Source organism: Prunus mume, linkage group LG1 (genome assembly GCF_029339155.1).
Source record: "Prunus mume cultivar Tortuosa linkage group LG1, ASM2933915v1, whole genome shotgun sequence".
Lineage (NCBI taxonomy): Eukaryota > Viridiplantae > Streptophyta > Magnoliopsida > Rosales > Rosaceae > Prunus > Prunus mume.
Genome location: NC_142698.1, coordinates 21,312,073 through 21,423,941, shown reverse-complemented (window position 1 = coordinate 21,423,941; position 111,869 = coordinate 21,312,073). Strand labels below are relative to the sequence as shown.

General features: G+C 37.0%; 19 protein-coding genes, 1 long non-coding RNA gene and 1 pseudogene across 22 annotated transcripts; 13 read left to right on the top strand and 8 right to left on the bottom strand.

Moving 5' to 3' along the window:
• Window positions 1-1,066: 1,066 nt before the first annotated feature.
• LOC148921288 (secreted RxLR effector protein 161-like) lies at window positions 1,067-1,510 on the top strand. Its single transcript, XM_089048524.1, has one exon. The coding sequence runs from the start codon at window positions 1,067-1,069 to the stop codon at window positions 1,508-1,510; it is 444 nt and encodes a 147-aa protein (XP_088904650.1).
• A 2,180-nt stretch (window positions 1,511-3,690) lies between these two features.
• Window positions 3,691-5,568, top strand: LOC103341832 (G-type lectin S-receptor-like serine/threonine-protein kinase LECRK3). The gene has a single exon (XM_008245386.3). It carries the CDS (start codon window positions 3,708-3,710, stop codon window positions 5,127-5,129), a length of 1,422 nt encoding a protein of 473 aa, XP_008243608.2. The 5' UTR covers window positions 3,691-3,707; the 3' UTR covers window positions 5,130-5,568.
• A 6,080-nt stretch (window positions 5,569-11,648) lies between these two features.
• Window positions 11,649-15,568, top strand: LOC103341833 (G-type lectin S-receptor-like serine/threonine-protein kinase RLK1). Its single transcript, XM_008245387.3, has one exon. It carries the CDS (start codon window positions 12,208-12,210, stop codon window positions 14,635-14,637), a length of 2,430 nt encoding a protein of 809 aa, XP_008243609.3. The 5' UTR covers window positions 11,649-12,207; the 3' UTR covers window positions 14,638-15,568.
• LOC103341834 (histone H3.2) lies at window positions 14,928-15,510 on the bottom strand. The gene has a single exon (XM_008245388.2). It carries the CDS (start codon window positions 15,508-15,510, stop codon window positions 15,100-15,102), a length of 411 nt encoding a protein of 136 aa, XP_008243610.1. The 3' UTR covers window positions 14,928-15,099.
• Window positions 15,569-20,074: 4,506 nt separating the features above from the next.
• LOC103341836 (DNA double-strand break repair RAD50 ATPase) lies at window positions 20,075-22,804 on the top strand. Its single transcript, XM_008245389.2, has 2 exons — window positions 20,075-20,632; window positions 21,074-22,804. Exons 1-2 carry the CDS (start codon window positions 20,390-20,392, stop codon window positions 22,616-22,618), a joined length of 1,788 nt encoding a protein of 595 aa, XP_008243611.2. The 5' UTR covers window positions 20,075-20,389; the 3' UTR covers window positions 22,619-22,804.
• A 538-nt stretch (window positions 22,805-23,342) lies between these two features.
• On the bottom strand, window positions 23,343-27,235 carry LOC103341837 (carbamoyl phosphate synthase small chain, chloroplastic-like). Of its 2 annotated transcripts, XM_008245390.2 has the most exons (10): window positions 26,918-27,235; window positions 26,320-26,452; window positions 25,776-25,864; window positions 25,630-25,690; window positions 25,459-25,526; window positions 25,204-25,332; window positions 25,021-25,130; window positions 24,351-24,698; window positions 23,989-24,154; window positions 23,343-23,679 (listed from the first exon to the last, which is right to left on the bottom strand). In XM_008245390.2, exons 1-10 carry the CDS (start codon window positions 27,048-27,050, stop codon window positions 23,630-23,632), a joined length of 1,287 nt encoding a protein of 428 aa, XP_008243612.2. In that variant the 5' UTR covers window positions 27,051-27,235; the 3' UTR covers window positions 23,343-23,629. The 2 variants fall into 2 exon arrangements, with proteins under 2 accessions (XP_008243612.2, XP_088907872.1); XM_089051746.1 differs by lacking the exons at window positions 26,320-26,452; window positions 26,918-27,235 and adding an exon at window positions 25,947-25,968.
• A 2,627-nt stretch (window positions 27,236-29,862) lies between these two features.
• LOC103341838 (UDP-Glycosyltransferase superfamily protein) lies at window positions 29,863-31,612 on the top strand. Its single transcript, XM_008245391.2, has one exon. The coding sequence runs from the start codon at window positions 29,906-29,908 to the stop codon at window positions 31,355-31,357; it is 1,452 nt and encodes a 483-aa protein (XP_008243613.1). The 5' UTR covers window positions 29,863-29,905; the 3' UTR covers window positions 31,358-31,612.
• Window positions 31,613-32,132: 520 nt separating this feature from the next.
• Window positions 32,133-35,259, bottom strand: JMJD5 (2-oxoglutarate (2OG) and Fe(II)-dependent oxygenase superfamily protein). The gene is made up of 6 exons (XM_008245393.3): window positions 34,631-35,259; window positions 34,192-34,401; window positions 33,889-34,023; window positions 33,633-33,776; window positions 32,779-32,871; window positions 32,133-32,497 (listed from the first exon to the last, which is right to left on the bottom strand). The coding sequence occupies exons 1-6, from the start codon at window positions 35,090-35,092 to the stop codon at window positions 32,318-32,320; spliced, it is 1,224 nt and encodes a 407-aa protein (XP_008243615.2). The 5' UTR covers window positions 35,093-35,259; the 3' UTR covers window positions 32,133-32,317.
• Window positions 35,260-42,759: 7,500 nt separating this feature from the next.
• Window positions 42,760-49,317, top strand: LOC103341915 (receptor-like protein 3 pseudogene; annotated as a pseudogene).
• A 2,048-nt stretch (window positions 49,318-51,365) lies between these two features.
• LOC103341916 (receptor-like protein 3) lies at window positions 51,366-54,101 on the top strand. The gene is made up of 2 exons (XM_008245462.2): window positions 51,366-53,607; window positions 53,737-54,101. Exons 1-2 carry the CDS (start codon window positions 51,383-51,385, stop codon window positions 54,008-54,010), a joined length of 2,499 nt encoding a protein of 832 aa, XP_008243684.2. The 5' UTR covers window positions 51,366-51,382; the 3' UTR covers window positions 54,011-54,101.
• A 145-nt stretch (window positions 54,102-54,246) lies between these two features.
• LOC103341840 (uncharacterized) lies at window positions 54,247-58,913 on the bottom strand. The gene is made up of 3 exons (XM_008245394.3): window positions 58,376-58,913; window positions 57,534-58,281; window positions 54,247-55,525 (listed from the first exon to the last, which is right to left on the bottom strand). The coding sequence occupies exons 1-3, from the start codon at window positions 58,690-58,692 to the stop codon at window positions 54,518-54,520; spliced, it is 2,073 nt and encodes a 690-aa protein (XP_008243616.2). The 5' UTR covers window positions 58,693-58,913; the 3' UTR covers window positions 54,247-54,517.
• Window positions 58,914-61,499: 2,586 nt separating this feature from the next.
• On the top strand, window positions 61,500-64,289 carry LOC103341842 (non-structural maintenance of chromosomes element 4 homolog A). Its single transcript, XM_008245396.2, has 7 exons — window positions 61,500-61,933; window positions 62,038-62,118; window positions 62,356-62,608; window positions 62,704-62,794; window positions 62,917-63,133; window positions 63,236-63,327; window positions 63,706-64,289. Exons 1-7 carry the CDS (start codon window positions 61,729-61,731, stop codon window positions 63,952-63,954), a joined length of 1,188 nt encoding a protein of 395 aa, XP_008243618.2. The 5' UTR covers window positions 61,500-61,728; the 3' UTR covers window positions 63,955-64,289.
• An 18-nt stretch (window positions 64,290-64,307) lies between these two features.
• Window positions 64,308-68,652, bottom strand: LOC103341841 (enoyl-[acyl-carrier-protein] reductase [NADH], chloroplastic-like). Its single transcript, XM_008245395.3, has 13 exons — window positions 68,401-68,652; window positions 67,539-67,852; window positions 66,866-66,975; window positions 66,709-66,764; window positions 66,543-66,627; window positions 66,412-66,459; window positions 65,787-65,861; window positions 65,604-65,715; window positions 65,468-65,519; window positions 65,322-65,373; window positions 65,172-65,229; window positions 64,855-64,953; window positions 64,308-64,769 (listed from the first exon to the last, which is right to left on the bottom strand). The coding sequence occupies exons 2-13, from the start codon at window positions 67,813-67,815 to the stop codon at window positions 64,615-64,617; spliced, it is 1,179 nt and encodes a 392-aa protein (XP_008243617.2). The 5' UTR covers window positions 67,816-67,852; window positions 68,401-68,652; the 3' UTR covers window positions 64,308-64,614.
• A 1,947-nt stretch (window positions 68,653-70,599) lies between these two features.
• On the top strand, window positions 70,600-73,236 carry LOC103341917 (protein NRT1/ PTR FAMILY 7.1-like). Its single transcript, XM_008245463.3, has 5 exons — window positions 70,600-70,740; window positions 70,944-71,109; window positions 71,215-71,432; window positions 71,527-72,086; window positions 72,183-73,236. Exons 2-5 carry the CDS (start codon window positions 70,944-70,946, stop codon window positions 73,045-73,047), a joined length of 1,809 nt encoding a protein of 602 aa, XP_008243685.2. The 5' UTR covers window positions 70,600-70,740; the 3' UTR covers window positions 73,048-73,236.
• A 2,045-nt stretch (window positions 73,237-75,281) lies between these two features.
• LOC103341918 (AP2/ERF and B3 domain-containing transcription factor At1g51120-like) lies at window positions 75,282-76,424 on the bottom strand. The gene has a single exon (XM_008245464.2). The coding sequence runs from the start codon at window positions 76,422-76,424 to the stop codon at window positions 75,354-75,356; it is 1,071 nt and encodes a 356-aa protein (XP_008243686.1). The 3' UTR covers window positions 75,282-75,353.
• Window positions 76,425-79,147: 2,723 nt separating this feature from the next.
• Window positions 79,148-82,022, top strand: LOC103341843 (protein NRT1/ PTR FAMILY 7.1-like). The gene is made up of 6 exons (XM_008245397.2): window positions 79,148-79,240; window positions 79,402-79,464; window positions 79,635-79,785; window positions 79,870-80,087; window positions 80,176-80,735; window positions 80,913-82,022. Exons 2-6 carry the CDS (start codon window positions 79,414-79,416, stop codon window positions 81,772-81,774), a joined length of 1,842 nt encoding a protein of 613 aa, XP_008243619.2. The 5' UTR covers window positions 79,148-79,240; window positions 79,402-79,413; the 3' UTR covers window positions 81,775-82,022.
• Window positions 82,023-83,823: 1,801 nt separating this feature from the next.
• Window positions 83,824-87,602, top strand: LOC103341844 (zinc finger CCCH domain-containing protein 14-like). Its single transcript, XM_008245398.3, is given in 4 exon segments — window positions 83,824-84,087; window positions 85,293-85,353; window positions 86,477-86,993; window positions 86,995-87,602. Coding segments are annotated over 4 exon segments (909 nt in total). The 5' UTR covers window positions 83,824-84,002; the 3' UTR covers window positions 87,241-87,602.
• A 1,045-nt stretch (window positions 87,603-88,647) lies between these two features.
• Window positions 88,648-90,500, bottom strand: LOC103341920 (GATA transcription factor 18). The gene is made up of 3 exons (XM_008245465.2): window positions 90,327-90,500; window positions 88,992-89,246; window positions 88,648-88,761 (listed from the first exon to the last, which is right to left on the bottom strand). Exons 1-3 carry the CDS (start codon window positions 90,498-90,500, stop codon window positions 88,648-88,650), a joined length of 543 nt encoding a protein of 180 aa, XP_008243687.1.
• Window positions 90,501-94,387: 3,887 nt separating this feature from the next.
• On the bottom strand, window positions 94,388-99,568 carry LOC103341845 (Noc2p family). 2 transcript variants are annotated; one of them, XM_008245399.3, is made up of 12 exons: window positions 99,410-99,568; window positions 99,218-99,251; window positions 98,970-99,082; window positions 98,395-98,466; window positions 97,744-98,307; window positions 97,157-97,459; window positions 96,476-96,805; window positions 96,173-96,379; window positions 95,998-96,084; window positions 95,374-95,468; window positions 95,162-95,290; window positions 94,388-95,060 (listed from the first exon to the last, which is right to left on the bottom strand). In XM_008245399.3, exons 2-12 carry the CDS (start codon window positions 99,234-99,236, stop codon window positions 94,760-94,762), a joined length of 2,220 nt encoding a protein of 739 aa, XP_008243621.2. In that variant the 5' UTR covers window positions 99,237-99,251; window positions 99,410-99,568; the 3' UTR covers window positions 94,388-94,759. The 2 variants fall into 2 exon arrangements, with proteins under 2 accessions (XP_008243621.2, XP_088909927.1); XM_089053801.1 differs by having other exon boundaries at window positions 94,406-95,060; window positions 99,218-99,260; window positions 99,417-99,554.
• Window positions 99,569-100,295: 727 nt separating this feature from the next.
• LOC103341921 (delta(12)-acyl-lipid-desaturase-like) lies at window positions 100,296-101,024 on the top strand. Its single transcript, XM_016796640.2, has one exon. It carries the CDS (start codon window positions 100,383-100,385, stop codon window positions 101,022-101,024), a length of 642 nt encoding a protein of 213 aa, XP_016652126.2. The 5' UTR covers window positions 100,296-100,382.
• Window positions 101,025-109,810: 8,786 nt separating this feature from the next.
• On the top strand, window positions 109,811-110,996 carry LOC148921287 (uncharacterized). Its single transcript, XR_016122235.1, has 2 exons — window positions 109,811-110,515; window positions 110,625-110,996. It is a non-coding gene; the product is annotated as an uncharacterized LOC148921287 (long non-coding RNA).
• The last annotated feature ends 873 nt before the right edge of the window (window positions 110,997-111,869 follow it).

Genomic DNA, 111,869 nt, shown 5'->3' with positions numbered 1-111,869 from the left:
AACCAAATGCCATTAATGAGATCTAATAGAACAAGAAGATCCACAGCAATTTTGGATTATGTGTACTTACAAGAAGCAGATTTTGACATTTGAGATGAGGTTGATCCAACAAGTTTTAAAGAAGCTATGAAGAATGCAGACAAATGGAGGGAAGCAATGTTGAATGAACTCAAAAGCATGAAGAATAATCAAGCATGAGAATTAGTTGAACCTCACAAGAGCCAGAAATTGGTAGGCTCGAAATGGGTATTTAAAACAAAGAAGGATAAGGATGAAAGAATCAAAAGATTTAATGCTATATTGGTAAAAAAGGATTCACCCAAAGAGAGGGAATTGACTACACTAAGACATTTTCTCTAGTTTCCACCAAAAATTATTTCCGCATCATTATGGCTTTGGGGGTGCATTATGACCTACTTTTACATCAAATGGATGTAAAAACTGCTTTCCTGAATGGTGAACTCAAAGAAGAAAATTTTATGAGGCAACATGAAAAGTTTGCAAAGGAGGGAAAAAGCATATTGTTTGCAAACTTGACAAGTTAATTTATAGACTGAAGCAAGGAAGCAGGGGGTGGTATTTCAAATTCCATCAAACTGTTTCATCTTATGATTTTGAAGAGAACATAACCGATCAATACATTTATCTGAAGAAATGTGGGAAATGATTTATTTTTCTAGTGTTGTATGTCGACAATATACTTTTGGCTACAAATGACCACAATTTACTGAAAGACACTAAGGAGCTACTTCCAAACAATTTTGAGATGAAGGATTTGGGAGAAGCTGCTTTTGTGTTAGGCATTGAAATTCAGAGAGACCGAGCTCGAGGTCTCCTAGGCCTGTCACAGAAAACATACATTGAAAGGATACTTAAGCGTTTTGACATGAGTATGTGTTCTTGACAGAAAGTTTCGTTAGCTAAAGGAGATTTAAAGAATAAGCATTGCCCTAAGAATAAAGAAGAAGAAGATGAGATGAGGAAAAAGCCGTAAGCTTCTCTAGTTGGAAGCATTATGTACGCACAAGTGTGTACAAGGCCAGACATAGCCTTGTGCATTAGTAATATGGAAAGATTTCAATCAAATTCAGGAATGCAATACTGGATAGCTAGAAAGAAGATTCTAAGGTACCTACAAAGAACAAAAGCTTATATGTTGATTTACAAACGCACAGAGAATTTAGAGCTTGTTGGTTATGCTAATGCGAATCTTGGAAAAGCAAAGGATGATTACATCTCTACTTCAGGTTTTCTTTTCAAGATGGCAGGAGCAGCTGTTGCTTGGAAGAGTGCTAAACAATCTGGTGTTTCGAGTTTAACCATGTTTTCAAAATACATAGCTTGCTATGAAGCCACTCCTTATGCAGTATGGCTAAGAAATTTTATTAAAGACATTAAGGTGGTGGACTCAATTTCTAGACCAATACAAATATTTAATGACAACATTGCGGCTGCTTTTCACTGCATGAACAACAAGATGTCGTCTAAACTTCAGCATATTGATAGATAGAAAATATTTAATAATAAAGGAGAAGGTAGTGGACAAACTAGTCATGTTTGATCATATCAGAACTCAAGATATGATTGCATATCTGTTCACAAAATTTTTGCCTTCAGAAGCTTTTCTGAGACATGTTGAGAGCATGAGATTATTTCCTAGCTTTGATGTTGCAATCTAGTGGGAGTCTTGTTCCCATTCTGATATTTTACTAGTATGTTTATTTGCTATTTTCTAGATTGAGGGATTTGCATTTAAGGATGTTAATTTGGTTGACAATTTTATTTATTATTGAATAAATTCTACCATTTTAACTATTTAGTTGTTTACACTTATTATGCAATTTGTTTATGCAAGTGAGTTTATGGTCTCTTTTGAGATACTATTGTTTTAATAACATTGCGGATTGACTCTTACTAAGTTTTAAATGGGTACATGTATTGAAAAGCATAAAGATTCACATTACGGATCAGTACATATTAAGGTTTGCATTGGTAGGTGCTTCATGTTTTCTGAGATTGCATTATGTGATTATAGATGATCTGTTTTTAATAAAGAGTAGTGCTTGTCTATAGTTCGTTTTGTCTAAATGACTTAATTATTTTAAATTCATGGCCAATAAAGATTATCAAAGCTCTAGTGCTTGATCTAATGGAAGAATGTTATGTTTCCAATTTAGATCGGTGCACTAGATACTAAGTTATATCAGGTTTTGATAAGAGTTTAAATTAAGTTATGCCTTGAGGCCCAAAACCTTGTGGAATAAGGAAATGTTTTGAAGTCTATTAAGGGGTCCTATTTATTTCCTTTTTGGGGTGAACTGTTTTGGTGGGCTTGGAAGATTAGTCAAGTCAACCCTCGGTGATGAGTAGAGATGACTTGACGTAGCCCTATATAAGCTTAAGACCCTGCTCTCATCAGACATGTTCTCTAACCTAATCTCATCATAAAGAGATAGCTGAAACAGATTCTGAGAGAGAGCAGAAGTCTTGAGCCGTTCTTGTTCTTGCTGGGATTGTTTCTGATGCAATTGAATGAGTTCAGAGATCGTGTACTCAAGAAAGATGGCGTTGGGTATGTCTTTACGTATTTCATATTGTGTGAAAGATCATGAACATGCATATAAATAAACCTAACATTGGAGTCAAAGAAAATTACCCTACATTATAAAACATTGAAAAAGACTTTGCACCCACAATCCAAAAACAAAAAGACAAAGCTCCAACGGGTAAATCATGGAAACCGGAACTTGGAAAGTAGCAGAATATTCATGATTCCGAACCTTAGACTTAGACTTAGCCCATCCTGTAACATGTGCACAACCTTACTTTGTTGACTTGGTGACTGCAATGTTGTGCACGGCAGAAGCAGCAGATTGCACTAAATGGTGGATATGAAACCAACCCTCTTCTCTCTCTGGTTTCCTATGGTTTTGCCATACACAAGCACTCTTCTCATGCACTACTTGCCTGATTAAATAGCCAAAGAAGAGAAAGAATAATGCAAAGCAATATTCAATCACCAACGCACCAAGTATAATGTCGGCAGACATTATCTCTTATGCCTACCAGCACTAGCATGCATTAATTCCTAATACATTGTAATAGCAAATTGAAGGTGCTGTATTTTTAATCCAAAAAAAAAAACAGCCAGCCGGTCTCCAATCAGCCGTAAGTTGCTTCCTACTTCATGTTCCACTTCACTTGGTTCCTTTGCCTTTTACAAAGACGACCCCAGCCATCATTGCCCACTTAGAACCTGACTTTAGACATCTCACAGGCGAATTACTAAGTTACATTTGATCACCTAACACACTATGTGCCTCTTGACAATTCCAAGGGTCACTTAACCAAAGTAACAAGTAATTCTTCCTAAATTTGAGCCAAATTACAACATGCAGAACGTTTTCTTTCATGGTTCCAGAGAATGAAATAAAATTTTCCAGTCACTACAAATAAATTAGTCCTTCTTGTTCACCCCATAATGCAAATAAAGTCCTGCATTCTTAAAAATTTCTAAATGGTCGCAGCCATTTTAGACTGATGATTTCATCTATAGCTATTTCATAACAATTTTCAAATTTGTAGGTCCCAGTTCATCACAAAAAATTCTTAAGTTTTTGTCTTTGCTTCATTAAGATGCGGTACCCGCATTTATAGCAAGAAATTTCGAGGAAGCAAGGACCATCATGGTGGTCCCAATCTTCATTATGAAATATAGCTGGCTAGGATATTGTAGTATGCCTAACCAAGTCGGTGTTAGAAAATTAGCAATGGCTTTTACTGTACGGCTGCTTCTGTTTTCCTCACTGTTTCTGCTACCAGTTTCTGTGTTTGCTCAAACTAACGGTAGCATAGCAGTGGGGGATTTCCTAACTGCAACTGCAGCTAACTCCTCACCATGGCTTTCTCCATCTGGTGATTTTGCCTTTGGATTTTTTCCACTTGGAAGCAATGGTCTTTTCCTGCTCTCAATATGGTATGCCAAAATACCAGACAGAACCATAGTTTGGTATGCAGATCGGGATAATGAGGCTGCAGTTGCACCCAAGGGGTCAACTGTGAACTTGACTGCCAACAGCGGTCTGGTGCTTAGAAGTCCTCAGGGTGAAGAGCTATGGAAATCTGGAACCAGTGCTGGTGTTGTTGCCAATGGGGTCATGAATGATACAGGCAACTTTGTTCTTCAAGATAGAAATTCAGAAAGCTTATGGGAGACCTTCAACAATCCCACTGATACCCTGTTGCCTGGACAGACATTGGAAAGAAGTGGGAAGCTTTCGTCTCGACAATCGGAGACTAACTATTCGAAAGGACGGTTCCAGCTGCTTCTGCAAGAAGATGGGAACCTTGTGCTCAGCACCATAAACTTGCCAACAAACTTTGCCAATGAACCTTACTATGCAACCGACACTACCTCAGGGACTGTGGCAGGTAGTGAAGGTAAAGAATTGGTTTTCAATGTCTCAGGCTACTTGTATGTTCTGCGAGAGAATGGTGGAAAGTACAATCTTGCAGTGGGAGAGGTAGTCTCAGCAAGGGACAACTATATTAGAGCAACTCTCAACTTTGACGGGATTTTTGCTCAATATTATCACCCCAAGAATTTCACTGGAAATGTAAGCTGGACTATTCTGTGGTCAGAGCCAGATAATATTTGCCAAAGAATTACCGAAAGTTCAGGTGTAGGTGTTTGTGGGTACAACAGTATCTGCACTCTCAAAGGAGATAAGAGGCCAACCTGTGGATGCCCAACAGGGTTCTCTTTACTTGATCCAAATGATCCATATCGGGGATGCAAACCGGATTTCATACAAGGCTGTAAAGAAGATGAGCTTAGTGGCACAAAAGATTTATATGATGTTGAGGTGCTAATAAATACAGATTGGCCAATCTCAGATTATGTGCAGTTAAAACCTTTTACTGCAGAGAAGTGCAATGAATCTTGCTTTCAAGATTGTTTGTGTGCTGTTGCTATTTTCCGATCTGAAACCTGCTGGAAAAAGAAGTTACCTCTCTCAAATGGGAGAGTGGATGTAAGTCTTAATTCACAAGCCTTCATCAAAGTCAGAAAGGACAATTCAACTCTACCAATATCAGCTCCTCAACTTCCATGTCCAGATGAATTGTAAGGTCTGTAGATTATGAAGTTCAGGCCTTGGGTGATAAAAAGACGCTGGAAAAGTATGTGATGGTTGCTATTTGGTGTATTCAAGAAGACCCTTCTCTTAGACCCAATATGAGGAAGGTTGTTCAGATGCTTGAAGGAGTGGTGGAAGTACAAGTTCCACCATGCCCTTCCCAATTTTCCAGAGCATGCTTGAAGGAGTCATTTGTATCGCAGGTTTAAATCATTTTCGGTACTAAGTTGCTTATTTTCTGTTTATCAATCGTTTTTAGTGGACTTATTTGTAGTTTTGCATCGCTTTAATTTGGCCATAGTGATAAGAAAGAAGGCTTTGTGTAAGTTATGTTCTTGTTGGGAAGGACAAATTCTGTTAAGAAAACGTAGTGCAACTATGTGTTTGCTTAATCTAAGTATTGATGAAGTTTGTGGCCTATTTATTTTTACTGGTTTCTGAAAAACCAAGGCCATTATTGGTTGTGGTTTGTGTTCCTTTCTATTGGTAAGTACTTGTTCACACTAGTTTTCTTCTATGCCACAAATGTTATATTCCTATTTAGATCGGTGCACTAGATAGTAAGTTATATCGGGTTTGATAGGAGTTTAAATTTGGTTATACCTTGAGGCCCAAACTTTGTGAAATAAGGAAAGTTTTGAAGCCAATTAAAGGGGTCCTATTTATTTCCTTTTGCATGAACTGTTGCTTGATGGACTTAAAGTGTTAGTCAAGTCAGCCCTCGATGATGAGTAGAGATGATTTAACCTAGTCCTATATAAGCTTAAGACCCTGCTCTAGTCAGATACTTTCTCTAAACCTAATCTCATCATAAAGAGAGCTAAAACAGTTTCTGATAGAGAGTAGAAGTCTTGAGCCATTCGTGTTTTGCTAGTGTTGCTAATACTGAGGATTGAATGAGTTCTAAGATCATGTTCTCAAGGAAGATGACTCCAGTTATGTCTTCTATGTATTTCAAGTTGGGTGAAAGATCACGAACACATATATAGAAAATCTAACAGTTGGTCTCAGAGCACATGGTTACTCTCATGGGTGAATTCTGCCATATTGATGGCTGGATTCTGCATAAAAAGCTTCCTTTCTTCCCAATATATCAACAATCTTTTTGTAATGGATCGGATTGTTGCAGCTCAATCCTTTTCTTGTCGATTGAGACTAAACATCAAAGTTCTGGAGGTTCATAACAAAAGATCTATACCAGTCCTCTAGAGAACTTGCTAGACCATCTTCAATGAGTCTCTGGGCCGTGACACCATGGAGGCAGCCGTTCTGGTTGACTCCAACGAATGTGAAAGGACCAAGGTCATCATGATAATACCTTGCCTCAAAATACATGGCAGAGGGTAGAAATGGCCGTGGATCGGCCTCTACTATCTCCATGAAACCTTCTTCATTCCAAAGGGCTAATTGCTGATGCAGAGTGGAAGGAACACATAGGCTCTGGTGGATCCAATCCCTGCCAAGTAATGCATTGTAAGTAGTAGAAGTGGTGTCTACCACAAAAAATGCAATCTTTAGCTCTTCACTTCCAACTATGGCGTCCACATCTAGGATTCCGTGAGTCTTAGTGATGCCCCTAGCAAAGTTGGTGACGGTCAAGCATGGTGGAATTAGATCCTTCTCTGTTCTGCCTATCTTGCTCAGCAATCTGTGAGGTAGAAGACTAATGGCTGCACCTCCATCTGCCATTACTTTGGAGATAGGAATACCCCCAAAGTTTGCTGTTATGAACAGATGTCTAAGGTGATTGGCCATCTCTTTGGTTGGTTTGGAAAAATAAAGCTGCTCTGCGGTCAGTTTCATGGCAGTTTCGCCTATTTTGGCAGTAGGTGTTTGCTATTATAGCGCCTCATCTACCTCTGCCAATCTGCACTCAAAGCTTTCCTGGGAGAACACGTCTCCCTCTAGAGTGTTTTCTTGCTGTTCTGCTGCCCTGAACTTTTATGGCAAGATAAACGCCGTATTAATGCCTAGATCACCCTGTAACAGGCTCTCTAATTCTGCACCAAAAGCCTCAGTTTCTTCATCCAGTTCTCCATTATACTCCATTTGTTCTTCCCCATATTCTTCTGTCCAGTCCTCTTGCTATCCTATTTCGAGAAGCCCAATCTAGTCTTCTGCAGATGGTTCGTAGTCCAACTGTTCTTCTTCATATTCTTCAGTTCAGTCCTCTTGTCCATCTACTAGAATAGGTCCGGATTCTCCTTGTGATTGTGAAGGTTTAGGCTGAATAACTGAGGATGAGGCAAGATGAATAGATGGTCTGGCTGGAGATTCTATCTTTGTCAGTTGTTGTGGTTGATATGTTGTTTATTTTGCTTGATGAGCTAGTTATGGATTCTTCCATCTTCTGGCAGAACTGGTCTCTGGAAGTACCTGTGTGGCATCCCTGTTTTTGTGGAAGGTGCAATATTGTCTTTGAACTCTCCTCTTCAATTCTGGTTAACTCGAGTTGGCCTCCCACTTTTTCCAATGAATACCATCGCCTTCTATGATAGTTGCGAGGCTTTCCATTTTCGGGCATCTTAATTTTTAAACTGTTATGAAATCTGGCAGTTCATCTTCAAGACGTTTAAGGGCTACAAGATCACCGATGGTGACTTCTGGATCTGAAATAATAGTCATGGAAGACATTTTCCATATATTCCTGTTTGAACAAAATTGGCTGGTAAGCTGGTATACAGTGAAGGCTTGTCTAGAGATAGAGTTTCCAAAAAGCCTCAGTTTTAAAAGAGGGTTATTCTCTATGGCTATGCACTGACAGAGAACTCGCCTATATGCTCAATCGATAAAGCATGAGGGTCATCTCCATTAAACAGTATGAAGTTTGGTACCTTGAAACCCAGGAATAGCGATATCTGATCAATATAGGCCGAATATGGCTTTCAGTATGTGGGCTTTCTCCTCTTCGGCTTCGGACTCCATCATTTCCCGATCATTCTCTATAGTGCCCCATGTCATTCAAGGCATTGGCGGATGCGGATTTCGCCCCAGGGCTGGTTGTTCTCAATCCTGTGCTCCATCCTGTATGGCCTGGGCAGAACTTCCTCCCTGTGTTCTTCCTCTTCTTCAAAATCTGGATGATTCCTCAAGTTTGCCCCTAAACTATTCTTGTCATTGTTAGCAAATGGGTTAATTCCCCTTCTGCTTCTCCTGCCTCTTGCTAGTGGAGGGAATGAATTGGGGTCCATCCTTCTAGGTCTGTAGGGCAACACTGGTGCCTCCGGCAAGTGCCAAGGGCTGATCACGTGGGGCCACAATGAGTGGAATAGGTGGAGGTTTTGGCTGATTCTGGGGGGCCTGAACTGGTGCAAGGCCTTCTGGCCGAGCTAGAACCTCATGCTCTTGGATGGGAAAGACTCATCTCCTCTATCCAGCTTAGACTTCTCCATGCCCTGGTATTCCAGCTATTTGTGCGATGAGAGGGTTCTTTTGGTATGGTCATGCCAATCCTGGTGGAGGTCCATAAGGGAGGTCTAGCTGTTGGATCACAACATCTGGGTTTGGAATCCTGGCCATAGTAGCCTTACGATCCTTCCTGAACTGTTTATTAACTTGCCATTGCATCATGGCTGTCATGTTGTTCAGAGTATCCTGGCTCCTTTGTGATGTGGCCTCCTGTCGGGACACGACTTCCTATATCCGATTCAACCCCTAGAGCCGGACTGGAACGTCCTACTCGGCATCGCCATGGGCTGATTGCCTAGCATCACTTTCTTCTGACTCCAGTCCTTCTCGAAGAGCTGCTTGATCTCTTTCCATGGTGCAACATAGATTCTGGCTAGAACTTCCAATATTCATATACTTTAGAAAAAATTTCCAGGAGTATGTATACTGAGAAGTCCCACCGAGCGTGCCAAATTCTTCACCCATTTTATGTTTGTTCCTGTGATGGTTGGGCAAAGTTCTCCATTGGCTTGAAAACCATTGACTGGTTAACAAGTCAACTATCTTTAGTATGCGAGCATGCCACTGCTAGCAATGAAAAATCCTAGCAAACTTTAAAATACATAACTTGCGCCCCAAGTTACTGATTTCTAAACAAGCGATTGTGAATTTGGGTGAGGAATATCTCCCAAGTAAGTTCTTTTCTTGCCTCAGACTGGTAAGAACTTCACAATTTTTCACAGTACAAAATTGGCAGTTCTTGCCAAAATAAATGATAAGAAAGTAAATTATTTTTAGGCGGAACTGCCTTTTACAAAACTCAAAAAGGAAAATCCCAACTCTAGAAATACAAAAAGAAGGCTGGACTTCCATTTTTGCCTGGATAGACGCTTTTGATCCATCTGAATCGGGTACACTGTGTTGGATTGGATCACCAACTTCAACTGCTAAGTTTCAGTTGTAAATCGATACCAACGTTAGAGTTTGGCAGAGCTTTAATCTATTTCAAGCCCTGGAAGGCTTCTTGAACAGCAGTGCGGCCTCTTCAATCTGAAGGCGGTATGGCTGGGCTTGAGGATTACCGAGCTGGAACTGCACTGTGATACATGTTCTGCTAATTCAAAGCTCTCCATAAATTGGTTGAGGTTTTCATATTTGTAAAAACTCGAACTCTGCTTGATTTGGCTTTTGCTAAACCAAATTTGTAACGAGAGAAACCTCGTTTTGAATGACTTATTTCTCTGAGTCTGAATTGAAACTAAAGGTTTTGATTTGTAGCTGGCTTCTCTCTTGTGGCTCAATGAGCTTTTGGTTACTTCAATTTGTTTGAAGGTTTTTGAGATCAAGTGATCATTTTGAGTTTTTGTCTTTGATTGATTTTTTTTGGATGTGTCTTGATCTGTTCACCTCCTCTCATATTTATAGAAAATGCTAGAGTAGGATTTTTAATCTTTTAAAATGGGTGGCAGATTCTCAAAAAGATCTTTCATTTTTAAATGTAAAGGAGAAAAGGGAAGTTATCTATTCTGGCAAGTAAAATATCAATAGTCAGTTCTAAGGCAATCACTTCTCTGTTTTTCTTTGAAAGAAAACCTAATCCTTTCTTTTTAATCTTTAACTGCTTTTTTGCAAGAGTTCAAAACTGTTGTGATGGTTAGTTTGATCTTCCAGATGAACAACTTCCTGCACCCTACTTATCTCTTTTTAGAAAATGTGGTCTGCTTATCCCTTGGGAAGGATGTCTGCCGAATTTTTTTGTATATAGAAAAGGATTTTGATCTTTTCTCTGTCTGTGAAAGATTGGAGAAATCTTTCTACAAGAGTGCCTTCATTAACTCCCTGTCAAATTCCTTTGAGACTAGCTGAAATTGCTAACTATTCAAGGTCAGGTAGTCACGTGGACCTCCTTGAGAATAGATTTTCCAAAAAAATCTGCCGACTTGTTCTTGAGCTTTTTGAGAGAAATGGTAAGTTTTTTTAGAGATTGGGCTCAATTTAATTCTTTTATCGATCTGCTTAGTTGTAACCGCCATTTAATTTGGCCTTTTTTTACAATTCTGCCATTTTTCGAAAAAGTCGTGGGTTTCTGACGTGGATTGGGCTTTCTTTTGGAGTTAAGGCCTGGTCTTCTTTTTTTCCTGTTCCTGGGCTTCTTTGCGAAAAGTGGGCTTGTGCGTTTTAGATTTCTTTTTTGCCCAAACATATATCTTCAAAACTTTAAACCCATTTTTGACCTGCTAGATGACCTTAAAACCTTAAAAATAGCCTTACCTCACTATAAAGAAGTGAATTCTGTTTGTTGCGTTATTCCTTATGCGGAAAGGTATTTTGGATTAAAAACGGACACTAAAAATCCCTAAAACATTATAAAACATTGAAAAAGACTTGGCACCCACAATCCAAAGACAAAAAGACCAAGCTCCAACTCGTAAATCATGGAAACTGGAACTTGGAAACTGTAACATGTGCGCAACCTTAGACTCTGTTGGCTTGGTGACTGCAGAACATTTTCTTTCATGGTTCCAGAGAATGAAATAAAATTTTCCAAGTCACTACAAATAAATTAGTCCTTCTTGTTCACCCCATAATGCAAATAAAGTCCTGCATTCTTAAAAAATTTCTAAATGATCGCAGCCATGTTTAGACAGATGATTTAATCTATAGCTACAATTTTCAAATTTCGTAGGTCCCAATTCATCATAAAAAATGTGAGAAATTTAATATTATTTTATTTAATATTAATTTTCTATTTGAATGGAAATTAATAAAATTCATTGGGTTATTATAATGGCCCATCATCAATTGGGGGATGGCAACTCTTCATATGTGTCTGGAGCCCTATCATTTGGTTCAAAGTTCCTTGTGAACCATAAGCACCAGTGTGGGGCGTAATTCATCTTGAAGTCAGAGTGTCCAACACTTGCCTCGACTCAATTAAACTACATAGTATGAATGGGTATGTGAAATTGCCAATGTAAAGTTTAGACAAATAATCCTATGAAGTTATATGCTAGGTCCCTTAACTTTTCAATGTGGGACAATACTCAATCATGACCGGCTACTACACTTTATGGATTTTTCTTCAAAGAGCTTGGAAATAATAAACTCAAATGAAAATGATCTAAAATGGACATACTTTGATGCTTGAAGAAGTCAAAAGAAAATTGCAGCTTCCAAGTAATTACCCTGCATTACAAAACATTGAAAAAGACTTTGCATCCACAATCCAAAAACAAAAAGACAAAGCTCCAACTGTTAATCATGGAAACTGGAACTTGGAAAGTAGCAGAATTTCCATGATTCTGAACCTTAGACTTGGGTCCCTTCTGGAACTTGTGCCCAAAACTATACGCAACCTTAGACTCAGGCCAAAACCTTTGTCTCTGTTGACTTGGACATTTCCTGGTCACCAGAAATCTGTGTGGTTTTGTGAGTGCAGAGCGCTCTCTTTTTTGTGATTCAATTAAGATACATTCATAGAACAGCAAAATAATTGGCCTTCTGAATCATGTGATGGCAGTCAGTTTATCGGCCCCCTTGAATCTTTCTCGTCAACTCTGATTGTCCATATGAACATGACTTAGCTTTCTTGGACCCTTAATATTCCACCTTTATTTATCTAATTGTTCTCAGTTTGTTTCTTCTTTAAATAGTGATTGCTTAGCCACATTGGTGTTAGAAAATGGAAATGGCTTTTACTGCACAGCTGCTTCTGCTGTCCTCATTGTTTCTACAACCAGTTCTAGTGCTTTCCCAAACTAATGGTAGCATAGCAGTTGGTGGTTCTCTTACTGCAACTGCTGAAGGAAACTCCTCCTCATCATGGCTTTCTCCATCTGGTGATTTTGCCTTTGGATTTCGGCCACTTGGAAACAACGATCTTTTCTTGCTTTCAATATGGTATGCCAAAATACCAGACAGAACCATAGTTTGGTATGCAAATAATAGGCCTGCAGTTGCACCTGCTGCACCTCTGGGATCAACTGTGAATTTGACTGCTCACAGTGGACTAGTGCTCACAAGTCCTCAAGGCAAAGAGTTATGGAAATCTGAAACCATAGTTGGTGTTGTTGCCAATGGGGTTTTCAATGATACCGGCAACTTTGTTCTTGAAGATGACAGTTCAAAGAAGTTGTGGGAGTCTTTCAAGAATCCTACTGATACTATATTGCCAGGACAGATAATTGAAACAGGAGGAAGCCTTGCTTCTCGACAATCGGAGACTAACTATTCCAAAGGACGGTTCCAGCTACGGTTGCAGCAAGACGGGAACCTTGTGCTCAACTCCATAAACTTCACAACAGGGTCTACTAACACACCGTATTATGGAAGCGCCACTACCACAGGGACAGTGCCAGGAAGTGAAGGTAAACAGTTGGTTTTCAATGACTCAGGCTACTTGTATGTCCTGAGAGAGAATGGTGGAAAATACACTCTCACATGGGGAAATAGGGTCTCAGCAATGGCCTATTATACTAGAGCAACTCTCAACTTTGATGGGGTTTTTGCTCAGTATGTTCACCCAAAGAATTTTTCTGGCAATGCAAGCTGGGAACCTCTTTGGTCACTGCCAGAAAATATTTGCCTGGATATTGATGCTGATTCAGGTCCTGGGGTTTGTGGGTTCAACAGTATCTGCGCACTCAATGCAGCAGATCAGAGGCCAAAATGTGAATGCCCAAGAGGATTCTCTTTGCTTGATCCAAATGACCTATATGGAAGCTGCAAACCTGATTTCATACAAAGCTGTGAAGAAAAAGAAGAAGAGCATCTATATGATGTTCAGATGCTAACAAATACTGATTGGTTAACCTCAGAGTATTCGCGTTTGGAGGAATTTACTGCAGACAACTGCAGTGAGTCCTGCATTCAAGATTGTTTATGTGGTGTTGCTATTTACAGCAATCAAACCTGTTGGAAAAAGGAGTTGCCCCTCTCAAATGGGAGAGTGGATAGCAGTCTACGTGCAACGACCTTCATCAAATTCAGGAAGGACAATTCAACTCTACCAGTCACTCCATCGCCAAGTCCAGATGATAAGAAGAATAACAAGACCACCTTCACAGGTATACGACCGGTGATTTTGGCAACTGCTCTCTTGGTTTGTCTTGTGTTAATTGCTGCTGCATTTTCTCTTGGACTGTTCTTTACTTTTCAGAAGAAACAGGTCAGGATTATGCAAAGTGGTTTGAACATAAGTTTGCGTCCTTTCAGTTACCAAGAGCTTCAGGAAGCTACAAATGGATTCACGGAAGAATTAGGAAGGGGTTCTTTTGGGGTAGTTTACAAAGGAATAATACAAAATGGTTCTCAAGTCCAAGTGGCGGTGAAGAAGCTACACTGCGTGATGCAAGATGGTGATAAGGAATTCAAGACAGAAGTAAATGTAATTGGGAAGACACATCACAAGAATCTGGTACGTCTGCTTGGATATTGTGATGAGGGACAACAACGTTTACTAGTATATGAACTCTTGAGCAATGGCACATTAGCAAGCTTCCTTTTTGCTGATGTCAAACCAAGTTGGGGGCAACGAATCGAAATTGCTTATGGAATTGCCAAAGGACTTGAGTACTTGCATGAAGAGTGCAGCACCCCAATCATCCATTGCGATATAAAGCCTCAGAACATACTTCTTGACGATTATTACACTGCCCGGATCGCTGATTTTGGATTGGCAAAGCTTTTGATGATGAATCAGAGCCACACTCATACTGCCATCCGAGGAACAAAAGGGTATGTTGCACCCGAGTGGTTTAGGAACATGCCAATCACTACCAAAGTTGATGTGTATAGCTTTGGTGTTGTACTACTAGAGATCATCTGCTGTAGGAGAAGCGTCGATGTGGAAAATAGCTGCGAAGGGAAAGCGATTTTAACCAATTGGGTTTATGATTGCTACCAAGAAGGAAAAATAGATGCTGTTCTAGATCACGAAACTGAGGCTTTGCATGATAAAAAGAATCTGGAAAAGATTGTGATGGTTGCTATTTGGTGCATCCAAGAAGACCCGGCTCTTCGGCCGACTATGAGGAAGGTTGTGCAGATGCTTGAAGGAGTAGTGGAAGTGCATGCTCCACCATGTCCTTCCTCATACACCAGAGCAGCCTGAAACGAGCTTTCTTATCTTTGTATCAAAGCCAAAGCTATCCCAAAAACTATCAAGGTCATTTCAAGCTTTTCCCCCATCACTGCATGTGTTCTCTGCATCTGAATTTTCAGAGAAAACCTCTCATCTTGTTCCTTTTGCCTTTTTATATGTATCTAAGATTTCGTAAGAAAATTTGCAATTGTATTTGTCTAGCCAAATCCCAATTTGATTTGCAATGGAATTGGGTTTCTGTAGATCTTTCTTTTTTGAAGAACATAGAATTGCAATTGCAACCTGAAACCACACAACAATTTTATATATAATCAACTGCAAATATTCATTTCCAAAAGCAAAGAGATATACAACTTCACGCCCAGCGCAAATTCATGACCAATAGGAACCACATTTCTTAACATAATCATAAATAAACCCTAACCCTAAACGCACTACATATTACCAAAAGCAAAACAACAGATTTGGGGATTAAGCCCTCTCGCCTCTGATCCTACGAGCGAGCTGAATGTCCTTGGGCATAATGGTGACCCTCTTAGCGTGAATGGCGCAGAGGTTGGTGTCCTCAAACAGACCCACCAAGTAGGCCTCCGCCGCCTCTTGCAGCGCCGCCACGGCGCTGCTCTGGAACCGGAGATCGGTCTTGAAGTCCTGAGCAATCTCTCTCACTAGCCTCTGAAACGGAAGCTTGCGGATCAAGAGCTCAGTGCTCTTCTGATACTTTCTGATCTCCCTCAGGGCCACAGTTCCTGGCCTGAAACGGTGAGGCTTCTTCACCCCTCCGGTCGCCGGAGCTGACTTCCGGGCAGCCTTTGTGGCCAGCTGCTTGCGTGGAGCCTTGCCTCCGGTGGATTTACGAGCAGTCTGCTTGGTACGGGCCATTTGCTCAGATGTGAAAGAATGGAGGATTTGGGTGTTTGGTTAGTGGGAAATTGAGAGAAGTACTATATGAACTTGTGATTTGGGGAAGTTTTGTTGGATTTTATTTATAGAGTGAGTAAGCGGGGAGTTTGAAATTTTTGGTGAAATTTTTTTAAAATTTTGAATGAGTAAAGATTGAGCGTTGATACGTATTTGATCGACGGCAGATATTCTTTGTTGTGTGTGGAGGGGATAGCAATCCGCGTGCTCTTCAAGTGGACCAATAGAATTGGTTTGTTATAGCGGCAATGATATATTTCACTCCCCCTATCAATTTTTTAAGTTCCCGGCTCAATGAAAGTTGGGCTTCCTTTCAAAAATAAATACATTTGGGCTTTCTTCCAATTGAAAATTCGAAATTTGGGCTTCTTTTAAAATGAAATTGACTAGACCCAAATTTGTAAAGGGCTTAAGGAGATGGATTCAATTGAACATGTGCAGTTACAATTTTACCCAAACCAGGGGGAAGGAAAATATTTGGTTATTATTCTCAACCGGATTAGTTTCTTCTTTTCTCTTTAATCATACATTGTCAAAACATGATTGTAATTACTTGTTGATGGCTACTTTGTCATGATTATATCCTTTTCCACACTGAACGAGATCGACCGCGTAAATACTTCTCCTCCACTACTGATTATTATATCAACATTTTACGTGATGTTACCATCGTATGTAATAATCCCTCATTTCATTTTAGTTTCCTTCCATCTCCGAAAGACCAAAAAACAAGAAGCTTCCTCCTCCACAACTTTTCTTCTCTTACTTTTTGAAGCAACCTCACTGGCTTAACAAATGGAAAGTTCCTTAGAAAGATCTGAGAGCTTCCACACTTTTCAAGTTAGCCTTTTTGTACTGAATTAGTGGAGTAAATGTTGAATTAATGTAACATAAATATATATTATTTCATGTTAAACATATATAGGAGAGGCTAATCGGTATTTAGTAGGACATTGACATGTCGCTTTAGAAGCAAAAAAGAAGCAGAAAGTTGCCCAATTAAGCTACCAAATTAACCAACTTTATAGAAAAAGGGCTGAAAAGTTGGTAAAACTCTGAAGAAATTGTGCTGACCTTTTAGATCACTTTTATCATAATAAGCAGACAAGAGTGTCTAATTCAGGGGTCAATATTCAAGGATTAAGACTATGACATAATTGACATTTTGTTTTACTAAGCTTAACTAATCTAATCTACCACTTAATTAGCACATGAATCATAATTGCCATTTTTGCATATGACCCTAATGAAACACAAGGGCTGCTACCTGCCCTATCTACCCTATACTAACTGAATACCATGTCAATTTTTCCTCCAAAATAGAGTGTTGTTATTTCCACCCCGTTATATTTCCTCACTCACCATGTCAATTTGGAAAAACACAATTCTATCCTTCCACTCACCATTATTCCTAAAATACTCTTTAATTATTAATTCTAGTAAATTATCTTTTCTAATCATTAATAGTTGAGATATGGAGAGGATCAAGTTGTGTTTGACGGACTGAAAAAAGTTTCAAATTTTGAAAAAGACAATGCTTACTTTAGTATATATAGGAGAACCCATAAAAGCTCTAAAAAGATTCAATTTAGAAACATGCTGACAGGTCAGATTAATTCTTAATCATTTCCTTAACCTAAAGTAATTAAGGTGATTTGATTGCAAAGCTAATTGGTAGCAGGCAGTAATGCCTCATCAACTTGTATGAAAACAATGAACGATATTGACAAGGCAATCAAAATCAACTATAAGGCATGCATGAAGACAGCCATATAGACAAATAAGAAAAAGTGTATAAATATTATATAAACATTATAAGAAGAAAAAGAAACAAAACAACAAGGGCAAACGTAGCTTAATTTGTTTCACAAGAACTACAACAACAGAAAGAACAACGTGGATCCCCACAAAGAATATTAATAATAAATACGATACATATATACGTAGTGTGGTTGCTAACTTGCTATAACGTTATTGTTTAATTATAATTTAATTCATATAAACTAACTAATGAGGTGTTCGTTGGATTGGTCGAGGTCTTTGATGTACTTTTAAGTGGTCCTGAGTTCAAATCGTGTGTGTGAGTTTTCCACTCTCCCTCTTTGGGAAAAAGAAATATTCATATAAATATATAAGGCTTGGTTTTATAAAGTATTGGTGTATGATCAAATTAAGAAAAAAACAATTAAGGTGATATACTCGAATCCGCTTTTGCTAGGATCAAACAACCAAAACCGGACAAAATCCAAGCATCATACGAGGAGGCGGCCTGCTGCTTGCTTTAAACATCTTTGTGAAAAGAATATATATATATATACTTGTTATGGCGGACTAAATGTGTACCATATTATATATATATATATATATATATATATGTATGCACATTGCACAAAGTGATAGTGAGCCTCTGGAGGTGTTTAGATTGTGGTGGGCATTTGGCTGCAATAATGTTTGCTGTATACTTGTTGCTTGGAGTACTTGGTTGCATCTTTAATTAGCTGTTCTTATTATATTCCTTCTGGCGCAGGGTGAAAGAGACCAGAGGCGAGCTCTCTTTGTTTCTTTCACTCAATGCTAGCTGGCTTTGGGAGAAAAAGAGACTGTATCCCACAATATTGAGAAAAACTAACATACACAGGGAATAATACTCTGTCGGTATTTAAAGACAATCGAGCATTATTATGCGTTCGTGATTGGCTTGGAATACCACCACAAAAACATGCCCGTTATAGATGAAGTTCTTCTCCCCAATCAAGAGTTAGAATCTAATATAAGATTGTACTCACCCAACCAATGAAACAATGTCGATGTAAAATCAATTCGTACGAGTTCTATTATGTAAGAGGGTAAAATGTCATATTATGTAAAGTACGAACTACAAACTTATGTTGGGGGCGACATGATGGTACGAGTTCTATTATGTAAAGAGGGAAAAATGTCATATCAGCTCATTAAAGGAGAATAATATATGAGCTAATACTGATCCTTTTAATCCTAAGATATTTGAGTTCATATATCAGCAATCACTCAATCTATTTATTCGCTTCCTATGTACATCGTTATTTTTCTTTAACTTAAAAGAAAAGGAGGATAAGAGTCGAGCTCTTCTATTGGAGTGAAGATATATGAGACGGGATGGAAGATTCAAACTCCAAATATTTTCCAACATTGAAAAGTGAAATACCATTTATGCCAAAAACTAATTGATTAAGAGCCATCGCCTTTATGTCTACCACTTTTAAGTTTACACGTAACTACTACATCTCATAAGTCATATCATGTCTTTACCATGTTGGATTTTGTCACACCACATTGTGCTCATAGGGATGCTCATCAACCGCATGTGTGTCAAGTTTTAATTAATTCAAACCCAACTTGTTTAACTTCTCATGTTAGATAACCTAGAAACTAATTCAACAATTTTTCATCGAAGTGTAGCCATCCACCTGCTCCCACTCCAAGATTTACAGATTTTATTGTGTGCTTAAATTTGTTTCCATGTATTTATTTTCGAGAAGGATTACTTTTGTGATTGATTTAACAATAATTCTGAAACTAATTAAGTGGATTAAAGAAAGGAAGAAAACACTTTTTGCATGTGTGGAGGTTGACAAACCACACTAGCTTTTGGGTGGGTGGTTGGTGATCAGAAAGCTAATCTCACTAAAAAAAATTATTCTTTAACAAAAGCACTTACATGAAACATCGAACTCAACGTTAAAAATTTCCTAAAACCTACATGGAATTCCTTTTTCCAAAATACAAAAAGATCAGGGCATTAGCTTTTCTTCCTCCATGCCCAATGCCCATGACGTCCAACAACATTGAAATGGAGCATGGGCAGTTTGGTAAATCTACTGGTAATGAAGGGGGAGGAGGAGGAAGACCCATTTGGTCCCCGCTGTAGCACCACCAGGCTTTACAAGATTCACTCGTTACAGAAAAGCAAGACAATGAGTGTTTGGAAGGTTTTGGATATTTTCTGTCCCCATTCCCCTACTCCCTTTCGGCCCTTGGACAGCTCAGAAATTTGTTCGCATAGACCAAACTATCCTCCTTTCAGAAACTAATTCCACCAGCAAGAGGCATGTAGCTCAAGTGGTTAAAAAGCAATCACCCTACACTCGAGGTCTTGTGTTCGAATTCCTTTTCTCTCAATATGTCTCGTATAAGAAAAACAAAAACTAACTCCACCACACCCAGAAAAAGGTTTTTTCAACCCAATTTGAATTCCTTGACCTTTTGAAAGAAAAGAAGCATGTGCAATCGATATGCACATGAACTTTGAGAGACCAACAACAATTGCTATGATTACATAGAGGATTTTCAGAATTAAAGTGGGCATGTCCATCATTTTGAAAATTTTGATCTGGTAGTGGAAGAACATCTTCTAATACTAGCACCAAGCAATCATGTCATGTGCTCACAGTAGTACCACCACCTCATGTTGGGTTGCATGGTTATTTTAAGAAACTAGGGGCATTTTGGTCATCTCGGTTTATACTGAAACCGCGCTTGAGAATTACCCCGTCTCTCTCTCTCTCTCTCTGCTTCACATGCTCTCATTCCACCAAATCCATTAAGAACCAAGACAAAAGCTCATTGGCTTTAGCCCTTAGGCTACCCCTCGCCTCCCCATCTCTCTCTCTCTCTCTCAGTTCTCTGGTTTTCCAAGATTCTACTGTAGATATGATTTTCCTCTCTGCAAATCAAATCCAAGCGCTGTATACCCACTTGTTAACGCTCTTTGTTATTTTCTCTCCTTGAACAAATTCACAGCTCTTGCTTTGTTCTACCCCCTGGTTGTATATGCTCTGCTCTATTCTTTTCTCTGTTTTTCATGGCTGCTTTTACTACAGATAGAAAAAAATTTCGGGACCAAGAGAGTAATAATAACAGTATCAAAAATGAAGTTAGCAGGCAAGAAATTCAAGCTGCCATTGCCAAAGCAGTGGAGCTGAGAGCTCTTCATGCTGCTTTGGTGCAAGGAAGCAGCCCTGCAAATCTCAGGTTTCCTTCTTCTTCCCCTGCCTCACACCCTGCTTCTCAGTTCTCTGCTCAAGACTACCCTGTTTTCACACCTGTAAGTGCAAATTTCCAGCCATGCTTCATTTTTACTCTGTAGTTTGGTATTTTCTCTGTTTTCTTTATTATTGTTAGACAATTTATTCTTTGTTTTCAATGTCCATTTGCATTACTTTAGATGTAGTTTCAGTTCCCATTTATAGTTTAACCTCTACCTATTAAGTAAGCTTTCAATATTTTTTTATTACAGAACTAATTAATGTAAGTAAAGACGCATTTCTTTTCTTTTTCTTTTTTTGGCGGATATGATCTTTCTGTGGTTCAATTCAATGTGTCTAAGGAATTTCTATTGTTTACTCATTAATGCATTTTTCCCCTTATCATCAAGTTGGTTCTTTGGTTGGAAGTTTGTTACTTCTAGTGAAATCAAATACATAATGTATAATTTGTGGTTTCTGAAATACTGGAAAAGTTCACTAAATTTTGAGATATTTTACAGAGTTATGAAGATGAACCATTACCTGGGTACCATCAGGTCCCGACGATGAATCGAACATTATCTGAAAGTTGGGATGAATATGGCCTAGAAGAAGGAAATGGGGATGAAGCAGTTCTATCAAGTTACAAGGACAACTCATCTTCAAGAAAAGGGTTTCCTTCTGACTTAGCCAACTTTGAGTCCCATGCTTGCCCAGCTGAGGATCATAAATCTGTGACTGGCTCATGTACGAACCAAATCACTGTGCTTCAAACATCACCTGCTAACGAATTTTACAGGTCAAGTAGGAGAAATAGTTTGGGGGATTTCAACTCACTGTCATCTTGTAATAGATGCAAGCCTGCAATTATAACCAGCGAATCGGAAAGTGGAATGAGAAACTGCAGGAATTCTAATACTGTTGTGCCATTAACAGATTCTCATTCATCCGTTCAGTCACAGCCAAAAAGCCGGGGTGTGATTTCATGGTTGTTTCCAAGGCTAAGGAAGAAGCACAGGAATGAAAGTTCTCCGAACCGAACAGAATCCGAGGAAGTTTCCCAAGTTTATAGGGACTTGGGGATAATGTCAATTGAGACATTGAAGAAGGAGCTCATACAAGCAAATGAGAATAGAGATGCAGCCTTAATGGAGGTTTCTGAGATGAAATCTTCAGTTGGGGAGCTGAAACAGAAGCTGGACTATTTGGAAACTTACTGTGAAGAGCTGAAGAGAGCTCTAAGACAAGCAACACATGCTAAGAGTTGCCAAACCCCGGAAAAGCTGGGGAATTTTCCAAAGGGAGGAAAATCCAATGATGGGAATGCAGAAAACTTAATGCCGGTCAGTGAGGAAGTAATGGTGGAAGGTTTCTTGCAGATAGTATCAGAAGCAAGACTGTCAGTAAAACAATTCTGCAAGATCCTTGTAGCACAAATTGAAGCAACAGATAACACCCTGGTGGACAATTTGAATATGCTTCTCCAACCATTTAAATTGTCATTAAGTTCCAAGTACTCCAAGGCAGTTTTGTACCATTTGGAAGCCATCATAAACCAGTCACTCTACCAAGACTTTGAAAACTGTGTGTTTCAGAAGAATGGCTCACCAAAGCTTCTAGACCCTCAACAAGCTCGCCAAGCGCAGTTTTCATCATTTGTGGCACTTAGAAATTTGAGCTGGAATGAAGTGTTAAGGAAGGGAACAAAGTATTACTGTGAGGAATTCAGTAAGTTTTGTGATCAGAAGATGAGTTGCATCATTACAACACTAAATTGGACTCGGCCATGGCCTGAGCAGGTTCTTCAAGCATTCTTCGTCGCTACCAAATGCATTTGGTTGCTTCATTTGCTTGCATTTTCATTCAATCCACCGCTAGGAATTTTGAGGGTCGAAGAGAATAGGAGCTTTGATCCACATTACATGGAAGACATGTTCATGGATAGGCAGAGATCGCATGGTTCAAGCCGAGTTAAGATTATGGTAATGCCAGGGTTTTATGTTCAGGACAAGGTTTTAAGGTGTAAAGTTCTTTGCAGGTACAAGTCTACTGGTTCAATAAGTTGACTCTTTCTTTGTTTCAGTTTATTTTCGTTAGTCAATCATAAGTCTTTCTTAGGAATTTTTTTTTTCCTTTCTAAGGGTTATCTAATCAACAAGAGAAGCATGTAACTTCGATGTTTATATTTCATTAATTGTTCAAAAGGCTTCTTCCATTAAAAGAATTAGAGAAGTTTTCTATTTTGTTTTTCATTATGTCTCGTTTGGTATATTTATCTAGTAAATGTTTTTTTTTTTCTTTTCTTCTGTTAAATGCTTGGAAGAGACAAATGAAACAAGGAAAATGGGATTAACGTATATAGGCACAAGATTTTGGCTACCCAAACCTTTGCTTGCACCTAACTTCAATTGATTGTTTTGAGTGTCATTTCATTCAAATTACTAGGGTAAAAATGAATCCAAAATTTTCCTTGAACTACTTGTAACAACTGGCAATAGCTTCCACTTTCAAATATAAAAAGAGGACTTGTATTTTTTTGTATGGTTGCCCTGCATCTCCCAGGACATGTTAATTAACTGAGACATGGTTTCAAAAAATATAAAAGTACCCACAGTATCTATGTGTATTGCAGATTTTGTTCTTTTCATTTTCTCATACTTTCACTATTTTCCTATTTCTTATTGCGCGCTTGGTCTGTGTTCTTATACACACATACATGAGAGGAGGAATAGCACACGTGTGGAATGCATGAAGAGAGCTTCTAGACAGAACACCAATCATCCAAGAGTAACAAGAATGCAGTGTTATTCATGGATACTGAAGCACACACTATTATGATCCATTTTGTATGGTTGCAAAGCATATAGAATAATTGTTCTATTAAAACTTCATCTTAAAATTTCAGTCACCGACAACATTTTGACTAAAAAAACGGAAGAAGACTCCTAACTAGTTTTCTGCGACAGCACACATATGTTAATACCATAGACAAGAGAGACGCTGGATTATGTATTACCATTGAACCCTCGCCGCCTTAGACATGCCATCCATCAAATAAAGCTCAGTGCAGCCATCACTTATGAATTTACTTTCACTTTCTTCATCAGCTGTATGAATTCCCTAAAAGCTGCAGAAAAAATTTCCTCAAACTAAATATCATTTTCGTAATGTAATTTTATGCAAATGTAATCATTATAAAGAAACAGTGCAGGGTGTTAGGCTGGAAAATAGCCAGGAAGAAGCAACAGGGGAAAAACCACTTATGCTAGAGGTCTACCATCACCTTTCAGTTGGTGATGAAATTCCTAGATTTCCTATGAAGGGTGCATATCTCTAGGAATGTTCTGATACAATTGGTATTGGTGCAAGCACCTACCATAGTTGATAGTGGTAAATTTAATATTTATTTTTCAATCTGTAGAAGCACGTCACATACCATAGTCCGAATCATGGGGTCCTGGGGATGCTTCAGGGTGGTACTGAATAGACATGATGTTTTGTGCAGGATAGGCAAGACCAGCACAGCTTCCATCATTAAGATTGACATGAGTTACTTCTACACCCTCTGGAAGTGAAGAAGAGTCAACTGCATAGTTGTGATTCTGCCACAAAATGAAAGTCATAAAAGGTTCATACATGTTCATTACCTTATTGTAACTAAGAAAAAACCAGCACAATGATCTGAAGACCCACTTCAGGATGTCAGTTCATTTCTTTCAAATATATTAAGCATAAAAAGACTTCAAAACTACCACATTCTATGTCATCTAAAGTCAAAAACTTATAAGACACACACACCTGAGCGCTTATCTCAACATGTCCGCTACGAAGATTACGGACTGGATGATTTCCTCCATGGTGGCCAAACTTCATTTTAAAAGTTTTACCACCTAATGCCAAGCCAAGCAACTGATGACCCATGCAGATTCCAAAAGCAGGAACCTTTCCAATGATCTCCTTAACTGTTTCAACAGCATAAGGAACAGCAGATGGGTCTCCAGGGCCATTGCTGAAAAGGACCCCATCTGGTTTCATCTTAAGAGTCTCTGATGCGGGCCATGTTGAAGGCACAACAGTAATTTTACAACCATAGGAAGCCAAGCGCTTGAGTATATTATGCTTGATTCCAAAATCATATGCTATAACCTACAATTCAAACCCATACAGAGAAGAAAAAGAGTCACTTAAAACTGAACTATCAACATCAGGCCAATACCAATCCATTATCAAACATGTCTGCCTTTTGTTTTAATTTGAAGAAATAAAGGGGAAAGGGATGAGAGAGATGAGAATTGAGAGCTGAAGAAGAGAGAAAGAATAATAGATAACTTTAGAACTAAAAACCATTTATGGCTGTTTCTAGTTCTTATTTCAAAAACCATCTCTCTCTCTCTCTCTCTCGCATTTCAAAACAAAAGGCAAAAATGTTATCTGGCAGTAATTTAAAAGTAACTTAACGCTGACTTACACGGAATGCCTCTCCACCTCTTTTACTGGAGTTAAATTCCCACTCTGGATTTGTTCTATCAACCCAATCATGAGGGGCCTTACATGACACACCACTTATTAAATCAACCCCTGCAAAATTAAAATAAGAAACCATGGATTTTTAATCCTTTGCCTTGTTTAACAAACTCAATGAAATCCTTACCAACAATGTCCCACGAACGAGATATTTCCAATAGTTCTTCATCTGTTTTTGTCCTTTCTGTACTCAAAACACCAATAAGGCTTCCATCTTGCCTTAATCTTCGGGTGATAGCACGTGTGTCAATATCATCTGTTGCATAATCAGTCAGCATCAATAGCAAAAGTCAGAATTTATACATATACAGCATAGGACACCAGCACACATGATTCTGCAAAATCTAAGTGCCTTAAGGAATAATGCCATTGTTTAACTTACAAATTCCCATGATATTCCTTTCTGCTAAATATTCACCAAGTGTTTCTGCACATCTCCAATTTGAAGTACTGCAAAACAGGAAACAGAGAAAGTTCATTGGAACTTAATGGAGCTCAAACAGTGAAGTTGCTGATGCCAATTTATCTACAGTAGTACTAGAACGAAGCATACCTGATACTTAAACTTCTAACCACTAGACCAGCAAGGAAACATTGTCTTGATTCTTGATCATCTGAGAGGGAAGGCATCAACATCAGAATTCAATATATTAAAAGACAATATAATTTTCAAAACTTAAGAAAGAAAACTCCACCTACCAAAATTTACACCAGTATTTCCAATATGTGGGTTTGTCATGAGAACAAATTGACCAGCATAACTAGGGTCGGTAAGAATTTCTTGATACCTGTGTAAACATGTAGAATGCCCATATATCAGACTCGTATGATCATGCTGAGCTCATCAACTCTTGAACATTGATGCCTAACCAAAGATGAGGTAACTACTTCCATTACTTCAAGCACTAGATTCCTTTAACCAATGTTTGATTAACATCACTCTCAAATGGGACAAAGGCGGGAGCTGTGCGAAGTTTCATATAATTTCCTACATTGTACTCAGACAGTTCAGGAAGTCTAACTAATACTTATTTAGTTAATATACTGCCTCAAGCCCAAAAGAGAAATATAGTCAAAGGTTTCAAAATCCTTGTACTGAACACTGAAAGGTTTATTCTTACCAACAAAATAATAATTGAAAAGGTTATATAGCAGTTAAGTCCCACAAACACAAAGAATCCAACATGACAGTTGACATGTTAAGATAAATTGGGGGGTAATAAAAAATTATGAGTCATCCCACCCGGTCAAGGATGTATTGAATACAACTTCACCAACTTGGGTCCCTGAAGCACCAAACGACTTTGCTCTCCAGATTGAACCATCTTCAAGCACAAGTCTAGCATCTGAAATCTTCCAAGGTATTTCTGCCAAATCTAAAGCCAAAGAAGTAAATAAAGTACGGACAATGAGAAATTTTTTATGAAACAAATCTAAACCTGTATTATCAAGAATAACAACATTTAACATTATATAACGTGGAAATTCTTTTTATTTATCAAATGCAAGATAAGGGGCAGAAAAAGCGAAGGGTTGAGATATTAGTGTTGATTGTTTATTCATCTAAAAGATGAATGCTGAGCCTAAGAACAAGAATTACATAGCTGAATGACTTTGTGGGGGTGTTTGAAGTTCTAACAAAATAAACCCATCATTTATTTTTTTTTATTTTGTTTCTTCTTTTCAAATTCTTGGACATAAAACTGAATTCCAATGGCACCCAAACAACTTGCTCTTCAAAAACATTCATGCACACTAATCTAATGTACTAGGCAATTGGTACAATGAGAGAAAACAATAGAACCGATAAAGGGAAATAAGAGAAGTAGTAGCAGAAGTACCAGGGACCGCGGTTGAGGTGGCGGAGGAGCATCTGAGAGTGAAAGCTCTGAGCTTTGAAGGATTCGGAGACTTGGGATGAAATAAAGTCGATGGACTTATTAGAGCTAAGTTGATAGCTACTGTTATGGCCATTCTCCTCTCTCTGTTGCGGCAGTGGCTTCTTGTCTGAGGCGGTACGGGTTCCAACTCGGTCTCCGGCGGGTTTTGACTAAAAAGGAAGGTGTTTTCCAACTCGGTCTCCTACATTTGGACGTTGCACTCGGACTTCGGACTCGGGTTTCGACCCTCATTTTTGGCCATGCTCGGAATCACTCCAATTGCTCAATTTGTTTTGGGCTAGACTTAAAAAAAGATAATAAGATATTGGACGGAAAGCCAACGGATCTAAATGAAAAATACATTGATTTACAGATTAGTAAGATATTGAACGGAACGGAAAGCCCACAGGTTTAACAATAAGATGACAAATTCAGCCATTCTATTATATTTTAAGTATTTAAATTTAAATTTTTTAATGTATAGTCTTTATTCAATAATTTTATATTACTTAAAAAATTAGTACACATAAACGTGAGGAATACATATGTACAGTATATGAATAATACATGTATAATATATTTGATTTTAAAAATGTGTATTTTACCATATCTTTGAGAATTTGACAAAAAATAAACATCTTTCATGAAAAGCTCATCACAGGATTTTGACAAGCCTTTTCTGAAAAAAGGCTTGAAATATTGTTTCGAACGTGGGGCTGTGGAATTGCAGGCAGGGTATCTAATATCCATGCATCAAGTCCTTTTGCTGGTATGTAACACAGGACTTCTATCTCTATTATTGTTGATCTTGACATATCAAGAACCAAAACATGCAAGCCATTAATGTTAGACACCACTGGAACCGATGTGTTGAACTTGAAATGGCAAGAACCCATGCAGGCCATTATTTGCCATCTTTCCTAACAAGTGTAGTATCGTTCTATCTCTAAATATGTTAAATGCTCGTCAGGAGAGACCCTGGACACAAGCAGGTAAGGCGGCCGCTTAGGGCCTCTGAATTAGGAGGGCCCACAATTTGTATAATACCCTATTCTTACCTTTTCTTTGTTTTTTTAAATTATATTATATAAATATTATGTTAGGTCCAAACCAATTATCGTAGATATTTATAAAATAAAAAAACTTACCTAATCATTCAATTCAAAATTAACAAGAGGAAACTCAATAAAGGCATTTTTTCACAATAAATGTCCATTCATTGTAAAAAAGAAAAAAGAAAAACTTGCTCAATTACTCAATTCAAAATTAAAAAGTGGAAACTCAATAAAGACTTAATTATTTTTAAACTTATAGCTTAAATCAATTAACCTAGTTGAATCAATTAGGAAATTGAAAAAGACATGGTAAAAAAACTTGATTGTGTAAAATGAATTGATATTTTTGAATCGAAAAATGTAAGACGAGTGATATTTAAGTGATATTTTGATGCACTGTATCAAGTTGTTGTGTAAATTACATATTGATTTTTTATTTTTATTTTTTATATGTTACAATTGTGAATTTGAGTTCATATAATATTTTTTAAACTTACCGAAAAAAAAACATCACATAAATATACATATATAGTAGAATGCCCCATTTGGGATATTCGCACAGGGCCTCCAAAACGTAAGACTATAGAGGGATTCTAAATTCATGGATTTTGATGACATTATAAGGTAAAATTATTTGTATAGACTATTACAATCCATGTATGCCAAGATGTGGATAAGAAAGAAAGGAAAAAAAAACTAAAGGATTTCAAATGATTCCTTCCACATAGCCATTAGCTTTGTTGTCAAATCCAAATCATTTTTTTCAAATGCATCCATCTAAACGGAGGCTTAAGGATTTAATAATAACTACATCTATGAGACCCCAATCAACTTGCTCTTCACTGTAATTGCAGTCAATTGTGAAACCAAACTAACAATAATTTTATTTGGTCCACTCTTAATTTGTTGAGTTGTCTTCCTCATTAGCTCTGCAGCATTCAAGAATTCCTCATTTAGGCTCATGTTATTTGTTGAGCACTTTAAGAAGACCCTCCATGAGCCTAATGTTGGTTGAAGCTTCTGGAAAATCAGGGAATGTAAATTCATGGGAGTCTGTCTTTGTGAGGCAGATTTAGCCACAAAGATTGGTAACATGCAAAACCAAAGCCACAGCCTCCAACAGATATTGCATGGAAGGGCCCAAACTTGTTCTTGGTCATGAGAAATTAGATCAGAGATGAGTTTTTTTCTAAATGAGGGCTTGAAAAAGAGAGTAGCTTGGAGGAAGTTTGGGATGAGGTGAAAGGGAATGGCATTAGTGCTTTCAATGTTGGGAGGGAGGCCATGGTCGATCTAGTCTAGTGCGGACAACACATTAATTGGAGTTCATTTTCTAAGTCACCATTTAAATATAATTTCTGCAAAACAAAAATAAACTCAATCAAATGCATCGACCAAATTAAATCGTGCAATCCACATTTCAATATTCAATTAAACATATAAGTATTTTTCTGCCAAACTGCAGCAAAGAGCTTTTAATCCAAGCAAAAGAGTCGAGTTCCCACACCGGAAAAGTAAAACATTATTGCGCCGCATACAGTGACAGTTTGGCGGAGAAGCCAACTCCACAGGTTTGTGACCAGTAAAATAGAGAGGACAGCAACTGAGAAGAAATATATCAGAGGACTTCAAAGAAATATAGCCCGTCCAGGACCCCTTGAACGGGTTTTCTAGCCTTCTCGCGACTCCTCGAAAATAAATAAAGTACAAGTCTTTGAACATATCCAAACTTTACCTACTTTCCAAAATTTCCCCATTAACTAGAAATGAATGCAGAATTAATCACAAAGGAACCCTTTGATTCCCCTTTCTCTTTATATAAATGATCCCAACTTGGGTTAGCAAGTAAGCAAGACATTATCCATTCTTGTTTTTCATTCTGTTTTCAACAGCAATGGCACAAAACAAGGAACACATAGTTATGTTCCCGTTCATGGCACAAGGCCACATAATTCCATTCTTGGCTTTGGCCCAACTACTAGAGAAGAAAAAGGGTTGCACCATAACCATCATCAACACCCCACTCAACATCAAGAAGCTCAGCTCCTCTTTTCCTCCAAGCTCCTCCATTCGCCTCCTTGAAATCCCTTTCAAAAGCTCCGACCACGGCCTCCCTCCTGACGCCGAAAACACCAATGCCTTAACCCCCCATCTCTTCTTCAAATTCTTTCAAGCTTCCTTGTCCCTCAAACCCTCTTTCAAACATCTCATGCACAATCTTGTTCTTGAAACAAATGGACAACATGGACGACCGGCTTGCATGATCACCGACATCTTCTTTGGCTGGACTACAGAGATAGCTCATGAGCTTGGCATGCGCCATGCTGTGTTTTCCATAGTTGGAGCGTTTGGCATGGCGTGCTATTACTCATCATGCTTGCATTTACCTCATCTGAAAGCAAAATCTGATGAAACTGAATTCACACTACCTGATTTTCCAGAAGCTAATAAATGCCATTCCTCCCAGCTCTCAGAAAGTCTTAGAGCCAGCAATGGCACTGACCCCTTTGCATTGTACTTGAAAAAAGTATTTACTGAGGCCATGAAAACCAACGGGCTTATAATCAACACAGTGGAGGAGCTTGACAGAATTGGAACAATGTACTTCAGGAAGACCTTAAACATGCCAGTTTGGGCTGTAGGGCCACTTCTTCTACCATCAGAAAATGGAACTAACAGAGCTGGAAAAGAAGCTAAACTCACACCAGAGGCATGCAAAAACTGGCTTGATGCGAAAACACCCAATTCGGTTTTGTACATATCATTTGGTTCTCAGAATACATTATCCAAGTCTCAGATGATGCAGTTGGCAATGGCATTGGAGGCTAGTAGCAAAAATTTCATTTGGGTTGTTAGGCCACCATTGGAATATGATATAGATTCAGAGTTCAAGGAGGATGAATGCTTGCCAGAAGGGTTCGTGCATAGGATTAAAGCTCAAAACAAAGGGTTAATTGTGGAACAATGGGCACCTCAACTTGAAATTCTGTCTCATAAAGCAACCTCTGCTTTTATGAGCCAGTGTGGGTGGAATTCAGTGATGGAGTCCCTCATCCATGGGGTGCCTTTAATTGGGTGGCCTATGGCTTCTGAACAGTCTTTTACTGCCAAATATTTGGTGGAGCAGGTTGGGGTTTGTGTGGAGGTAGCAAGAGGGAGGAGCTGTGAGGTTAGGCATGAAGATATAGTGGCAAAGATGGAGTTGGTGATGAATGAGACAGAAAAAGGGAATCAAATGAGAAGAAAAGCTTGTGAGGCCAAGGAAATTCTTAAGGATGCCATGAAGGATGAAGATGGATACAAGGGGTCGTCTATCAAAGCTTTGGAAGACTTTCTTACTGCTTGATGGAGTTATGATTGATCATGATGAATAAAGTCTATCCTAATAGTCTGTCCACATTTGATGTCTTTACACATTCGTTTTAATTACTGTTTAAGTATAGCAATAATGTTTTAATTACTGTTTCAGTATTTCAATAAGGCTTAGAAGTTCATGGGGCCAAACGTTTGTTTTTGTTGGCTATTAAAGCTGGTTGGCTAGTAGACTCAGGGCAGTTGATGTTTGTTTATTGAATAGAGACTCAGATTTTTCTCTCATCTCTTCACTCTTTTCCTGGGTATTCTCAGAAGTAACATATTAGAGTTTTAATTCCAGGTATTCATAGAACCAACAGAGTTAAGTTCGCTTCTTTTGCTCATGTTCCGCTGCATCACTGTTGCTGCAGAGTCATACCGGTAAATTAAAGGGTGGACTATTAAACAAATTATATTCAGCTCAAAGAAGAGAAAGGTGAGGTGGAATAAGAAAAAAAAAATTACTTAAAAAATAAATATAAAAGTGTTACTAGAAAACCAATCTTGTATGATGTATTACCAAATTATAGAGATGATCCTCCGTAGGTCTTGATTCTTAGGGGCCTTTGCTTTTCATGGTTTGGTTCACTCACTTCAATAAGTTCTCTGCTTAACTAGATGTTACTCTTGTGCTGTATTATAAAGTTCTTACTCATTTCTCCATGCAAAAAGGGATATAAATGTTATCTATAGTATGCTCCTTGTCCGCTTAACTTGTTCTTGTGTGGAGAGAGAGAGAGAGAGAGAGAGATGCTGAAATACTATCCTAAAAAATGTTGTAACAGTTTCTTTTAATTCAGACATCTGTAAGTCTTATCATATGATGTAAGATTGAACAGAATGTCGTATACATGAGAAAGTCATAGTTTTGGAACTGACAACTGCCCTCTGTCTCATACCGATACCAAAAAGAATAAACAAGACACAGCTGAACTTCTAAATCCACCAAAAGCTATGAACTTCCATACTCACTCCACCAAAAGCTAACGGAGAGACTTGTTGTTAGAGACCGCACATAGTGCCACCACTTTGGTGGGATATAAAGCATATCACCTTCCTCTAAAATGCAATCAAGAAATTCCAAGTCACGCATCTTCGGGAACTCTTTCTCGTCTAAGTTGTCTAGATCAACCTTCAAACCCAAATTATATTGAATCAGTATATATATTTGATCTTTAGAAAAGATAATCCGATCCCATCTACATGATCTATACTGACATCATCAAAAAGAAAAGAAAGGACATGCATGGCAAGGCACTCATTGTTTAGAAGGGAAAAACTACATAAAGGAGGTCACATCACTTTTGGCTGGTATAATTAACATGCAACTATAGCATCTCTATTCCCAACAAGATAGTAAGCAAATTTGTTTAGATGGTTCCCTCACTTTAATGAGGTCAAGAATGTAATTACCTGGCTTGAGTTGCAAAGCATGGTTTCAGTGTATGGGTAGAGTTCCTCTGACAATGAAGCCAGGTAGAGCCTTATATACTTTTTGCCAACTACCTGAAAATGAGCAATGGATTTCAGTCATATAGATGTTTTATCAATTATTCGTACGATGAAAAACCACATGCATATATGAACAGACACATATTTGCGCGTGTTTGTGCATATATTCAAGTACTGTATGTCTGTGCCTGGAATGGAGCATGCAAATAATCTTGTCATTCATGATAGTTAAGCACACTGAACTGGTTATGTACTTAAGACAGTCTGGTAGTAACATGTTTCAAGATAACTATAAGTTGCAGTCTTCAACACCATACTATGGTGTAGAGCCAGCACAACTAGGTATGTTCTATGAAACTATCAGCTTCTAAACTATGTTTGAGCACGAGGTTTCACTGTTTTGAGATGGCAATGAGACAATGCCCTTAGTATACAATCATTCATTTCTTTAACTGAGACTCTTTATCTCCACAATGATGCGACTCTCCCATTACCAATGATTTGCTTCCCTGGCAAAACCATGGAATGAACTCTGAAAATCACAACTGAAACAATTTGGTGGTAAATCCAGCTTACTATATGATTATTCTACTGAGCAACCAACCATTAAACTAATTTATGCCACTTCTAAGGCCAAACCTGAATCCCAGCCTTGCAATAAAGCTAACAGAAAGGGGAAATATAAGCAAAATACCAAGATGAAAACTATGACAGAGACTCAAAAATAAGAACTGTAAGGTTGAAAATGAATGACGAACTCTAGTAGGCAACATGATGATAATAGTATTCCATGTAGAAAAATTAGTCTAAAATACCTGAGCAAGCACATTATGGTGTGGATCATGGTGTAATGGGGTTACTGTCCCAGCTGGACCAAACCAAGCATTTAGAGACCTTAGATCCCCACCACCAGCAAAACAATAGTCAGGAATACATATGTCATCACGCAGCTCATTTATCTGCCAATCATTAGTGGGATATCAAAAACTGGAAGGTGGCATATTGGCAATGTCCAGACAAACAAGTAGGCATATTTCTATTAAAACATGGTAACCGTGTAAAAGAACACACCTGATCAAACAATGGATGCTGAGCAAGATATGTTGGGGCAGTAGAGGAAGGGCCATTAGCCTTAATCCTCTCAAGAAACTGGGAAAATGTAATAAGTTCTTGCTTCCACTCCGGGTATAAATAATTTTTCCCAACCTACAAAGCATTCAAAACTTTACCAATTGTCAGTTATTTAACAAAAGCGAAAGAAGAAAGAAGAAAGTAATCCAATCAAGCATCAATTACTTATTAATGTAACCAAAAAGTAAGCATCTTTCCAATCAATTGGTACTAAATTTATAAATTTCGAAGAAGATTAATCACCTCAACTGGCACTGTGCGATCACCAGCAACCCTTGTCAGATAATCCATGTCATTCCACTTAGTCCTGGCAGGCCAATGACCCATGCCATCGCTTATTATAACTGGGTAACCCGGTAAGAGATATTCACGCAAAAACCCCTCCAAAGATAGACCAGCCCTCTTCAAAACCATTTTACAGGAAAGTGACTTTGTGGGTAAAACTCCAAGCAACTGCGCACTCAAAACCAGAAGACTAAAATCAATGGGTGTTTGCGATAACCCAGTAACTAGAAACCAATTCCAAAGATACACTCGTGAAAGCAGAGGACTTGGGATCCCTTTCAATGTGTAAATTAATTAAAAAAAAAATTTAATGCTATGAATTTCAAAGCAAGATGCTACCTTTGATCTTTGAATAATAAAAAGGCTATGAATTCAGATATGAAATGACGAACCTCACCTCCTTCGAGTCGAGATCGTCAGGGACCAATCGGCGGTCCGATTTGGGGCATTGCTGTTGTTTTTCAGAAACCCTAGCGGCCCTGGCTTTGGCAGAGACAATGGCGACGAGGGAGTGCAAGTCGGGTTTCAAGAGCGGGCCGCCCATGATGAGGCCCATGTCGAGTGCCCTGAGGGCGTCGCTAAACTCACCGGCGATGGCATGGACCTTGGCCACGTGCAGGCAGGCCATGGAGTAGGCGTCGCGCCACACGGGTAGCACTGAGTGCCAGGGGCCCGAGTGGAGCTGCTCCCAAGCCATCTCGCGAGCCGCCTCTGCTGCGCGGAGGTCTCCGGCCGCTGCTCGAGCCGCCATGCTGACGTAAGCGTAGCCGCCGTGCTGGGAGACAGCCTGGAGGAGCTGAGCGGACTCAGAGTCAAGGATTGGGGTTTGGAGATGGTTGTCGGAGTTTGCGGTGGACATGGCGGTTGGAGGAGGAGCTGCGGCCAGTTGTTGAGAGGGTGAGGAGAGTAGATATTTTGGGTGGGGGTTGGTTAACTGATAATAACTGATAAGAAAAGGGAAGAGATTTTTTATAAAAAGTGCAGATGCGACGTGTTGGGGCTGTTTTTGGTTTCGATCTTTCTCTTTCTTTCTTTTTTCTTTTTTTCTCTTTCTAGTTTATGAACTTGTGATATTTTTGGGTCCACGTGAATAAGAGATTTATGATGTGGGTTGATTTTTATTTTATTTTTTCTATACAAGTGATATTGGAGGAGTATTCGATAGATAGTGTGGGTGAATTTAAGCATGTGAATCGTGTGATGATAATGATGGGAGAACAACTCGGAATTTTTTGTTTTCAAATTCTTGCTAGGCATGCTTTGTTGTTAGCAAGTAAACTTTTTGGTTAGAGGAAGAGCCTCCATCGCTTAGGGCAAGTCCAATGGTAAGCTCTAAAATAGGCTCTACAAAAGGTGGATGGAACCCCATTTAGAGCTCTGGTGGAATCTTTTGAGCTTTAAATGAATCTTTTCCACAATATAGACTCTATATTTGGAGCTCCAAATGTTTTAATTTTGTAATTTACATGCTAAATTTTTTTGTTGTAAACTTATTTTGTGTTCATGGATGTTTATGTTATGTTTTTTTTTTTTGGCAAAATTATAGCAATGGTCCTTGGATTAAGACCAAACTTTACTTTTCATCCTCATATTGCTAAATTATTACAGATACTTTAATTATCATTCATTTTTAGAAATCGTCATTTCCGTTGTCTTAATCGACTTTTCCATTAAAAATGAGGGCATATTTGTCTTTTCATATGATCCGCTCTTCTTCCTCGTTCTTTTCTCAGTTCTCAAAGCACATAAATTGAGAACAAAATAATTCACATCGAAGTTAATTTTTCTCTAGTTTTTATTTTTTATAACAACATATAATAAAAATTTTCTCTGGCAAAATTATTCGGCAAAATTATTCAAGTGGGTTTGTGGCGTTGATGGGTTTGTGGTTTGGACTGTTGGGATTGTGGCTTGGACTTGGGTCTGCAACTCTTGGCACCCCACTCTCTCTCTCTCTCTCTCTCTCTCTCTGCGAACAAACCAAGAACCTTGCCGCCCCACTTGGACTGTTCAAATTTTCTTCTTCTTCTTCTTGTGCTTTTGGGTTTGTGGCATTGATGGGTTTTGGTGATGATATAATTTTTTTTTTCTTGAGGCCCCTAGAAGACACCAAGTCCATTTTTATAACTTAAATGAGAAATGAATTGTTCATACCTGTAGGAGTGACCGCTGCTTGAGAAACTGAAATTCCAAGGCATGATTTTATTGGGTATATGAATATCGATGAGACTTTGGTTGTGGCATCTGATTCTGATCGAGAGAGAGGGATGGATTGGGGGGGTCGAGAGAGGGATGGAGGTAGAGAGAGAGATATACGAGATTTATTTTTAAATTTTTTGTGTGAAAATACATTTTTGTCCATACCAAGTAAAACTTGTCCATGTCACGTCATCATTTTTAACGGAAAAGTTGAGTGAGATGATGGAAAGAATAATTTCTGAAAATAGAGACATAATTAAAGTATCATCGTAATAATTTAGCAATATGAGGGACGAAAAGTAAAGTTTAGTCTTAATCTAGGGATCATTGCTATAATTTAGTCCTTTTTTTTTTCTAATGAACTTTTAATTTAAAATAAAATAAAATTTGGATGAGATTCTGAAAAATAATATAAATTGAAAGCAAACATAAGGAAATAACAAACTGAAAAAAAAAATACAAAAAAAGTAACAGGATCAACACTCTTGCCACCTATAAGAGCATTTCCACCCTATTTGCCATCGCAAAAGGTAAGGGGAGGCACAAGTTATTACTATTCACTTAAATAGTGTCTGCCCTAGCAATTTTGTTGTTGTTTTTCCATCCATTGTTATGGCAAAGGGCAATTACTATTCACAACAAATTAATTTTATTTTTTTATACTTATTATAAGATTTTTGGTTGTCATGTGTTCATATTTATTATAAAATTCACTTCTCATATTTTGGATAAAATATTCAAATAAGATTTTCGGTTGCCACGTGTTTATATTTATTATAAAATTCACATATCAGATTTCTGATAAGATTTTCGGTTGTTATTATTGAGCTGTAAGGGGATGCTCGTATCCTCCAAGCTCGGTGGGCAATCATTAAGGGGTTGCTTGTATGTTTGATGAAGAGGTGCTTCAGAGCATTATGATTACGTGCATCATCCTCCATAACATGATTATGGAGGATGAGTATGATAATGATGAACCAGAGATGTTCGAACCCGATACCATGAACACAACATTTACAAAAATTTATGAACAGCCCATGGGAACAAATGGGCAATCCCCGGAGCACAAATCGTTGATCAGGGATGGTCGTTACCACAACTATATGATTGACCGTTATACGGAAATGCAATCTTCTTATGTTCACGAAAGACATCAAGCTGACTTAATCGAACACTTATAGGCGCTGAAAGACAATCACGATCAATGAAGTCAAGTTTAATGCTTTGTTTTGAATTATGCTTTGTTTTTGTTTGTGGTTTATTTTCAATTATGCTTTATTTTGATGTATGCAATGTTTTAAATAAATGACTATATTATTGAATGATTTATTTATTCAATAAAAGACAATCAATACAACTAATTAAGAAAGGGCACCCCTATCAATACAACCTAATGGTTTTCGTCATTTAACCAATTCGTGTTGCTAAGTCCATCATCACGGAATAGCCTTCTTCTCATAATATCCTTTCGTTCTTGCTTCCAAAATGCCTTTGTTTTAAGGGACATATGGCTCCTATCCATGACTATGGTTTCTCGATCTTTCTTGTCCATGTCTTGTTTATGTGCATACATCTTGCAAATGCATCATTTCTTGCCTTGTCAACCTAATCTCTTTTCATGTCTCTCTCAATTCTCGGTGCGCTGTTGATAGCAATTTGCTCCAAAAATTTTGCACATTCATTGTTCGAAGTGCTCCCTCTCTTGGTCTTTGCCATCATTCTCCCAATAGGCCTCGACTCCCTTTGGATTGGTGAGTCTTGATCGATTGGAGAGTCCAACGGCAAATTCGATACCGGTGAATCATGGAGTGACGACGCTCAAACCTGTGGGAATAGTTTTGAATCTTGGACAATTCTTCACGACCTCTTAACATTGGTGATTATTGAAAGATTTTTTACCTTGGCCAATGGCACTAAATCACATTTGTGCTTGAATAATCTATAATAAAAAAATAAATTGAAAACGCAAGAAAATATCAAAAAATATGACATTAAATTTAATAAAATGGCAATTACAAAAACTTTACCTCGTTGCCACGATTTTCGCCGCTTCGAACGTTATCACTCGCTTTTGCCAACGCATCTCTTCATTTCCCTAACTTTTTATTCAAAATTTTCCACCTACTAGCCAAGGCCATTTCCTTACGAAGCGAACCCGATCTCTCACAAAATTCTCCATGAATTTTCCTCCACATATGAGAGAACTTCATCTCATTGCCCGTGATCAGGCAATGACCAACTTGAACCCAACACTCACACAATAAAACATCTTCCATGGTTATCCATCAGCCTCCAGCTTCTATAGAATAGGTCATTTATATTTTTACACAAATGGAATTTAAAGTAGTCGAAAATTTGGTGTGGAAAGTGAATAAAATATTTATAGTAGGTATTTATAAATATATTTAAACATAGAAACACAAAAATCAATTCAACTTTTTGGGTGTGTTTATAAATGGGTTTTGAGTGTGCATAATTTCGGAAAAATTGATCGGACACCCCACATAGCACCACATGGCTTCTAGCCATTGGAGTAAAAAAAATTTCAAGTTTTTAACCGTTGGCATATGTGACGCACGTGGTCCGTGCGTATACGTCACATGCTAACAGTAAAAAATTTAATTTCGTGCACTGACGTCACAAATCTAAAATAATGTTTATATATATTATTTATTATTATATATAAATATAAATTATTTTATATAAATCGAATAGAAGCTCGAGCTCATCTTGCCTTGGGCTTTGCCCGGGTTAGTGGAGCCCATATCTTACGTTGACAAGATTTGTGCACGAGAAACTGCTTTTGAGGCCTCATGGGACCTTTTGCCTAGGCTACATGGCTAGGGTGGAAGTGCTCTAAAAACAAAAAGAAATAGAAGCAAAAAAAGGGCTGTCAAGGAAAGCAAAAATACACAAGGTTAGCGATTGGATCAGCCTAGGAAAGCAGATCTGGGTGAGTAGCCATGGGGAACTGCGCAAGCGAGTGAATGGCAGCACCTAAAGTGGGCTTCAACTTTCCACATAGCGGGCCTCGCTTTGTTTCACATGCTTCAACCAGAGCCTTATATATATGAAGGTGGATGCAACCCTCCAGCCATGCTTGGGTTTTTAAAGACCCAACTTGCTTCTACTAGGGATGCAGGTGCAACCTTTTAAAGCACAAGAGTGGTGCAGCCCCATTCAGAGCATTCATTGAGCTTGCTCTTACGTCTTTGCTATTGGATCAAATTAATGAAATCTTTACTCAGGTTAAACCCAAAAAAAAAAGTTATAGTAAGGCTCGTTTGAGACTGCTTCTCTATAAAGCACTTATGCTCATAAGCGCTTTTATTATAAAGATACTGAAATTTTCATACGAAATCGAAATACTTTCTAAAAAAGCACTTGAGAGTGCTTACTGAAGAAGCAAATGGTAGGTGCTTATCTGAAAAGTGCTTCCATGACTCAGAAACACTTTTAAACTTTGATGTCAAACACTATCAAAAACACTTTTGATTGTAAGAAAGTGTTTTTAACCCTTACAGAAGCACTCTCAAATAAACTAGTAATTTTATGTAGTGAATTCATAAAATTTCTTTCACTTTAATTTATAAAACAAACTCTTTCGATTGGATTATTGGATTTACTTTGACAATTGCTATTGATATTTCAAGAGTAGAGTTTAAATTTGTGAACACATCACACATGAGCATGACTCACAAAATTTAAATGCTTAAATTACCTGCATAAATCTCTTAAATTTGTGAAAGTGTAAGCTCACCAAATTCATATTATGTAGTGTAGCGTGATTTATTTATGACTTGTCTAATTTACAAGTGATTGCTAGCACCTATTTAAAATTTGTCTTATAGTTCTTCTGCGCAATAAACAAATCAGACATGACACTTTCTTGTTTGCCCAATAACATTCGGGTTCTTTTAGTCACACTTTGCCCTCATTCACACGAATTTGAGCACAAACTGTGTAGTTTGAAGTCATGGCCATAGTGATCTTGTAAGACTTGCCTATCTTCTCCGACGGAGCCAAAGATGCAAGGATTTCACTCATAGTCCAAACTGCCCTACCTAGAGAAGAACAACATTATAGAGAGTATAAGGCTTAGAAGCTAGAGAGTACTCTACAATCTTACTTATTTCAATTTTTTTCTTTTTCTGACATAAGATTTCTAATTGGAATTTTCACTCAAAGTTTTTTATCTTAATCTTATTTTTAATAGATTAGATTTTATCTCTTGAATTACTTTCCTAGTTGGATCTATTTTGATTTATTTTATCTTTTCCCGTTATGACTTGCACGTTGCTCATCTCCTACTTGATTGGTCAAATTAGTTTGTTTTAGGAGATATTGTTTCTGTTGGTTGTTTGGCATTATCATTTAGAGTCCACACTAGATAAAATTGTTTGGTACACTCATGTTTGGCGTTTATAGGTAGTTGATATTGAATCAAAGTTATCCTTAATTGCATGGTAGTGTGTCTTGGTTTTGACGTGATTGACTTAGTCCATATTGGATCAAGCTTGACAATCACATGGAATAGAATTGTTGGACTTGGGTTTCTCTCTTACTAGGAGAACCTTGTAAATTGGGTGTCTTTATTTTCAAGAGATAGCTTTTGAATATTTGTTTTGAGCTTAGAATTCTAAGAAAAGCACAAGTACTTGGTGATTTATCAAACACTTTAATCATTCATATTGTTCATATGCATGTCTTCTACGGTTACTGGTGGCGGTTTTCCTCCGGTGAGCTAACAATCCCATCTAGATGCCACCCTTTTTCCACCCACCTTGGTCAAGAGACAGAAAGTCCAAATCCTATTTATTTTTATTTATTTGGAATCTTAAATTGTCTCCTCTAGCTTTTGAGTCCTGCAGGTATTTTCAAAATCGTATAAGATGCAAACAAACCGTCCAATTATTGGCCCCGAGAGCTTTTTTGGGGTCGTGATCTTCTCCTATAATTATGCCACCCTTTTTCCACCCACCTAGAGACAGAAAGTCCAAATCCTATGGGTCTATTTTTCTTCAGTGGCCTCTTTATGTCAAATCACTTTGTATTCATTGTGACGAAGAGACAGAACAGCAGCATATGTGGAATTGACTGGATGACTAAAATGGTGAATCTTTGACATGCGTTCGACAAGGGCAGAAGGCCTATTGGCTGAGACCTGATCGCGACTTAAGTAACCTTTGAATCCAATCTGCAGAAGAAGAAAAAAACCCAACATGCATATAGTTGACCTCTCAATGCCTAACTTATATTAAATTTCAAACATCAATTGAGAACATTCTTCTTGTTAATTATAATAGCTTTGCTTTCAAAGTCAAGACAAAGAACCCCTAAACATAATGGTAGGCTTAACTCAATCAACTGTTTCATAATTAAAGTAACCTCCTAAGAGCATCCACAATGGACTCCTTAAATCACCTCCTTAAAAAAAATTTAGAGAGGAATTGTAAAAATTCAACTCCAACCATGCTCCATATCCACCTCCTAAAATAGGGAGTCCTGTAGGAGCTCCTAAATATTTGAGGAGAGAGAAATGACTGCTTTATTTAATGAGTATTTCAAACCTTTATTTAATGTTAACTATTTTAGGGAGTATGGTTAGAGTTGAAATTTTTTAGAGAGTTCCTAAAATAGCTTTCTTATATTTTTAGCTAAATTTTAGCTAAAAAATAAAGAGCATCATTGTGGATGCTCTAAATACTTCTTAAGTAGTATTAAGTCCAGGCTTATGCTTAATTATTATATTTGATCATCTCTTAATTCATAACTCTCCTCAACTTTCCTCTTCAATTTTGAAAGGGTTTTCCTACTTTTTTTATCCCCCAACTTGTTATGTGCATGCATATCACCTAGAGAGTCAGTCAACATTAAAATCAGTACTGGTTTTGTTTATTTAATCAATGTCCTAAACTTTCATCTAAAAATTGGCTTACTGTGGAATTTAATCATTGTCGAAGTCAATGTAAACCTTCTGAGATGAACAGTTTTAAAGAGATAGATTGCTACCATCCCATGATCGACGGTCCTCAATTAGGCCCTCCCCTAGTGGTGTCCCCCGCAGTCATCAAAGAAAGAATAGTCCAATTAACCAAGACAAGAAGAATTATAGAGGGTGCAATTTCTACTCCAGCCTTTGTCTGGACTCTCTGCATTTGTTTCCTTTCAATAAGTCCAAAGCAAAGACTTCAAAATTCAATATTCAAATATGGCGGAGAAGATTGAGCCTAGCAGCGTGTGCAATATAATATAGGATAATTCTGGTATAGCAATAGCAAAAAGAACCATGGCAGTTCCTGTGCAATATAATATAGGATAATTCTGGTGTAGCAATAGCAAAAAGAACCATGGCAGTTCCTAGGCACACAATGCCTTGTGGGGTCTTCTTCATGTTCTTTTTTTTGTCCACTGTCATCTCTACAAATCATGCATGCAACAAAGCAGATCACAACTCTCTTTGGTCATCTTTTGATGATGTACCTTCTTCTGCTTTAAACTGGTCTTCTAGTGATTGTTGTCACTGGGAAGGCATCACTTGTGACAAGGATGGTAGGGTAACTCATTTGTTGTTGCCCTCCAAACGGCTCCAAGGAAGCGTTTCTCGCTCTCTTGGAAACCTCACGCATCTTTCGCAGCTCAATCTCTCCCACAATCAGCTTTCTGGTCCTCTGGAAGCTAGACTCATTTTGTCCTTGAGTTTCCTTGAGATTCTTGATTTGAGCTACAACCTTCTCTCTGGTGAAGTACCTTTGTTTCCACCATCCAGTAATATCCGAATAGTGGATTTATCCAGCAATCAATTCAACGGAACAATTCCTTCTTCATTCCTCCAGCATGCTGGTAATTTGAGCAGTTTGAATGTCAGCAAAAATCATATTTCTGGCCAAATGCCATCCTCTATCTGTCTTCATTCTTCTTTGCTTAGAGTCTTCGATTTCTCCTACATTAATTTCAGTGGCTCAATTCCTCTTGGTCTAGGGACCTGTTCGAAATGGGAGGTCTTTCGTGCAGGTTTCAATAGCCTCTCAGGGACCCTTCCTAGTGATATTTACAAAGCTCAGGCACTTGAAGAAATTTCATTACCTTCAACAAGCTTTTTGGTCCCATCAGTGACAGGATTGCCAATCTTACCAGCCTCACAATCCTAGAGATATATTTTAATCAGCTGACCGGCGTGCTCCCTCACCATATTGGGAAGCTCTCCAAATTGAAACTCATGCACCTTCATTTCAACAATCTACAAGGTTCTCTGCCCCCATCTTTGATGAATTGCACAAACCTTGTAGAACTAAATCTGGGATTCAACCATTTGGAAGGAAATATCACAATGCCAAATATCTCCAAACTTGCTCAACTTATTAAGCTTGATCTAGGGAGAAATTACTTCTCTGGTTTCATGCCAGTAAGCTTTTACTCTTGCAAGTCCCTGAAAGCAATTCAACTGGGCGAAAATGAAATAGAGGGACAAATACAACCCCAGATTGTCACCTTAAAATCCCTGTCCTTCCTCTCCCTTGGCTGGAACAGACCAATGTCACAGGGGCCATATATATATTGATGGGTTGCAAAAATCTCAGGCTACTCTTCCTTCCAAATAGTTTTCTAGGCGAAGAACTACCTGATGGTAAGGCTATGGTTGGTTTGGGGTTTCAAAATCTCCGTCTTCTTGGTATATGTTGGCGTGACTTGTGGATATTGACTTACTTTCCTTACACACCAAGAATTCCTATTATAATTATAATTGATTTACTTTAATTCTTGATTTCCTATTGTACATAGATTTAGGAATTTATTATTTACTTGCTCATTCAGGTTTCGTTGTATTATAAATATGACCTCATACAAGGAGAAGAATATATAGAAAATTCCCACAAACAAATATTCTCTCATAGTTTTCATATTTTAGCATGGTATTAAAGCGGCGATCTTGGAATTGCTGACTCTAGTTTCAAACCCCCGCCGCCGCTATGAGGGTTGATGATTTTTTCAACCCTCATGGAGGTAGCACCACCGACTCCTTCTCTCCTTCTCAACCAACCATAGCCGAGTTGAGTGCCCAAATGGCTAAGCTCCTACTGATTGGACTTTGGCCCCGAATTTGATCCTGAATCGGGATCCTATTTTGATGACCCGAACCTGATCCGGAATCAGGATCCTATTTTGACGACCCGACCCGACCTCGACTATGATGACGACAACCCCGACCCGACTCGATGATGACCACGACCCCAAATTTGTCCATGATTGGACCTCGATCCCAATTTCGACTCCGACTCCAGCTCCTACTCAGGCTCAAATCCCGATCCAAATTCCTACTCAACCTGTATCCTATGCATCTTCCGCTGCACAGATTATGACTTCTCGACTAACGACCTCGACACATGGACTAGATTGCGCATATTGTGGTGATCCGAGACACACTCGTGAGACTTGTTTTAAATTGCATGGCAACCCCGATTGGTGGGCTACTCTTAAAGATCGAGGACAATGCAATACGACCAGTAATGGTACTGGTTATGGATTCCATACTTCCGATAAGATTGATTCCAGGAGTTGGATAATTGATTCGGTGCAACTGATCATATGACGTTTGATCCTGATGATTTTCTGAATACTACACAACCTCGACGAACCTGTATTGCAAATGTCAATGGCGTTACTTATCCTCTGACAGGGGCTGGCACTGTTGCACTCTCATCCTCTCTCACACTGTCTAATACTCTACTTGTTCCATCTTTATCCACTAAATTGTTGTCATTAGTCAGCTTCTGAACAATTGAATTGTTATGTACTCATTTACCCGAGTTTTTGTTTGCTTCAGGATATTCACACTAAGGAGATTCTTGGTCGTGGTACTAAGAGAGGGGGGCTATATTATGTCGATGACTTCAGCCTTGGCATGGCTAACAGTGTGACGCATCCCTTTGATAGCAAATAAAAGCAAATCTGGTTATGGCATCATCGATTGGGACATCCGTCTTTTAGTTATATGAAGCATCTTATACCAGATTTATTCTCAAGTTTCAAGGACTCCGACTTCACATGTGATACTTGTATTTTGGCCAAGAGTCACCGTGTGCCCTATCCGTTGAGTATGAACAAGTGTACTACTCTATTTATGTTAATTCACTCTGATGTCTGGGGACCTTCACCTATCACTGCTCCTTCTGGTGTTCGATGGTTTGCCACATTCATAGATGATTGTATATGGATGACATGGCTTTATTTGTTGAAGAATAAAAAATGAAGTGTTTTCCTGTTTTCAGTTCTTCCACAAACAAATGAAAACTCAGTTTAATGCTCAAATCTAGATTCTTCGCTCCGACAATGATGGAGAATTTGTCAATCATGACTTTCAGACTTACTTCCAACAACATGGATTTATCCATGAGACGACTTGTCCTCAGATACCGCAACAAAATGGTGTTGCTGAACGAAAGAATCGACATCTTCTTGAAACCGCCTGAGCACTTCTGATTGGCTCTCATGTTCCTCGCCATCACTAGGATGATGCTATTGTCACTGCAGTTCACCTAATCAACCGTATGCCTTCTGGTGTATTGACCTTTAAAACTCCTTTACAGGTGCTTGCGCAACACAGGCCTCTACCTTCTATTTTGGTACTCACACCCCGAATCTTTGGATGTGTGGCTTTCGTTCATCTCCACAAAAATCAATGTAGCAAACTTGATCCCTATGCGCTTCGTTATGTTTTTGTGGATTATGTCACTCGTCATAAAGGCTACCGTTGTTATCACCCTCCTACCCGACGTACCTATGTCACTTTGGATGTGACATTTCTGGAATCTGAGCTGTTCTTCCATGATCCATCATCCAATTCTACGTTTCAGGGGGAGATACGAAGTGAAGAGCAGAATTGGAGCAACTTGGAAAACGAAGAAATTCTCTTATGTACAGAAATAATTGATCATCCCGAGTCTGGAACACAAGATTACTTTCTGCCGAATGATCCATACGAAGATATTTCTGATCCGAGTCTCACACCTACAGACAATACATAACAACAAGATGAAGACACCCCCTCTAACTCAACAGTACCAACAGACCAATCTCCTGAGAATATCCTTGAGGTAACTACTCCTACTAGACTTGTGCATTTAGAGGATAAAACTATTGGATATCAATTACCTTTTAGGCAAAATCGTGGCAAGCCACCAAACCGCTATTCACCTGATATTGGCAAGACATCCAAGTATCCAATTGCAAATCATGTATCCACTGAGAAGCTGTTTGAACCACTCAAGGCTTTTGTGCATCAATTGTTTGTTATCCATATTCCAACCAAGGTCTCTGAAGCATTGAAAGATCCTAAGTGGGTCCAAGCTATAAAAGAGGAGATGAAAGCTTTTGAGAAAAATGAGACTTGGACATTAGAGACTATACCACGAGGAAAAAAGACTATCAGATGTAGATGGGTGTTTACTATAAAACACAATGCAGATGGATCTATCGAGCGATACAAGGCAAGACTTATGGCAAAAGGGTACACACAGACCTATGGTATAGACTATGAAGAAACCTTTGCTCCAGTTGCAAAGTTAAACACCGTCAGAGTCTTATTATCCCTTGCAGCTAATTTGGATTGGTCACTACACCAGTTTGATGTAAAGAATGCTTTTCTACATGGCGAACTCAAGGAGGAGGTGTACATGGACATTCCTCCTGGTTATAATACTACTCAGACTGGAACAGTTTGTAGGTTACGAAAAGCATTGTATGGGTTGAAACAGTCACTACGTGCATGGTTTGGACGGTTCACCATGGCAATGAAGAACAATGGTTTCAAACAGTGCAACTCCGATCATACTCTATTCTTGAAACATCGGAAAGGGAAGGTAACAGCATTAATAATTTATATTGATGATATGATTATTACTAGGAATGATAAACAGGAAATATCACAGCTACAAGACTATCTGGCTACAGAGTTTGAGATGAAGGATGTAGGTGGACTCAAGTATTTCTTGGGAATTGAGGTGGCTCGATCGCAGAAAGGCATATTTCTCTCTCAAAGGAAATATGTCTTGGACTTGTTGACAGACACAGGAATGCTAGATTACAAACCTGTGAACACTCCTATTGTTCAGAATCATCATCTTGGAGAATATCCGGTTCAAGTTCCAACTAACAAAGAAAGATACCAAAGGTTAGTGGGAAGATTGATCTATTTGTCACATACTCGACCAGACATTGCTTATGCAGTGAGCGTTGTCAGTCAATTTATGCACTCTCCAAGTGAAGACCACATGAATGCAGTTCTTCGGATACTTAAATATTTGAAGTCTGCACCTAGAAAATGACTTATGTTCTCAAAGCATGGTCATCTAAATATTGATGGTTATTCAGATGCAGATTGGGCAGGTAATGTAACAGATAGAAAATCCACATCGGGTTACTTCACATTCGTGGGAGGTAATTTGGTGACATGGAGGAGCAAGAAACAGAATGTAGTAGCTTTATCCAGGATAGAAGCCGAGTTCAGAGGCATGACTAAAGGGATTTGTGAACTTCTTTAGTTAAGAAAGTTGCTTACTGAACTTGGGTATAAACCTACATCTACAATGAATCTCTTTTGTGACAACAAGGCTGCTATAGCCATTGCACAGAATCCGGTTTAGCATGATCGTACTAAACATGTCGAGGTGGATCGACACTTCATCAAACAGAAGCTTGAGGCTAAAGTGTTTCAATTTCCTTTTGTGAAATCCGAGGATCAATTGGCGGATATTTTGACAAAGGCGATTTCCAATAAAGCATTCCACAATTCACTGGATCAGTTGGGCATTGGCGACATCTATGCACCAACGTGAGGGGGAGTGTTGGCGTGACTTGTGGATATTGACTTACTTTCCTTACACACCAAGAATTCCTATTATAATTATAATTGATTTATTTTAATTCTTGATTTCCTATTGTAAATAGATTTAGGAATTTATTATTTACTTACCCATTCAGGTTTCGTTGTATTATAAATATGACCTCATACAAGGAGAAGAATACATAGAAAATTCCCACAAACAAATATTCTCTCATAGTTTTCATATTTTAGCAGTATATACCTGTATGGATGTCAAAGCTCAAGAAACTGGAAGCCCTAGATCTGTCTACTAATAGACTCACAGGCTTAATACCTAGTTGGGGACTCTTCTTAGTCTTTTCTTTATAAGCTTGAACAATAACTCCCTTTCAGGTGAACTTCCAAAGGAGCTTTTCAGACTACAAGCATTGGTATCAGAAAAACATGCAACTCCAACAGACCATGGTGATGTTGAACTGCCTATCTACACACAATGCACGAATCATTCCATTACTGCTTTGCAGTACAACTATCTGTCCAACTTGCCAAGAGCAATTTACATATGAAACCACAGTCTAAGAGGCAACATACCGGTTGAGATTGGCCAATTGCAACACCTTCACGAGTTGGATCTTAGAGTCAACAACTTCTTTGGCAGCATTCCAGACCAGATATCTAACCTCACAAACTTGGAGAGATTAGACCTCTCAAGAAACCATCTCTCAGGCGCAATCCCATCTTCACTGTCAAATCTTCATTTCTTGGCTTCATTCAGTGTTGCATACAATAATCTGCATGGACCAGTACCGTCAGGCACTCAGCTCCAAGGCTTCAATGCCATTGCCTTTAAGAGTAACCCAGGACTTTGTGGTGCCCCGCTTCCAAATGAGTGCCAACAGATGAACACAAGTAATAATAAAACTAGGAACATGGAAGATGTACATGACAATTGGAATCGAATTCCATGGCTTCATATTTCAGTGACTCTTGGTTTCATTATAGGATTTTGGGGAGTTTGTGGCCTTTTATCTTTGAGCAGGTCATGGCGATATGCATTGTTGTGAAATTATTGCAAGCGCACAATCCGTACAAGTAATATAGAAATAAGTAGAGTGTCGTTCCCACGAAGACTGTAATTTCCTATTAACTACCAATTATGATTAATTAAGAAGTTTATTTGAACAGTTGATTAAGAAGATTGATTGATTTAATAACCTAAAACAATTATGAAAAATAGCAATTTAATTAATGAAATAAAATCGAGATGATGAGACACTAGAGCATCCGATTTCACCATAACCAATTCCACTTAATTCTTATAGCCAATTAACCCTAATTACTACCCATGTTAACCGTTGTTTTCTCCTAATTCATTTGATATCCCCTCTCGGGCTCAACCAAAAGTATTCTTAATTAACAACTCATTCTCTCTTGAGCAACGAATTTAGAAAATCAAGAACTCATTAAGTTCTATGAGAACTTGCAAGAAAACTGCATGAGTCATGTTAGGCCCTCTCGGGCACTCATTCAAGACATGGTATCTATTACAAGAAGCAAACACCAAACATCTCGTCTCGGTCTCTGCTTAGATCATCAAATCAATTAAATATTGGCCAGATATTCAAAGTATTAAGAACAATAACAAATACTCGACATGGAATAGTAATCAAAAATTAATATAACTATAAAAATTAAGTATTCATGGTTAGGCTACATCGTAGCCCTAGCAAGGAAAATTAGTTCATGACAAAAGAAAAGATAAATATGAGAATTGTTGTCATAAAACCGATTTGGCCGATGGATTTGATCTCTGGATTCTCCACAGCAACACAACGAATTCTTGTCTCTCTCTCTGATATATTTGTGGGTGTATGAAAGTTGTGTATGGGAAGATGATGGAAAAGATGATGATATGAAGAGATCCTAGGGTGACCGTATATAGTATAAAACAACTAAACCCTACTTCAAAAAGGTCTAGAAAAACTCTCCTAAAGCAAAACAAAATCTCAAACAATTAAGGAAACAAACTAGGAAAGAATCCTTCTTTGACTTGGAAACACGTCAGCCAAATTGCACGCATGTTTTGGAGTCATTCCACTTCCTAGAAAAATTCTGGAAAAATATGAGAAATGTAGCTTTATCTCTAAGCTTTCCAAGAATATATTACACGCCACTAGGAAAAATCTGAAAGATATTCAAATCTTCAATCTTCCACAGCAATGCAGTTCTGACGGGATTTGACTTAGGCTGTCTTGACTTGCAGGTCTGGAGCATTTGGCTTTGTAGAAAATTATGAAACTTTGATACAATAATCTTCAATGTCTTAGATTTCTTCTACAATTGTCCTTGCACTAAAATTCATTCGAAAAGTCAATTTTCAATTGAAATCCTTCCAAGAGCGCAGAATAGCTGAAAATAAGGAAAGTAAAGTAATAATACTCTTTTTAATTAACTTTCCCTACAAAACCTACATATAAAAGGTATAAAAATTATAGGAAATAATACACTTATCATGCATATTTCGAATTTATGTCCAACGCTAAACCCTTAAAGATCGCTTTCTGGGGTAGTGAAGTGTATTTTTCCTTGGGAAATAAAAGATTTTATTAACCATAGCTGCTGCATAGCAACAATCTAAACCCTCCTCTTCACTTTGTTCCTCCCTTACTCTCCAAACTACACCTTGGAAAAATTCTGAAAGACAGTAATAAAGTAATTTTTTTTTTTTACTTTATAAAAATTAACACATGATTATAATCTTGCTCTCCCTCCTTGCCTGCCAGTAAAACCAGAAAAAATTGTATCGACAGATGAAAGGAGTAAAAGAACTTTCTTTTTTGTTCTTTCTCTTTTTTCAAAGTCGTCTTTGAGTCTTTGTCCTCGAAATGGTTCACGAAGCAAAATAACAAGAAGCATGTGATGTGATATGAGTATCTTTGATTCTAATCTAATCCAAGATGGTATTTACGACTTTGAACTACAGACTTTGACTTTAGGACTCTAAATACTTGGCGTTTTCATTTCTCTTTCCTGGCTAAAGATTTTAGTTTGACTTCTTACAATGAAGACGTATATTTTGCATATAAATATACATACAAACCTGTGAGTGATCTAAATCTAAGAAGAAACATGGTACCTCAGCCTGATCATCAACCAATCTTTTATGGCTTCCTTTTCATCCTCTTCTTTTCTTCCATTATATCTGCAAAATATGCATGCAAGCTGACTGAACGCAGCTCTCTCATGTCCTTCTCTCTCTCCCTCTCTTCCCCTCCATTAAACTGGACTTCAGTTGATTGTTGCCAATGGGAAGGCATCACTTGTGATCAAGATGGTTTGGTCACCCAATTGCTCTTGCCCTCCAAAGGCCTCAAAGGAGGTATTTTTCCCTCATCACTTGCAAATCTCACACATCTCACCCACCTCAATCTCTCCCACAATTCCCTTTATGGTTCACTAAATCAAACTGGATTCTTCTCGTCCTTAAACCGTCTTGAGATCCTTGATTTGAGCTCTAACCTTCTCTCCGGAGAGCTGCCAGCTTTTCTACCATCCAGAAATGTGATCCGGATGGTGGACTTGTCCAGCAATCACCTCCATGGCGAAATCCCATCTTCATTTTTCCAACAAGCTTGGAATTTAACTAGTTTCAGTGTCGGGAACAATACCTTAACCGGGTCTATCCCGTCCTCTATTTGTCTTCATTCTTCTCCCTCAATTAGGCTATTGGATTTTTCCTTCAATAAATTCAGTGGCAATATTTTTCCCGGACTAGGGGCATGTTCCAAACTGCAGGTTTTTCGTGCCGGTTACAACAACATTTCGGGTCTACTTCCAGATGATATCTATAATGCTTCAACACTTGAAGAAATCACATTGCCTCGCAATTCACTGTATGGAGCCATAGGTGAAAGAATTGCCAACCTCACCAACCTCACAATCCTTGACCTCCAATCTAATGGATTGAGTGGTCTGCTCCCTGCAAGTATTGGTAAGCTATCCAAACTGAAACTCATGTTCCTTCAATTCAACAACCTACAAGGTTCTCTGCCTCCATCTTTGATGAACTGCACAAACCTTGTTGAACTCAACCTGGGACTCAACCTTTTTGAAGGAAATATCTCCACCCTTGATTTCTCCAAACTTGTTAAACTAACCGAAATTGATCTTGGCCATAATAACTTCACCGGTTTCTGGCCAGTAAGTCTTTACTCATGCAAGTCCCTGAAAGCGATTCGACTGAGCAAAAACAATCTAGAGGTGCAGATACAACCTGAGATTCTTTCACTGCAATTCTTGTCCTTCCTCTCGGTCAGCTATACCAGATTGACCAACGCCACAGGGGCAATAAAGATCTTAATGGGTTGCAAAAGTCTCAAGGTGCTCCTCCTTTCATCAACTTTTTATCTAGGGGAGGAAATTCCAGCTCTTGATAACTTGGATGATTTTGATGGATTTCAAAATCTTCAAATGCTAGATTTGAGCAACTGTAAGCTCAGTGGTCAAATACCTGCATGGTTATCCAAGCTCAAGAAGCTAGAGGTCTTGATTCTAAATTTTAATAGAATCACAGGGCCAATTCCTAGTTGGCTGGGGACTCTTCCAAGGCTCTTTGTTGTAGGCTTGGGATCAAACCAAATTTCAGGTGAATTTCCGAAAGAACTTTGTAGGTTACCAATGTTGGTATCTGAAAAAACTGCAGTTCAAGTAGATGACGATGTTCTTGAATTGCCTATCTATACATCGACCAATGGAACACTTTTGCAGTACAAATTGTCCTACTTTCCTCGAGTGTTAGACATAAGGAACAATAGCATTAGTGGGAGAATACCTATTGAGATTGGGCAATTGCAGCTTCTCCAGATGTTGTATCTTAACATGAACAACTTCTCTGGGACCATCCCGGAGCAAATATCCAACCTCAAGAACTTGGAGGGATTGGATCTTTCCATGAACCATTTGTCTGGAAACATCCCATCATCATTGACAAGCCTTAGTTTCTTGAAATCTTTCAATGTCTCATACAATGATCTCCAAGGATCAATCCCAATAGGCACTCAGCTCCAAAGCTTCAATGCTTCTGCATTTGAGGGGAATTCAAAACTCTGTGGAGCCCCACTTCCAAATGAGTGCCACCCAAGAAATGGCCCTGATGCAGAGCATAAGAACAACCAAGATGTGGACAATGGGCACCAAATTCTGTGGTTTGAGTTATCTGTTGTGCTTGGGTTCATTGTAGGGTTCTTGGGAGTCTGTTGCTCTTTGCTCTTTAACAACACATGGAGATATAGATATTTCCAGTTCCTAGACAATGTTCAACATAAGCTCTATTTGATGCAGAGAAAGCTTAGAAGGTAGAGTACTATACTGTTTTTTTCTTTTTCTATTAATTGGTTTTAGTATTTCTGTAATCTTCTATTTGTTTTATGATGCTTAATTATTTTTCCTTGTTTTTCTTCCTCCATTTGATTAATCAAACACAGGGTGAGAGTTGACAGACAACTCCAAGACCAAGTCCAAGTCTCAAACCAAAGGCCCGAAGTTAATAGCAGCAATCTGTACAGTGAAACAGATGGTAAAAATTGGTCAGAATTTGCAACCCTCACAAGTCACAATGCTGCCAAACAACCTCCCTTCAATGATCCCACCAAAGAAGATCCCTACGTGTCCCTCGGCGCAGAAGAAGAAATATTTTTTGATACAAGCAATATTGAAGGAGAGATTCGAACACAAGATGTCAGATTCACGGTTAACTAGTATGAGTTCAGTACCTCTTTTGTTTATATTTTTTTTTTCGGCTAGGAATATCGTTTGGTTTCTGTTAATGACATGGGCTTTTCTTTCTTTTTTTTGGATGAGTAAATACTTCAAGTTCTTTTGGTGATCAGAATAATAATCAGGCCATCATTTTGGTTACTCCGTTTTTTAATTTTTCGAGGGTTTTGGGCCTAGCTTCTCTCCTTCCTACTACTAGCAACAAAGCCCACACTACAAGTACAAAATAAGATATATAAAATAACTGGAAACTAGAAAAAGGACCTCCTCATTGATGCTCGTCATCAAAACCTTTGTATAGGCAATGGATGCCACAATCATTCTACAAGTTCACAATACATCTACGTCTGTCTCTCTATCTCCTGTGTTTGATTCTTGCCTTCTTGGGCGAAAAACTAAAAGACACTAGAAAACCTAGCATTAGCAACAAAACGAGAGCAGAAACCCAAAACACACCAAAAATAATTTACAGGATACAAACAATGGCCATCACCTCCTTGTGCGCTTTCTAGGCCTTCCTGCACTCCCCATCTGATCAGCCTCACCATTGCCTCTCCCTCTTTTCCCACTTCCATTTCCAGCCTCTGCGGTCTCCGGCCTTTTTGGGGGTCTCCCAACCCCTCTCTTTGCCCTCCCACTGATCTCCTCGTCTCTTCTTCCCCCTCCTCTCCCTCCCCTCCTCCCAGTAGAACTCCGGGTCACCCTCTTTTTCCTCTCGTCTGGTTTCGTCTTCCCCTTCTGCTTCTTCTCGTCCTCCTCTACCATACTATCCTCACTCTCACCACCCTCCGAAACATCTGAGCTCCCTCTCTTCACTTCGATGCTCGTAGAGTTCTGCTTCATTCTCTTCAAGAACGTCCTTGCCGCGCCTTGCTTTGTCATCTTCGCATTTTCGATCTTCTCCATTTTCATTTCCTCTAAACCATCATGGGAACTAAGCTCATTTCCACCATACGCATGCTCCGTTTTTCCCACATTCTTGCTGCTGTCCCTCCGTGACCCTCTCCGCCCGCCTCTTTCTTGGGTCCTTTTCTTCCTAATCCCCTTGTCCTCAACCTCACTCGCCTTTCCTTTCTCTTCAACCTCCCCTCTTTCCTTTTTATCTCCCTTCCTGTTCTTAGCTCCGCCACCTCCATTGGCAGAACGACGTAAACCACACACAACCACGGAGGGCTTGCTGGGTTTCACAGACCTATCGGGTTCTATCTTGGGTACTTTGGATTCTAACTTAGGTGCATGGAGTTTTACCGTATCGATCGTGGGTTGTGGTTTTTGTAGCTGGTCCTTCATTTCCTTTAGCACAATGGATCGTAGCTCTTGAGCTGCCATGTGCTCTGGAGAAGTCTTGCGCACGAAAACGACGGCGTTGTTGAATAGGAGGAGGAGGTCGCGGAAGAACTTGTGGGTGCAATCTGTGTAGACCCCTTTGTTAAGCCTGGATTGAACCTCATGCAGGTCCATGTGTTGCCGGATCAAGCTTTTATATCTTTCTGATTCCTGCAAAAGTTGTATGCTTCTTTATTAGAATATAAAGAAAAGAAAAGAAAAAATATATATAAATTGGCATTTGGTAGTAAAAATAAAAGAAAAAGAAAAAGAACTAATAAGAGTTAATGGTTATGGTCAGGCGAAATTTCATCTTCTAAATCTCGATTAATTAAATCTCCCGCTCCTGGTATTATTTTGAGACGTTCCGTATACAAGCCTCTGCAAACAGGACTTATTGCTATTCATTCTATGATCCCTACAGGGGCGTTGTCAACTAGAATTAATTAGTTCTTTTGTACCATGAGGAAAATACGAGGGTAAGGGTACTATGGTAATATCGCACTCCAAAAGTGAAGGGAAGAAACCCACTAAAATAGCGAAGTGCCCATCACCTGCAGTTTTGGGCTTCAGGAATTGTACCGTACACACGTGTAACATTCCACAAGGTTGGCCCATCACCTGAATTTCTTGTATTTTGCACTGTAACAAATCGGTTGGGATTGGACGGGAGAAATTCTTTTGTACGCGGAATGCACCGGACAATATAGTACACACTACAAATAGATCCCCACCGTACAAAATGAACTATCGTCATCCACGCAATGTGCACAAGCTAATAATTTTCGTTTAGAGTAAGGTTTTCTTTTTTTTTCAGAGAAGAGTAAGGTTTTGTTATATATAGGAAATGTGAACTATTTACTTTGTATACTTATATCATTTTAACAATAAGGATAATATGTTAATGCAATCCACACCCACTAATGGTTGAAATCATCGCGCAGCTAGGCGCGATTGATGGTAACACTCCTCATATGGTAATACGTTACCTAACTTCTAATCTACCAACCCTCATTCCATGTATCTCACCTTTTCTATTTTACGTATATCATATTTCACATGCAACATATACGTAAATTCGACCGTTCAAAATTGTTTAAACAACGCGGAAGTTACATATTTTTATTTTTATTTTTGGTCAAGGGCTTATTGGTGCAGCTCCCTAATAACAATATCCAAGAAATGTTTTTGTGAGAGAAACAAAAATTATAAACAGAACCTTGGAAATATATACCTGAGAGAGAGAGAGGAGAATATTCCTAAATAAAGGACCACCCTTGAGGCCCATAAATACAAAAACTTCCTGAATCTAACTATTTTTCTCACATGTCCTTGGCAAGCTTAGCCATGTATATAGGGGGTGCAAAGAACAGTTTCTCCATAAACACCATGAGAATGATGAGGAGAATGATGATTGATTACTAGGGTGCATGTATGTGCTACTATACTCTAGATCTTATGATTGATTTCTAACTGTTAATACATGTGAGCTGCAATACAAAACTCACATAAATTTATGGTTAAAAATTACCTACATCTTAGTCACGAGGGCTAACAACAAAATTAGAAAAAATAAAACATATACCTTTCGAAATTGAAAAAAAAACACGTCCCACTACTGTCCAACACACTTCGTAATTTCGTAACACCTCCTCCTTTGGGGTTGGACTGTTGGAGGGGTTATAATTATATCCTCTAAGTCCTCATATTTAAACTCCCTAGTGGACCCCACCACTCCCCTAAGGCATAAGCTACCCTTCATCAAAATCTTGACCCAGTTTTTGTCCTCTATCGTAACGCTCATGTGCCGCCCGCTAACATCCTCACCAATTACAGCATACCATCCCAAACAAAATTTTCATTTAACCCTATTATGCTGCAGGTTTGAGTTGGGACTAATCTTAAGTACCAAAACACCCCCATTTTATTCCTCCATATGACAAAATCACCCTCAAATTCGTGATGTGTCACGCTCTGATTGGTCCAGCCCCCGACATCTAAATCTAAACTGACAGTCACCACCTCGTCCGGTAATTGCGACCTCCTTTTCCCCACCCTTTTTGCCAAATATTCATTTTCCGAGTTTTTGGTTAGTTTTTTTTTTCTTCATCTTGAGTTGCATATTATAATTATATACGTCAAAATTTGTTTTTGGAATAATTGGAATATTTGTCAATACCTGGCTCCGAAGCCGACGCTCGAATACGGAGCCGAGCCGATGCGAGCGGATGATCCGGAGGACCTTGATCAACGGCTCATGTTTAACCAGCTTAGGCTTAATCCCTTTGCTGGTGGCGGGAGAAACTTCGTCACCCTCGGCCTCTTCGCCGCTGCTACTCCTACTCCTACTCCTTCTCCCTCCTCCCTCACCACCTCCGCCTCCACGACGTCGTTTCCTCTTCGACAAGCTCGCTGAACTCTGCACGTCGCTGTTCTGCTTCGACGCCACTCCTCCCCTCTTTCCCTCCCGCTTCGACTCACTCACCGATTCCCAAAACTCGTTCGACTCGCCGAGTTGAGTCGCCCCCACCGTTTCACCACCTTTTTTATTGTCTTCCTTCTCATCGTCGATTACTTTACCGTTAACAGAGCAATCGCGATCCGGTTCGGTCCGGCTTCCGGTTCGAACCCGATCTGGTTCGTTTCCGTCCGGTCCGGGCTCCTCTTCCTCCGATTGTTTTGCCACGACGCTGTTTTCTTTCGCTTCACCTCGTTGGCTCGTTGAATTGGACTCGTTGAAGGATCGGTTCTCGCGCTCGTCGGAGTCGAATTCTTCGCCGGAGTTTGTTTCACCGGCGATATTCTCCGGTGAAGCCTCTAGCTGATCCTCTCCGCCGCTTTGGAGATCGTTGTTGGGATGGGCCTCCGCCTCCTCCTTCAAGCTCCGCTCCCTCTCCTCCAACCTCTTCACCTTCAACTCCAACGACCTGTAAAACGACACACAGACAGAGTCTCAGATCTCAGACCATTAAAACGACGACCTCTCACACTCAGATCTCTCTCAAGAGACGCGGAATTTACACGATCGAAACGTCGCGACGGTGGACCTCATGGCGGAGCTCATCGACTCGAAGGTTCCGGAGCTCGTCAACCATTTGGCCCAAGCTGTGCGATTGGTTGTCGTTTTTTGATACGAATCGTCGTTTGAGGTCGTCGAACTTGTCTCTACAGTCCTGAGCAGTGAGGAGCGTGGAGGCAAAGGTGGAGGAGCTCTTGGTCTGGACCTCCATGGCGACGGAGTCCCAGCTCTTGGTGCCGTGGCGGTTCACGGCGCACACTAGTAAAAGCTCCTCTAACGTGCCCCATGGGTGCCCGCTCGTTCCGTGTTCCCGGGCCATTCTCCTCTCATTTCATCATTGGTTTTTCAAAATTAGGGTTTTTGGTTTTATAGTTTCAGAAACAAAATCTCAATTTTTTACAAGGATGATGATGATGATGAATGTACAGATTTATTATGTTTGTTCGTCGCTTTTATATTTCCATCTAAGTGAATTATAAAACTTTTTTTTTTCCGTGTTTTTTTTTGGTCTCTTCGTGTTTCGGCTTGACAACGCCAGTAGGCTTTGTAAAGCTCGCATTCTCGCTCCACCACCACGTTGGGCCTAGACTATACTACCAATTGGGTTCTTATTTTCCATAAATTTCTATGTGCAATTCGAAATTACCCATTTACTCCCGCCATTATGAGTAAAATTCGTAAATATCTCAAATTATATACTCATGGTGTTAGTAAAATTACAAAAAATTCCCATATTTTTAAATTTATTGGAAAGACAGTGTGAAATAATACAATGATTCATATTAAATTATGGCGCATACACATAATCTAATGTGAACCCGAAATAAACAAATAACAGTCAACAATCGTGGATGATCAATATACAAATAAGGTATAATATATAAGAGTTATAAGTCTAACCGAATCTTTTGAAGAGACAATCATTTATGGCTCCACATAACTTGTAATGTAGGGCAATGAAAGAAGTGCATTGTTTGCCACGACCTTAAACGATTAAACAAAATTCAAAAGGAAAATATTCTGCAATGATAAGGTAATAACAAATTCTATAGATTTTGAAATAACAATCAAAACATGAATGAATCCCCGTTACTCTGGAAGTTCGAAAATCCCAAATATGGGCTAGAGCAAGATTCAAATTAGGGCTACAAAGAAACTTGTATGTAAAAGAAGCGAAAGTTAGCCAAAAAAAAGGGTCAATGCTAGTTTATTTGTACCTTAACCTTCATTAATTTAAGTTTCCGTATCAATTATCATTCTTTTTTTCTTTTTCTTTTGTTGAGCTATGAGTGTACAAGTCTATTTGTAAGCAAAATGCTAACGACGCTTGCTTAACAGAGTGTCTCTACATGGACTTGTTGACACCTCATGATTTTGGCTCGATAATTAATGCTAGGTTTTACTCATTTTACATGATAAGTATGCGGTGGCAACAAAATCCTTGTAAGAATTATCTTTTTGAACAAGTCTCATTAGCATTTATCCTCTTTGTACTATATCATCTCATTGTTTTGTAGTAATCAATTTGTGAGCGATCCCAATCATAGCTGCACCAATAAACATTTATCATCTTTTAAATTTCTATTGGGTCAATTCCAATCAAACCACACAACCTAATTGGCTTACAAATGAGCAAGTCTTGGATTCAAAAAATCATAAATCGCTATGTACTGGTTAGATTACGGGTTGGAATTAAAATTTAAAAATAGGCTTAATTTTGAGTTCATCTGACTGAATCTCCCAACTTGATCACAAAAAGTTGGTTGGCCTAAAAATGAGCTGGTCTTGGGTCTAATAAATCATAAACTGCTATATATTGGGTTGGATTACGGGTTTGAACTAAAACCAACCCAACCCAACCCATACCCACTCCTCTCATATACTATTATACACCATATTTCTCTTTGGCTACCAAACTAAGTAAAATGTTAATTACATTCCTTTTAAAGTAAAATAAATTTAAATTTAAAATGGGATATATAGCTTAAGGGTAATACTAGTCCCTTGGCACACGCTTATGCATGTGCCAATTGTTTTTGTTTTTTTTAAATTTATTTTTAGAATTAAGAAAAGACAATATAGGTAGTTATGTTCCATAAAAGTATGACCTATTATCCAATTTTGTTTTAAATTTAAATTTAAAATTTTTAAATATGAAAAAGTGTGAATTTACCATAGTATCCTCATTTAATTAATAATTTTAATTCTTAATGTTTGAATAAACCAAAGACATTTTCTAATATTTTGAATGTTTCATCATTATCTGTATTTTACTTTATATATATAGATAGATAGATAATAACTAAAATCTCAATCCTTGCTCACCATCTTTCTTCTCGCATCTTCCCTTTTTTTTTTTTGCTTTAGTTGTTTATTGCAATAACTTCTTGTGTTGCATGAGTAACATGTATAAGAGTTGGTTGTAATTCTGTGTATGTATTCATTTCAAATATATTACATTGAAATTAGTAATTTCAAATTCAAAATAGTCGACTATTGCCAAATCATAATTTATATATTAATTTCTTTAATAAATGTGTTATATAATTAGTAATTCAAAAAATTTATTAATTTATGGATACAAACATCACACATGTAGTGGAAGAAGACATAAGCCATAAGACATAATTTTAAATTGTTATTAAACTTGTTCTAAGTTAAAATGATTATGTACATATTTTTAGGATTCTGATTTTCCCACTCCCATCTTATTCACTTACACTCCCTTTTGTTTTTTTAAAATACTTTTTACTATAACATACAATAAAGTATAAGTGGACAATAGAATAGTGAGAACATACAATTTCTAACCAAATAAATATAAGTAAACAAAAGATAAGTGAGAAAATCAGCTCCTTATTTTAAACCAAAGCAAGGCTTTTTTTTATTTTTATATATACGAGATCTATCCACACATGCTGGGCATGTGTTGGAAGTTACCACACACAACACACTTTAACAATTTTTTTTTACATAAGTGAATTAAATACCTCAAAGTTTTAAATTTAACAGACATATAAAATAAGAAAATTAATATGTTTAGCTAATTTTATTTTAATTATTTCATTTTATTTATCTGAACTGCATTTTATAAGCGAAGAGAAAAAATCCCCTGCCCGAAAGAAACGCGGAAGTCGATTTTTAACCGAAATAATTTGCGTTGAGCGGGAAATGCACCGCCCTCTCCAAACCGTGAAAATTTTCGATATTTAAAAGAACTCAAACTTAATTTCCAGCTCTGCACTTCCTTCTTGAATCTTCATTAATTCAAAGCTCTCGAATCTGAGTTTTGAATTTGAATTTAGGGTTTCTCAGAGCTTCGAATTTAAGTCGCTTCTCCAGGAATTCTGGTACGATGCCCAAGTCTGCGAAACGCCAGCGGACCCGAAGCCAAAGCCGGGACGTTGACGACGCCGAGCAACTCAGAGCCGTGAAGCGAGAGAGGGTCCACGCCAACGCCGGCCGAGTTGAAAATGAGTCGGATCTCCCGAGTGAGCAAGACTCCGTTCAACGGCGAACCCTTCGGTCCGACTACCTCGCCGTCAAGAACCTCATTTGTGGTATGCATTTCTACTTATCGGTAATATGTGCTGTTAACAAATAAAAGATTTTTGCATTTCCAATTGTTTTATTTTAAAATTTATTTATTTTCCTTTTGTTGCAGAGAAAAGAGATGATTTAATGTGTCCAGAGTCGGAGAGGTTCTGTCTAATCATCAATAAAGTTGAGAAATTGCACGAGCAAGGTATCCCCAATCACTTTTTGATTAAATCATCTGTGTTTTATTCCTAAGAATTCATCAACTTTGATCTTGAATATTTAAAGCGTTTATGTTATTTTTTATTTTATTTTTCCTTTCGTTGTGTTGTTGCTTAATGAGAAGGCTGAGTATTTGTGAAAGAAAAATGAAATTTTTGTATTTCCTGAGCTCGTATGTTGATTTTGAATAATAAATTTGCAATGCCCATGTGGTAATTTTCAGTTCAGAAGCCAAGGGAACAAGTAGCAGATGCAGAGGCGCTGCTGGACATCACTAACACACTGTGGACGTCTGTTAAGTCACAGTCCAGTGCAGGAATTAGCCCATCAGACTTTGTTACTTGTGTGCTTAATAATTTTAAGCAATTAAATAGTTCATTAGCCAGCCAAGAGGATGCGCCTGTCTCAATTAAGTGGAAGGATATTGGACTTGCTGTTTCACCCATTTTCAAGAGGGCTCATGGGTGTTGTACCATGTGAGTTGTTCTATGATTATGTTATGTGTGAAGATTTATTGTGTGACATTGCCTTGTTTCTGTACTAACTCATGGTTCTGCTATTTTTTCTTAAGGCTTGGACCCATGAATACCGAGTTGAAGCAAAGGAAGGCTGTGGTTCGCAGCAAACATGCAAAGCCTACCACAACTGATCGACCTGATGAGGTAAAGTTGATTATATTGTCTGTATACTGTAGAAATCATACTCCTTTGTTTTAGAAGCATTTCCTACAATTTGTACGAACTTTGCTGATGATATGTTCACGTTTGTGGTTTATATGCAACAGATAGATGATACTCAGGGAGAAGAAAAAACTGATACTGACAAGAACATGTCAACAATGTTTGACATTCTTAGAAGATACAAACGGGTTAGACTTGAAGGCTTGATACTAAATAGGAAGTCTTTTGCACAGACAGTGGAGAACTTATTTGCTCTGTCATTCTTAGTCAAAGATGGCCGGGCTGAAATAACTGTAGATGCAAATGGTTCTCATCTTGTTTGTAAGTAGATTATAAAAGCATACAAATTGATTATATTTTCCTATTATATTTTGTGTTTTAGCAATCTATACTTTTGGCTAAGTCATTATTTCTCTTTTTCAGCACCTAGGAATGCTCCTGCTGCCAATTTAGTGGCATCACGTGAGGTGGTTTATGACCATTTTGTGTTCCGATTTGATTTCAAGGACTGGAAGGTATAGTAACTAGCCATTTCTTCAGGTTTAATGTTTTATTTAATATGTCTTGCACCATAAGTTTCATCACAGAAGCATGTTCCTGCATTATCTAGTAACTGGAAATAAGCCCATCTCAGTGTCAAAACTGCCAAATTTGTAGAATTCATTTGGTATTTTGTTAAAACGAACTGTTTGAGAAACTCTAAACATAAGACACGACTGCATATATTGAGTTAAAATTGAGTTCTTGTCAAATTATATTGATCTTTATTTTCTCTTACGATCATATAAAAAGAAAGTTGGCATCCTAGTCTTTATGTGCATCACTCTCCCACCGCATCCTTTTCATGCTTGATTGTCTGCCCTTTTGTGAATAACTTTTTTGTTGCTTTGCAGTTAATGAAGGATATGTTGCCTGTTGGCGAGGAGCTGATGCCACATAGAAGCCCCCCAAACTCCTTACCTGCATCTCAAGAGGAACCAGCAGCATACAGTTCCCAAACAGCCTTACCCACAACCCCGATTCGAAAACTTTCCAGAAATCGTGGCCGGCTTGTGCAGGAAGAATCAGTTGTAGAAGAATCCCCTGAAAATGATGATGCTGCTGGAACCAATGTTGTTCGCAGGAGTAAGCGCAAGCTTTGATCAAGAGAGACTAGCTAGATAACCGCCATTTATGCTCTATGGTTCAGTAACTTCAGTTATCTGCTCCGTGCCTATTTGAGTCCAATAGTGTAAATTGGATTAGGAAGATTGCCTTCTACTTAGAAGTATGTTTTGCATTAGGTTGGCTTTTGATGTTTTGACCCTTTTGGAGTTCGTTCTACTCATTGCAAGCGTACTCTCTACTGGACTCGGATCGGATTGTAAAAATGTGCGGGCTTTCATGTATAATATGTTCCTTGTGACATTAGAGAAAGAAAAATGTAACTTTTGTAACATTATTGTTTCATCCATCCTTATTCGGAATTTTTTTGTTATTTTTGTGGTACCACAAATGAACATAAAAGGCAGATTGAATTTGATCATTTATACACAAGTCCTAACAAGAATAAACCCAACATCAACCACAAAATCTTTAAGTTGATTTAAGCAAATAAAGGTTCTTGAAAACTGTTACAATCCCTGGGGTAAAATTTCTCTCATGCCAAAACAGGGCCGCTGGAAAAGACATCCGAGGGATGGGGGAGGGCACAAACTAACAGCATTTAGTCGTCTACAGTACAACTCATCACTTTTGGATTATCATTCAGCCTGCCTGCCTGCCTGCCTGCCTGCCTGCCTGCTGCCTCTTAACTATCATCCTCAGTGCTGAGCCTTTGGAATATCGAGTTTCTCGAAAATTGGACTGTCAACTCCCACACCCATTGCATTCAATCCATTGTCTACATATATAACACCGCCAGTAATGGCAGAGGCCAAAGGTGATGCCAAGAACGCAGCTGTGTTCCCTACCTCCTCTGTTTAATGAGATTTGTAACTTCAGTATCTTTAACAGAAAAAGGGAAGAGTAAAATAAAATTGAAGAGGAGACTGATAAATTACCTGCAGACAGTTCTTTTTGTAGAGGTGCATTGGCTGATGAATAGTCAATCATCATATCAATAAATCCTATTGCTTTTGCAGCACGGCTTCTCAGTGGACCTGAGGATCCAAAAACAGAAGTTGAGGTAATACTAGCCAAACGAAAAACCTCCAGGAAGCTTAACACCTATGTAATTCAATAATTTTTTTTAACGAAGCTCCAATCATGGTTGAAAGCGAAAAGATCTTCCAGATATCACCAATATAAATGACCACAATAGTCCACCCATGAGGATTCCACTATTAATTTAATCCATTAGATATAGGATAAACGGTACCAGCAGAAATTGTGTTGACTCTAATTCCCTTTCTTCTCCCAGCTTCAAAAGCAAGAACCTGAATAATGCCAAAATTCATGTCAACACAAGCTTGGAAGGAATAGAAACCGGGATAAATTTCATGTACAAGTGCATGGAAGAAAAACTCACTCGAGTGTCACTCTCAAGAGCAGCTTTTGCAGAGCTCATACCTCCACCATATCTGCAAAGGATAATTCAAGAATCCATCATCATGAAAAATTAGCAAAAGTAACTCCATACACAAATGTGAAGCAGACAATGCATAGAAAAGATACCCAGGAATGATCCTCTCAGAAGCAATATATGTAAGAGAAATTGATGAACCACCTGTAACCACAACATTCTAATTCAAATTAAAGAAAACACAAAAATAAAAGAAAACAATACTGGATAACAAATGTGGAAGCTTGCCTGGATTAATTATTGGGAGGAAATGCTTGAGTAGAGAAACATAGGAATAACTCGATGCGGATAGAGCAGCGAGATATCCCTTTCTGGATGTCTCCAGCAGAGGTTTAACTACCTATTAAAGAGAAAAATTAATATGTGCCAAGAAAATAGAGGATAGAAATTCCATTATGAGTATTAACGTACCTCTGGTCCATTTGCAAGTGAGTGCACAAGAATGTCAATGCTGCCAAAATCACTCTTGACGGATTCAGCAGCTTCCTGCAAAACATAAAATCAAGATTCAATAAAAACCATATGTTGTTTGAAGAATTATGTTATCTGTATATTTAAAAGCCAACTTAAGCAAAATCTGAAACCCCTCATCTAGATCATCAAATTGGAATGTTGTCAAACGACAGTCTCAATAGCTATTGAGGGGTGAGAAGCCGAATATCAGACAACATATGATATTTAAAATTCAACATTTTGGAAAGGCAAGCGTAGCAATAAGGAAATTCCTTACAGCATAAACAAAAGATAAAATTCGTGACCAGTAGAATGCAAGACTTAAACTACAAGGAAAGAGGAACTTAGCCAAACTGTTTCTAAAGTTGGTGGCTGAATGTCATGGATCCTCATTCGGTTCCATTTTATTAGGAAGTGATCTCCGGGGAAAGTACAAAAAGACCTGTTACTTTGGCACTGAAATTATGTTCTAATTTGTTGTCTGTCCATGTTAAACATTAAAACTAGTCTAATGCTCCAACATACAGTCTAAAGTTTTTCTAGAAAAACTTTAAAACAAAAACTAAGACAGTTTAATTCATACCTGGACAGTCCATTTACTGGATCCTGCATATCGCTTGTTTGTTTTTATCTGCATGAAGGAACACCAAAACACATTAAGTATATTTGACCATTTTCATTTTTAATAATATAAACAATATATTTCTCCCTTACTTCCTCAGGAACATCCTCAGGGTTGTCAAAAACAGCATCTAGGGGATATATCTTGGTAATCTCCATTAAAGAACCATCTGGTAACCTGAAACATCAAATATCTTGTCAGAAGCTATTCATCAAATTTACCGGCTAACACTATTCAAAACCAGATCTAACATCTTACACGCGTGATTCATCAAACTTTCCACGTCGCAGGCTGGACTCAAAAATGTTCAGAGCCTGCATATAAGCTCTTCATAGTCAGTGACTACATCATTATCAAAAATTAAGAAAGAGAAAAGGAATTTATGAAATCCTGGAGATCAGGCCGATCAACTTACAGGCACCCATGTGCCCACAAGAATTTCAGCACCTGCAGCAGCTAGAGATTTTGCAATTGCCCAACCATATCCATTATCATCAGCTACACCAGCAATAAATGCCCTCTTACCTGCACAAGGAATATCCATATCTAGTTGGAAAGGTAAAGTGCTCATCAAAAGGCAGGTACATAATTGCAGTACGGACAACAACTTGGGCACATATATACAGTATTCCAGATCAGTAAAATCTAAAGCTAACATTTGAAGGAAATATTCTGCACATAGACCATCACCATTTAAAATTTACTGCATTTGATCAGATAAAACATCATCGTGAGAACAATGCTGTTCCTCCAAGCATATTCTGTATGGCTACAGTCAGCCTTCCTAAGTGTATACATCCAAAACAAGGAGAATTATGTAAATAGAAAACCGAAAGCTGATAAGTACAAACTTTCAGCTTTCTTTATTGCAATACAAAGATCCATAGGAAAACAAATCATTAGCACAAAATATGACATTAAAGTGAATTAAAAGACAGAAATCACCAATATGAGCAACCTTTGACAAGAAAAGAAGAGGATAATGAAAAAGCAGCAACAAGTCCATTATATTAAAGAGGAAGGAATGAACTTAAAACAAATCAGTACCAATATGAGTGAGGGAGCAGAGAGGTAAAAAGAAAATTAACCTTTCAAATCAATTGGCAACCCTGAGGCAGGCTTGTTTTCACTAGCTCCAGCCATGGCCTTTGTAACAAACTTATCCATTTTTAGAGATGATGATGTAAAGCTCCGGTGGAAAGGTTGTGCACATGCTATATGGCATGCACTCGAAAGCTTAGCCCATGAAGCCAGCTTAAAATTACCATTAAGCATTGCAGCACTTGACACAAAAGCTCTACGAGAAGAGGACATGCAGGGTCTGGCAGTTGCCATTTGCAGGCTGGAAGCAGCAGTTGTTGCCATCTTCAATAAATGGAATCTCACTAAGGAGAACAAAGATCTACATAATGCACTAAATCAGAATTAATATTCACAAAGCCATGAAGGAAATCTACAAATAGAATCTTGAAAACAGAATTCTTAACTATATTAAATTTTTTTTTTTCCTGTTTTAAATCAAATGACTTCCATTGTCCAACTATTACTTGCACTACCACAAAAATGCTGGTTTGTCACACTAAGCTAAACAAACCCTTTTGCAACAACTCTTAACCCATAGAGGAAAACCCAGAAATTTACCCAAAGCAAGCTGAACCCAGAAATTTAAGACATACATTTTCCAGTGAAGCTAAACCCGGAAACTTTTGGGAAAACAAACATAAAACTACAACAGTAAAGCTTCAGTAACCTCAATAATATTAACGTACGCAACCATCTCCACCTTAAACCCCAGAAAATTCCAACAACAGTGTATCACAACTAAGGAAAATCCAAACTTCAACTACATTTCACACAAATCTCAGCCGAAAATAACTGATCTGAAACAAGTATCCACAACCGCAACAATAGTAACAAGTAAGAAGATGAATGCCTCCATAAATTTCTTACCTTTGTGCAATAGAAAGCGCCAATGTGAGAGCAGGAACAGCAAAACTGTAAATTTTATATTCAGAAAGAAAAGGGTAGTTGGAACTTGGAAGGACCTTGATCTTTTCTCGTTCTTATTAGGTACTAATTTGTTTGAGAGAGAGAGGCGTAGAGAGAGAATAAGGGTACTTGGAAAACAAGAGGGTGTCGATGAAAACTATGATGTGTTCTAAGAGCGAAAGGGGCAGGTCATACTCTGGAGTGGAGTGGGAGCCAAAGGAACTTAACTTGCAAAGTTTTTATTTTTTATTTTTTTCCCTGCTTTTGGGGGAAAAAAAAAAGACTTCATTTTTCAAATTCTTATAAACTCATACATAAACTTCTAAAAATCCTACCAATTACTTACAAGTAAGGGTGAAACCACAAATTTTAAAAAGGGTGGACTCAAATTTGTCAAGGGTCTTGTAAGTTGTAATTACGATTAGGAGCATTTACTATCGTAGTTACAACTTACAAGTTCTTGTGTTCAAATTCCTCCTTTATCAATATCGCTTATGTGAAAAAAAAGAAAAAAGAACAGTCTAAAATTTGATTGACGAAGAAGAAAAAAACTAAAGCAATCCAATTATTGAAATTTGTTAAACTAGAAAGATGCAATTAGCATGGCTAAAACCAAGGAAATATAACTTTATGTACTAGCCATAGCTGTTGGACTCGGCTAAAATGTCCAAAACCTAAAATCATAGTCTGTAAAATGTAAAAGCCTTAGAATTATATGATGTATACAACCACAATCCACAATGAACTCCACTGAAAACCCAAATCACAAGAGGTCTTAAATTGATTTAGTTTGTTATTTTCTAGTCAATGCTCATTTCCCAGAAGTTATGCATTTGGACACGATGAAGTTGACGGACCAAGTGGTGAGTGCACGTATAACTGTTATATAACAAGCTTCCATGGTCGTGACACGAAATAGAGACTGTCTGTAAAGCAATAAACGGCCAGTCTCCAGTTTCTAGACTAGACCCTACGAACAACCCATTAGAATATCTTCCATCTCTTCTTCTTCTTTTGGTCTGACTGCCTAAACTCACCTCTCTCAAATCAAAGCTCTTGGTTTATGCATTTGGAGCATACAGGAGAATTTCTGAATCAGTCCCGACATCCGTATAGGAGAATTTATGTATATATATTGTTGCATCATTATTTAACAGCTAACACTGTAACTGTGAAGCATATCAAAGTTAAAAGAGCTTAATACAAATTTGGTTTGGGTGGTGGCCATTTTTATCATTTCCCACTCCGAGAGGATGGTCTTGAGGTACTCTCCTACACCTTCATGAAATCATGTTGTTGGCATATTAATCACATAATAGGTTAGTAGCTTGGACTGTATTATTTTTGACCCTTTTTTCTTCTTCTTTCAAACAAGGTTTTACCACCATTGAGGTTTTTAAAAAAGTTGGGATGGACAAGATAAAAGATTATTATTATTATTATTATTTCTTTTGACAAACACAAAGACTTATTTAAGGTGGAAGAGAAGAGATATCATGGAAATGAAGAGTTAGGAGGATTGCTTTGCACCCGAATGTAGGGGGATTCAGAATCAGTTGTGTGGTTTAAAATGTTTGTTTAAAAATCCAGAAATTTTAATTTAATTTATTTCTGTGGGGAGAAGGCTATGCCTGTGCACTTGTTGCTACTAAAAGAGAAGCTAAAATCCTAATAAAAATGAGTGTACCTGGACTTGTTAATGAACTTAATTAAATTACAATAAGCACACACATATATATATATATATATATATATTTTCAGGTCTAAAATCTAAGATCCGAATGACTTGTAAACTCAAAACTAGTTATGGATAAGACCAAAGCATTTGAGTTTTTTTCTGAAATCTGTTACGTAACAGAAGCCTGAATGTGTGGCATTTGTCATCACTGGAACAGGCCTTCAATACATATATATAGATACATACACACAAGCATGCTTCTTCAAGTGTTTTCTTCTCTTTGAGCAACAACATCTCCCTTTGTGTTCTCTTTCTTTGTGTCCTCTTTCTTTGGTCTTTTCTTTATAGAAGCTGCATTAGGTTTTTAGTCTGACATGGTTTATCGAGGCTTTTCAAGAAGTTTGGATTGAGATATTGGGTTGAAGCATTAAGGGGCATCGTTTGGGGTGAAATTTTTGTTTCGCTTCTCCACCATAAATGACAAAAGGATTTTTCGTATTTTCTAGTTTTCTGGCAACTCATGTGATTTCGCCTACATTGCCACTTGTAACTACCGACACTCGCTCTTCCCCGTCACCGGAGTCCACCAGAATTTCAAAAGCAGTTATCAAGTTTCGTAAAAGGTTGGTATCCTACACTTCAGCTGGCTTCATAGTAATGTTATAGCAACACTTCAGTTGTTGATGTTCATGTTTGATTCAATTAATAGGCCTTGATTTATATTGCTATCATGTCATGCCTTTGAATTGATATTGAGTGCGTTTTTCAAAAGTTGGTTACTTAGTAGAACGCAATTAACTTGATCTCTCCTTTCAAAAATTGGCAGATGATTAACGAAGACAATAACCGAGATGCTGAAGTATCAGGAGCTGTGGATACAAACATCCCTGAAAATGAACAGCAGGTGACAACTGAGATAACTGAGAGTAAGGAAACCAAATCCCCTGTTCAAAAGAGCAGAGGAGGATGGACCCTTGCAACTATCTTGCTAGGTACACATCATTGATGACAATCAAATTTTCGTTCCTTAGGTTATAGAGTTGCAAAGATATACTTTCCTCTTGATATGTATTAATTGTCTGGCTTGTTCTGTGCAGCGAATCAAGGCCTAGCAACACTAGCTTTCTTTGGTGTTGGTGTGAACCTGGTTTTGTTTCTAATCAGAGTTCTTGATCAACAAAATGCCGCGGCGGCAAATAATGTCAGCAAGTGGACTGGAACCGTTTATCTGTTCTCTCTTGTTGGAGCATTCCTCAGTGACTCCTACTGGGGTCGTTTCTTAACCTGCGCAATCTTTCAGCTCATCCTTGTGCTGGTAATATTTCTTTTTTGGTGTTGCCAACATATTTTTTAATGTTTGTATTTGTTTTTCGAAACATTGGTGTAAAAACTTAATGTTCCTCAATCAGGGCTTGGGGCTATTATCACTGTCATCTTGGCTCTACCTGATCCATCCGTCTGGTTGTGGCGATGGAGTAACTCCTTGCAAGCCAAAATCCACAGCGGGTGTTGTTATCTTTTACCTATCAATATATCTAATAGCACTTGGATATGGTGGGCACCAACCTACTATAGCAACATTTGGAGCAGACCAATTTGACGAGACAAATCCCAAACAACAGTCTTCAAAAGCAGCTTTCTTCTGCTATTTCTACTTTGCACTCAATGTTGGGTCTCTTTTCTCCAACAGCATCTTGGTTTATTATGAGGACAAAGGGTTCTGGACTATGGGGTTTCTGGTGTCATTGGGATCTGCTATCGTTGGTCTGGTGTCGTATTTGTTAGCAGCACCAAGGTACCGGTACATAAAACCGAGTGGCAACCCTTTGCCACGTGTAGCTCAGGTATTTGTGGCTGCATTTAGAAAATGGAAGGTTGTTCCAGCCAGCCCTGAGAATCTGTATGAGGTGGAAGGATCAGAATCTGCAATCAAAGGGAGTAGAAAGATTCTCCACAGTAAAGAGATTGTGTATGTAATATTGCACTTTATTAATTTTGATACAAACAAAATAATAATTAGCTTTTTAGTATGGCAATGAACTTTTTTGTTACTTAATTTGGTCAGGTTTTTGGACAAGGCAGCAACAATAACAGAGATGGATCGAAGTGGCCCGAATAATCCATGGAGGGTGTGCACTATAACTCAAGTTGAGGAAGCCAAATGCGTTCTGAAAATGCTCCCCATTTGGCTTTGCACCATAATTTACTCAGTGGTGTTCACACAAATGGCTTCCCTTTTTGTGGAGCAAGGTGATGTGATGGAATCACACATTGGAAATTTTCACTTCCCAGCTGCTAGCATGTCTCTTTTCGACATATTCAGTGTTCTTATCTGCACCGGGATTTATCGCCATATCGTTGTGCCTGTATCTGGAAGATTAAGTGGGAATCCAAAAGGCTTATCCGAGCTTCAAAGAATGGGAATAGGGCTCATTATTGGCTTGCTATCAATGGTTGCAGCTGGTGCCACAGAGGTGGCAAGGCTCAAACATGTGCAGCCTGGTCAGAAGGTAAGCTCACTTAGCATATTTTGGCAAATTCCACAATATGTCCTTGTTGGTACTTCAGAAATTTTTATGTATGTTGGTCAACTTGAGTTCTTCAATGGACAAGCCCCAGATGGAATCAAAAGCCTTGGAAGTTCACTCTGCATGGCCTCCATATCTCTTGGTAATTATGTTAGCAGCTTGCTGGTTACCATCGTGATGATGATTACAGCTAGAGGTGAAAACCCTGGTTGGATCCCAAATAATCTGAATGAGGGTCACCTGGACAGATTCTACTTCCTAATTGCAATTCTAACAGCTTTGGACTTTGTAGTTTATGTGTTTTGCGCTAAGAGGTACAAGGGCATTAACCTCCAAGAGCCTGAGCAGGAAATGGAGAGCATTGAAGCTCCACAAGAGGAGGTGGGGATCAACAGAGTTTAGGCCTTTAATTTTATGTTTCTTTGTAGGCAGTCTTTCCCTTTGTTTTTTAAATTTTTAAATTTTTTTTAATGTAAGCATGGTTTTAGAATAATGGCAGTGCAAGAAAAGAAGAGAGGATGACCTCTGCTTTCTCTCAAATGCCTTTCTGGGTATGTTCTGATATGACTGGAAAACAACTTGGTTTATCTTTCTGAATGGTTCCTTTCTTGGTATGTTCTTCTGTTAATGATTACCTGTGACATGATTGGATTGGAAAACAACTTGGTTTATCTTTCAGAATGGTTAAAGCCCAACTCAAACAACTGATCATCCACTACGTAAATCTTTTTATGAGCCCAAAGAGGTCCTTCTCTTGTTGGCCTTGTAAATACAAGTGATGTTGGGTAAAGGAGTAATTCAACTTAGAATTTCGAATGCAGAAATAAATACACTTAATCCCTTGAGCTACAAACTCGTGTTGCGATGATCCTATTTATTATCAGAAATGGACACTTCATGCACAAGCTGAAAGCAACAACAACTTGAAAAATTGTTGGCAAAATTGAAAACGAATCAGTGGGTAGGTAGGTTAGGTGGGTGTCCCTATGAGCAAAAGCTTTGTTGCGTATGGTGCTGGCATGCATGGAGTCTCACTATCTAGAGTCTAGAGACCAAATAAGACCAAAAGCATGCAATGCATAATAGTGTAACCCACCTTTGCTTTGGGTCCTTCAATTCGTCACTTTCGCATAAATCGTGTGGATTTTTCACATGAAAAACTGTTTGTTAGTCCACCTTTGAGATTTGATTTAAGATTTTTCACATTTTGTATCGTCACTAAGCTTTATCGTCATGTCTACAAAAGTTGTATTAATCATTATTTTAGTAGCATTTAATGATGTCATGTTGTTGCCAAAGATAAAGATATGGAGAAAAAAAATCATGTGCACGAATTGGATGATTCTTTTATGCCATTTTATATGCCCATAAACATAATGAATTGCCTATGCCTTATCTTTTATGGAGTGTGAAGGTAATGGCAGATGTGTCTGTCCAATAAATTCAGTGGTATGATAACCCCATTGTACTATATGAATAACCTTAACTATTTGTTGACACATATTGGAATTAACTTGGATATCTTGAGTTTTAAAATGATTTTAATTTCTGACTTGTCTTGTGGGAGTGGAGAGAGGAAATGTATATGCAATTTAAACTATCCCTTGTATTTATATTTAAAAATAATAAAAAAATCTTTAGAGGTGGGCATGGGTTGGGTTGGGTCAATTTTGGTTATAATTCGTAACTCAACCTGATATAACGGTTTATGATTTTTTGGATCCAGGACTCGCTCATTATTAAGCCAATCCAACCATCTAATGATCGAGTTGAGTAGTTGGGCTATTGAGTAGTTCAGTTAAGTTGACCCGAAATTGTGCTCACCCCTATTATAATAAAGACTAATATTAAAAAAAAAACTTTATAAAGTTGGTTTAAAAAACTTTATTTATTTTTTTCTCTTGTGGGTACAACAATGGGGGCCAAGGGCCAAAAAGAAAGCAAAACTCACCCCTTATATTTGAAAGACAACTCAGAGATTGTGATATAACGAGCCCCATTCTAAAATCCAATACCACCATTGTTTTCATGTTTGCTCCAAAACCCAAAAACAAAGTCCAATTCATGGAAAGAAGAAGAAAAAGAGTGACGGAGAAGAAGGTGGAGAGCCACCACTTATTAGTGCATGAGTGGAATGGATCAATGGGTCTGGATGAGTGGGAGACAGCTTATCTGCTGATAAGATGGTTTGAATAAGACCCATATTTCTCATAAATGGTTGATTTGATAAGTCATTCACATACACAGTGTAATATGGACCGGTATCCTTATCAAAATATTCTCTTTGATTTTACCTTTAGGACTGAAATCAGGTTCTCCTTATGTTAATTGTCATAAGCATTTCTGCCTATGCATTTTTTTTATATAACAAATATTTAAAGTATATAAGTATAGTTCATGAATACGTACGTATATAATACATGGATGACGTATGCGTATATTTGTAGAGATATATACATGCCCACTTGCCATTTCCAGTTCTGAATTAGTACTGATATGAACAAGTGAAACATACAATTAAATATGAGAGAGAGAGAGAGAGAGAGAGAGAATTTGACTTCTATATATGTAGCAAGCAACAATGAAATTTCACAGTTGTTCATGATGAAAAATTACATTCCAAACTGGTGCTTTGACAGCCTAAAAGGATCAAGAGTAAGATTCAGGAGATTAAGGATTTAAGAAAAGAAAAATAATCTCCTAGACAGTTAATTAATATTAACACCAAAGAGCCTAAATCCTTTTTGGTCAGCCATGGATGCCTTGTGATCTTCACTATACTTACATTCACCTTGCTGAAACTTGTAGCTGCTACTTTCCCCCAAATTCAGTTCCAATTTGATCTGCAAATCCTCACACTCATGCTTATTGATCTCCTCCTCAAGCAAACATGATCTCTTGCTTTCACCCTCACTATTCATCACATCAATTAACCAAAATGTAGCACTTTCTCTGTCTTCCTCTCTCAATTGATCATCATTCTCACATGTATAAAATGTGATCACATCATTTGCCTTCAAATTGTTTTCCTTCACAAACCTATTCCAACCCCTTGTGAACACAAAGCTTTGGCTACTCTTCCAATAGCAATACCTGAACTTCCACACCCTCATGAGCTTGTCATAGAAAACCAGCTCAATGTCATCAACCCCATTTTCTTCCACATTCTCACAAATGCAAGGGAAATACTCAACAGCATATTTCTTGGGAATTACAAGCCTATTGAGCTTGCCCACATCACTTGGTGTCAATTCTTTTTGGAAGAGTTGCCTAGACAATATTTTCCCATCACCATGCACCCTAATCGAGTTGTTACCCTTGCCCATTTCCTTAGTTTGTGATTGTTTTTGTGACCTTATAAATGCATCAAATTTGGATGGATAGGAACCATCCCTAATCATTTTTATTATTGCATCTGTTGTGTAATGGTTTTGAAAATCAGGCTCTTGAATGGTGAAATTGGTCCATGGAAAATTTCTATGCAAATCTTTACCATTTCGAAGCTTGATTGCCGCGCTATCGTAAGCCATGGCAGCTTCCTTCTCGGACTTGAAGGTGCCAAGCCAAATTCTTTGGTGGTTTGCATATATTTGTGCACCCCAGTGACCATTTTGTTGTGGCACAACCCCTTTAAATTTTGCAAATGAGACATCATTGTCAAGTCTCGCACGCTTATTTGGATGAAGCAGTCCAAAATCGTTGTCGTTTGAATCAGAAGTTTCGAGAGCTACATTTCTTTGGACGCTTGAAATCATGCTTGATGCAGCATCTTCTTCCATTGTGAATCTCAAGGGCAAAGACAAGCACAATATTGGCATGGAGATGTGAAGACTAATTGAACAACTGATGCTAAAAAAATGGAAGGCGATCCTCATGATGGGGTTTCAAGAAAAGCATGATGAGAAAAGGCTTTAGCTTTAGCATTGCACAGATCATAATATTGGTTTTGAGAGAGAGAGAGAGAGAGAGAGAGAGAGAGAGAGAGAGAGAGAGAGAGATTGATCTGCAATCAGAGATGTGCATGATGTTGTATGAACATGGGTGGGTTTTTATTTGAAAGGCTGAGAGTTGAAAATATTAAACTGAATTAGGTTAAGTAAACAACAAATTATTAAGCACCATATAATTCTAGAAAGAAGTAACAAAATTTTCCAAGTGAAAAATCAAGTCAAATATATTTGAACAAATTTGAAGCGGCCGGATTTATCTTAATTTAGGCAAATTAATTAGGTGTCACATTCTGAAACTAAATAACCCATTTTGTTTATAGCATATAGTTGACTACAAGTTACAAGTACGTACGTAGGTGTTTCGATTCTTATTATGGGCGGGCGTTATCTACATCAGAGATGTCTTAACATTCAATCAGTCACTAGAAGTTTCTGATGTGTCACAATTTATGTGCCAATTATAGAAGAAACTGATGTGTCAGATACTGTTCATATGTACAGCTTGGCTCTTATAATACAAACACGCAAGCAAATGCAAGATTTTCGTTCTACTTTGGATATATACAAGTTATTTTTTTATTAAAAAAAATCAGAGAATTTCCCAATTATGTTAAAGGGCTTGACGTTAACAAGACTGCTTGTATTTAGCGGAAATTTTTTGAGTGTTACGTGGTATTACTTGACAACAAAGTTAATATTACTTGAACTTTATTAGTAAAATTATGCCGCCGAAAAATAAGTATGTTATCACCTAATATTGGTAACTCTGAGTGACGGTATGACTATCACATTGAAAATTTCTCCATTTTCGTTAATAAAACTGCAATAGGAATATGACACGTGACCAGGGACGGACCCAGGATTTGAAAATGACGTGGGCTAACCTTACGTACAAACTTATTGAAAACTACAAATGAATTTCATTGATAAAAAAAAATATACATGGGGGACATAATAAGCCTTACCCCTCAAAAACCCTATATTTGATACCGCTATTAAAATAACATATATTTAAAATAATAAATATTCAAAATAGTCATTTTCCAAATTAGCATAATTGTTACTAGAATTCTCCAAAAAACAATAGCCCAATACAAAGGTGGGGGAAAAAGACCTCTGTGGAGTTGAGAAGAAGCAGCCCTGGAATTGGTGTAGCCGATCGATAAGAGTGTTAGATTTTTTTTTGGTTGGTTAGCTAGCCCAGTGGGGATTAGTTAATAAGATTGGTCTAGGTTAGGGTATTATTTTAGTCTTTGAAAAAACAAGTCTCCTGGGCTATAACCCAGGTTAGCTTGTTAGTAGTACTGTCCTGCACGTGACACACATAATTTTCGTTATGTAAGATAAAGATAAACAACTTAAAATTAGGGAGTATTGAGCTATAACCTGGTCTAAGTAAGCCTCGTGCAAAATAAAGAAACCATTTCTTAGCTCACTATAACTAACTTTTACCTTTATGAGGATACATAGACAAGATTTATTCCAAGACATTAATTTACAAATAAACGACAATAATTAAGTTGACATTAACTGAAATATCCTAACGATTGTAACTACAAAATAAGAGATAGAACCATTGGTTAGGTTCTAATTCTGTCTGGACTATATGGTTTAAGAAAATGGAAAGAGTAAGGCACATCCATAGTCAAACCTAACCCTCCCAATGCCACTTCATTCTTGGTAGTTTATACCTTTCAGGATCTTCTTAATTAACAAATCTAATCAACCTTTAAAAAAAATTATAATATAATTAGGAACCTATATCCGTACGTATTACTATACTAGCAGCCAGTACATACAGTTGTACAGGTTGAAAAAGCATTGGAGCTTTATCCGGATAAAAATTCATATATCCGAAGCTTGTAATTTAGACAATCGCTTTTATTAAAAATTTTATATATAAATAAGTAGCACTAATTAAAACCTGTATTTTGAACTCTAATTGATGAAATATACAATGCATATATATACACACATAATATACTGCAAAACAGGAATATTTCAATGTGTACTTATTTTCCTTGACATGATTCATATATCTTGGACGTAACTTTTCAAAAAGTATATTATATATTTTTGAGCTCATGATTCATTACATTATGGAAAAACTACTTATTTTCTTGCATGTCAAATAGTATTAAAATAACGACTGTTGTTGTTTTTTTTTTTTTTCCCTTTTGGTAATACTGTTTGACAACTGCTCATTATGCTCAGTGATGAATTTACAGACATTTAACCTGAATAAAAAATTAAACAAGAATAAAAACTACTGAAATTGAGGAGAGACTATCATCATCATCATCATATATATATATATATATATATATTATATATCAATAGGACATTTTCACAGGGGCAATCAAATGCCATTCATGGAAGAAACGACCTAGTTTGTGGCACAGACTCTTCTAAGCTGACCTCTCCTTCTCCCTATACCACCAATATTTTTCTTTTCAGTTTTTATCTTGTAAATTTGTTTGATAACAAGTATAAAGTAAGTTTGACTATTAATTTCCCCCCCATTACTCTCCCCTAGCTATATATATATTGAACTCTCACAACCAACTCTTGTCATATTTTCTTCAATTGGTTCCATTTCTATAACTATTCCATCTTAATACTTCTTCAACCTCATTACCTTTGAAGTAAGTTCTTGTTGCTTTCTTTATCAGTTATCTATGGCTTAGACTGATACATAATATATATATATATATATATATATATGGTTTCAACAGTTCCAACATGCTAGCAAATTTGTTTATTCTGATTCAACTCTCTCTCATTTCCCTTGATATATATTTTGCAGAAGGAACCTTCAATGGCTAGTTCTGTGGATTTACTCAACTTTACTAACGAGGCTGCGCAAAAGGTCAGTGAAGTACTGAAATCAAGTGAAATATGTTGTTTCAGATGATGATGATTCTGTAAAGTCGTTAGATGGCTTTTGATTGATCTGCAAACCGTAATATATAGCATCCATGAATCAGAAATAGTTACTTATTATTTTCATCTTGATCCACCAAAAAAAAAAACTAGCAGCAGGTGAGAGAAGACAACAGATGCACCGGAGAATCAGAAACTGCGAACCGAAACTTATATGAAGTCGAACAGAAGGCGATAGCTGGTAAAAGTAAGGCATCCCTTATTAGAAAGAGCACAGGAGGGTGGAAATTTGCAAGCCTCTTACTAGGTACCCATAATGAATGATAATCACTTTCTTATTTTCATTCTTTTAGTATATTTATGATGTTCTTGTTGGTCTTGTCTTTTGCAGTGAATCAAGGGCTAGCAACTCTAGCTTTCTTTGGTGTTGGTGTGAACTTGGTTTTGTTTTTAACCAGAGTTCTTGATCAAGAGAATGCCGTTGCCGCCAACAGTGTCAGCAAGTGGACTGGAACTGTTTATTTGTGCTCCTTAATTGGTGCATTTCTCAGTGATTCGTACTGGGGTCGTTACTTAACCTGCGCAATCTTTCAGCTCATCTTCGTAGTGGTAATTAATTTTTTATTATTTTTTATTGTAAAGTATATATATTCTTTGAAGTGAATGAAAATTGATGTTGCCTTAAATTAAATATCAGGGCTTGGTGCTGTTGTCTCTTTCATCTTGGCTCTTCTTGTTCCACCCTTCTGGTTGTGGTGATGGAGAAATAGTGTGCATGCCTGCATCCCCAGTAGGTGTCGCTATCTTTTACTTGTCCATATATTTGGTTGCATTTGGATATGGCGGGTACCAGCCAACTATAGCAACCTTTGGAGCTGACCAATTTGATGAGGCAAATCCTAAAGAGGGAGCTTCAAAAGCAGTTTTCTTTTGCTATTTCTACTTTGCACTCAATGTTGGGTCTCTTTTCTCAAACACCATATTGGTCTATTATGAGGATACTGGCAAATGGACTCTGGGGTTTGTGGTGTCATTGGGGTCTGCTATCATAGCCCTTTTGTCCTTTTTGTTAGGGACACCAGGGTATAGGTACCTAAAACCATGTGGCAACCCTTTGCCACGTGTCGCTCAGGTATTCGTCGCTGCAGCTAGGAAATGGGATATTGTTCCAGTAAACTCGGATGACCTGTATGAGGTGGAAGGACCAGACTCTGCAATCAAAGGGAGTAGAAAGATTTACCACAGCAATGAGATTGAGTAAGTATCAGACTTTTCATCTGTACAAACTTTACAGTAAACAGTCTTTTAAATCGTACCATGTACTACAAATTACTCAATACATAGTAAATAAATAAGACAACATATAGAAATTTTCGAGATCCACATAGCACTTGTCTAAAGTACTTAAACTAAATTGGTTCTTAATTTGATCAGGTTTTTGGACAAGGCAGCAACAATCACTGAGGATGATCTGTGTGGCCCTAAGAATCCATGGAGGCTCTGCACCGTAACTCAAGTCGAGGAAGCCAAATGCGTCCTGAAAATGCTACCCATTTGGCTTTGCACTATAATTTACTCTGTGGTCTTCACACAAATGGCTTCCCTTTTTGTAGAGCAAGGGGATGTGATGAAATCCAACTTTGGAAATTTTCACCTCCCAGCTGCTAGCATGTCTGCTTTTGATATATGCAGTGTCCTCATCTGCACTGGAATTTATCGCCAAGTGCTTGTGCCTTTAGCTGGAAAGCTGAGTGGGAACACCAAAGGGATATCCGAGCTTAAGCGCATGGGGATAGGGCTCGTTATTGGCATGCTGGCAATGGTCGCAGCTGGTGCCACAGAGATTGCAAGGCTCAAGCATGTGCTGCCTGGTGAGAAAATAAGCTCTCTGAACATATTTTGGCAAATTCCACAGTATGTTCTTGTTGGTGCTTCTGAGGTTTTTATGTACGTTGGTCAACTTGAATTCTTCAATGGACAAGCCCCCGATGGGATAAAAAGCTTCGGAAGTTCACTCTGCATGGCTTCAATGTCGCTTGGGAATTACGCGAGCAGCTTTCTGGTTAACATGGTAATGGGAATTACAGCTAGAGGTAAAGACCCTGGTTGGATCCCAGATGATCTGAACAGAGGTCACTTGGACAGATTCTACTTCCTAATTGCAGCATTAACAGCTTTCGACTTTGTGATTTACGTGTTTTGTGCTAAGTGGTACAAGTCCATTAACCTTGAGGGCTCTGAGAAGGAAATTCAGATCATTGAAACTGAACAAGATGTGGTGCTCAGAAGAGTTTAGGCATCTTAATTAGTACTTGGCATAAGTTTAAGAAATAATCTTTGTGTACTGCAGAAGAGGAGAGAGCATGACCTCTTATATATTGCAGAAGAGAAATGATTGCTTTCCTAAATAGTGTAACATGCTTTTGTCAAGTTAAGAAGGTTAAGTAATAAATAAGTTTGTTTAGACTGGCAGCTTTGGCTTGCGTTGTAAGTTTCAAACATTTTGGTAGAGCTAATGGAATTGGTGGATAATATTGCCATGTACTGCTTCTGAATTCTTGGAAAGTGATTGCAGCTTTGGATTCCTTCTAGGGAGGAAAGTGATCGAACTCACAGATTGGTCATCATGAAAATGGTAATTCTCAGGATGCATGATTCATATATGTCTGCTCTGCAGTGATACTGCTAAGTGAGCACTATGAAAATGGACCAAAACATGTACGCATGTATTAAAAACGTTGTATAATGATATTTTGTATGTGAAGTGAAGCAATAGGACAAATTATCCTTTTGGAAGACTAGACCTCACCACACAGCCTGTCTTACCAAAGTTGAGGTTTCATAGTTAGAGTCAACCACACGTGGGACCTGAAAAACCCACAAAAAAAAAAAAAAAAAAACTCACGTTGAGTGTCAGGAAATGATAACATGTCGATACGTTTTGTTGGCGATAAAGATATCGACATCTTATCTATGCATACCAACAGTCCGCTAGAGAATTCTATACGGACATATATAATATTGTAGCTGGCTTCTCCCATGTTTATCTGTGTTTTCACATAAAGTGGGGAACTTCTGCATTGGATCCTGTACTGACAAGATAAAAGGGTCATCTTCTGGAAAACTGAACTATAAAGATTAAGACTTTGTGAAAATTCTATCGTTCTCTTTTCTTATGTATAGAGATGATGTGACACTACTGTCACATATTAATATGGTTGTCTTAATTTCTGGCTATAATAAGAGCCCTGTAATGGAGAGAGTGATTATATATATGAAGTTGATAGATAGATCTGTGGACATACGCTAAATACTACTGTGAATTTGGACGCAGTGACACCATTGCCAACACCATAAGCTTAGCTTAGGCTAGGACTCCTGTGGTAGCACCAATTTTAACTGTCCATCTCCTACTTTCTACTATCACCCTAGCCATAGGATATGAATATGGTGCTAGCTACCTAGACGTGACTCTCAAGCTAATGCCTGAAAGCAGAGAGTATGAGAAAGCTTCTGGAATGTCACATTAATTAGCAAAGCTTGCCTTAAGTTGCCGTATGGGAAGGAAATGAAAAAACTAGTGAAAGTTCACCATCTATTATTACACTTTAAGAATTACTTTGTTGATATGTTATTTTTACATATCTTTGCCACCACACGATGGCGGATTCAAGAAATTTTCATTCATGAGGAAAATAGAAGTCTTCACGTCATTTTGCCTGCTTGTCCTTGGCTCCATGCCCAGCCTCCGGCTCTTTGAGACATGTTATTGAACATATTACCCCCATGACAACTATAATAAAAAAGAATAACAAAATAATATAAGCAATTGTAATCGCTTGCATGAGAAATTATTGTATGACTGGAATACACCACGCCAGTATAATTTATATACGTATTATAATATAAGTGAATTAGTTATACCACGTCATCATACTCCTATAATACACTATAATTACTCCCCTGTTTTAGATCGTAGACTCCTTTCAAATCAACTATCCCAAATTTATGGAGGTCTATACTATTTTTTTTAAATTATTTTTTCGAATTTCCAGTCTCATTAATTTAGAAGCCCATGAATTTTATTATGAGCCCATTAAATGAAATTGGTAGCCCGATCCAATAATTGGAAGCCGTACACGCATCCCATCTCATCATCCGAGATTCGGATTCGGATTCGGATTCGGATTCCCAACAAAAGATGATTAAACGATAACGTCACACGGGGCGCACGTGACCCCCAACCCCTCTATCACCGTCTCACATATGACAGACCACAGTCGTCGTAGTAAGATAATTGCCAAAAAAAATCTGTCTATTTAAAAAAAATATATATTTATCAACCCCATTTAAATTGCAATTTCAAGTCCGCCCTTCCCTTTCCCCTCTTTCGCGAACCCTAGACAGTTCAATCTCTCCTCCTCTTTCTCCCTCTCCTTCTATCTCCTAGGTTTTTTTTATTTTTTTGGTTCTTTTACTTCTTCGTGGTTTCTGCCTCGCACGCTTCTCTCTCCTTGTGCTGTAATGGACTTTGGAGGTGGGCGCAAGAGAGGCAGGCCCGAAGCTGCCTCCTTTAATGGCAATGGCGGCTTCAAGAAATCCAAGCCAGGTTCGTCTTCACATTACTTTCAACCAGGCTCACCTGTTTTGTTTTGTTTTTTTATATTGTTGTACCACGCGCAGACATGTATGACATATGTATGTGTAAGTTTTATGCATTGAAGCTAGGGTTGGTGCTTGTTCTGCTTTTGTGCATTTAGCTTTGCTTTTTACTTGGTTGGAGTACTTTAGGAAGTGGAAGAAGAAATTAATTTGATGAAAATCTTAAATTAAGTGTGGAAAACGTTTAAGACAGTTTGAATCTCAAGTGTTAAGCTTCCTGGATTAATAGAATGAAGGAAAAGTATTTAAAAAGCATTGAATTTTTAGCTCAAGTTTAAAAAGTATTGAATTTGTAGCTCAGGTTAGTTTGGTACGGAAAATTTAAGAAAACGAAGCTTAATCAGTGATTTTTATTTTTATTTTTTTAAATTAATCAATTGGGCACTTGGGAAGCTAAGTTTATTGCTAGTTTTTTCTGCGTGAAATGCACATTAAAGGCATTAGCGTTCTTTGTAGTGGAGCTAGATTTAACATGATGTTCTATTTCTTTTCGTCACTCCAAACTTGAAAACGAAAGGAAATTTTGTTTTTTGCTGCTATCTCATTTAGGTGTTCATCTCTGTTTGCATACTGGTGATTATAAAGTTTCTTAAAAGGTTTGTGCTCCTTTGTGCCTTCATAAAAATTCTTTGCTGTGTAGATGGAGTGCAATTCAGAGTTAGCTATTGAGTGTTTGCAGGATATGTTTATTCCGTTTGGAGTTTGTTATAACTTTTTTTTTAAAAAAAAAAAACCCATGTATGTAGATAAGTGAGAGATAGTATCCACTGCTTTAAATGATTATTTTCTAATGACTGGTGAGGAGAGAAGGAAATGGAGAATCCTAAGTTCTCTTAACCTTCCTGTGAGAATGGAAACTTCAACTTTTTTCTTGAAAGTAATATATTGAAAACCATAATTTTAAAATATGATTTAAGTTTTGTTTTTCCCTCTATGTTGGATTAAATAGTACAGGGTTTAGAGGTCTTTCTCTAATCAACAGTATAAGAGGGTTGTTCTTCGACTATTTGGATTCTTCAATGGAATTGGTGTTTTATATATCTTTTATTAGTGATAAAAATGGTAACGTCATGTTGAATATTGTTAAAGTTTTGAGGATTAATAACCCACTGTAAGCATAACTGAGGGAAATTAATTAATGTTCTGCAACAGAAATGGAGTCCTTTACAACTGGTATAGGAAGCAAATCGAAGCCATGCACAAAGTTTTTCAGGTTCTAATCTTAACCTATCTAAAATGAATACTCTAAATGTAATTTTGCATATTGATAATTTATATAAATTCAAGAAAGAGTTTGTTATCCAGTTTTTGTGAATAAAATATTTGCAATTTGGACTAATGAAATGGGCGGTCAAAGCTGTGATACAGGTTGAACTCTCTGTTCTAATCATGATAACAAAGACTGAACAGATATGGTTGAATGACAACAGCTCGATTAAATACGTACTGGATCCTATGTAATTTAATGTGGTTGTATGGGATGCAGAAGTTTCCTTTATATGGTGTTTATATTTAGCTTCTTTTATATTCTTTGCAACTGAAATCAAAGCAATTGGTCGCTAAGTTTTAAGACAGGTTATTTTATGTTCGGACTATGAAAAAAAAGCAAGTTGAATTGAGAATTCTGATTCATTATGAAGTCTAAGTCATCTCTTTCAAAACTATGGGGACTCCACTTGCATTTTGTTAAACTGTGTGGGACGTAAAGCTTCTATTTAAACCGTCACTGTTCCTTGATCTCTTTCGAAAAGTTTTTTTCCTTCTGTATTTCATTCACTGAATTTGTCCTAAGGTTTGTTTAGGATGAGGTCTAAGTCATGTTGGTATCTTTATATTGTAAGAGAGAGATCTTGTTGTGAATTATGCTACCTTTCCAATCTCAGACTTCACTCGTAGAAGCTTCTCTTTTGATGCTTTATTTCTTTTTCATTTCAGTATGAGGTAAGAGTGGTGGTGAAGTAGTTGGCTAATAGAAGTTTGGCCTTGTGTTCACCTTCTAAAAGAACATCTCTTCCATTGCTAATGAAGCATTTCTTGCCTGAGTTGGCTAAAGTTAAAAAATATACATAGTTCCAGACTTTTTAGGATTTTTCATACATTTCATAAGAGAAACCAATTGGCTTTTTTGTTTTGTTTTGGGGCAGTGATTCTGGTGAAGAATTTATTCTAAGTTTCGGTTTCCTTTTTCCTATATGTGCTACACAGCCTTGTCTCAGCTGAGTTTATATATAATACGTGCTCTTTACCCCATTTCTGATCTGTATGCTTGTTTGTCAGATTCCCTGTAATTTTCTGTCATATTTGTGCTCAGAAGTTTTTGTTTTGTTTCTATACAGCACTTCTGGGTGCCCTTTTGGTGAGGGATGTCACTTCTTGCATTATGTTCCTGGCGGCATCAAAGCGGTGTCTCAGATGACTGGTAGCAACCCAACTCTTCCTCCTCCTCCTAGAAACTCAGCAGCCCCTCCATCATTTCCAGATGGTTCTTCTCCTCCATCTGTCAAGACCCGGTTGTGTAATAAGTACAACACAGTTGAAGGTTGCAAGTTTGGGGATAAATGCCATTTTGCGCATGGTGAGTGGGAGCTTGGGAGGCCCACTGCTCAATCCTATGAAGATCCTCGTGGTGGGGGAGGATATCCAGGCAGGATGGGAGGGGGTCGGATGGAGCCTCCCCCGCAAACTCATGGAGCTGCAGCGAGATTTGGAGCCACTGCCACAGCTAAGATCAGCGTTGATGCTTCACTTGCTGGAGCCATAATTGGGAAAAATGGGGTGAACTCAAAGCAAATATGTCGTGTGACTGGGGCAAAGCTTTCTATAAGGGAGCATGAGTCAGATCCCAAGCTGAAGAAACATTGAGCTCGAGGGTACCTTTGATCAAATTAAAGATGCTAGTGCCATGGTTCGTGAGCTTATTGTGAACGTGAGCTCAGCTGCTGGACCTCACATGAGGAACAACCCTGGTATGGCAGCCTCAGCGCCAGCTAGCAACTTCAAGACTAAGCTTTGTGAGAACTTTACTAAAGGCACATGCACGTTTGGGGATAGGTGCCACTTTGCACATGGACCAGAAGAATTGCGCAGGCAGGGGATGTGATTTCTTTCAATACCTCTCTCTCTCTCTCTCTCATGCCCTCTTACCATTCTCTCGTAGGATACGCTTATTACAGCATTAATTCTTGTGTTCGTTGAATTTTCCAAGAGTGCAGTTTCCTTAGTTTTCTAGGGTTTTAATATTTGGAAATTTTTATAGTAGCTTGCCATATTTGATCTCTACCTTGCCACTTTTGTCTTGTGGGATCGCTCTGAGGTTTCTTGGTTGAACTAATCTAGCGATTAAGCATAAGTTGCCAGTAGCATGTGAAGTGGGAAATGCTATTCTTGGTTGCTTTATTGTGTTAATTTTGTTTTCATCAGATTAAAAAAGAAAAAGTAAAAAGAGATGTTAGAGAGTTGTTATTCTAGTTTTTCATTTTATCGTTCTTTCATGCTTTATAACTTGCAGTCAAGTGAGCCATTGCCGTACAATAATAAGATTGGGCCATTCGACCCTGTTCTGTTCAACTAGCTTACTAAGAATAAGAGACCCATGAAATGAAATGCAATTGGGGAAATGGATTAAACAAAATTGAACTCAAATTGATAGTGAGCCCCTAGGTCACGAGGCCATCTGCTCCAACAGTATGGAAGCGCATGGTTGTGGTGGATTGGTACAGATCTTATTATTATTTGGTTAATTGGCCCTAATCTTAATCACAACTCTAAAGTAGAAATATAAGCAAAAGAAAGTCAAGTCTTAATTTTTTATTTTTTTGAGAACCTTTGCTGTTGAGATGAGCGATAATATATTAAATTCACACACAAGACAGATGCTATGACTCAAATCCAGGATCTTACATGGGGGAACAATTACTCCAAATCACTACACTAGTGGGTCTTTGCATTAAGTCCTAATTCTTAAATAAAACTAAAATGTAGTAGATATATGACTCAGCACAATCCAATTCTATGAGTTTTAGTTTTGTGGGTCGAAAATTCAAACCCTATGGCGATTATTTCCTTATATATTCTTGAGAAATTTAAACTTATTAGTAACTAGGTTTTCATTCAACGAAAAGAACTCATACACTAAATGAATCCAAATCCTTCTAGGCTTTTGTTGAGGTTAATTTCATGCAAGTCAACTTGTTAAGATTTTAAGATCTATGATCTAGGGTTCCTATCAATTTATTAGGAAACCTAGTTTCTTTTAGCATTATATATATATGTAAAAGATAAATGATATGAGCAAATAGAAGACAGAGAAAACATAAATCCAAATAAATAACCATACTTAAAAAAGCCAACATTATCCATGGCTAATATATTGTCGTCCCAAAATAGAAGATAGAAGAAACTTAATAAAGTCATCACAAACTTATAAGAATCACAAACCCAACTTATTAAAGCTTAAACAGTTTAGGGCTTGGGAATAAGCATCCACTCTAGACCTAAATCCAGATTACTAAAGCTTGGAGACCGCATGAAGCTGTTTGAAAGCTGCTCCCGCAGCCTGCTGCTCTGTTTCTTCCTTTTGCTTTATCTTTCGGAACCTGATCCCACACCGATTGCAAAGACTCTGCAAAAATAAAAACATCCAATTATTAAGTTCCACAACAACAAGTGTCTTATATCTATGAAAAATGATAGGGAGACCATCGTTAGAGACCAACTTGTATATCATCTCTCTAATACAGGTGGGATATATATACCTATTCAATTTACGTACACCTTTTTGATCAATGATTCGGATTTATAGGCTAATAACAAAAAAATGAACTTGATTGTTTGATTTTGTGTAAAGCTTACCTTGGGGCCAAGGGGACCAGTACGCCACATGGGAGATTCGGTAACACGACAGTTATAGTTGGTGCAGGTTTTATCGATATCACCAACTTTAGCTGGACGGCGTCCAGTAGTCTTCCTCTTTCTCGAGCCACCAGTTTTTCCTCTTCTGTTGGATATGTTTATTATGCAGTAATTCTTCAACTCCGGCGGAGCAGGAAATTCATATTGCCTGTGTCCATTAACGTTGAGATTGTTGAGGCTATACCTATCGACGGCCTGCCAAATAATTTGTATGTGTAAAACAAATTAATCATCACTTTGAAATATCACAGACCAAAAATTACACATGGCTATTGTACATTAATTTAGAAGATAATAATATTAAAAATTAAAATAGAAGTAATAATCATCATCATCATTAGCAATCATAATTGCATGGCTTCTCTATAATGAACATTTATTAATGGGTACGTAGGTAACATATATACGTACATTTCATTTTACAGCTGAAATAATTGACTAGCTAAAACAACAAAAAATTCTGTCAAATTTGTATGAGATAATTATATGCAACTTAGATGGAAAAAGAGAAAATGAAAAAAAAAAAAAATAAAAACCAGTAACATCACAAAGATTTATGGCATCTGCCGTAGACCTCGAGTCTCCACGACTTGCTTGTTTTTGCTAGAGAGATGAGCACTCGGAATACACAAACAACAAGAGAGAGAAGAATGTTCGAACTTGGTGATATTTGATCCAAGTATTTTTACATGAATTAGATCTCCAGGTATAAGACTAAATTTGGTGGTTTCATTTCCTTAAGCATTGACAGCGGCGTTCGCCTCTCGGAGGACAGCCAGTGAGGTTTTGCACCCACCCCGCGGCGGCTTTCCAAATAAAAAAGGCGAACATTTAGGGTTTTAGGGGTACTTTAGGAATATTAGACCTTTTAATTAGCGGTGGCTATCAAAACTAAAAAGATTAACATTAGGGTTTAAGAGGTAGTTTATGAAACTTATATTTTGTGACCCAGATGCAATAGCGTGCCACTCTAATAATTGTTGCACTAAAAAATAATACTAATGTTTATAATGTGTTTACGAAACATTTTAAGTGACAGCGACAAATTTAACACAAAAGGTATTGTCATTATATTTATTATACACTATTTGACCAATATATTTAGTAATAATTAAAACCGGGTAGCGGTAGTTATTGTCACTCTCTAGTACGGGTGGTAAATGAAAATGCAAATAGCACTCCTCGAACTGTATAAAAAACCTGATCCATGATAGATAGTAAAATAAACCCAAAAACTAGCACACATATATATAGGGAAAAAGGTTAGGAAAATACCTGAGAGGTAGAAGAACCATGTGCAGTATGGGATTGTTGATCGTTGTTTTTGTCGGAAGATGGTATTCCTAGCCTCAGGGTGAGGTCCACCAAACAATCCGTACCTCCCAGATTGGCTTCATGTTGATCAAAGTTGGTCATTTCGAAACCATTTTGAACACCTTTGGGATCCATATGTTTTCTCTGGAAATCGATCGTATCATATCAAAGTTAGATCTTTTAATATAAGTAAGCCCATGGAGAGAGAGAGAGAGAGAGAGAGAGAGAGAGAGAGAGCTCTATCCAGTCATGCATGAAAGTTGAAACTGAAAGACATGATGGCGCAAAAACAGAGAATGATCTGGAAGGCTGACACACATACACACATACACACACAGACTAGAAAGGGACAACACTTTCCATGAGTAGATACCAAAAGAACATCATTAAGACTGCATATCTATCTAGGGTGTGAGAATGTGTGAGATCAGAATCAGATTAGACAAGAACATCACTAGTAGTGTTACCTTTGATTCTAAACCAAGATATAAACGTGCATATATTTGAACTTTAGTCCTTTTATTAGGTATGTTATTTTGAATCTATATACACGTCAGTACAAAGCTGTATATACATTCATATTCATAAGTACATTAATATATATATATATCTAAAAACTCCTAATAACAGGGAGAAACATAGAGGTACATGTAAATGTTATGCACGAATGTATCACAAATATATATATATATATATACATAAATTTTCCTATGCGGACTCTGGATGTTATTATTGTGCGGACATCATGTATTTTTTCACTATCCCTCATTGCTTTCCTCCTTGTTTACTATGATATTCACACGATAATTACGTGCAGACATTCGGATAAGAGAATAATTGATATATATATAATTTTTTAATTTGGGACAAGATCGGATAAAAGCGATCAATATCAAAAGTGTTGAAAGGCACCAAACGTGTGTCCCTGTTGCATATATACATAATAGATCATGAAAATCCCCTAACATATATACACATAAATCTTTTATATATATATATTATACAAATGAACCAAAATATCCGATCCATACATATTTAACTTAATATTTATACAGATAATTAAAAATCTATAATTTTGACAACAACAAAATATCATGATCAAGATAAAAAATAAATGGATCTCCCATTTTTTCCCTTTTTGATCTGTTTTGATGTATGAAAGATCTACAACCCTTCCCTTTAAACGCCACAGCTATAGATATATAGATCTTTCATGCAAAATAGAGAGAGAGAGAGAGAGAGAGAGAGAGAGAGAGAGAGAGAGAGAGGGTTGATCATGAGCAAATATTGATCTCCCCCTTTTCGACTCTCAACATCGATCAGTCACATAGCTACTGTATACACAAACAGACACACATTTGCACATCAAACGGGTGATGAGAGAGAAAAAAAATGGAAGAAAAAGGAGAGACTTACAGGGCAGGAGAGTAGAAATCTAGTGATGCAAAATGGTGTTTGGTATAAGAGTTGGAGGCTGTGAATGTGCTTGGAAGGGGAATGAAATGCCAAATTTATAGAAGTCGTCCCAGAAGGAAAAGGGATGGTCTTTTATGGAATGTCCAATAAAAAATCTTACGGAAAATTGTTTATACATGAATTCAATACCAACAAAAATATTTATATGCTTCTTCTTTTTTTCTTTCTTTTTGATCTGTGAACAGCAGTAAGCTTCACACACAGAAGTGTAAACATATATCAAGCTCAATACTTTGCATATATGACTAGAATTTAGATTTTTTATATTTTTATATTTTATATAGAGTTGCAGGATAAAATGGACTTGGAAATTTGAATAAAATCCAATCAAATGGTTTGAATAACGCTCCAGGACCAGGATTAGGGTATATTTAAGGCTTTACAACACAACATATCCAACAATTTTCTTCTGTTTTGGTAACCTTATAACGGGGGTTTGTCCGTACTACTATGCCTCATAACTTTTGGGCTGGCATGCCTCAACCCCTATATATATATGTGTGTGTGTGAGAGAGAGGGGTTGGTATGCTATAAAAAGATAATTTCTGTATTATTTGGACTTTTATATTTTTATTTGTTATATATGGTAAAAGAGCTGGACCATACTCTGCATCTTCATCATATGATGAACCTACTGCAGGTTCACATACGCTTAAGCTTAATGTCACCCGTCACCTCATTGCCTATTTAGTAACTGGTGCCGTAGAACATTTGGCGTGCGTATTTTTCAACGAAAAAACATTTTTGTTTCTCATACACTTCTCAATTATACCGAAAAAACACACACACACACACATATTTTTTAAAACCATATGTATTATCCACATACATTTTTTAATGTTTCATATATATATATATATATATATTTTAATAATCCAACCATAATTCGCGTTATTTTTCAGTCCCATCCTTCACTAACTATTCCTCATCCTTAATTTCCTTTATATTTACATATATACACACACAGAGAATATATATATATATATATATATATATATTAACAGTCTCGTATATAAACTTCTGGAATCACCCCAATTTTCCTTAACATTCACTTAAAAAAGAAAAGAAAAAAAGAAGTAAATTAACGAAGTTCAAGCCACCACATAGAAAGGCAAATTTGTTGAAGGTGCTACGATTGTATGATAAATTGAGGCAAAAAAAGAAAAGGAAATTGACTTATTCACTCTTTGAACTCCGTTGTAAAATAAGGAAAGATCAGAAACGGTTTTTTTTTTGGGTCAAAATTAGAAACGATGATATATCGTAATTTAACTGGTATTTGTGTTTAATAAAACATGGAATAATAAGTACTTTTCTTTTACTTCTGGCAACCCAAAAAAAAAAAAACACTACGTTTTTACTTGGTTTGTGAAATCCCATATTCAAATATGAAATCCAAACACATAATTTAGTTTAGTGGTATTCCACGTTCAAAGTCCTATGGACGAAAATTTGAATCTCTTTGGTTGTTTATTTGTGAAGGTGTCAAATTTTATGAGGAAAGTAATATTGCCACTTGTCGTATAACTCGAAAGTACAAGCTTTGTACAGAAAAACAGTTACGAAAAATGTAGACAAAATAACAAAGAAACTACTCCCCTCTCTTATTATGGAAGGAGCGTCTTGTTTTTTTGTTTTTTCAGTACAAGCGATTGAGGGAGGGGGATTTTGTATACTAACATTCTTTGGTACTTGAGGATTTCAAACCTCTACCTACATGATTTGAGGCCAAAAAACTCAACCAACTGAGCTAGCATCTTGTTTAGATAGAGAACGCACCTTTCCAAATTTGTGCAAGAGAAAGTTGTGCAATTAATAATTACTGGAAAGTTCTCCTAAGTTATAGTATCTATTCAAAATTATTATTTGTCAACGTTTATTCGTGTCATGTTTTACAAGTTCTACCTTTTTTAAAAGAAAAAAATGGTGCAAAGGACTCACTAGTGTTGTGGTTTGGAGCAATTGTTCCTCCAAGAAAGGTTATAGGTTTGAGTCTTTGCATCTATGTAATGTGTGTGTTTAGTGCATTATTGCTCATCTTAATAGAAAAGGTCCTCAAAAGAAAATAAAGGAAATATATTGTAGTATTTTAATAAAAACCACAATTTGTGTTGAGTTTAGGGCCTACGATATGGTAAACGAAGTTCGGGCAGAAGGCTTTGGGTTTGGAGGCTGTAATAGGAGGTTATAATGAGGGAGTCCTCAATCGTCATCCGATCAATTGCAGAACTATTATTGGATAGTTAGATTGAACTCTTCAACACACCCCTCAACATAGCCGCCTCATTATAGAAGCTCCAATAAAATTTGCTGTCTTGGTTCTAGTTCTAGAGTTTAGGGCCAGGCTTGGCGTTCAAGGTATAAGGACTAGGCCTTGAGGTGCGTGTGTTTGGTATCCAATAAATTTGTCGTGGAAATTAGGAATGAAACCCTAAAATGAAGTGCTAATAAGTACGAATACTTTTGTGTAACAAATATTTAAGTATAATAGACCCATGTTAACTACATAAGGAGACTCTTGGAGTTGGGCAGCAAAACCAACAACAAAGCGCAAAATGGATCTCTTCACATTGAACAAAATGAATTGACAAAAATGGTTTTCAGGATCCAGAATGAAGACCACTCTGCACGAGCTGTTTAAAGTACAATTATCATAATTACTGTTGAATGAAAAAGGATTTGACAAAACAAGGTAGACTATCTGACATCACAATGGATACTTGGGTCTCTGTGCGAATGTCTTTTTGAAATGCTTTCTGAACCCTTCTGTTTTTTTTTGCCATAGGTGAGGAAGATGTCTGTAACTTTCATTGTTGCTGCCTTGAAGCATGCTGTGGGAGCAAGACGTAGGAACTCTCTCGCAGATGACTTTCCGCCATTTGCCTCCTGCCCCCATTCCTAACTGCATCCGATTAGGCCTAGGCTTTAAGAGATTTATCTCCATTCGCCTTCTTTCTCTTCTTTGATCTTTTTGCTTGAGATTTTACATTCTTCTTTGATGTATTTGTAGAGTGTTTATGCTTCTTGCTTTCCAGTTTTGAAGGCGCTGGTTTCACCTCTTCATCTTCCTCAGCCAAGAAGGTGTTGCTTAAAGACCCATCTTCTTCATCAGAACTGAGCACCAAGTCCTGAACAATATCTTCATCCATGGCTACTTGGTCCTGGTGCTCAGTCTTTCTCTTCCTTTTCTTCTTTTTCGTATCTTTGGGTTGTTTTGCCCTGCAAACCAATAATATTGAACCAGAAATATAAAACCAACAATCATTAGAAAAACGAGAGAGAGAGAGAGAGAGAGAGAGATAGAATTATTGTAACCATACTTGGAATCGGTTCCTGGTAACCAGGATGAACTGAAGACAGTAGTGCCTTCCTCATCCTTGGGGTCATATTCTTCGTCACTTTCCCGTACTTTACTTCCAAATACAGATGAATGCTCCCCCACGAGAACACTGGAACCCATTTGCACGTTAGAAAATGATATACTAAAGATGATACCATGAATATGAACCTAATAGAAAATATGATCTCAGACCTGGATTCAAACAATGAATCATTTCTTTGTTGCGCTACTTGGCGTAGAGTTAAAACGTACTTCGATAGAGGGCTTACCCCTGAATTTTTCTCATCCTATGACAACATATAAGGAATTCAGTTTCTCCAAGATTATATCAAAATTATATGAAACGAAGGGAAAAGCATTCAAGAAAGGGGTGACCAATGAATTACAACACAAATACCATTCATATGGGCTTATCAACAAATTACATCATGATAGACCTTTTTCAGATGACAAAAATGTTTGTTTGAAACATCTATGTTCTAACAAGAAAGAAGTAGTTGTTTTGATTACGAAAAATATACCACTTTTCAAACACTGCACCAAACCAGCATGAGTTGAACTATGTTGACCGTGCAGTAATCAGCAGGCTGCTGATTTAGCATCACCTATTTGTCTTTCATACCATTCAGACTATAATTATACTATGGAAAAAGAAACACCAATATCAAGCCATGTAAAGCAGGGGCAAGTAGCAACTCTTCTATCTGGTCTCACCATGCTTTATGATTATTGGCTGGTAGCAAAGTATAACACATAGAACATGTTTGATGGCAAACTCACAAAGGGAGAGAAAAAAAAATTATGGAAAGTCCATACCTCCAGGAAAGATGCAGCTGCAGGATCATTTGGTAGAAAAGAAATTGACATACGCCTTTCATTTGTAAACTGACAGTTAGCCTCAATCTGGGGCACAGAATAGCTGAAACATTAGCTATGTGCACAAAGGCTTTCCCATATTTAAAGGATGCAATCATTAGCAGACAAAACATACCTGACGAATAAGCTCCCTCATTGCTTTCCGGAACCTCTCAACCTTGGTTGATTTGCAGAAGCTGCGCAATCGTACAGCTGGAATAAAAGACAACTCAGGGAAAGCAATAGAATAGCTCCACTGCGCCAAATGCTCAGCAAGCTCATCAACAACAGATAGCACACATGCCTCCTGAAATGCTCTGGTCTTCAGTGTTGGCTTGCTAACCTGAAAAAAAAAAGAAGCAAAATCCATAATCCACTTAAACAATACAAATGTAGTATTGAGTTTGAAGCAGAGAATAATGTCGACACTCAAGTATACCTTAAGTATCGTACGCAAATCAAGAGCTTTGCCAACGCCGCCCGTGGCAGGCCTGTTCAGTTCTTTCATTTCAAGCATGTCCAAAAGTAGCATAGAAACCGGTGTGAAAGTACCCGTCGAAGCAGCAATTCGATTAAGCATTCTAACACACCTCAATCTAAGGGGAAAATATCTAGCAGTTGGAACTAGACGGGCTACCCCATAAATTATTTGGGCCAGGGGATACACAACAGGCCTAAAGTCGGCTTCTGAGCCGTAGGAAGAGATGGCCCCGGTCCAGAGCTCAAGGCAGTTCATGAACTTCCACTCATACACCTTTCGGAATGCTTCCTATAAGACACAAAACAGCATAAGTACAACACAAGAAACATAGTGCATCTGCTAGGTTTTGAAATAAATAAATTCTTAGATTTTTATATATATATTTTTTTATAAAAAAAAGCAATATAAACTAAAATTTTGTAAAATGGAGGCAGAAGCTAGCATTTTTATTCAATGTGACCAAGAAAATCTTTTTGTTTTTATGTAAATAGAGGCAGCTTATGTAAACAGTCAATTTTTCAGATAAGAATAATAAAATTGGTACGATGATCATTCTTAAGTCCAACTAAGATGTATGCTGCAACAGAAATGCAATAACATAACAAAGGGTAAACAATAATATCTAAAGGCTTGTAATACCTTAGTTTTTGCATTGAGTGCTTCCCGCAAAATCATTGCTAATTGTCGAATGAAAACAAAGGCATGTTGATACGCAGTGGGAAGGTCTACACCGTAGAGTTCGATTACACAATTTGCACGAAATTGGACATGTTGCAATTTTGCTGCAGTTATAAACTGGCAGTTCAAGACATAGGCTTTGTACATCCCCTTAAAGCATTCATCTAAGCAATCAGATCCAAGCCGAACGCATAAATCTCTTAGAAACAGAAGGGAGACAAGAGGGAGGGAACCTCCCCCTAAACCCCATAAGTCTACAGCAGTCTGTGAAAAGTAATACAAATTATTTAGTTGTCACTGAACCAACATTAAAAAGAATACTATAAAGAGAAATATTAGGAGGTAAAAACCAATAACAGATATCTATTCTGAATATAACCTACATGCCCACATATAATGGAATTGGAAATTTATATAGAATGTATTGATAGCAGTGACCACAACCTCAAGCTATATCCAAAGCACAGGCAGTAGAGGTGTAAATATATAACAACAAAGAAGAAATTATTTCAAACAGAATATAAAATCATGTGTATCTCTGCACTTACCTTAATGTACTTCCTTAAGAGAACAGGAAAAGCAGCCAAAAATATGGAAGAGTATTGAAGACGCCGTAAAGTAAATGATATCATTTCTGTGTCAGTCATTTGACGCAAGACATGTAAGGCATTTCCAAGATATGACTTCACTAAATGGTTGTAGTTCTTCCATCGTTTTGTGTTCATCGCATCTAGTATGGTCTCCTTCTTCCCACCAAAAGCAGGGAGCTCCAACAATTTTCGGATTATTCCATCCATTTCCTTAAGTACAAATAACATCACTTTATTAAAGACACTGCTAGACATAACACCGAAATCTAACATAGACTCATCCTCTTTATCGTCACCATAGTGGCAGGCAGTGCGGAAAGCTTTCATTAGAGAATGAATAGCACTCAACTTCCCATCTTCTCTAATCGAGTTGCACCAGGAATCAACCATTTCACTAGTTATAACTTGTTTAGATGGTTTCTTTTTCTTTTGTACAACATCATGACGGCCAGTCTCTTCATCCACTTGTATTTCCTCATCTACTGGTGTTTCATCTTCTTTCAAGTTAGTATCTGAATCTTCCTGCGTAAAACAGGTACAGGCTTAATTTCATATGTAGCATTCCCTGAGTAATACTTAAAATTTAAAAAGAAACTTTTGCATACTCACATCGATGTCCTCATCATTAAATTGTAGAAGTTCCTGGTCATGCTCTTTTAAGAAATCATAGAACTCTGGGTCCTGCAGGTTAAGAATCATTAATAACTTCATTACTTAAGTGTAATAGCATATAAAAAAAACACAAATACAAAGTCATAAAATCAAGAAGTTATCAGCCAACCACAGTTTCTTTAGTAGATGGCAAATGCAGGTAACACATCAAACTTTAAAGATTACATCCCGCATCCAATTAAAATCTGGGCCAAAGCAATTCAACCAAAATAGCTACAGAGCCAAAAAGTTGTTATGGAATAACAAACAAATGAAACAACTTTGAAATTGATATCTCAGAAATGTAACCCAACCTCCCACCAAATCAAATCCTAACTTAAGTATGAAAGCTGCAAACTTACATTCTCAAGTACATATTCTTATATACTCAGATAGGAATATGCATATAAACATTACCAAAAATACACAAATATGAATACACGTCACAAATTATGGCCAAAAAAAACAAACAAACAAATGTACTCAGTAAAAATCACATATACTTGTATAAATGGCAAAACAGAAGTTCTAACCTTTTCACTAAGTCTTTCCAGTTGGTCCTTATGCTCTTTCGCCTGACCTGGAGACTTGGAGCTTTTCTGGCTTTTGTTCCCATCTTTGCTTTTTCGACTTTTCGAATTTGTCACTGAGATTACAATTAAAGCAGTGGAATTTTAATACTTAAAAGTAAACATCAGCTTGAATATGCATGAAGCACAAACACAGATAGAATAAGAAAACTGTTGCACATAGAGAGAGAGAGAGAGAGAGAGAGAGAGACCTGGGTGTTGTTCTTCCATGACGATAAAGGGTTCCTGCAAACGAAAAAATTAAAAATGGGAGCTGAGAGGCTTTTTTTTTTTTTTTTGGAGCTGAGAGGCTTAATTCAATCTTCAATTGAAAACCTGGGCATCGGAAACACACCAATCCAAACACGGAATTTTGAGAACATGAAAAGGAGAAGGAAATTTACCTTAACCTCTTTGCTCCAACTCTGAGAAACGACCACCAAAAACCCTAACGTTCAGTTTTGAGGTTTTGACTATTTCCTTGACTTTCTCTCCTTGTTTTTTTTTTTTAAACTCCATTAGCTTGTTTGGGTTAGAGCCTCAGCATCAAGCTTTTGGGCCAGGCTTAAACGCCATGGTACCAAAGAAAGAAAAGGTAAATGAATTGGGTCTATTTAAATTTATAAGGGGAAAAAACTATTTTGCCCATTTTAGTTTAAGAGCGACTGCAGCCACCTAGACAATCGGCGATGACCATTAAATTACCTCCGGCTGCCACGTAACCAACCAAACTAAGCCTTATTTATAATATTATTGTTGAATACCAACGTACATTTTTCTTTTTTGTTACATAAATTATCATTTTCTCTTATAAAATTATAAAATTACACAATTATTCACTAATGAAAATAAACAAAAGATAAACCTTACTATATATATTTTCTTTAGGGAGTTTTGGTTTAAACTTAACTAGCCCCTTGGCACATGCTCATGCATGTGCCAATTGGTTTTCTTTTTTATTTTTATTTTATTTTTAGAATTAAGAAAAGATAACATGAGTAGTTATATTCTATAAAAGTATGACTTATTATCTGATTTTGTTTTTAATTTTAATTTTTTTAAAATATGAAAAAATGTGAATTTATCATATTATCTTAATTTAATTAATAATTTTAATTTTTAATATTTGAATTAACCAATGACATTTTCTGATATTTTGAATATTTCACTATTCTCTGCCTTTTGCTTTATATAGATAAATACTTTAATAATTTACTCCTCTTGACACAAACAAGGTTGTTGTAATGGTTTGGGATCGAGGTTTCTAAAAACCCCATTCCACCACATTGCTTCAACCGCTCTCTCCTCCGCTCCTTCTCCTACGTCCTCTTCGACCTAACCCGGGACGAAGTGTTCGTTCAAAAACCTAAGTCTAAGATGCCATGGTACCCACCAGGCAGGCTCTTGGTTATTCTTGTCACTCTAACAGTCGGCTGGCCCTTGTATTTGGCTTTCAACATTTCGGGCCAGGAATACGACCGGTTTACATGCCACTACGATCTCAACGGCCCTATAATTTCCAACCGGGAGAGGCTTCAAGTACCCATTTCTGACCTCGGGATCATGTCTGCTATTTATGTGCTCTATAAAATTGTCATGGCCAAAGGGTTTGTTTGGCTTGTTTGTGTTTATGGGGTGCCAATGATTGTGGTTAATGTGTGTGTTGTGCTAATCACATACTTGCAGCACACACATCCTTCGCTGCCGCACTACGGCGAGTCGGAGCGGGATTGGCCGAGAGGGGCTTTGGTGACTGTGGACAGAGACTATGGGGTGCTTAACAAGGTGTTCCATAATAGTACAAATACACATGTTGTGCACCATCTCTTCTCTACAATGCCGCATAATCATGCAATGGAAGCAACCAATGTGCTCAAGCCTATTTTGGGAGAGTATTATAGTTTTGATGCAACTCCAATTTGGAAGGCTCTGTGGAGGGAGGCTAGAGAGTGCCTTTTTGTTGAACCTGATGAGGATGGTGCTCAAAACGGTGTGTTTTGGTACCGGAACAAGCTCTGATTGGGAGCAAAAGCTTTAAATAGTGTTGTTTTAAATGTAATGTATGTTGTTTTAAATAGTGTCCATAAATAAGATACAAATTGGAAGGGTGCCGTATGTCCTATTTGTATCGAATAAATAAATAAATAAATAAACTAGTTATTTACCAATTGTGGGTGGTGATTTTAGGGTTGAAAATAGAAAAAGGAAAAGAAAAGCAGATAATTTACGAGATATTATTTTTGACATATCTCTTCCAGTCTTTAAATTCATGTAAGAATTGACTACTCAATTGAATTGGAGTAAGTTTTTTTTTCTCCAAATGTTGACATTTCATGCCCGTACACATCAAATAATTAATATCTCATTTAGAGATGCTCTAATAAACAAATTAACAGTGACTTGGTCCACATAATTATAAATGGCATGCGACAGTAAACCCTTGTATTAGGAGATGGAACAAAAATAAGACATAACATAAGTTAGTAATAACATTGGTTGGAACTCGGACGACTAGTTATCCTTTCTTTAGGAAGATGCGCTATACATTCCCATTATTAATTTATTATGCATCGGGTCTCACCAGGATTTTTAATATCAGAAAGACATGAATTAAAGAGTTCATAGATATGGAAGCTGTTTTCAAATAAACTCATCTGATCTTTGGTTTACTTTATTTTTATATATAACAACTTGCAACCTCCATATTTGAATAATATAAAAATGGCATTAAGAAAAAACTTGCTCATGAAAACTGTGTACATCTCCAGCTTTTAGTTTTAGATTGCCAAATCACTTGTTTGAATTTCTCTCAAAGAAAAATCTAAAAGGTATAGTGGAGAATTTGAAAGAAGCCAAACCCAGTATAGCGGGGCAGCTGTACTATTTATTAATATATATATATATATATATATATATAATTTTGGTAAGTTACAACAAAAAAGTTCAACCACTATATAATATTTTAATATGATTATTGATTTTCCTACTCCCTCTGGAATCGATTTAAAAAAAAATTCGTTCCTTTTTATCCACTTACACTCCATTTTTCTAAACAAAAAGGAGTGTAGGTGGATAAAAGGGGAGTGAGAAAATTATTTACCCTTAATATATACTATTTTTATTCAATAATATGTGAAAGTTATGTGTATAATACGTAAATTTTGTGTGTCTTATTGAAAATTTTGTAAGTTTCACTAGGAGAGTTTCACTGGGACAGACATGTGCCAACAAACATTGGTCGAGATAGGTTTTTTTTTCATATAAGTATCTTTAGATGAATAAACATTGGGCGGCTATACTCGATTTTTTCTAATTTTAAAAAAAAAAAGTATAGCCAAATCCAAAGCCGAGCCTATAGCCAAGCCTATTAGCCCAACTCTCCAATATTAACAGTACTTGCCAAATCATCATAGTGCTTTGTTTATAAACACCTTTATAGGAGTGTGGATTTTCGATTTGAGATTTTCACAAAGGGTACCTCAAAAGATAAGCCTACAGAGAAATCTATATATTTTTTAATTGGTGGTGCAATGTGGAAATATATTTAAAGTGTACAGCCAATCGGCTATACTCTACAAAAATAATATTTTAAAGGTCTAGCTGCACGGTTATACTCCGAAAATAGAATATTAAGCAATATAATTCATGAAGTTAATTAAAATATTTAATACTAATTATTCACTATATAAATAATAATTAAAATATAATTACTAATTTAACTAATTAAATGAGGTAAAGATATTATTTAATCACTAAAAATAAATTAACCTTAATATACTAATTTTAGGATTTTTAATTAAATAGTATAGCCGGTGGCTATACACAATTTTGTCTTTTTTTATTAAAAATTGTATAGCCGCACGGCTATACTCTCCGAATTTTAAAAAAAAAATGCTGTAGCCACCAGGATGTATGCCCTTTTTAAAATTTTATTTTAAAAATAGTCTAGCCGAACGGCTGTACTACTTTTTGACACGTGGCAGGCGATAGGTAGGTTTCTGTAAAATATATAGTATAGCCGGACGGCTATACGCGGTTTATTATTATTTTTAAATGGTATAGCCGCCTGGCTATAACCCTTGTCTCTTTTAATTACTTTAATTAGTAGTTATGTTTTAGTTATTATTTACTTAGTGAATTATTTGTACTTAAATATTTATTAAGGAAAAAAATAGAAAATTTTAATTACTATTTATTAAATAATATAATTCATGAAGTTAATTAAAATATTCAATACTAATTATTCACTAAAGAAATAATAATTAAAATATAATTACTAATTTAACTAATTAAAGTACTAAAAATAAAATTGAAAAAATTTAATTAACCTAAACATAATTAGTTTATATTTATTACAAAAAAGACCTCTCCCGACGATAGTTCGTCGGCAAATGTCAATGCTGGCGCAATTTGAGTATTAGACATTTCCCGATGACATTTCGTCGACATAGCTAACTTTCGCATCTGTAGATGTCTAATTCGGCAATTTTTGTTGGATAGACCTATATCGACGAAATTTCATCGGAAGAGGTTTGTTGTTTTAATTTTAAAAATATAAAATTCGTTTCTTTACTTTTGTTTTTTTGCCAACTTCTTTAGTTTAATATACACAATTAAATAATATCTTAGCCCTTTTGAACTACTGTAATTCTTAATTTTGTTTGAATTATTTCTTTAGGGAATATTTAAATATGTTACTGATTTCATAAATGACTTAATAAATAGTAATGAATTATTTTAAATTATTTTGTGGAATTTTTTATTTATTTTTATTTTTATACATTACATAATAATGAAAACATAATATATTTAAGGAGTATAGAATCATTGTATTAATACAATAAGTAATGTGTCTATACAAGAACAAATTATAGAAAATGCAGAATAGAATAACACATAAAGATAAAGAACACTGACTTTATTTTCAGATAAAGGCGTGCGTGTTGACAATGTCCTAAAGACAGAATTTCGTTGTTTCTAAGTACTTGAAGTTTAATGGACATCTATCTCTCAAGATTAACTATCCATAAATGAAGGATCTATAAATAGTATTTAGTTTTTAAATTTTTTGAACTTAAAACTCTTAAATACTAATTATTCACTAAGTAAAAAATAATTAAAACATAAGTAATAATTAAAGTAATTAGAACAGAGAAATTCAGTTTATGGTATTTATAAAGAATAGTACTTTTAAAATATTCTATTTGTAGAGTGTAGCCTAGGCACTATACAGATCCCTTTAAATAAAATAAATAGTATAGCCGTGTGTCTATACTCTTTAAATATCTAATGGGTGCCTTTTTGTTTTTAAAAAATTTTCGCCCTGATTTCTGTTGTTGATAAGACTGGTCTTGAGCAATATCCATTAAAGAAATAATAATTAAAGCATAATTACTAATTAAAGTAATTAAAAAAACTGGCAATGTCCATTAAAGAAGTTAGCCAAAAAACAAAAGCAAAGAAACTAATTATATATTTTTGAAATTTTAAAAATAAAAAATATATAAATTTATATATATATATAATAAAAAAATTAAAAAAAGTAAAACAACATGTCCCGATAAAATTTCGTCGACATAGGTACATACACCTCTCCTGACGAAATTAACCTCTATCAACGAACTTCCATCAGGAGAAACCTAATCCGACAAGTTTTTGCCGACATAGATCTGTAACGATGAAATTTCGTCGGGACAGGTTTTAAAAAAAATACTTAGTATCTTTAGTTCAATAATTTTTTTCTTTTTAGTAAGTAAATAATAATTAAAGTAATTAAAAAAGAGAAATTCAGTTTATGGTATTTATGACGTATAGTAGCGCGGCTGTACTTTTAAAATATTCTATTTGTAGCATATAGCCACGCGTCTATACTCTTTAAAATAAATAAATAAATAAATTGGGCCACCTAGGCGCTATGCGGGTCCTTTTAAATAAAATAAATAGTATAGCCGTGCGACTATTCTCTTTAAATATCTAATGGGTGCCTTTTTGTTTTTAAAATTTTTTATCCCTTATTTTCCTTTGTCGGTAAGACTGGTCTAGAGCAGTATCTATTATATTTAGGCCGTTACCAAGATATAGCTATCGTCCCTTTTTGGTGTTTTACTTTTCCAGAGTTATTACCCATACAAATAATTTATCATTTTCCCATTTAATACTCGTATTATACACGTACATATGTGTTTTAAATAATACTTTTGTTTTCCCTATACGTCTTAAAGACTCGGTGTAATACAGTATTGTACACATACACACGTATTTTAATGATTGTTTTAATTACTATTTACCAAGTAATTTATGAAATCAGCAAAATATTTAATATTCACTAAAGAAATAATAATTAAAACATAATTACTAATTAAAGTAATTAAAAAAAAGGATAAGGTATTACTTAATTACATGTATTAAATTAAAGAAGTTGGCCAAAACTCAAAAGTAAAGAAACTAATTTTATATTTTTGAAATTTTAAAAATAAATAAATTAGAAATTTATAATTAAAAAACCAAAACAACCGCCCCCGACGACATTTCGTCGAAACAAGTACATACACCTCTCCAGACGAAAAGAAACCTCTACCGACGAAATTCCATCGGAGGAAACCTAATCCGGCAAATTTTGCCGGCATAAATCTATGCGGACGAAATTTTGTCGGGGAGAGGTATAAAAAAAAAATTTGTATCTTTTGGTCAATAATTTTTTTTCTTTTCAGTAATTAAAGTAATTAAAGTAATTAAAATAAAGTCTAAGGTATTACTTAATCACATGAATTAAATTAAAGAAGTTGGCCAAAAAACAAAAGTAAATGAACTAATTTTATATTTTTGAAATTTAAAAAATAAATAATTTATAAATTTATAAATAAAAAAAAATTTTAAAAAAAGCAAAACAACCTCCCCCAACGAAATTTTGTTGGCTCAAGTACATACACCTTTCCCGACGAAATTAACCTCTGCCGATGGAATTCCATCGGGAAACCTAATCCAGCAAAATTTGCCGGCATAGATCTATGCCGAAATTTAGAGGAAAAAAAAAATTTGTATCTTTAGGTGAATGAATTTTTTTCTTTTCAGTAATTAAACTAATTAAAGTAAGGACAAACTACAGTAAACCCCAACCTATAGGGTTATTTACGAGTTCATACCCGACATACACAACTTACAGATCGCCTCCTCCGTTAGCGAATCCACAAGAAATCCGTTATCCGCCAAATGTGGAGTCCCTTTTTAATGAGGTGGACTTCCACGTTGACTAAAAATTAATAAAAAATTATATATTTTTCAAAACTAGTTTTAAATTATTAAAATTATTTTAAAATTGATTATAAAAAAAAAAACAAAACAAAAACAAAAACCAACCCAAACCACCACGACGACCTTGCCCACCTTCCCAACCCTTCTCCGTCGCAACCCTAACTACCCTCATCAACTCCATCTTCCAACCTATACCAGCGCTACCCACCCCCTGGCATCTCTCTCTGGAACTTCTACCATCGCCGACGACCCACCACCGCCTCCCATCATCCCACCCACCAACCCCCATCCTCCCTTCCTCCGACTTAACCATTCGTCGATCCACCCCGAACCCATTGCCAATGTCGTTCTCTCTCTCTCTCTCTCTCTCTCTCTCCAATACAACCAAACTCCACCTCCCTTTGCTTTCCACGAGTTACCGCTTCCATTTTTAATTTACCCAAGCTCAGTATGGATGAAATTTGGGCAACAAATATTAAAATAAATAAATAAATAAACTGGGCAACAACATCACCTTTCAAGATGCCGAAATGGAGATTTCAGAATGAAAATTTCAAAACAAATGTCTAGTATTATCAAACCAAATAGCTGGAATTTGAAATTTTATTCAATCTAATGGCCTCGAATTCAAATTTCAATTCAAATTTCATTTTAAAGAAATATCAAATATGGACATCCAACCACGGCCATCCATCTCCCTTCCATCTCCAATGCCAGAATCAGATCTGGATTTTGTGTGCACTCAGAATCAAATCAGATTACTTTCGAGACATTAATGATGATGCAGGTCTCTATTGTGTACTTGGGATCACTTCCTCATGGAGTGTACTCTCCATTGTCTCACCACCACAGTATTCTACAGAGAGTTATCCAGGGAAGGTAGTCTATGCAGAGTTTTCCTTACCGCAGTTTTGGGTCTTTAAAGTTGAAGGCTTTGGGCGGCGGGAGCGGCGAGAATCGAAAGCTATCGGTGTTGAGGCCGGCCATGAGCTCCCATGAGTTGATAACCTTCGAGGAGGATGAATGCGTTTGGGTGGTGGTTTGTGTGTCTAGGGGCTAGGAGGAGAGGAGATTGAGAGAGAGAGAGAGAGAGAGAGAGAGAGAGAGAGAGAGAGAGAGAGATCTGGATGAGGGTTGGGGGAAGATGGTGGGTGCTAGGTGGGCATATGCTGGAGAGGAGAGGAGAGTTCTAGGTTAGGTCGAGAAGGAGGGAGAAGGAGAGAGAGAGAGTTGTTTAGGTTTTTATTTTTTTTAAACAAATATTTATTATTTTTTAAAAGTAGATAATTTTTTATTAATTTTTGGTCCACGTGGAAGTCTCGTCATAAAAAAAAGGGGCCCTATTTTTGACACATCAGCATTTAACGGATTTTCTGACGGATTCGCTAACGGAGGAGGCGATCTGTAAGTTTTCGCGAAGTTGTGTATGTACCCATAAATGTTCCCAAAATTAGGTATAAACACGTAAATGACCCTATAGGTTGGGGGGTTTATTGTAGTTTGTCCTTAAAGTAATTAAACAAAAGGCTAAGGCATTACTTAATTACATGTATTAAATTAAAGAAGTTGGCCAAAAAACAAAAGTAAAGAAACTAATTTTATATTTTTGAAATTTTAAAAATAAATAATTTGTAAATTTATATATTTTTTTATTTTTTTTTTAAAAAGCAAAACAACCACCCTCGACGAAATTTTGTCGGCAAAAGTAATCAACCTCTCCCGACGAAATTCTGTAGGGGAAAACCTAATCCGCAAATTTCACGACATATATCTATCCCGACGAAATGTCGTCAGGAAAGGTAAAAAAAAAAAGTAACTTTAGGTCAATAATTTTTTTTATTTTCAGTAATTAAACTAATTAAAGTAATTTAAAAAAAGGTTAAGGTATTACTTAATTACATGTATTAAATTAAAGAAGTTGACCAAAAAACAAAAGTAGAGAAACTAATTTTATATTTTTGAAATTTTAAAAATAAATGAATTAGAATTTTTTTTATTTTTTTTTTTTTTTTAAAAGCTAAACAACATCCCCCGACGAAATTTTGTCGGCACAAGTGGAGATATAAAAAAAATTAGTATCTTTTGGTCAATAATTTTTTTTTCTTTTTAGTAATTAAAATAAAGGCTAAGGTATTACTTAATCACATGAATTAAATTAAAGAACTTGGCCAAAAAACAAAAGTTAAGAAACTAATTTTATATTTTTGAAAATTTAAAAATAAATAAATTAGAAATTTATTATAAAATTTATTATAAAAAAAAAGCAAAACAACCTCCCCCGACGAAATTTTGTCGACTCAAGTACGTACACCTCTCCCGAAGAAATTAACCTCTACCGACGGAATTCACGGGAGAAACGATTATGCAAATGTTGCCGGCATAGATCTATGCCGAAATTTCGTCGGAGATTTTTTTTTTTTTAAAAAAAAAAATACTAGTAGCTTTAGGTCAATAAATTTTTTCTTTTCAGTAATTAAATAATATCTTAGCCTGATTTAATTGCTTTCCTTAGTAATTGTATTCTAAATATTATTTCTCTTGGGAATAATAAATAATAAATATTTTAATTAACATCATAAACGATATTACTTAATAAATAGTATTTAGTTTTTCAAATTTTTATATTTAATAAAATTCTTAAATACTAATTATTCACTAAGTAAACAATTATTAAAACATAAGTAATAATTAAAGTAATTAGAAAAGAGAAATTCAGTTTATGATGAAGTATAGCCGCGCGGCTGTACTTTTAAAATAATCTGTTTGTAGAGTATAGCCGCCCGGCTATACTATTTAAAATAAATAAATAAATAAATAGGGCGTCCTAGGCGCAATGTGGGTCCTTTTAAATAAAATAAATAGTATAGCCGCGCGCCTATTCTCTTTAAATATCTAATGTGTGCCTTTTTGTTTTTAAAATTTTTTCTCCCTGATTTTCCTTTGTTGATAAGACTGGTCTAGAGCAGTATCCATTACGTTTAGGCTGTTACTAAGATATAGCTATTGTCCCCCTTTGGTCTTTTACTTTTCTAGAGTTATTACACGTATAAAGAATTTAGCATTTTCCCATATAATATTCATATTATACACGTACGTATGTGTTTTTCAATAATACTTTTGTTTTCCATATACGTCTTAAAGACTCGTTATAATTCATGTATTGTACACATACGCACGTATTTTAATGATTTTTTTAATTACTATTTACCAAGTAATTACGAAATCAGTAAAATATTTAATATTCACTAAAGAAATAATAACTAAAACATAATTACTAATTAAAGTAATTTAAAAAAAGGCTAAGGTATTACTTAATTACAAGTTGGCCAAAAAACAAAAGAAATGAAACTAATTTTATATTTTTGAAATTTAAAAAATAAATATTTTATAAATATTTTTGTTATAAAATAAATAAATAAAAAGCAAAACAGCCTCTCCCGACGAAATTAATCTCACAAAATTCCTTCGGGGAAAACTTAATTCGGCAAATTTTGCTGGCATAGATATGTGCCGATGAAATTTTGTCGGAAGAGGTTTTAAAATATATATATATATATATATATAAACTTAGTATCCTTAGGTCAATAATTTTTGTCTTTTCAGTAATTAAGTAATATCTTAGCCTGATTTAATTGCTTTCATTAGTAATTATATTCTAACTATTATTTCTCTAGTGAATAATTAATATTAAATATTTTAATTAACATCATAAATGATATTACTTAATAAATAGTAATTTTTCTTGAGCTACTTATTGGAAAAGTATTTTGTTTTGTTTTCTTAGTTTTCTTCTCTTATTCTACATGGTTTTCCATTAGCAAGCAATCCAGTTGGGAATATATCAAGTGGCCAAGTACTTCAGTACTAAAGATCTGCTCGCTTTGTTGATAGTGGGTGTAAGTACGAAGAATACCAAAGCTATATGAAAATAGATGAAGGTAAATTAGATAGAATCACATGCAAAGATGAGCGTAAGGAATCAAATTAGTTTTCACTTATTAGAACCCAAGGCTATGAGCTTTCTTGCTTAAGGAAGGCTGATGAAGTTTGCAGTAAGAGGAAGAATATATTAGATCACCCTTATGGAAGCTTTAAAGGACTTATAGAGGACGGACGTGATTCTAATGAAAAAATTCAAGACAATGCCTTGAAATCCGGCTTATCTCGATTGGTTCCACAGTCCTAGAGAAAGCCATAAGCCGTTTTCAGACTTTCTTTTAGAAGGAGATCCTGTGATGCAGAAGAAACCATTGAACAATGTAAGTATTCAAATAATTTAATTTTCTTTGAATAGAAAGAAAACTTAGAATATTGGGATTGATATACATGTATATTACTGAACATTACAATGATATATCCACACCATAGGTCAATCAAAAAGGTTTATGTATCGGCCTAGACCAGGATATATCATTCCATGTTGTAGAGCAGAGAAGCCGACTTCAGGATCTTGGTCTGAGATTCCACCCTCAACTTTTAAATTCCGTGGCGATAAATATTTCAAGTTAAAGGATTCGCAAAGGACTCCACTGTACCTTTTAGAGAAAGACTAAAGATCTTGGCTGGGGTGATAAATCCTAAGGATTTTGGTCGGAGTTCTGCTGAGAAGAAGCTTGTACATGCATATAATGACAAAGCAGCTGTGTATAGCCATGCGACTAGATCTTTCAAATATTCTTTTTATGGAGTATAGCCGTGCGGCAATACTCACTTTTGAAATATTCTATTTATAGAGTATAATATGGAGCAAGTTAAGTTTCATATCAAGCAAATACAAATACCGAGTCATAGCCCACTAATACATACAATTACAGTAACAAAGTCTACTTTTACTCTGCTTCTTTGCAGAATGGCGTCATCATTCAAAGAGAAGTAGCCTTAGATGTTTAACTTAGATTATGTGAAATTTGTATAGGCATCAAAAAGGTCTTCTTGAATTGGAGCGAGCGACCTCCACCGTGCTGTTGGAGAAAATGTATCAAATAACAACAATATGGCAGGATTTTCACCTGTTCCATTACGAGGAGCAAAATGTGTGTTATATAGCAGCTCCACAGCTGGTATTAGAAAAACAAGATTTTTCCCAGATCCTGTCCTTGCAGCTCCGAGGACATCTTGTCCGATCAACAGCGGTGGGATTGCTCTGGCTTGAATCTGCATTTGTAATTAATTGTAAATTTAAATAAGCCCAAATCATCTACAACTTTTGCAAACAAAATGTAAAACATATCTCAACGAGCATACGCATTTCTCATTTGAAGGCAATTCCCAATATGATAGCTTATACAAAAGTTCATTTCTTGAATGGCCTTGTTTAGGGTTTTGATGCTCAGCTTGTTCGGTGTCTGCGGATTCTGACTGTTTCTTCCCTCTGTTTCTCTTGCGCTTCTTCTTTTTTGTCTCGTCGTCCGGAGATGCGTAAGGGATTGCGTCTGTCTTGGCGACTGATTCTAAGGAATTGGAGCTTTACACTTTTTGGGGAGCAGAAGAAGAAGACAAGCTATCTCTCGAGCTGAAACAAAGAGAAAAGGAGCTCTGTGATTTTAGGAGGATTTGGTGGTTGTTAAACCCTAGCCACCATGCGTCGCTGTAAAACGACTCACTCTACTAGGA

What these genes read in the sequence shown, in the direction of transcription:
- LOC148921288 (XM_089048524.1), top strand. Translation starts at nt 1,067, where the DNA reads ATGGAAAGATTTCAATCAAATTCAGGAATGCAATACTGGATAGCTAGA.
- LOC103341832 (XM_008245386.3), top strand. Translation starts at nt 3,708, where the DNA reads ATGAAATATAGCTGGCTAGGATATTGTAGTATGCCTAACCAAGTCGGT.
- LOC103341833 (XM_008245387.3), top strand. Translation starts at nt 12,208, where the DNA reads ATGGAAATGGCTTTTACTGCACAGCTGCTTCTGCTGTCCTCATTGTTT.
- LOC103341834 (XM_008245388.2), bottom strand. Translation starts at nt 15,510, where the DNA reads ATGGCCCGTACCAAGCAGACTGCTCGTAAATCCACCGGAGGCAAGGCT.
- LOC103341836 (XM_008245389.2), top strand. Translation starts at nt 20,390, where the DNA reads ATGGCTGCTTTTACTACAGATAGAAAAAAATTTCGGGACCAAGAGAGT. An exon ending in ACTACCCTGTTTTCACACCT is followed by an intron (nt 20,633 to 21,073) that starts GTAAGTGCAAAT and finishes GATATTTTACAG; the next exon opens with AGTTATGAAGATGAACCATT.
- LOC103341837 (XM_008245390.2), bottom strand. Translation starts at nt 27,050, where the DNA reads ATGGCCATAACAGTAGCTATCAACTTAGCTCTAATAAGTCCATCGACT. An exon ending in AAGGAATATCATGGGAATTT is followed by an intron (nt 25,333 to 25,458) that starts GTAAGTTAAACA and finishes ATTATGCAACAG; the next exon opens with ATGATATTGACACACGTGCT. An exon ending in TCGTTCGTGGGACATTGTTG is followed by an intron (nt 25,131 to 25,203) that starts GTAAGGATTTCA and finishes TTAATTTTGCAG; the next exon opens with GGGTTGATTTAATAAGTGGT.
- LOC103341838 (XM_008245391.2), top strand. Translation starts at nt 29,906, where the DNA reads ATGGCACAAAACAAGGAACACATAGTTATGTTCCCGTTCATGGCACAA.
- JMJD5 (XM_008245393.3), bottom strand. Translation starts at nt 35,092, where the DNA reads ATGTCCACCGCAAACTCCGACAACCATCTCCAAACCCCAATCCTTGAC. An exon ending in AGCATCCATTGTTTGATCAG is followed by an intron (nt 33,777 to 33,888) that starts GTGTGTTCTTTT and finishes AATGATTGGCAG; the next exon opens with ATAAATGAGCTGCGTGATGA. An exon ending in TGCTTTGCAACTCAAGCCAG is followed by an intron (nt 32,498 to 32,778) that starts GTAATTACATTC and finishes TTGGGTTTGAAG; the next exon opens with GTTGATCTAGACAACTTAGA.
- LOC103341916 (XM_008245462.2), top strand. Translation starts at nt 51,383, where the DNA reads ATGGTACCTCAGCCTGATCATCAACCAATCTTTTATGGCTTCCTTTTC. An exon ending in ATGCAGAGAAAGCTTAGAAG is followed by an intron (nt 53,608 to 53,736) that starts GTAGAGTACTAT and finishes AATCAAACACAG; the next exon opens with GGTGAGAGTTGACAGACAAC.
- LOC103341840 (XM_008245394.3), bottom strand. Translation starts at nt 58,692, where the DNA reads ATGGCCCGGGAACACGGAACGAGCGGGCACCCATGGGGCACGTTAGAG. An exon ending in CGTCGCGACGTTTCGATCGT is followed by an intron (nt 58,282 to 58,375) that starts GTAAATTCCGCG and finishes GTCGTTTTACAG; the next exon opens with GTCGTTGGAGTTGAAGGTGA. An exon ending in AGCGTCGGCTTCGGAGCCAG is followed by an intron (nt 55,526 to 57,533) that starts GTATTGACAAAT and finishes CAACTTTTGCAG; the next exon opens with GAATCAGAAAGATATAAAAG.
- LOC103341842 (XM_008245396.2), top strand. Translation starts at nt 61,729, where the DNA reads ATGCCCAAGTCTGCGAAACGCCAGCGGACCCGAAGCCAAAGCCGGGAC. An exon ending in CGTCAAGAACCTCATTTGTG is followed by an intron (nt 61,934 to 62,037) that starts GTATGCATTTCT and finishes CTTTTGTTGCAG; the next exon opens with AGAAAAGAGATGATTTAATG. An exon ending in AAATGGTTCTCATCTTGTTT is followed by an intron (nt 63,134 to 63,235) that starts GTAAGTAGATTA and finishes TCTCTTTTTCAG; the next exon opens with CACCTAGGAATGCTCCTGCT.
- LOC103341841 (XM_008245395.3), bottom strand. Translation starts at nt 67,815, where the DNA reads ATGGCAACAACTGCTGCTTCCAGCCTGCAAATGGCAACTGCCAGACCC. An exon ending in CCAGTAAATGGACTGTCCAG is followed by an intron (nt 65,862 to 66,411) that starts GTATGAATTAAA and finishes TATGTTTTGCAG; the next exon opens with GAAGCTGCTGAATCCGTCAA. An exon ending in TCTGAGAGGATCATTCCTGG is followed by an intron (nt 65,374 to 65,467) that starts GTATCTTTTCTA and finishes TATCCTTTGCAG; the next exon opens with ATATGGTGGAGGTATGAGCT.
- LOC103341917 (XM_008245463.3), top strand. Translation starts at nt 70,944, where the DNA reads ATGATTAACGAAGACAATAACCGAGATGCTGAAGTATCAGGAGCTGTG. An exon ending in CCTTGCAACTATCTTGCTAG is followed by an intron (nt 71,110 to 71,214) that starts GTACACATCATT and finishes TGTTCTGTGCAG; the next exon opens with CGAATCAAGGCCTAGCAACA. An exon ending in CTCCACAGTAAAGAGATTGT is followed by an intron (nt 72,087 to 72,182) that starts GTATGTAATATT and finishes TAATTTGGTCAG; the next exon opens with GTTTTTGGACAAGGCAGCAA.
- LOC103341918 (XM_008245464.2), bottom strand. Translation starts at nt 76,424, where the DNA reads ATGGAAGAAGATGCTGCATCAAGCATGATTTCAAGCGTCCAAAGAAAT.
- LOC103341843 (XM_008245397.2), top strand. Translation starts at nt 79,414, where the DNA reads ATGGCTAGTTCTGTGGATTTACTCAACTTTACTAACGAGGCTGCGCAA. An exon ending in CTAACGAGGCTGCGCAAAAG is followed by an intron (nt 79,465 to 79,634) that starts GTCAGTGAAGTA and finishes AAAAACTAGCAG; the next exon opens with CAGGTGAGAGAAGACAACAG. An exon ending in TTCAGCTCATCTTCGTAGTG is followed by an intron (nt 80,088 to 80,175) that starts GTAATTAATTTT and finishes ATTAAATATCAG; the next exon opens with GGCTTGGTGCTGTTGTCTCT.
- LOC103341920 (XM_008245465.2), bottom strand. Translation starts at nt 90,500, where the DNA reads ATGGATCCCAAAGGTGTTCAAAATGGTTTCGAAATGACCAACTTTGAT. An exon ending in ATGGTTCTTCTACCTCTCAG is followed by an intron (nt 89,247 to 90,326) that starts GTATTTTCCTAA and finishes ATTATTTGGCAG; the next exon opens with GCCGTCGATAGGTATAGCCT. An exon ending in CTGGTCCCCTTGGCCCCAAG is followed by an intron (nt 88,762 to 88,991) that starts GTAAGCTTTACA and finishes TTATTTTTGCAG; the next exon opens with AGTCTTTGCAATCGGTGTGG.
- LOC103341845 (XM_089053801.1), bottom strand. Translation starts at nt 99,524, where the DNA reads ATGGAGTTTAAAAAAAAAAAACAAGGAGAGAAAGTCAAGGAAATAGTC. An exon ending in TCTCAGAGTTGGAGCAAAGA is followed by an intron (nt 99,261 to 99,416) that starts GGTTAAGGTAAA and finishes TTTTAATTTTTT; the next exon opens with CGTTTGCAGGAACCCTTTAT. An exon ending in CAGCTGCATCTTTCCTGGAG is followed by an intron (nt 95,469 to 95,997) that starts GTATGGACTTTC and finishes ATGTTGTCATAG; the next exon opens with GATGAGAAAAATTCAGGGGT.
- LOC103341921 (XM_016796640.2), top strand. Translation starts at nt 100,383, where the DNA reads ATGCCATGGTACCCACCAGGCAGGCTCTTGGTTATTCTTGTCACTCTA.